At 43.2% G+C, this 144,179-nt stretch overlaps 2 protein-coding genes, 1 long non-coding RNA gene and 1 pseudogene across 3 annotated transcripts in view; 1 reads left to right on the top strand and 3 right to left on the bottom strand.

Moving 5' to 3' along the window:
* Nucleotides 1-42,041, bottom strand: part of LOC142741137 (uncharacterized) — a 46,846-nt gene extending 4,805 nt beyond the window's left edge. Inside the window, exons 1-2 of the long non-coding RNA XR_012881010.1 lie at nt 41,958-42,041; nt 5,339-5,393 (exon numbers count right to left, since the gene is read on the bottom strand). This is a non-coding gene — a long non-coding RNA (uncharacterized LOC142741137). The remainder of the gene's footprint in view (nt 1-5,338; nt 5,394-41,957) is intronic.
* Nucleotides 42,042-63,691: 21,650 nt separating this feature from the next.
* On the bottom strand, nt 63,692-66,816 carry LOC142741136 (E3 ubiquitin/ISG15 ligase TRIM25-like). Its single transcript, XM_075850530.1, has one exon. It carries the CDS (start codon nt 66,784-66,786, stop codon nt 65,236-65,238), a length of 1,551 nt encoding a protein of 516 aa, XP_075706645.1. The 5' UTR covers nt 66,787-66,816; the 3' UTR covers nt 63,692-65,235.
* Nucleotides 66,817-82,598: 15,782 nt separating this feature from the next.
* LOC142741809 (tripartite motif-containing protein 60-like) lies at nt 82,599-91,679 on the bottom strand (annotated as a pseudogene).
* Nucleotides 91,680-100,782: 9,103 nt separating this feature from the next.
* SF3A3 (splicing factor 3a subunit 3) lies at nt 100,783-136,642 on the top strand. The gene is made up of 17 exons (XM_075853249.1): nt 100,783-100,923; nt 104,189-104,236; nt 104,318-104,370; nt 109,583-109,688; nt 110,105-110,177; nt 111,226-111,317; nt 112,792-112,874; nt 113,105-113,243; nt 120,610-120,678; nt 121,656-121,723; nt 123,718-123,825; nt 126,493-126,562; nt 128,335-128,499; nt 129,243-129,353; nt 131,159-131,249; nt 132,036-132,091; nt 136,412-136,642. The coding sequence occupies exons 1-17, from the start codon at nt 100,828-100,830 to the stop codon at nt 136,487-136,489; spliced, it is 1,506 nt and encodes a 501-aa protein (XP_075709364.1). The 5' UTR covers nt 100,783-100,827; the 3' UTR covers nt 136,490-136,642.
* Nucleotides 136,643-144,179: the final 7,537 nt, after the last annotated feature.

Raw genomic sequence — 144,179 nt, 5'->3', positions numbered from 1 at the left:
TAAAATAAATAACAATGCCAGAATTGCTGTTTGCTGTTCATCCTGCCTTGAAAATATTTGATAAAAAGTCATCAAAAAGTCACATGTACTCCAAAATGGTACCAATAAAAACTACAAGTCGTCACACAATAAAAATGCCCTCATACAGCGGCATCGGAGGAAAAATAAAAAAACAAATAATTTTGAAAAAAAGTATTTTTACTGTGTAAAAGTAGTAAAACATAGAACTACATAAATTTAGTATTGTCGCAATCTTAACTACCTACTGAATAAAATTATTATGTTATTTATACCACACGATGAGCGGCGTATATTTAGGACGCAAAATAGAGTAGCGAAATTTCTGGGTTTTTTTCCTATTTCCCCCCCAAAAAATGTTAATAAAAGTTAATAAATTATATGTACCACAAAAAGGTTCTTTGAAAAATTACTTGTCCCGCAAAAAACAAGTCCTTATACACCTTGCCACATTAGGTTCGTGGACCCACTGGGCCGTACCGCCTTGGCGGTATGGCAGCTGTCCAACAGGGCGCAGGTCACAGTCCACAGTTCGTATAAGGTACCTGTGGCAGCTCGGACAGTAGCAAGGCAGGCTTGGCTGGGACTAGGCAGCGGGTAGACGTCAGGCGTGGAGCAGCAGGACAGGTGTAGATACAGCACAGCACGACTACAGCACAGCATGACACTTGACCAGGATAGCACGGGATACAGGAACAGGGAACACTGGAACTGGAAAACACTAGGAGACCATTTGCTTAGACAAACTAGGATATGACAAACAACGCTCAGGCAAGGATCAGAAGGGCAGAGGCCTTTTTATAGTCCAGGAAATCATGTGAGTTTATGATGATGATTGTTTTCATGCGAGCGGGCTAGCCCTTTAAGAGCGGGCACGAGCATGCGTACACACCATACGGGACACAGCGGAACGGAGTAGAAGTGAGCGCTGGCGTCTCCTAGGAAGGAGATGGAGACCAGTGCTCACAGATCCATGGCTGCGGGTGTCGGGAGGTAAGTAAACCGGAAAGCCCGCAGCCATGGGCGCTACACAGCTATGTCGACAGAAAAATAAAGCAGTTATAGCTCTTTGCGACGATGGAAAAAATTGCTTGGTCATTAAGACCTAAAATAGGCTGGTCACTAAAGGGTTAAGAATGTTCGGGGGGAGGTTGGGTCTCATTCATAAAACATTTGCACTGCCTGCATGTTAAAATGGCCCTGAGCAAAGTTACAGAAAGCCAAAAGTGCTTTTACTCATAGGTTCGAGTGAGAATTGAAATGTCATTAAAGGGGTTATCTGCTTTGGACAATCCCTAAAAATTAGAAGGGTCCCTCTGTTAGGACACCCAGCGATCAGCTATAATCTGTGGGAAAACCTGACAGTACGTGTTCAATTTCTCTCCAGCGCCACTACAGGGTAAATTAAGCATTACACATTGGGTTGTTTGTGTAATGCAAGGCAGGACAGAACAGGTTCTTTATACAGAGACACTCTTTGTAACCACTCTCCACTCTGGCCAAGAGATGAGGGTCCTGAACAGAGGACCCCACTTTATTACCACAGAATTCCCTAATAGGATATATGTATATGGATTTTCTACATCAGACATCAGGATCAAAGAGCAGCTCCTGTATATTATATAGTCGGCCTATCATCTGAATAGGAGGGGGAAATTAGCAGTCAAGTGACCAAAAAGGTGACTTTAATCTAGTTAGGACAACCAGTTTAAAAACTTTCATAGTAATACCACTTTAAATCCTATTTATTAAGAGCAGAACTGTAAAAGTTGACTAATAAAAACGACAGCATGATATCATATAACGTCAGTTAGCGCTGCTTATTTTACAACAAGATACGCTGTTAAATTCCAGTTTGCATCATTGAAAGTATATAAGGAGATAGATAAACAGTACATTTACCCTGAGGCCGTACATGGAACTCATTACTGGATTACAGTATTGTGAAACTCACAGAAACATATTTTACTGCTTGGAGAATGAAATGTGGAAATGTTCACTGAGCAAGTAAATGATAATGTAACTGAGTCACTGCATATATTAACTGTTCTATTGCTAAACTGCATAAAACACAATGTTCCCGAACATCAAGTGGCAGAAAAGTGTTACTCCACCTCATTATTTTCCCTTGTAAAATACAGTAAATGATTTAAATGACCTTAAACACGTGCGTACAGCAACTGTGTTTCCATGCATATTACTTATAAAACTGTAGCAAGCAATACCCAAATGTAATTACACAGTTACATAGTTAGTACGGTTGAAAAAAGACACATGTCCATCAAGATCAACCAAGGGATGGGAAAAGGGAAGAGAAAAGTTTCTACACATTGACATAGGAGCTTATATTTTTTTGTTCTAGGAAATTATGTAAGCCTTTTTTAAAGCCATCTACTGTCCCTGCTGTGACCAGCTCCTGCGGTAGGCTATTCCATAAATTCACCGTTCTCACAGTAAAGAAGGCTTGTCGCCTCTGCAGGCTGAACCTTTATTTCTCCAGATGGAGGGAGTGCCCCCTTTTTGAGGGGGTTTTACATGGAACAGGATGTATGTTCCTTTCATATATTTATACAAGTTAATCATGTCCCCCCTTACTCTATGGTTTAATTCTTTTAATCTTTCCTCATAACTTAAATTCACCACAGGATATGTTATAAATGTCAGATAGATGTGGGTCCCAACTCTGGGACCCCAACTATCTCTAGAACGGGGCCCCCTAAATCCCGTTCTACTTCTCTGTATTGTAGCTGAATCGTGTTATTTCCGACCATGAATTATGGAAACAGTGTAGCTCGCTGGGCTACGCTGTTTACGTAACTCCCATAGTAGTGAATGGCAGTTACGGATGGAGCGTAGCATGCAAGCTACGCTGTTTCTGTAACCACCATTCAGTTCAATGGGACTTACAGAAATAGCATAGCTCAGCGAGCTACACTGTTTCCATAATTCATGGTCGGAAATAACACGATTCAGTCACAATACAGAGTGGTAGAACGGGATTTAGAAGGCCCCGTTCTAGAGATAAGTGCGGGCTCCAGAGGTGGGACCCACATCTATCTGACATTTATGACATATCCTGTATCAGAATAGGCCATCAATAGCTGATGGGTCGTGACCCAACTCCCGGGCCCCCCTCCGATCAGCTGTTTTGAAAGGGCCGCAGTGCTCGTATGAGCGTTGCTCCCCCTTCATTTCTTCTTGCTCACTGTGAATCGTCAACATGGAAGTAGCAGCGATTCACAGGTATTGCAGCCTTTTCTCCCATTGAAGTGAATGGGACAAAAGGATGCAATACCTGTGAAACTCCGCTAAATGTGTGTCGACATATCACAGTGAACAAGAAGAAATGAAGGGGAAGCACCCCCTTCAAAACAGCTTATCGGCGGGGGTCCCGGGAGTTGGACCCCGACCCATCAGCTATTGATGGCCTATCCTGAGGATAGATCATCAGTTTTTACTGCCTGGAAAACCCCTTTAAGGCTAAGTTCACACGGAGTATTTTGGGGGAGGAATATCTGCCTCAAAGCTCCAAACGGAATTTTGAGGCAGATATTCCTCCCCCAAAATACTCCGTGTGAATAGCAATTATCGCGCCGTTTTTCGCCCGCGGCCATTGAGCGCCGCGGGCATAAAACACGCTTTCTCCTGCCTCCCATTGAAGTCAATGGGAGGTCGGACGCGGAAGCGCCCGAAGATAGGGCATGTCGCTTCTTTTTCCCGCGAGGCAGTTTTACTGCTCGCGGGAAAAAGACGCCGACGCCTCCCATTGAAATCAATGGGAGGCGTTCTCGGGCCGTTTCTGCCGAGTTTTGCGACGCGGTTTCCGCGTCAAAAAACTCGGCAAAAGACCCCGTGTGAACATAGCCTAACATTGGTAGGGATTTGGGGGAAAATTCCCAACCCAGAAAAGGAAACCTTAAGTGTCTTCGTATATATTTTGTATATTGTGCATACAGTATATGCCAAAGTATATGGTCTATGTATTGTTGACTGTGTCTTTAATGTGTGCTGTTGTGTTGCCTGTTTTATGTGTTTTCTAGGTGTTGTTCTACAGGAGGAGTGGCCTCTACAGGAGGAGTGGTCTGTCCGACGCTATAACATTGTGTTTATTTGTACAGATGGTATGATGGTTGGCTAGCTGACATGGTCTAAATTGTTTTGGCGCCGGTATGTACGGCCCGAATACCACCATTGCTAAATTTCATGCTGCTCCATAACAGCACCTAGATGTTGTGGCGGGGGTGATGCTGGGGGCTGCGCCTATTGTATGCTGCTGTTCCCTCTAGTGGGTGTTTAGTGTTTTGGTGGGAGAAGAAACCGGTCTGTAGAGCTGCTGGGAGAGAGCTGTAAGAGGAAGCTGTGGTGAGTGAGATGTGGAGCGTTGGCACTTGGTTGGAGTAGTGGGGTCCTTGAGCCAGTTTCATGTGATGCGCAGGAGCCTCCTCATGGTTTGTGAGAGTTGTGCGAGCAGTGGTGGGTACAGGCAGGAGCCTTCCAACGTGTGATGCCTGAAATTGCGGGAACTACCCCTGTATCAGGGAGGAGCGCCCTTGGCTCTGCCTGCCTGAGCTGTGTCTATGAACTGTTGCACTCATATGGAGAAGTGTTGTTATTTTTCCTGCTGTGGCTGGATTCGCTGCTTACACAAGCCTAGAAAAGTTGAGTTTGCAAGAAATCTCATGACTATACCATCTTTGCCACAACACACCTGCAAGGAGCTGTACGCCACCTAGTCACAACTTAAACTATAGCCAGGGTGGCCACAGTGTGGTAGCTCACAGGCCTTCTTGCAGCTCCCAGCTACCCAACTAACATCAAACAAGCATCCAATATTCAGTGAGATAGTCTTGGATTACTGCCACTGTTGAGCAGCAAAATATACCGTACCGGTAAACCTTTTTTCCCGATTTAACGCTGATCGTTGACTCCCAAATGACAGTCAGCTAGCCACATCTGGTACAGCATAGAGGCTTCCGTCCTCTCCTCCAATGCAACATTCTATGTGTATATTCAATTGTAGGCCCTTTTACCAGGACCTATACTGTACACACACATAGTATGCTGAATTGGTGGAAAGAGGTTATGATTCCCGTAGAGTTTTAATGCAGTTTCAGGGCTTTATTTTGATTTTATCAACTTTTTTTTTATGATTTATCAAAGTGTATACAGGTGTATATATAAAGTAAAAAAAGAAAATCTGGCTCACAGTAGGTAGATGATCAAAGTGTACACAGGTATATATAAAGTGGAAACAGAATATCTTGCTCACAGTAAGTAGAATTTGCAAAGTGTATACAGGTATATATAAATACAGCAATACCTCACCAAAAGACCACCTCGCTGAGAAGACCAGCCCTTTATCCAGACCAGATTTTCTGGAAGAAAACATGGTACATCTTATTGCATATTCATTACAATCTCTATATATTTAGGGTCTCCGTCTGTATGTTAAATTTGACAGTCCAAAATTTTACTTTCTGCAGTCTTTGTAACAATTGCCTCCAACCATAAGGCAAATTATACTACATTCATTGATCAGACTGAATGAAAGTCTGCACAGAATTTCTTTGTGCTAACCTAATGAATTATCTTGATTTGTTTCACTGTAAAAACAATCTTGGAATATAAATAGATTTGAATTTTTGTTCTTTAATTTTCCTGCAGGCTCAAATTTTAGGTCCACAAGTTTTTTCAGGAAAAATGGAAAATAGAAACATGTGACAGTCACATTACCAGTGCAAACCTAAACATTTATACAATACAGCACTTTGTGGGTCTGTCATGTTGTGTTCTACAGACTTTCTCTCACTTCTGACTTAATTATTGCTCTAAAATATTTCTTCCTGTGTTCAAAATAATACGCTTGTAGGAAAAAAACATGTACCATGTGTCTTTCGTTATTTTTGGAAATATATATATTTAAAACCATGATAGAAAAATATTTTTAATAGAATTCTAATTTTAGGCCTCGTTCACATCTGCGTTGGGGTCCTGTTGTTCCGTCGGAGCTTGTCAGAATGGGACCCTGAACAGACACAAACTGACACAAACGGAAACCAGAGGTTTCCATCACCATTGATTTCAATGGTGACGGATCAGGTGCCCATGGTTTCCGTTTGTTTCTGTTGTGCACCGGAGCCGTCGTTTTGCCGGAAGCAATAGCGTAGTAGACTACGCTATTGCTTCCGGCAAAACTACGGATCCGGTGCAAAACAGAGACAAACGGAAACTGTGGGCACTGGATCCGTCACTATTGAAATCAATGGTGATGGAAACGGAAACCTCTGGTTTCCGTTTGTGTCTGTTCAGGGTCCCGTTCTGACGGAAAGCTCAGACGGAACGTTAGAACAGGACCCCAACGCAGACGTGAATGAGGCCTTAGAATTACTTTTTTTTCAACGTGCAAAGGTTGACACCTAGTGGTCACATGGTAGAAGTACAATTAAGGCCATTTATGCTTTATTTATATTTTAAAGGGTAAGTAAACGTTCAACAAACTTCTGACATGTCATAGTGACATGTCAGAAGTTTTAATTGGTGGAGGTCCGAACACTGAAACCCCCACCAAACGCTAAAATCAAGCGGCTGAAGTGCTCGTGCAAATGCTCAGCCGCTTAGTTTCTGTTCGGCTTTTTCCGGAAATCAATGTAGCGTTGTACGGACACAATAAAAAGTCTATGAGCCCGTACTCTGAAATATCGGCTTTCCGGATAAAGCAGAAAAGAAACTAAGCGGCTGAGCGCCCACGTGAGCATTTATGCCGCTGTGTTTTAGTGATTGTTGGGTGTCTCAGTGCTCGGACCCCCCACCAATCAAAACTTCTGGCATGTCACTATTCGTTTAGTTATGCTGATAGGCTCTCTGCTAGCTCCGCCCATTGAGAATAGCTTGCAGCCAAAAGCACTTGGCTAGCCAGCGGTTCATTTACATATTGTTTAATAAATAAAGAGGGGCAATATCTCAGCATCGGGGGGATGCAAAAGTAAGAAGCAATCACCGCTGGACTCACAGACACAGCGGCAATTACGTGAATCTAATAACTCTTTTTGTAGGAATTAGTAACAGGTCCTCTTTAAAATAGCAAATACAACTCTGCATTATAAAATTCACCCATCGGTGAAAAGCAGGTGAAGTAGATTTTCAAAGTTTACTGGGCCCATTAGTGCATAACTAGAGCTGAGCGAATCAATTCTACATGAATCAAATTCGTTACAAATTTCCCAAAAGTTTCAGATTAAAGCGAATCCGAAACTTTGGGGATTCATCCTGCAAGAATTGCTCAAATTGGTGACCGCCATTTTACAGATGAGAAGAAGACCGAGAGGAAGGATCATATAACTTCAGGCAGCGGCCCAGTGGGATTTCCCATAATGCCTTGTAGGCAGCACTCCCTCTAGCACAGCCAATCATGAGAGGTATAGGTGTAAGTCACTAATCCAGAAATAATAGTGGTTGGTCCGGCACACAATGCAGTTAAAATTTAATGCTGCTTTATTAGTAAAAAATCCTAAAACAAATAAATTAAAATCATGGGCAAAGAATGCTTACGTGTTTCCAACCTGTTGGTTCTTACTCATAGCTACTCTTCTGATGTGAGAGATCTGATTTATAATTCAAGTGTTAGAAAAGCACGTGGCCATGAGGAAAAGATGAGCCTCTTTAGGGTCATCAACATAAATCTCTTGCCCGAGAGCACCGATCAATAAGGGACGTGGTATCCAACTCTACATTTGTAGTGAGCAGACCAATTTTTTCATTTTATTCGTACTAGTAAGTCCCTAATAACTCAGTTGATGACAGTCATATGAGTCATAGCCACTATAAACTGTCCAACCTTTGTTGGGATACAGAGAGGGGAGAGAGGACTTCAGACAGAGAGTGAGAGATAGCAAAACACAGAACATGGATAGATAGAGGATTAGGGTAAGAGAGCATGTTTCATAGTGAGGAGAAAAGATTAGATAGAATAAATTTATAATAATTTGATAGAGAGATAGATTTTAGAGATAGTAGCCAGTCAGTGTGTTATTTATGCAGGCACAGGCAGCCATTACTCGAAATGAGTGCTGCAGCAGCTAAATAATTAATTTCTTACATTCAGGGCCACATCTGCCTTTTCTAATGGGGCGGCATTGCAGCTAAGAACTGCTGTCTGAATAAAATTCCAGGTATCAGCAAATATGTATTATTTGAATAAAACGTCCTGTGCTAACTTAAAAGCTCCCCCTCCAGCCCCGCTTACCTACTTTTCACACAAACCTCTTCTACTGCTGTAATATGATACAGCTCTGCAGTCGGGAGGTGAGGGAGGGGGCGGGGGAGAGTGTCTGCAGGCACAGTGTCGGGCTGTAAGCAGAAGAAGTGCTGTAGTGCAGACTCTCACCCCATCAAGCTTCTGAACCTCTCCCTCTCCAGCTATCCTACAGTAAGTGCATGTGTGAACAATGTGTACTTTATATGTGTATAATGTGTGTATATGATGTGTGCATGTAATGTGCATATTAGTGTATGTTATATAATGTGTGTGTATAAAGCAGTGTGTATGTGTGACATGTACATATATATATAAAGTGTGTGTTACATAGTTACATAGTTACATAGTTAGTACGGCTGAAAAAAGACACATGTCCATCAAGTTCAACCAAGGGAAGGGAAAAGGGAAGGAAAAATTTCTACACATAGGAGCTAATATTTTTTTGTTCTAGGAAATTATCTAACCCTTTTTTAAAGCCATCTACTGTCCCTGCTGTGACCAGCTCCTGCGGTAGGCTATTCCATAAATTCACAGTTCTCACTGTAAAGAAGCCTTGTCGCCTCTGCAGCTTGAACCTTTTTTTCTCCAGACGGAGGGAGTGCCCCCTTGTTTTTTGAGGGGGTTTTACAAGGAACAGGATTTCACCATATTTTTTGTATGTGCCATTAATATATTTATATAAGTTAATCATGTCCCCCCTTAGTCTTCTTTTTTCAAGGCTAAATAGGTTTAATTCTTTCAATCTTTCCTCATAACTTAAATTCTCCATGCCCCTTATTAGCTTCGTTGCTCTTCTTTGTATTTTTTCCAACTCCAGGGCATCCTTTCTATGAACTGGAGCCCAGAACTGAACTGCATATTCTAGATGAGGCCTCACTAATGCTTTGTAAAGTGGCATTATTACATCCCTGTCCCGCGAGTCCATGCCTCTTTTAATACACGACAATATCCTGCTGGCCTTTGAAGCAGCTGATTGACACTGCATGCTGTTATTGAGTTTATGATTTACAAGAACACCCAGATCCTTCTCAACAAGTGAATCCGCCAGTGTAGCTCCCCCTAGGACATATGATGCATGCAGGTTGTTGGTACCAAGATGCATAACTTTACATTTATCTACATTAAACTTCATTTGCCAAGTGGACGCCCAAACACTTAGTTTGTTTAAATCTGCCTGTAATTCATGAACATCTTCCATAGTCTGAACTATATTACATAGCTTGGTGTCATCTGCAAAAATAGAAATAGTGCTATTAATCCCTTCCTCTATATCATTAATAAATAAGTTGAATAATAGTGGTCCCAGCACTGAACCCTGGGGTACACCACTTATAACCGGGGACCATTCAGAGAAGGAATCATTGACCACAACCCTCTGGATACGGTCCTTGAGCCAATTCTCAATCCAATTACAAACTATATTTTCTAAACCTATAGTCCTTAATTTACCCATTAGGCGTCTATGGGGGACAGTGTCAAATGCCTTTGCAAAGTCCAAAAACACTAAATCCACAGCGGCCCCTCTGTCTAGACTTCTGCTCACCTCTTCATAAAAACAGATTAGGTTAGTTTGACAACATCTGTCCTTAGTAAAACCGTGCTGGCTGTCACTTATAATGCTATTTATTGTCACATAATCCTGTATATAGTCCCTCAATAGCCCCTCAAACATTTTCCCCACGATGGATGTTAAGCTTACTGGTCTATAATTACCCGGGGAAGACCTAGAGCCCTTTTTGAAAATAGGCACCACATTTGCCCTGCGCCAGTCCCTTGGCACTATACCAGTCACTAGAGATTCTCTGAATATTATGAAAAGGGGGACAGAAATAACTGAACTAAGCTCTTTAAGAATTCTAGGGTGTAACCCATCTGGTCCCGGAGCCTTGTGCACATTTATTTTATTTAATTTAGCTTGGACCATCTCTACATTCATCCAATTCAGTATATCAACTGATATATTAACAGCACTGGCACCGGCTACATCAGCTGCTCTTTCTTCTGTTGTATATACAGAGCTAAAGAACCCATTTAGTAACTCTGCCTTCTCTTGATCCCCTGTGATCAACTCCCCATTACCATTATCTAGGGGTCCTACATGTTCAGACCTTGGCTTTTTTGCATTTATATGCTTGAAGAATTTTTTAGGATTTGTTTTACTATCCTTGGCCACCTGCCTTTCATTTTGTATTTTTGCTAATTTTATTACATTTTTACAGATTTTATTAAGCTCTTTATATTTTACAAAGGCTAGAGCTGTACCCTCAGATTTGTATTTTTTAAATGCCCTTTTTTTGTCATGTATTGCCCCTTTCACAGAAGGTTTAAGCCATGTGGGGTTTAATTTGAGTCGTTTATACTTATTACCTGTAGGAATAAATTTTGCACTATAATAACTCAAAGTAGATTTGAAAATCTCCCATTTATCATTTGTTCCATTATTTGACATTAGTTCTTCCCAGTCTATATCCTGAATTGCAGCCCTCATCCTGGGGAAATTGGCTTTCTTAAAATTAAATGTTTTTGCCCTCCCAGCCTGCGTTTGTTTTTTACAGTATAGGTAAAATGTAACTATATTGTGATCACTGTTACCGAGGTTTTCACGAACATTGACATTCCCAACAAGATCTGCATTATTAGAAATGACCAGATCCAACAGAGCTTCACCTCTAGTCGGGTCTTCCACAAACTGGCCCATAAAATTTTCCTGCAACAGGTTGATGTGTGTGATGTGTACATGTATATAAAGTGCGTGTGTGTGTGTGTGTGTGTGTGTGTGTGTATGCAGAACTCTATAGTTGTATTTATTTCACTGGTACAGTATATGAAGGCATTAGGATACAGACATATAGTAGCTGCTGTCTTACAATGATACAGCTGTAAAACGCACCAACATGCTATATTCCCACAAGTCAGCGCAGTTTTCAAATGGTTGTTGATGTCCAGGCGTTTTTTTGCATACATTAACAATTTCAAAACAGCACCAATTTGTGTGGTAAAACGGCATGTGCTACATGTGGTACTGGACACTTGTTACGATCTGATAGTAAAGGCCGGACACAAGCCAAAGGACTTAGGGGTAGGCCAGCATGACCAGGGATGTAGGCAGTAAAGCATTAAGGAAGCGTAGGGGAGAAGTAGGAGTTATGTAGGGCGAGGCACAGGTATATAAGGGGAAGCAGGGGTGTTTGGCGTCATTACAAAAGATCAGATAGCATTTCATGTGTGTCACGCTGTCTGATTACTTACCTGATGGAGGCTTTGCTGGTGCAGCTCCGTGCAGCAGTTGCTGAGCGGGGGATGGCGTGGTTTTCGGAAGGGCTGGGCTGTCCAGCCCTTTGGAGATGGAGCCGGTTGCAGCAGCGGCCGTCGGGAGCAGTGAGTTGCTCAGGATTTCTGCTCCGGCAGCACTGGGCAGTGTGGCTCCTCCAGGGCTCAGGCTGTGACACGTCATGCTCTGTGCGGCGGTGGCCCCGTCGGACCCTCTAGGGACCCTCCAGGCCGGATCCCCCGCTCCAAGGCTAGGGGCCGGCGGGCTCGGTCTGAGAGGAATCTGATAAGCCGGTTTGACTCTACGGAGATGGGGACTCTACCTTGCTTCTGGGACCGCCCCTCGTCACCTGTCCTGATGAATGTGGAGCTGTGGTAGGCCGTGCTGGTGATGCTCTAGTCGGGCGGCTGCTGGACACCTGGATGTCGATGTGTCTGGACATAGACATGTGCCGCGGTCAGCGGTGACACGGCGGTATCCTGAAGGGCGGCATCCTGCTGGCTGCGTGGAGATGGCAGCCCCGAACTGTCGGGTGGGGAGGCCCATGTCATCTTCAATGGCTTGAGATGTTTCTGGTGAGGGCCGTGGCTGACGGTCGTGTGGCGCCTGTCCGGGTCCTGCTGGTCCGGATGATGCTGGCAACTGGGAGGTCGGTGAGAAAGATGGACGTCTGGAGGATTCCTTCACCCCGGCTGGTGGGGACACAGCACCTATGCAGCCTGGTGAAACTGTTTCACCTACGTTTTCATTACCTGCAATATTTCGGTCCCCGGGGGTGGGGGTGGTTCCCAAGGGGGGTCGGCTTTGGATTTGGGTGGTACTGTGTTAGTTAGTCGTGCCGGGGGCGAGGTTCAGGAGTTGCTTGTTGCGTCCGTGAGCTTTTAGCACGCTGTGGGGGGGGTTCATCGAGCTCCCCTTCCCCAGTTCCTGCGTGGCTTCCGCCGTCGGTTGGGCCTGTGGTGGTTAGTCAGCCCGCGGTGTCGGGTTAGTGGCTAAGGAGGCTGGGGTGACTGTGAAGGACAAAGAGGTGGATTGGGTGCGATTGGATGATAAGGCTAAATGGGAGGTGTAGGTCTGCTTCAAGGGTGCTCCCCATTGAAAAATGTAACCTGGATAAAGGGAAGCGTTTTGAGAGTGAAAAAGAGGACGAGGTGAAGCGTCGGTACAGGTTGATCCCTCAGACTTTTGCGAATTGGCTTCAGACGTTCACCATTTTGGAGAGTGTTATTGTAGAGAAGACGCCGAAACATTTGTTCCGCCATCTTCTGTTACATGGACGCTATCGGCGAGGTGTACACGGTTTACAGCGGGCAGATGTGGCTGCGCCATGATGAATAATACCGGCAGCGTAAGGCGGTGTATCCCAACATCAGCTGGGATCATAAGGACATAGGGTTGTGGTTGAGCGTTATGGCCCCGGTTCATTTCAGTCAGTCCTTTCGGGAAAGGTACAGTGCTGTCGGTCCCTCTGCAAATTCCGGTCAAAGTGCAGCGGCGTCTGGAAGTAAATCGGGGCTTTGTTGGCAATCTAATGAGGGCCAATGCAAGTTAGGGCCTGGATGTAAGTTCAAGTTGCTCCTCATGTGGCAGGACTTCACACGGGTCCGCAAAATGTTGTTGAAAGGGTAAGGATAGGGGATCAGGTGGTGTCAACCATGGGCCTGACTCCGGTGAAGTAGATAAAGATGGGACTGTACTTAAATAGATTTCCTGATAGAATGAGTGTGGTACTATTATTGGAAGATTTTTGTTTTCCTTTTCGTATCCCTCCCCCCCATGAGGTCCCATTTTCTTTGCGCTATTTACGTTGGGTAGGATGGCAGGCCCCTTCGCGGATATCCCTCTTCCCGACCTTGTGGTTTCTCCGCTCCGGGTGGTGCCCAAGAAAGAGCCGAATAAGTTTCGGCTCATTCACAACTTATCTCACCCACGTGAGTTGTCGGTCAACGACGGGATTGCTCCCGAACTCTGCTCCGTGGTGTACACGTCATTTAATGCAGCGGTGGAGTGTGTGCAGGATTACGGCCATGGCGCATTGATGACAAAAACCAACAGTCTGCCTTTCATCTCCTCCCGGTACATCCGGATAGCCTGCGGCTGTTAGGGTGTTATTGGGACGGGGCTTATTTTGTGGATCGATGCCTCCCGATGAGATGCTTGATTTCCTGCGCTTACTTTGAAGCTTTTAGCTCTTTCCTGGAATTGGTGATTTGTGACGTGTCCGGTGTCTCGTCAGTCATCCACTACCATGACGATTTTTTGTGTGTCGGTCCTGTGGGTTCTCTTATGGGTGCCACCCCACTACACTTGATCGAATGGGTGGCAAAACAGTTTGGCGTCCCATTGGCCCCCGAGAAGACGGAGGGGCCGTGCTCGTGCATTGTTTTTCTTGGAATCACGATTGAGTCCGTTAAAGTGGAGTGCCGCCTTCCAGGGGATAAACTAGAAGTTCTGCGTGCGGAATTTAGCCGGGCCCGACATCTGCATAAAATCCCCCTTAGAGAGTTGCAGTCCCTGTTGGGCAAGCTTAACTTTGCCTGTCGAATTATGCCCATGGTGGGTCTTTTGCAGGCGTCTATTGGGTGGGACAGCGAGCATGAAGGCCCCCTTCATTTTGTCCGGCTGACTGGGGAACAAAGGGCTGATTTGGAGGTTTGGTCCCACTTTTTACAATTGAATAATGGGAGGTCGCTGATTATGTCCCTGGCGGTTGATAGTTTTGACTGGGAGCTCCAAGGACGCCCCTTTCCTCGTTATTTTTTTCTGTAAATTTTGTTTATTGTTATTTATACTTGTTAATAAAATGGCTACTGTGGCCAAGATTTATCCAATGTGTATGTGTTTTATGGGCTGGGTAAATTGGGGGGTCTGGCCTTTTAGGGGGTAAAAGAGGAATGCTATGTTTTTTTCCTTGGTCTGAACAAACTCTACAATGCCAGGGTCAAGTACAGGCCGGACACAGGCCAATGGACTTAAGGGTAGGGCAGCATGACCAGGAGTGTAGGCAGCAAAGGGTTAACGAAGCGTAGGGGAGGAGTAGCAGTTATGTAGGGGAGGGGGGATACTAGGGCGAGGCACAGGTATATAGGGGGAGGCAGGGGTGTTTGGCGCCATTACAAAGATTAGATAGTGTTTTGAATGTCCCATCCACCCTCCTTCTTTTTTGTGTTCTTGAATGTTTATTAAGTTGTTTTTTCGCTGTTTTTCTTTTTCATTTTTTGCAGGTGCATGGACGCTGTGGTGCAGTTGATGTGGCGTCACGGCAGTGTGTTGGCGGATTGGGAGAGTAGTTGCACTGAAGGATAGCCAACTGCAGTTATGACGGTGCCCCTGAGCCTGTGGGGAGATGGCTGGGGTTAAAATATTATGCAGATGGGCACATTTTTTGCCAGATTTTTGTAGCTCCCCTTTCCTCGTTATTTTTCTATGTCAATTTTGTTTGTTATTTATGTTTGTTAATAAAATGGCTGCTGTGGCCAAGATTTATCCAATCTGTCTGTGTTTTATGGGCTAGTTAAATTGGGGGTGTCTGGCCTTTTAGGGGGTAAAAGAGGAATGCTATGGTTTTTTCCTTGGTCTGAACGAACTCTACAATTCGAGGGTCATGTTTGTTTCTCAAGGTGCGGTACACTTACCACAAAGGGTACATGCACCCACATGGTTCGTACAAACCCATTGGGGTAGGAACATACTAGGCAGAATCAGGACGAATTTTCTGTGTAAAGCTACACAGTGTATCCGCCCTGGTAGCCGCAGGTAATTATGTCCGAAAAGCTGCACCAAATTGTGGTGGGGTTTTTCAGACGGCTTGTCGCAGCAATAATAATAAAAAATAGTTTAAACTTACCTGCCCTTAGTCATAGAGACGCGTCTCTCTCTCTCTCCCTCTTCTGAGCGAAACTCGGTTTCCTGTGATGATGCTGGAATCCATGTGACCGCTGCAGCCTCTGATTGGCTGCAGCAGTCACATGGGATGAAACGTCTTCCCAGAAGGCCAGGTTGCGCTCAGAACAGATGATCGCGTCGCTAAGACTACTGTAGGTATGCAGGTAGTATGAGCTTTATTTATTAATTTCAAATTAAAAATATTTTATTTTATTTGCGATTTTTCCACCGCAAAAGTCGCAACACAAAGCACTGTGTTGTGGGTTTTACCTATTGAATTCAATGGCGAAAACCCGCAATAGGAGAGCAGTGATTCCGCAGCATTAATTGACATGCAGCGGCGCCAAAAACTGCATCGCAGGTTAATTTCATTTTCTAGGCTGACTTTTTCCGCTGTGTGGGGGTGAGATTTGTTCAAATATCACCCACACTGCTGGTATTGTATTACGCTGCGGATTTTCCGCAATTAAATCAGTTGTGTTCCTACCCTAGGGTAGGAACACACACAGTGTAAACACTACAGATTTTCAGGAGGCCAGGCTGCGATCGGAAGAGAAAGGCGCGTCGCCATGACTACGGGCGGGTAAGTTGAAACAATTTTTTTTTTTTACATTTCTGCTGGGATTTCTGCAGCGCTACCAGGGCAGATAAGCTGTGCAGCTTTACGCAGCGTATTTGTCCTGATTCCGCCTGGTGTGTTCCTACCCTAAAAGTTGCCCTATCTTTCAAGACTGCTTTTTAATTTGTTGGCAGATGATTGATGTGTGAGCCGACAGGCTTACAAAGTGAGGGTAAGGACACATAGGGCAGATACGCTGCGTAAAAGTACACAGCACATCCGTCCTGGAGACTGCAGAGAATTACACCCAAAAGACTGTACCAAATTGTAAAGCCCAGCCTCCTGGGATGACGCTGTAGCCCATGTGACCGCGGCAGCCTTTGATTGGCTGCAGCAGTCACATGGGACGAAACCTCATCCCAGGAGGCCGAGCTGCACTCAGAGCAGAGGATCGCATCACTATGACAACGGCCGGGGGTAAGTATGAACCTTTTTTTTATTTTTCAACCCAAAAAAACTTTTTTCTGATTGGCGATTTTTGCGACGTAATCACAGCTTTTCCGCTGCAAAAATGTAATGGAAACCTGTCAGGTAGTTTTAACCCATTGTACTTACTAAAATCATGCGGTAATACATGACCTGACAACATTCCCTTGTATGTTTTTTTCAGATGCAGATAAATCTATAATATCAACTTTTGAAACGGCGCATGCTATATGCTAATTACTCATTAAAGGGTCATGGGGCAGTGCTGCTATCCTGAATAGTCACATAGTCCTGCTTCCAAATCCACCTTTCCATACTTAGTTGACATCCCCCTGGGTGTTATACATCACTTCCAGTCTCCTCCAACTTTCTCAGATCCACCATTGCCTAGTACTCCATGGGCATGCATCGTGCGGAGAGGTGTGCTCTGCCCGGCTTTATCACTGTACCGCGCATGCCAGAGGAGTATAAGGCAACAGAGGAGGCTGGTAGTGATATAGAACAGCCAGGAGGATGTTAATCAAGATCTGGGGGGCGCCATCTTAATTTTCGCCTCAGGCAGCAGAATAGCTAGAATTGGCACTGCTTACATTCATTTGTGTATCGACAATCTTCATCACATCACTCACAAATCTTCTTCAATAATATTTATCCTGGTGCTGCCTGCTGAAACAGACGTCACAGACGAGACTTCACTCATTGTTTTGCATATGTACTAGTCCTTCATTGAGAAGGACTAGTACATATGCAGAACAATGAGATTAGAATATCACCAAAAAGTTAATTTATTTTAGTAATTCAATTCAAAAAGTGAAACTCATATTATATATATTCATTACTCACAGAGTGATCTATTTCCAGCACTTTTTTCTTTTAATGTTGATGATTATGGTAACAGTTAATGAAAACCCCAAAATGTAGTCTCTCAGAAAATTAGAATATTATATAAGACCAATTTGAAAAATTATTTTTAATACCGAAATGTTGTTCTACTGAAAAATATGTACAGTATATTCACTCAATACTTGGCCGGGGCTCCTTTTGCATGAATTAGTGCATCAATGAAGCGTGGCATGGAGGCGATCAGCCTGTGGCACTGCTGAGGTGTTATGGAAGCCCAGGTTGCTTTGATAGCGGCCTTCAGCTCGTCTGCATTGTTGGGTCTGGTGTCTCATCTTCCGCTTGACAATACCTCATAGATTCTCTATGGGGTTTAGGTCAGGCGAGTTTACTAGCCAATCAAGTACCGTGATACTGTGGTTATTAAACCAGGTATTGGTACTTTTGGCAGTGTGGGCCGGTGCCAAGTCCTGCTGCAAAATTAAATCAGCATCTCCATAAAGCTTGTCAGCAGAGGGAAGCATGAAGTGCTCTAAAATTTCCTGGTAGACGGCTGCCTTGACTCTGGACTTGATATAACACAGTGGACCAACACCAGCAGATGACATGTCTCCCCAAACCTTCACACTGGACCGCAAGCAACTTGGATTGATGCCTCTCCACTCTTCCACCAGACTCTGGGACCTTGATTTCCAAATGAAATGCAAAATTTACGTTCATCTGAAAAGAGGACTTTGGACCACTGAGCAACCGACCAGTTCATTTAAAGGCGTAGGAAACCTTTGCAGGTGTTTTGTGTTGATTAGCTGATTGGAGTGTGACACCAGGAGTCTGCAATCTTCAACTTTTACCCAATATTCAAATTTTCTGAGAGACTAAATTTTGGGTTTTCATTAAGGCCTTATTCAGACGAACGGGAAATATGTCCGTGCAACGCGTGTGATCTTCAGTGCGTCGCACGGACCTATGTTAGTCTATGGGGCCGTGAAGACGTGTGTGTGATTTTTACTCAAAGTGAGTCCGCTGAAAAAAAGTCACGACATGTCCGTTCTAGGGCGTTTTTCACGCATCACGCACCCATTGAAGTCAATGGGTGCGTGAAAACCACGCATGCCACACGGAAGCACTTCTGTGCGAACGGCGCGTTTCGCGCAACAGCTGTCAAAATAATGAATGAAAACAGAAAAGCACCACGTGCTTTTCTGTTTACAAACATTCAAATGGAGTGTCATAATGATGGCGGCTGCGCGAAAATCACGCAGCTGCGCATCATATGCTGCTGCCCCACGGAGCTGTTAAGTGCCTTTTGCACAGGCAAAACGCAGCGTTTTTTGCCTGCGCAAAAACGGCACGCTCGTGTGAATCCAGCCTCACTAATAGCCATAATCATCAACATTAAAAGAAAAAAATGCTGGAAATAGATCACTCTGTGTGTAGTAAATCTATAGAATATATGAGTTTCACTTTTTGAATTGAATTACTGAAATAAATTAACGTTTTGATGATATTCTAATGCATGGAGAAGGACTAGTATGTAATAGTGGGACTAAAAATTGTTGTAATGTTCTGTGTCAAGCGTTTACAATGCATTTGTTTTGTTATGTTGAGGCCTTGTGCTAAAATAAAAAAAAATATTCAGGTTTTTCCCCATCATTCTGCACTCAATACCCCATAATGACCGGAGGAAAACTGAATTTTAGAAATTTGTGCTTATTTATTGAAAAGGAAAAACAGTGATGGTTGACCTTCCTGTATAAACGTTTAAAATGATTCTTTAATGATAATTAATTAAAATGTAGTAGGGCACAGAGTGCCAAAAGATCCAAATACAGGCGTTGGCAGCCAGATCAAGAGTGCACAGTAAGAGGAATGTGAAGTAGACAATCAACATGCACTGATTACACAGTGCCTGACAAGTCTGATGTACTTTTCAACACCTCTTGAGATGTGCTGGCAAATATTGGTAAGATCTGATTGCCACAGATTACAGGCACACTTCCCTACGCGTTTCTGCACCACATTAGGGGAGCGTCCTCAGGGGTATGAATTGCCTGATATTACTCGTATTTGTTCACGAGATGCCGGTCAGCTGATATTCAGCTGTTCAAATAGTATAACGGCGCATACAAGACACTGATGTCGGTCTAGCGCGCGCCGGGGAAAGAAGGAAGCTTTAAAGCCCTGGCCCCACCTCCCAGGCATTACGTAGCAAAGTGCCGATCCAATGGGAGAGTAAGACGTCGACCAGCGACGCCCACCCACAGGTCGGCTCCCTAGTAACCACGCAGCCAATGGAACAGATGCAAAGAGCATCTATGGTAACAGGGGGGAGCTACAGGCGGCCGAGCATACAATGCCGATAGCAAAAATGAAAACAAACGCCATGTGAATGACAGGGCGATCGGGGAAGCACATAAGCAACCAAGCCACAGTGCAAGAATGTAGCGAAGATGGCCATCGCACATGAAAAGCAATGATTTAGTGAAGGAAACTAACAACTGAAGCACTGGGCAATGCACGAAAAATAATAATACTACAGTGGAGACTAAGTGTCAGTAATTGACAGGAGTAGTTGAAATAAATGACTAAATGTCAATGATTATCAGGAGTAGAAGGAGCGAGACAAACGGACTAGAAGCAACTGAACTACTTATAAGAAAGGAAGATATGAGATAGAGTCATTAAGGCCCAGTGGTTTGATGGTTTGCATCCTAAAAATCCACTGGGCCTCCTTTTGTAGAATACGTTTGTCCCAATCTCCTCCCCTAATAGGTGGCTTGATGGATTCCATCCCTTGGAATTTAATGACGGAAGGATCTCCCAGATGATGGTCCCACACATGCCTGGATACAGAGGTATCAGTATGATTCTTAATATCGCACATGTGGTCTCGGATTCGCCGTCTAAACTCCCTTTTGGTTTTACCAACGTACTGCATTCCACAATGGCAAGTGATGAGGTACACTGCCCCCTTTGTGAGGCAATTGATGAAAGACCTATTATGAAAAACCGCTCCTGTAACAGTGCTCTTAAAGATTTTACTTTTCAGCACAGAGGAACAGGCTTTACACCTCCCACATTGGTACGAGCCATTAACGTTGGTAGGGAGCCAAGTCTTGGCACCAGTTGCATCCAAATGGCTATGCACCAGTCGATCCTTCAAGTTGCGGCCTCTTCGAAAGGTGATCTGAGGTCGGTCCCCCACCAAACGACCCACATCGGGGTCAGCTTTAAGGATATCCCAGTAGGAGGTAAGTATTTGTCTAACCTCCCAGTGTGCAGCATCATAGGTGCCTATTATTCTCATGACATTGTCCTCCTGTGTGGGTGTCTTTGGATTTAACAGAGACTCCCTATCCGCTGTAATGGCATGTTGGTAAGCCGATTTCAAAACACCACTAGGGTATCCTTTGTGTTCAAATCTCCTCCTCAGGTTATTGGCCGACATCTTAAAATCTGCCAAGGTAGTGCAGTTGCGTCTAGCTCGAATGTACTGACCCTTTGGTATACCCATTTTTAAGGGTGTGGGATGACAGCTATCCCATCTAAGAAGGCTATTAGTGGCCGTACTCTTCCTGTACATTTGTGTCTGAATGTGACCCTGGTCGGTCTTGTCTATTTGAATATCAAGAAATGTAATCTGTTTATCCCTGATTTCAGAGGTAAAATAAAGACCCAGGTCATTGACGTTCAAGATTGAGACGAAATCGCCAAACTCTGCTGTTGTGCCAGACCAGAGTATGAAGATATCGTCAATGAATCTTAGCCATAATAAAATGGACGGGATGTACTTCTCCATCTTATCACAGAATACAAACTCTCTCTCCCACCAGCCCAGATAGAGATTGGCATAGGTGGGAGCACAAGGGCTACCCATAGCCACTCCTCTTAGCTGGTGAAAGAACCTGTGCTCAAAGACAAAAAAGTTATGCTCCAATACGAAGCGTAATAGGCTGAGTACAAATTGGTTGTGTACGCTGAATTGAGCCCCTCTCTCATTGAGAAAATACTCAACAGCCCCACATCCCAAGGAATGGGGAATGGAGCTGTAGAGGGCCTCAACATCCAGGCTCGCCAAGAGGACATCGGATTCAACCTTAATCCCTTCAAGCTTCCTGAGTACCTCCATGGTGTCACGTACGTATGACGGAAGCGCTGTAACAAAAGGCCTCAGAATCCTGTCCACATAGATACTCGCATTCTGTGTTACACTATCTATCCCAGAAACAATAGGTCTTCCCTTGAGTGGGCTAAGACCCTTGTGGATCTTAGGGAGGCTATAGAAGGTAGCTACCTGTGGACATTTGCCCACAATGAATGCAAATTCCCGTGCATCAATGATCTTCAAATACTTAGCTTCCCCCAGGATCACCTTGAGCTCAGCCAAATATCTCATTGTGGGATTGTCAGCCATAATCTGGTAGCACATTCTATCCTTCAGAATATTAGTACACATGGTTACATATTGTGCACGGTCCATTACAACGACATTGCCCCCCTTGTCTGAGGGTTTGATAATAATGTCATTGTCATTTTCAAGTGCCTTGAGTGCTATTATTTCCTCCCGGGACAGATTATAATGCAAGTATCTATCTACCTCCAATTTCTGAAGCTGGTTAGTCACGACCGTAAGGAAGACATCCAGCAGAGTATTATCATTGATTGGGGGATTAGTGGTTGAGGGAGCCCTCAAATCGGTGAAGGGGCCCTCACCCACACCTCGCTGACCCTCATCAAATAACTCCTGCAATACCCTAACATTGGCAAGATCCTCTTCCTGAATACCAAGTTCAGCACACTGTCTCCTGTCATGTGTACAGAAAAATTTCTTCCATTTCAGTTTCCTGATGAATAAATTGAGATCCTTGACCCAGGAGAAAAGATCAAATCTATTGGTTGGAATAAAGGATAGACCCCTCTTGAGTACCGCGGTCTCAGAATGGGACATAATCCTTCCAGACAGATTGACGATCTGCATTTCATCATCATGACAGGGAATACCCAAGGTTACATGTCCTTGGGGTCCCTGTGTAGATAATCGAGAATGGGGTGGCTCTTGCATAAAAAACCATCCCTGGTAGGTGCTCTCCCTCTCGTTCTCCCTCTTTGTGTGGAACGTGCAGACACTTTCCCCTGAGCCCTATTAGTACGAGTAGTTCTTAAAGGATACCTCTGCATATCTGTATCCGATACATCTGGCTCAGAGGAGGATAACTCAGTATCAATCTCCTGGTGTCCCATCTGTTTAGAACCAAATTCAAAAATTCTACCTTCCTTGAAGTCGGTCGTGTCACGAACGTATTGAAAGTGCTTACGTTCCTTGATATGTGCAGTGAATTTTTCAACAGCTTGCTGCAGAGTTGTTTCTTTTCTTTCATATTCTGCACTACCGGAAAACTTCTGAACCGACTCAATTCCATCCCTAAGCTCTTTGGAACTACGTAAAAGCAAATTTTTCTCCTCTTCAAGAAGAATCCCCATGAATCTGAGAGATGAGTCAATCGACTCTTTCTCCCATCTCTTGAGCAACTCAGCTGACCGCAGCCTAGCTGCCGGAGTAAGAGAAATTCTCAGCCCTCTTGGTACAATATTATTCTTGAGATAGGTCTCAATGGTCTGGACCTCCCACCATGATCTAATGTGATCCTTGTAGGATTTAGTGAGATGTTTAAATGCACTATTGATGCTCAAATTATGCGACTGTGGTAGAAGCTCACTCTCCGAAAAAACCTCCCTGGCATCACATATCCATCTTTCCATGTTAATATCGGTTGTGAGAAAGCCTGCCATCCCCCTTCGATAGGTAAAGTCAAAATTGATCCAAAATCAGTGATATATAGGTATACGTTTAAATTTATTGAATACACTTGTTCTACCTGTATAAACGTTAAAAATGATTCTTTAATGATAATTAATTAAAATGTAGTAGGGCACAGAGTGCCAAAAGATCCAAATACAGGCGTTGGCAGCCAGATCAAGAGTGCACAGTAAGAGGAATGTGAAGTAGACAATCAACATGCACTGATTACACAGTGCCTGACAAGTCTGATGTACTTTTCAACACCTCTTGAGATGTGCTGGCAAATATTGGTAAGATCTGATTGCCACAGATTACAGGCACACTTCCCTACGCGTTTCTGCACCACATTAGGGGAGCGTCCTCAGGGGTATGAATTGCCTGATATTACTCGTATTTGTTCACGAGATGCCGGTCAGCTGATATTCAGCTGTTCAAATAGTATAACGGCGCATACAAGACACTGATGTCGGTCTAGCGCGCGCCGGGGAAAGAAGGAAGCTTTAAAGCCCTGGCCCCACCTCCCAGGCATTACGTAGCAAAGTGCCGATCCAATGGGAGAGTAAGACGTCGACCAGCGACGCCCACCCACAGGTCGGCTCCCTAGTAACCACGCAGCCAATGGAACAGATGCAAAGAGCATCTATGGTAACAGGGGGGAGCTACAGGCGGCCGAGCATACAATGCCGATAGCAAAAATGAAAACAAACGCCATGTGAATGACAGGGCGATCGGGGAAGCACATAAGCAACCAAGCCACAGTGCAAGAATGTAGCGAAGATGGCCATCGCACATGAAAGGCAATGATTTAGTGAAGGAAACTAACAACTGAAGCACTGGGCAATGCACGAAAAAGAGCACTGTTACAGGAGCGGTTTTTCATAATAGGTCTTTCATCAATTGCCTCACAAAGGGGGTAGTGTACCTCATCACTTGCCATTGTGGAATGCAGTACGTTGGTAAAACCAAAAGGGAGTTTAGACGGCGAATCCGAGACCACATGTGCGATATTAAGAATCATACTGATACCTCTGTATCCAGGCATGGGTGGGACCATCATCTGGGAGATCCTTCCGTCATTAAATTCCAAGGGATGGAATCCATCAAGCCACCTATTAGGGGAGGAGATTGGGACAAACGTATTCTACAAAAGGAGGCCCAGTGGATTTTTAGGATGCAAACCATCAAACCACTGGGCCTTAATGACTCTATCTCATATCTTCCTTTCTTATAAGTAGTTCAGTTGCTTCTAGTCCGTTTGTCTCGCTCCTTCTACTCCTGATAATCATTGACATTTAGTCATTTATTTCAACTACTCCTGTCAATTACTGACACTTAGTCTCCACTGTAGTATTATTATTTTTCGTGCATTGCCCAGTGCTTCAGTTGTTAGTTTCCTTCACTAAATCATTGCTTTTCATGTGCGATGGCCATCTTCGCTACATTCTTGCACTGTGGCTTGGTTGCTTATGTGCTTCCCCGATCGCCCTGTCATTCACATGGCGTTTGTTTTCATTTTTGCTATCGGCATTGTATGCTCGGCCGCCTGTAGCTCCCCCCTGTTACCATAGATGCTCTTTGCATCTGTTCCATTGGCTGCGTGGTTACTAGGGAGCCGACCTGTGGGTGGGCGTCGCTGGTCGACGTCTTACTCTCCCATTGGATCGGCACTTTGCTACGTAATGCCTGGGAGGTGGGGCCAGGGCTTTAAAGCTTCCTTCTTTCCCCGGCGCGCGCTAGACCGACATCAGTGTCTTGTATGCGCCGTTATACTATTTGAACAGCTGAATATCAGCTGACCGGCATCTCGTGAACAAATACGAGTAATATCAGGCAATTCATACCCCTGAGGACGCTCCCCTAATGTGGTGCAGAAACGCGTAGGGAAGTGTGCCTGTAATCTGTGGCAATCAGATCTTACCAATATTTGCCAGCACATCTCAAGAGGTGTTGAAAAGTACATCAGACTTGTCAGGCACTGTGTAATCAGTGCATGTTGATTGTCTACTTCACATTCCTCTTACTGTGCACTCTTGATCTGGCTGCCAACGCCTGTATTTGGATCTTTTGGCACTCTGTGCCCTACTACATTTTAATTAATTATCATTAAAGAATCATTTTAAACGTTTATACAGGTAGAACAAGTGTATTCAATAAATTTAAACGTATACCTATATATCACTGATTTTGGATCAATGATGGTTGACCTTCTGGAAGTTTCTCCCATCTGCTCACAGGACTTTTGGAGATCAGCTAGAGCAACCATTGGGTTCTTAGTCACCCCCGATTACTTAGTTTGGTGGGGCGGCCAGCTCTAAGAAGATTCATGGTTGTTCCATATTTCTTCCATTTAAGAATTATGGGGGCCACCGTGCTCTTTCAAACTTTCGGCAGAAACATTCTCTGTACCCTTCCCTAATCTGTGCCTCCACACAATCCTGTTTCTGAGCTCTACAAACAGTTCTTTACTCCTCATGGTTTTTTGTTTTTTTTTCTCTGATATGCATTGTCAGCTGTGAGACCTTATATAGACAGGGGTGTGTCTTTCCAAATCATATCCAATCTAATGAATTTATCACTGGTGGACGCCAATCAAGGTGTAGAAATATTTCAAAGATGATCTAGAGAAATGGGAGGCACACAGAGCGAAATTTCAAGTGTCAGCAAAGGGTCTGAATACTTATGTCCATTCGAAATATGAGTTTTACATTTTTAATACATTTTCAAAAATTTATAAAATTCTATTTTCACTTTGTCATTATGGGGTATTGATTGAAGAATGATGGGAAAAAACTTGAATAATGTTTTTATTTTAGCACAAGGCCTTAACATAACAAAATGTGAAAAGAGTGAATGGGTCTAAAGACTTTCCAAATACACTGTATATAGCAGCAGCGCCGTCATACTTCAGTCTGTCCAAGTGACAATTTTGTTTTAAATAAATAGATTTTAATTTAATTTAAATCTTATGGCATGCTGCTTTCTGCTGATACAAACATCACGGACGTGATGTCAAACCTGTTGCTACTCCCGAAAAATGGATAATCTTTGAACCACTTGTTAAAATGACATTGCTTTTTCCGATAACACCATGTGTGTATAAACACATATGCCCTCACGGTGCCCTCTGAATACAAATATGCCCCACACTGTGCCTCATTTATTAAAATATATCCTACGTTGTGCCCCCTGAATTTAATAGTTTCACACACTGTGCTCTTTAAATATAAGGCAATGTGCACACAACCTCTTTTTAGACGTAATGGAGGGGTTTTACGCCTCGAATTACGCCTGAAAAGACGGCTCCAATACGTTGGCAAACATCTGCCCATTGCTTGCAATGGGTCTTACGATGTTCTGTGCAGACGAGCTGTCATTTTACGCGTCGCTGTTAAAATACGGCGCGTAAAATGACGGCTCGTCAAAAGAAGTGCAGGACACTTTTTGGGACTTTTTTGGAGCCGTTTTCGCATAGACTCTATTGAAAACAGCTCCAAAAACGGCCGTAAAAAAACGCAGCAAAAACGCCACGAAAAACGCGAGTTGCTCAAAAAACGTCTGAAAATCAGGAGCTGTTTTCCCTTGAAAACAGCTCCGTATTTTCAGACGGATTTTGTTAATCGTGTGAACATACCCTAATAGTGCTACACACTGTGCCCTGAATACAAATATGCCCTACGCTGTGCCTCCCTGAATAAAAGTCTGCCCCACACTGTACCCCCTGAATACTAATATGCCCCATACTGTGAACCTGAATAAAACAATGTCTACTTTGACCCCCTGAATGAGAGGATGGCATCCCTGCCCTTTGTTCTACTTCCCCAATCTTTTGGGGATTTTTCTTTTACCGCGTTCCTCATACGGTAAAAGCGGCATGTTAACTTTAATCTGCGGGTCAATATGATTACGGTCATACCAAATTTATATCTTTTTTTATATATTTTATTACTTTTACAAGAAAAAAACTGATTGTTCAAAATAAAATGTGAGTTTTGTCGCCATATTCTGAGAGCCATAAGTTTTTTATTTTTCACTCGATTGAGCGGTATCAGGGCTTATTTTTTTGTGGGGCAAACTGTAGTTTCTATTGGTACCGTTTTGGGGTACATGAGACTTTTTAATCACTTTTTATTCCATTTTTTTGTGGGCGGACGTCCCCCTGTTTCTAGTCATTTAAATGTTGCGGTCGCTATTGACTGCGGCATTTAATGGGTTAAACTAGTAGGATCGCGCTCAAGTTCGACATACCCCTGGCCACCCAAGACTGCGGGACACGACTCAGAATCCGGTAATGTCCCGCTGAATCCGGGAAGGTTGGTAGGTATGCATTGATCCCTAACTACTGTGTTTGATCTCCTGCTGTGCTGCTGTGATCATGCTCCAGTCTTGCAGCTGTCTCTGCGTACCAGTCCTGCTACATGTGACCTGTGCCTTCTTCTGCCAGGTCCTCAATCCTGTGATGTAACACCACCTGCTCCTGGTCGCTGCTCTTGGTGTCTCCTGGTTCCATTTGAGGTCAGCTTAATCTCTGCTCCTCCGGTGTTTGCCACATCTTCTGTTTGTTTATGGACTGTCTGGTTAGCCCATTACCCGTTTCTGCATCCCTGTCCTTGTGTTGTTGTCACTGCTGCTTCCTGCTGCTAACTGGTTGCAGTCCACTGCCCATGTTAATAAATTATGTTGCTTCATCCTGAAATTTTCTTATCCGTTCCTGTATCCTGTCTGTTGTCAATAAAGCAACGTTACAGATGTGTGCACAAAAATCTGTAATTAAAGGCCACTTACTAAAAATGGCTAAAGGAAAAACAGGATAGATTTACCAAAGTAAATGACACTACCAAAAATCAAATTGGATGCAATAGGTCCAAAAATCACAACAGTATGGGATTTTACCGTGAATTGGCACATATTTGCAATGCATGTTCTTGCTAGCGCATTGTGAAACCGAGAATTGACTATAATTTAAATGAAAGAAGTCACTAAATCCCTAGAAATCTTGCACACCTGACAGTCTAACAAATGAATACTTTAAAAAAGTCTCACACATATTGGTTCCTTACCTTCTAAACACATTCCAACAAATAAAACAAGAATCTTTCCGCTGAAAAAGTTACATGCAATCGTAGTTACTCTCCCAAATCCTTGGATGCCACCTAGCGCACTGACAAATTTCAGGACAGCAGGTTAATTAACATAATAATAAACAACCAAGAGGGGTTAATTAACCCTTTCATGGCAAGTTGAAGTTTGAAATTTTATCATTTATTGTACTGAGTAACTTTTATTTTGTGGGGTGGAATGAAAATCAACCGCAATCCCGCTATTGCTTTTTGGGTTTTGTTTTTACGCCGTTCACCATATGATAAAAATGACATGCTAACTTTAATCTGTGGGTCAATACAATTAATTTTTTTTAAGGGGAGGAGAGGTAATTTTGAAAAAATGTTTAGTTCCTCTAGGGGACTTGAACATGTAATGCAGTGTATGGTATTTTTAACAGTCTCCTACTAGAGGCAGGGCTTAATAGGAAGACCAAGATGGTAGAACTGGGAGCCTTCATTAGCCCCAGCTGCCATAACAACCCATCAGCACCCACTGGGGCCCCTATAAGAAGATCACAGAGTAAGCCACACCCTGTCTAATGGCTTAGATACCGCAGTCGCTATTGAACCTTGCATCTAAGTGGTTAAATGGCTGGAATTGGAGTTATCTCCGATCCCGCCTATTAGACCGAGGTATTACCTGTAATATGCAGTTTACGCTCGCTCTGTATGGAGCAGGCATAGCTAGTGAGCCCACCCCATACTCCCCCATTCCGCTAGGGCATTATGTAGGATGGTACATGCTGGTTAATAGATTTAGTAGGCTCCTATCGAATACCCTTTCTGCTCCTCTCTTTGGATACAGAGAGGGCATCGACAAGAGCACATTATAGTTATTTTTAAACCGCAGGAAATGTGCAGGTAAAAACCACACCTTAACGTGCGTTTTTTGATGCATTTTTAGGTGTGGTTTTCACAATTTGATGCGTAAATAGGTGCGTTTGCATGCTGCGGGTTTAGGTGTGTTCTTTTTAACTAGTCAGATACAATTTGCAAGCGGAAACGTGAGACAAATGAACTGCTGAGACAAAATACGCACGGCAGGTCAATTTACGTGCAGAAAAAAAACAGCATGTACATGAGATTTCTTGAAAACTCATTTACTTTGCTGGTACTCTATTAGGCCTTAGATGAATTTGCCATAGAAATCTGCAGCAAATGTGCGTTTTTGCTACGCATATTGCTACAGAAACACTGCCGTTTTCCACAGCGGCTTTACCTGCGGATTTAGTGTGAAACATTCATTATAGCAAAATATATGTGCACCAGTGGATTTCCAGCAATTTTACTGCGTTTCTGATGCGTGTAAACCGCAACAAAGGAAATCTGTTGCTGAATTTATACTCCCCATTCAAGAAGGGCCGGTTTTAGACAAAGTGTGGCCCTTAGCAAAGTTAAAAGTTGGGCCCCAAATGCTGAATAAGGCTGGGTTCACACGGGGCGGAATTTCACTTAAATTCCGCTGCGGACACTCCGCAGCGTTAATCCGCAGCGGAGCCGTTTCTCCATTGACTTCCACTTTAATTTAGCAGTGTTCGTTTAGACGATGCGTAAAATTCCGCTGCGGAGCATAGGCTGCGGAGCGGAATTTGGTGTCCGCAGCATGCTCTGTCTGTTGCGGAGCAGTGGCGGACTGGTTGCGGACTCATGGCGGAATTTCTCCATTGACTTCAATGGAGATTCTAATTTCCGCAATGAAGTCCGCAGCTGTCATGCACATGTTATGTGTGCTGCGGATGCGTTTTGCTTTTTTAACTTGACATTTCTTCATTCTGGCTGGACCTATGTATTTCTAGGTCTACAGCCAGACTGAGGAAGTCAATGGGGCTCCCGTAATGACGGGAGCGTTGCTAGGAGACGTCAGTAAATAGTCACTGTCCAGGGTGCTGAAAGAGTTAAGCGATCGGCAGTAACTGTTTCTGCACCCGGGACAGTGACTACCGATCACAATATACAGCAACCTGTAAAAAAAATAGAAGTTCATACTTACCGAGAACTCCCTGCTTCTGTCTCCAGTCCGGCCTCACAGGATGACGTTTCAGTCTAAGTGACGGCTGCAGCCAATCACAGGCCAATAACAGGCTGCAGCGGTCACATGGACTGCCGCGTCATCCAGGGAGGTCGGGCTGGATGCCGAAGGAGGGACGCGTCACCAAGACAACGGCCGGTAAGTATGAATTTCTTTTACTTTCACTAGGGAAAGTGCTGTCCCTTCTCTCTATCCTGCACTGATAGAGAGAAGGGAAGCACTTTTCCCGCAGTCCGCAGCAGCTAGTCCGCATCAATTTACTGCACATTTGGGCAGATCCGCAGCCGTAATCCGCAACCCGGATTAGGTGCGGCATTGATGCGGACAGTTGCGGAGGAATTCCGCCACGTGGGGGCATGCCCTAACTGTATCAATAATGCAGTCAATACAGAAGGTGGTGTGCAAAGAACTGCATCGCTGATTTTTAGCGCGTCCAGGAGGCGTTGCAAGTCCCAAAGAATAAGTCCCCCCTCTAACACAATAAAATTATCTAAATACATATACAGTTATTAAATCACACCACTATGCCAGATTAAATATTACCTGCATACTGTTACTGAGCACAGCTCACTATTATTAGACCAATATTACCAATAATAGCACAATATAAAGGTACAAATAATACCGCCACACCATAACCACATAGTGATGTAATAATACCCCCATACAGTTACTGAATAATACCCCCACACCACAATCACATAGTGACTAAATAATACCCCCATACTGTTACTGAATAATACCGCCACAGCATAACTACAGAGTGACTGAATAATACCCCCATACTGTTACTGAATAATACCGCTGCACCATAACCAAATAGGGACTGAATAATACCCCCACACTGTTACTGAATAATACCACCACACCATAACCATATAGTGACTGAATAATACCCTCATACTGTTACTGAATAATACTGCTGCACCATAACCACAGTGACTGAATAATACCCCCATACTGATACTGAATAATACCTCCACACCATAACGACATAGTGACTGAATAATACCTCCACACTATAACCACATAGTGACTGAATAATACCCCATACTGTTACTGAATAATACCTCCACACCATAACTACATAGTGACTGAATTATACATCCATACCATTACTGAATAATACCACCACACCATAACTACATAGTGACTGAATAATACCCCCTTAATGTTACTGACTGATACCTCCACACCATAACCACTTAGTGACTGAATAATAACTCCATACTGTCACTGAATAATAGCGCCACACCATTACCACATATTACCACCACATATTGACTGATTAATACCCCCATACTGTTACTGAATAAAAACCACTATACAAAGACCAATATTACCACCATATAGTGACCATATAGTGGTAGATGCCAGTTATACACAGGAGTTCTGCCGACCTTGTAAGCGATCGCAGCACATTTATATCCAGTGACTCACAGGTGATGCTTTCTCTTATTAGAGTCGTTAACGTTACCTTTTTTTCTCCATCCGGCCCAGACCAGTGTCACGACTTATTACTGCCATGACTCGTCTCTGCAGAATTTTACACACAGACATGTTGGTTTCTTGCTTTTTCAGCATCTTCCACTCCTATATCCCACCCTCTAAAGAAACTCGAAATGCACAGTGCCCCAGATGGTAATAATGATCCCTTAGTGCTCGATACAATAAACGTACCCCATTAGTAACCATGCCCTTTTGTGCCCCCAAAGTAATAATTCACCCTTTGTGCCCCCTATAGATAGTGCCACATCATCCCCTGTAGATAAGATAAACGTTATTGATCCCCAAACGGAAGTTAATAACAGTCATAAGTTTGCTCCATAAAAAACAACAACACAATAACATCAACAATGAAATAGACAGATAACAAATATATTACAATACATTACCGCCTTCCCGCTGCAGCCAATTTTGACCTTTCTGACAGAGCCTAATTTTTACCACTTTATGTGGTAATAACTTTAGAATGCTTTCACATATCTAAGCGGTTCTGAGACTGTTTTTTCTTGATATATTGAACTTTATGATACTAGTAAAATTTTGTCGATCCATTCAGTATTTAATATTGAAAAACACCAAAACATAGCGAAAAATTGCAAAAATTTGCATTTTTAAAAATGTAAATGTATCTGCTTGTAAGATAGATAGTAATACCACACAAAATTGTTGCTAATTAACATTTCACATATGTCTACTTTAGATTGGCACAGTTTTTTTGTACATTCATTTATTTTTCTAGGACGTTACAAGGCTTAGAAAATTTCAAAAGGCTATTTTTACAGGGACCAGTTCAGTAGTGAAGTGGCTTTGAGGGGCCCATACAATACAAACCTCAATAAATCACCCCATTTTAAAAATGGAACCCCTTAAAGTATTCAAAACAGCATTTATAAAGTATCTTAACCCTTTAGGTGTTTCACAATAATGAAAGCAAATTAAGGGTACAAGTTACCAATTTCATTTTTTTTGCAGAAATTCATTTTTAATCCTTTTTTTTCCTGTAACACCAAAGGTTTTACCAGCGAAACGCAACTCAATATTTATTGCCCAGATTCTGCAGTTTTTATAAATATCACACATGTGGCCCCAGTGTGCTAATAGACTGAAGCACCGGCCTCCGAAGCAATGGAGCACCTAGTGGATTTTGGGGCATCCTTTTTAATGAGATTATATTTTAGGTACCATGTCAGGTTTGAAGAGGTCTTGTGATACCAAAACAAAGGAAACACCCCCAAAAAGACCCCATTTTTGAAGCTACACCCCACAAGGAATAAATCTAGGGGTGTAGTGAGCATTTTGACCCCACAGGTGTTTCATAGATTTAATTAAAATTTGGAAATGAAAAATGAAACTTTTTTCCAATAAGATGTTGTTTTAGCTAATAAAAAAAAAAGACAATTTCCACAAGAAATAAAGAAGAGAAAGCCCACAACCTTTGGATAGCAACTTCTCCAGAGTACGGAATTACCCCATATGTGGTCATCTACTGCTGTTTGGGCACATGGCAGTGCTCTGAAGATAAGGAGCGCCATTTGGCTTTTGGAGCGCAGATTTTGCTGGATTGGTTTCTCGGCTCTATGTCGCATTTGCAACACCCCTAAGGTACAGTGGAAACTCCCAAAAGGGACTCCATTTAGGAAACCACACCCCTTCAGGAATTAATCTAGGGGTGTAGTAAGCATTTTGACCCCACAGGTGTTTCATAGATTTAATTAGAATCTTGATGTGAAAATTAAAATGAAAAATTACATTTTTGGAAATCTTTTTTCCCAATAAGATGTTGTTTTAGCGAAAAAAACAACCAATTTCTACGATGAATAAAGAAGAAAAAGCCCCCCCCCCACCTTTGTAAGGCAACTTCTCCAGAATACGGACATACCCAATATGTGGTCATAGACTGCTGTTTGGGCACATGGCAGGGCTCAGAAGGGAAGGAGCGCCATTTAGCTTTTGGAGTGCAGATTTTGCTGGATTTGTTTCTCAGCACTATGTCGCTTTTCCAAAGCCCTTGTGGGACCAAAACAGTGGAAACTCCCCAAAAGTGACTCCATTTAGGAAACTACACTCCTTGTGGAATTTATCTAAGGGCTTAGTGAGCATTTTCACCCCACAGGTGTTTCATAGTTTTTATAAGAATTGGGTAGTGAAAATTAAAAAAAATAATAATAATTTTTTAAAAAATTAGCTCAACATTTTTCATTTTCTCAACAAAGAAAGGACATAAAGAAACCCAACATTTGTAAAGCAACTTCTCCAGATTACAGAAATAGCCCATATGTGGTCAGAAACTGCGATTTGGGCACAAGGCAGGACTCAGAAGGGAAGGCGTGCCATTTGGCTTTTGGAGTGCAGATTTTACTGCATTGGTTTATTGGCACCATGTCGCTTTTCCAAAACCCCTATGGGACCAAAACAGTGGAAACCCCGCAGAAGTGACTCCATTTGGGAAACTATACCCCTTGAGAATATAATCTAGGTGTGTTGTGAGCATAGATTTTATTAAAATTGGGCAGTGAAAATGAAAATATTTTTTTTTTCCACTAAGACATAGTTTAGCGCAAAATTTTTCATTTTCTCAACAAATAAAGGTGAAAAAGCATCCGAACATTTGTAAAGCAAATTCTCACGAGTACGGCAGTACCCCATATGTGCTAATAAACTGCTGTTTGGACACACAGTAGGACTCAGAAAGGAATAAGCACCATTTGACTTTTGGAGTGTAGATTTTGCTGGATTGGTTTCTGGGAGCTATGTTACATTTGCAAAGACCCTGTGGGACCAAAACAGTGAAAACCCCCCAGAAGTTACCTCATTTTGGAAACTATACCCCTCAAGGTATTCACCTAGGGGTGTAGTGAGCATGTTAACCCCGCAGGTGTTTTCCAGAAATTAGTGTAGGCTCAGAGGGAAAATGGCAATTTTTCCATAGATATGCTAATATGTGGTACCCAGCTCTGATTATTATGCAGTGATTCCGGTTTTAGAAACATCCTACATGTGAGCCTAATCTTTTGCCTCTACATTCGACGGGGCTAAGGAGTGAAAGTGTACCATGCGAAAATGAAGCCTAGTTTGGCAAATTTTATTGGTTCACAATTGCAAGGCTCTGATGGGAAATAATAAGAGAAGTGACCCCATTTTGGAAACTACACCCTTCAAGACATTTATTAAGGGGTGTAGTGAGTACTTTTCACCCCACAGGTCTTCTCCTTAAATAAATGCGCTGCGGATGGTGCAAAGTAAAAATGTTATTTTTTCAGTGGCAAATATGTCATGCCAAGCTTGTGCCATGGAGAAACACACCCCAAAAATTGTTAAAAGTGTTCTCCCGGGTATGACGATGACATATATGTGGTAGTAAAATGCTGTTTGGGCACAGTATATGGCTCAGAATGGAGGGAGTGCCATTTGACTTTTGGAGCGTGGATTTTGCTCAGTAGTTTTGTTTGAATATTACTGGTATTTCAGTTTATAATGTGGGGGCATATGTAAGCTGTGCGGACTATATCAGGGCATAATCAGGTATCATAATAATGGGGTAAAAAAAAAACAATAAAATAATCTATAGATGTGTGTTACGCTGTGAATCAATCCTTTCCCCACAGGCCAGTGTCGCACTGAAACATGGTGTCCTTTCTCATCCCCCTTTTGGTCCACAATCCGCACCTTTGCAGTTTGGGGAATTTTGCTGGGAAAGTGTTGTCCTGGTGTAATGTGGGCGTCCTCGCTTCCAGCAGATATGTTTGGGCTATCCCCTTTCTGGTTCCCTAATTTTAGGGCCTTGATAAATCGCCTCTTGAAACAGAAAAAATGTTCCCCTCGGCCTGCACAACTGCATATTTTTTCTTTTCTGACTTATTGGAGCTTTAACTTATTTTATTTTTTCATAGACGTAGTGGTATGAGGGTTGTTTTTTTTTTGTGGGACGAGCTGTAGTTTTTATTGGTACCATTTTGGGGTACATGTGACTTTTTGATTACTTTTTATCCTATTTTTTGAGAGGCAAGCAACAGCAATTCTGCCATAGTTTTTTAGTTTTTTTTATACAGCGTTCACCATACGTTATAAATTACATGTTAACTTTATTCTGTGGGTCAGTCCGATTCCGGCAATACCTAATTTATAGCACTTTTTTATGTTTTACAAGTTTTTGCACAATAAAATAACTTTTTGTAAAAGGAATGTATTTTTTTCTGTCGCCATGTTGTAAGTGCCATAACGTTTTAATTTTTTCGTTGACAGAGCTGTAGGAGGGCTTGTTTTTAGTGAGACAAGCTACAGTTTTTTGATTACTTTTTATTCCAAGGTGACAAAAAAACAGCAATTCTGGCATTGTTTTGTAGTTGTTTTTTTTACACTGTTCACCGCGCGGGATAAATAACATAATATTTTTATAGTTCATGCTGTTAAGGACACGGCAATACCAAATATGTATGGTTTATATAGATTTTTTGAATAATAAAGGGCTTGATATGTGAATAAAAGGACAATTGCGTTTTATTTTATTACTTTACAATTTTTCTGTTTACATTTTTTACAACTTTTTTTTAGTTCTACTGTGGGACTTGAAGGTCCAACTGTCTGATTTATGTTCTAACACATTGCACTACCTATGTAGTACAATGTATTAGAAATGTCAGTGGTTCAGTGACAGCAAGCCGATTATACTGCACCTCCAGACGGGGCCTTATCGGCTTCCGTAATAGCAGACCAGGATGCCATTGTTAGGCCTCCTGTTCCCATAGCAGCCGTCTGCACCCCTGCGCTCGCATCGCAGAGCTGCCGATTTGGCTACAAATCACTAAGATGCAGCGATCGCTTTTGATCGCTGCATCTAAGGGGTTAATGGCAGGGATCGGAGCTAGCTCCGGTCCCTGCCATTACAGCAGGATTTCATCTGCAACATACAGCTGACACCCGCCACTGATGACGCAGGCCCAGCTTCATCCGCCACAACACTGACAGGATCAAGCACACGTCCAACAACTCCAGCCCCTGGGGCCTATCATACAAATAATTAAGCACCCACTCTACTATAAACCCCCATAACACCAGCTTGTCTCCAGTGGCGTAACTACCACTGCAGCAGCAATGCCATATTTAATAGTGTCTGTGTCCTTCAGACGCAGATGCTATTGAATACTATGACAGAGCAAGGTGGTAACTCCCTGCTCTGCCATAGGCTACTGTAACAGTGGTGTAGCTCTAGGGGTCGCAACGGTTGCAATTGCTGACCATGCTGGTCCTGCTTCCTGAATGCTGGAGACCGGAGCTCCAGCATTCACTCTACCGTGAGCGGGTCGGTGCAGCCAGGCGCGATGTTGTGAAGTCATCGCGCCTGCCTGCGCCAAGTCACTCACAGCACAGACCGGAGGAGAAGGATCCTCCACCCGTCGTGGGAACGGGGATAGGTAAGTAATTATGTTGTCATTTTTTATTAGGCACTATGGAGCATAATACTGGGTAGGGAAGGGGGGCTGATATGGTGGCAGCTATAGGAGCATTTTACTATATGACGGGCATTATACTGTGGGGACAGCTATGGGGAGCATTGTACTGTATGGGCAGCATTATACTGTGGAGGCATTATACTGTGTGGGGGCAGCTATGGGGGGCATTATACTGTAAGGGGGGCCATTATACTGTGGGGACAGCTATGGGCAGCATTATACTGCGCGGGCAGCTATGGGGACATTATATTGTGGGGGAAGCTATGGGGGCATTATATTGTGGGGGCAGCTATGAGGGGCATTATACAGTGTGGGGCAGCTATGAGGAGCATTATACTGTGGGGGCAGCTATGGGGGTATTATGCTGCATGGGGGCAGCTATGGGGCATTATGCTGTATGAGGGAATTTGTTTGGGCATTGTAATGCATGGGGGAATCTGTGGGCATTATACTGTATGGGGGTAATCTGTGTGGGCATTATACTGTATGGGAGCATTATACTGTATGGTGGCAGCTATGCAGGCATTAAACTGTGTGGGGGCACTATGGGAGCATTATACTGTGTGGACTGAACCGGGTGTGTATGGGCGGGGATTGGTTGGGATTAGATGCGTGGCTTAACAGAAAAAAATGCAGCTGCGCGACGCATCGATTGTCCCTCTTTGTGATACTTGAAAGTATAGCACTGTCTAAAGGGAGGGCTGTATAGCACTGCATGGGGAGGCTGTATAGCCCTGTCTACAGGGGGCACTGCATAGCACTGTCTACTGGAGGGGCTGTATAGCACTGTCTACTGGAGGGGCTGTATAGAACTGTCTACAGGGGAGACTGTATAGCACGGTCTACAGGAGGGAGCTGTATGGCACTATTTACAGGGGGGCACTACAAGGGAGGGCTGTGTGTGGCACCCAGGGTAGGGGGCCCCAGTCAAAAGTTTGCTATGGGGCCCAGTGTTTCCTAGTTACGCCCCTGCTTGTCTCGCAACATACCCGGTTGAATCTTATTAAATGCACACAGATAGCGCCACACATAGCCCCCTATAGATAGCACCACACACAGCCCCCCTTTGTAGCTAGTGCCACACACTGTGCCCCCTCTTGAAGATAGTGCCACAAAGCCCTCCCCTTGAAGATAGTGCCACACAGCCCTCCCCCTGTATAGTGCCCCATTGTAGATAGTGCCACACAGCACCCCTTGTTTATAGTGCCACAAAGCCCTCCCTTGTAGATAGTGCCACATAGCCTCGCACAGTAAACAGTGCCACACAGCCCCTCCTGTATAGTGCCACACATCCCCCCCCCCGTATATTGATATTGCCACATAGCCCCCCCTTCTAGATAGTGCTATACAACCCCCTTAGTAGATAAAGCCACATAGACCTCCCCCTGTATAGTGCCACACAGCCCCCCTTAGTACATAGTGCCACACAGCACTCCGTAGATAGTGCCACACAGCCCTTCCCCTGTATAGTGCCCCCCTTGTAGATAGTGCCACACAGCCCCCCTTTGTTTATCGTGCCACACACCCCCCTTGTAGATAGTGCCACACAGCCCCTCCCCATATATTGATATTGCCACACAGCCCTCCTAGTAGACAGTGCCATACAGTAGATAGACACACAGCCCTCCCCTGTATATAGTGCCACACAGCCCCCCTGTATAGTGACACACAGCCCCCTGCTTAGTAGATAGTGCCACACAGCTCTCCCCCTTGTCTATAGTGCCACAAAGCCCCCCTTGTAGATAGTGCCACACAGCCTCCGACTGTACATAGTGTCACACAGCCCCCCCCATATATTGATATTGCCACACAGCCCTCCCGCTGTATAGTGACACACAGCCCCCCTAGAAGAGCCACACAGCCCTCCCCATTTAGTGCCACACAGCCCTCCATTAGTAGATAGTGCCACACAGCCCTCCCCCTTGTTTATAGTGCCACAAAGCGCCCCCTTGTAGATAGTGCAACACAGCCTCCCACTGTAGATAGTGCCACACAACCGCCCCATATATTGATATTGCCACACAGCCCTCCCCCTGTATAGTGCCACACAGCCCTCCCCCTGTATAGCGCCACATAGACCCCAGTAGATAGTGCCATACAGCCCCCTAGAATATAGAGCCACACATATATATATATATATATATATATATAATATATAAAATCTAGCTTAGCGTTAGTGCTAGTTTATCGTTACTTTAGGGTTAGTTCTAGTTTAGCGTTACTTTAGGGTTAGGGCTAGTTTAGCGTTAGTGTTTAGGGCCGTAATACTACATTAGGGCTTTATTTTATTGAAATTTTTTTACGTCTGCTATATAAAAAAAAAAAAATACTTGGGTCGTTTTTAGGTTTACTTTAGGGTTAGGACTTATACACATATCTATAAATATGTCTCAGCGAATGTACAGTGCGGAGCAAGCCTACGCCTTGCTATGTTCCGATTCTTCTGAAAGCGAAACAGACACCGCTTCAGAATTTGTTCCCGACAGTGACAGTGACGATTCTAATTCTACCACTGAACCCCATAGTCCTATGGTGGTAGATACGTCAGTCGCTGTAGAGGTGTCAAGTGCAGGGCCGAGTGTTGCAGTCCCTCCCGTGATGTGGGATCCTGCACTATAATTTTCCCCCCAAGTACCCCAATTTGAAGCGACTCCAGGAATTAGTGTTGACGTCCAAAATTTTACCCCCTATAATTTTTTTCATTTATTTATATGTGATATGGTCCTAGACTTGATAGTCCAGCAGACTAATCTGTATGCTAGGCAGTTTGTTCTGCAACAGCCTGCATCTATTTACTCAAGAATGTGGAGCCCCACAAGTGTCCCAGAAATTAAAAAAAATGTAGGCATTACCCTCAATATGGGTTTGGTTAAAAAAACATCTGTCCGGTCCTACTGGACTTCTAGTGCTGTCCACGCTACCCCTGTATTTGCAGCAGTGATGTCCAGAAACCGCTATGAGGCCCTAATGCGATTCATGCATTTTACTGACAATTCCCAAGTCCCCCCAAGAAGTGACCCAGCCTATGATCGGCTTAATAAATTAAGGCCATTAATCACCCTTCTAAGTGATTTATTTTTAAAGTTGTATACCCCTGATAAAAATTTGTCTGTAGATGAATCGCTCATGAGCTTCAAAGGACGTCTTTCCTTTCGTCAATTCATCCCTTCCAAACGAGCCAGATATGGGGTGAAATTGTACAAAGTGTGCGAGAGCACAACAGGTTACACCTGCGGTTTCAAAATATATGAAGGCAGTGACCGCCAAATTCATACCCCAGGCTGCCCAGAAACTATTGGCACCTCTGGCAAAATAGTGTGGGTACTAATGGAGCCATTTCTGCAAAAGGGGTACCACGTCTATACAGACAATTTTTATACTGGTGTTCCCCTTTATAAAGCCCTCCATGCTGCAAATACAGGGGCCTGTGGGACAGTACGGAAGAACAGAGTGGGATTCCCACAACAGTTGGTGTCCAGGCGTTTGGGAAAAGGAACATCCATGGCCCTTGCAAGTGAGGAATTACTGGCAGTGAAGTGGACCGACAGGAATGATGTCTACATGCTGTCACACTGTACACACCACCACTGTGACAATTACGGAGAGGGGGGCTACCACTGCAAAGCAGAAACCTGTCTGTGTAACAGACTACAACAAATTTATGGGGGTGTAGACCTTTCCGACCAGGTGCTTCAGCCTTACCTGGTGAAGCGCAAAAATAAGGCCTGGTACAAAGAGGTAGCAATCTATCTCATCCAGGTTGCTACCTATAACAGTTTTGTTATTTTCAAAAAAGCCCAAGGAACACTCACTTTTCTTCAATTTCAGGAGAAGGTCATTGAGAATCTCCTTTTTGATTCCACTATACCTGCAGAATCCTACGAATCTGAGGATGTGCGCAGGCTTTCAGAGCGCCACTTTTTACACCCTATTCCTTCCACTGAGACCCAAAAATATCCCCAAAGAAGGTGTCGGGTATGTAGCAAGCATGGCAGCAGGAGGGGTACCCGCTTTTATTGCCCCATGTGTCAATCAAAACCACCCCTTTGTAACCACCCCTGTTTCGAAACGTTTCACACGGTTTCAAATTACTAGAATTTAACACCAAAAAAAAAATGGGTGGGGGGTCTTTTTAGGGAGTCAATTTCTTTATATTTTCTTTTTAGTTTGTGGGCTTTCCAAGTACGGATTATTTCTTGTGGGAGAGGTTGTAGAGCACATTTTTTTCAGACCATGAAACTAATTTCACCCCTTATGATTTTTTTTATTTATTTGTGGGTGATCAAGTGCTGGAACTAATTGTCCAGTACAAAATCCCACATCCACAATTTTTTATTTTGACTGTTCTTATGACTATGTCCTGCCACATACAGCTGTTACATTCCTAATTCTGTACCGTGATACGGGCATGATCTTTTTTATTTGGAGGATCTCTAATAATCGAGCTGTTCCTTATCAATACACCATGGGCTTTGTTACAGTTCTTCTGGAAATACTGACATCATTTTGGGGATTAGTGATCCTTTACTGTTCCTATAGATCAGGGGTCAGGAACCTTTTTGGCTAAGAGAGCCGTAAACGCCACATATTTTGAAATATAATTCCGCGAGAGCCGTACAATATGTTTAAAGGGCCATTGACAGATCAATCGCTCCAATGTTCACTTAGTACAGCAAGGAATGCTCCTCCCTGCTGTATAAAGCCACAACTGGACTGAAACAATGGTAATTAGCAGTAAAAAAATTAAATAAATAACTTACATTGTGAGCTTGCGATGCATGACATCAGTCCAGCAGTCTGGCTTCTTCTTTTTCCTGCGCATGACTGGAAGCTGGCATTCTTCCCACCTGATGTTGAGAGAATGCCAGCTTTGAGGCATTCGCAGAAGAAAGAAGCTGGAATGTTGGACATGTCACACAACGCATTGTCAGTTATGTCAATTATCTATTTTATTATTTTACAGCGAATTATTGTTTAGGTCCAGCGGTGGCTTAGTGCAGCAGAGAGGAACACTCCTTTGTGTACTAAGTGACCGCTGGAGCAATTGTATCTGTCAGTGGCCCTTTTAAAAGTGTTGGTCTTACAGAAAATGAACAAAAAAGAGAGGCTCAGACCCATCTGGGAGACCTCCAGAGCTGTAATAAAGCGCTCAGAACAGATTTTTGCCCTGATAGTGGTCCTTTAAATCAGTTTCTTATGCCCACAAGAGATTAATTTAAAGCCCCCAAGAGTGTAATATGGGTGGCAGATGTTTTTTAAGGCCATATTTTTATTTTTTTTGGGGGGGGGGGGCTATATTATGGATTATGTGGGATTATTTTCAGGGGTGAAGTGGGAAGGGGGGGTTGGTGGGACACACTGTATTACACAGCCCCTTTATTGATGCAGCTCACTGCTGCTGACCATGAGGCTGTGTAACAATTTCCATGTTATAATGTTCACCTTCAAAGCAGCAGCACAGCCAGGGGTTTCTGGAACGTCCAAGGGAGACACAAGGGAGGAGGCAGATGCCGCTTCACTAGGGGACGCAGGTGCGTGCTTGCAGACGGCGCGGCTATGCAGGGAGTTATGGGAAATGTAGTCCATGCTCCCTGCCGCTCACCACTGCCGCCAATGCTTATCAGGCCATCAAAGAACTACCGTATATGTCGGCGTATAAGACGACTGGGCGTATAAGACGACCCCCAACTTTTACCCTTAAAATATAGAATTTAAGATATACTCACCATTTCGTGCAGGAGCGCTTCACTATGGCCATCGGCGGCAGGACCCAGGACCAGTGGCGTAACTACCGCGGTAGCAGCAGTAGCGGCTGCTACGGGGCCCGGGGCTTGAGGGGGCCCGGTGGCGCCGCTAGCAGCCGTTATGGCTACTACAGCGGTAGCGCCGCTACTGTGGGGCCCGCGCCAACGAGCCTTACACAGGCCCTCTCATGCCTGTAGGTGTCGCTAGCACCGGAGGGGGCCCCAGTGCTAGCGGCAGCCAAATACATGTATTAGCACTGAATGGCCGGGCATGTTCCGTGCCTGACCATCCAGTGCCTTACAATGACACTGATTGGCTAGTGGCGCGATGACATCATCGCGCCGCTTCCATGCTTGGAAGGTGCTGATTGGCGGGGCAAGTCATTCTGCCCCGCCAATCGGCGTCATTGGAGGACGCTCGTTCAGCTCCTGCAGACATGCTCAGAAGAGAGCATGTCTGCATCGCCAGTGAACAGCGTGGGAACCGGCGAATGTGAGTATGTCAAGTTTTTTTTTTTCCCCTCATAAAAATGTGAATGGCATTATCTATAGTGGGGGGGGGGGTCATCTTTATGTGGGCTATTATATATAGGGGGTCTATATGTGGGGCAGTAGCTACAGGGGGGTCTATATGTGGGGCAGTAGCTACAGGGGGGTCTATATGTGGGGCAGTAGCTACAGGGGGGTCTATATGTGGGGTAGTAGCTACAGGGGGGTCTATATGTGGTTGTGTGGGCCATTATATACAGGGGGCTCTATATGTGGGCCATTATATACAGGGGGGTCTATATGTGGGGGTGGGGGCCACTATATACAGGGGGCTCTATATGTGGGCCATTATATACAGGGGGCTCTATATGTGGGCCACTATATACAGGTGGGGGTCTATATGTGGGCCACTATATACAGGGGGGTCTATATGTGGGCCACTATATACAGGGGGGTCTATATGTGGGACACTATATACAGGGGTGGGTTACCTGTGGGGCACTATATACAGGGGGGTCTATATGTGGGACACTATATACAGGGGTGGGTTACCTGTGGGGCACTAGCAACAGGGTGGCTATATGTAGTGCACAGTCTACAGGGGTGGGCTATATGTGGGACACTATATACAGGGGGAGCTATATGTGAGACACTATATACAGAGGTGGGCTATACGTGGAGCACTAACTATAGGGGAAGCTATATGTAGGGCAGCACGGTGGCTCAGTGGTTAGCACTATTGCCTTGCAGCTCTGGAGTCCATATGTGGGCACTATCTATAGGGGCTTCTATGTAGGTCACTATCTACAGGGGGCATGTTGTGTGTTTGTGACAGTTATATTTAGATGTGTTGAGAATTTTAACTTTGTTTATAGGAGCAGAAATGTTTTAAAAGTGAGAAGCTGAAGACATCTGAACGGAAAACTGCAGAAATGGGTCATGGCCGGGAGAAATCCATCATAGATGTCTGAACCGGAGGGAGAAGAAAAGAACTACAATCTGAGACGTCACCGGTGAGTCACTTAATGTAAATGTTTATTCTGCCTCTAATCAGTAATGTAGTCACTGTATGATCTGCAGCGAGATGATGGTGATAGGATTTTTTTTGTGAAACCGCATCTCCCAGCATATCCTTACCATTGTTCAGGCCATGCTGGGAGCTGTAGTTTTACGCCGTACAAACCTATACGCAGTGGCGTAACTACCGCTATAGCAGCCGTAGCGACTTCTACAGAGCCTGCAGCATGAGGGGGCCCGTGCCACCCGCCGGCACGGCCCCCTCCCATGGCCGCAGGCTCCGCTAGCAGCCGCTATAGCTGCTACAGCGCGACGCCACTGAAGGGGTTGTTCCTACATAAGACATGTATCCCCTATCCACAGGATAGGGGATACATGTGTGATCGCTGGCAGGGATGAGGAGAACAGGGGACCAAAAGTCCCCCCTAAGTTCTCCATGACAAACCTCAGACTTCCGGGGTCTGTGTCGGCAGCTCCGTAGAAATGAATGGAGCGCCGGTCGCGCTTGTGCGCATGCGTGACTAGCGCTCCTTTCATTTTTATTGAACTGCGCAGACGCCGGAAGTCCGAGGTTAGTCATGGAGAACTTCGGGGGACTTTCTGTCCCCCGTTCTCCTTATCGCTGCCAGCGATCACACATGTATCCCCTATCCTGTGGATAGGGGATGCATGTCTTTTGTAGGACAAACTATAGGCCGTTTTTTTTGGGGGGGGGGGGGGGCTATATGGCGTTATCTACAGAGGGGTTCTGTATGGCGTTATCTACAGGGGGGGCTGTATGGCGTTATCTACAGGGGGGGTCTGTATGGCGTTATCTACAGGGGGGCTGTATGGCGTTATCTGCAGGGGGCTGTGTATGGTGCTATCTATAGGGGGGCGCTGTGTGGTGGAATCTATAGGGAGGCACTATCTACAAGGGGGGGGGTTGTGTGATTCCCAGCAGAGGGGGGGCCCCAGTCAAAAGTTTGCTATGGGGCCCAGTCTTTCCTAGTTACGCCCCTGCCCAGGACTCTCTGTCTCTTTGAACTCGCGCATGCGCAGATAGGCGAGGTACATGATGGGGTTAATTACTATTAATGTGAGGAACATGGAGGGTAAATTCATCGCACCTCGCGCCTCACATTAATAAGTGAATGAAAGCCGTGTTTATTTCATTTTTTTACAGCGTACACATCATAAATGATGCAAAAACATTGTTGTCCGCGCCATTACTGAATGTGTGTATTTTATGTATTGAGACTTATTTTAATGTTTATTGTAAAAAAGGTGAAGGTGTATATTTTTTTAAAAATGTAACCATACTTTGTTTTTACTTTATTTTTAAACTTTAATGTACTGACATATATCAGATATGTGCCAGTACATTAGCCTGTGGACAGATAGCACACAGGCTGTTGTTAGGACATACTTGGGTATGTCCTAACAACAAGAGATATGGTCAGACAGCCCTGGGGTCCGTCAATAGACCCTGGGCTGTCTGCCCATATATGGTATGGCCCTCGATCGCGTCACAGGAATTCCCTGTGATGCGATCCAGGGGCATCCCCCCTTCTCACTTTCCCCTGAATGCTGCAGTCAGCTGTGATCGCAGCATTCACGGGAATAACGGCGGAGATGAGAGGTTCTCTGATCTCCGACGTTATAGAGCGGGGCTGCGGCTGTGTAATACAGCCATTGCCCCGCTCCTGACAGGAAGTGCGCGCGCGGTCAGCATGAGGAGATGCGGCCGGCGCTGCACTAATGAGCGGCAGTTCAGGCACTGAAGACAACATGGGGGTGCTTTGTAGCGCGCCCGCCATGTTCTGTCTTCAATGCCGCAGATCATTAGTGCAGCGCCGGCCGCATCACATGATGCTGACCCCGCGCGCATATGTCAGGACTCAGGAGCGGGGCTGTGGCTGAATTACACAGCCGCAGCCCCGCTCTCATAGTCATGTGTACTATACTGAGCTGTGCGGCTGCAACGTGCATCCCTCCCATAGACAGGTAGGAGCCCTGTCTGCGAGCCAGATACGGCCATCAAAAGAGCCATATCTGGCTCGCGAGCCATAGGTTCCCGACCCCTGCTATAGATGGTTTTGGACACTGCCCCTTTATATATTCTGTAGGCGATTGGTTGTTTTGTGCACATAGCGGTTTCTACCTTGCCGGGCAGGGGCCTGTTATGGTGTACCGCGTCACTTGGCACGTTCGTCCCTCATAAGGATTGATGGAGCTAAAGAGACGTTGTACAACCAGTCACTGGAAGAAAAAAAAACCTTGTCATGGCAGCCCTGCAGGTGTTCTTCTATCTAGTGAACAGACTCGAGTTAGCAACATAGTTGGATACATTTTCCTCCATTTGTTTGAAGATATTGCCCGTCACTCCAGTACAGTTTATTTTTTCCTCTCTGACTGATTTTATATTAGGACAGAATTCTGTCCACAATGACATCATAATGGCACCAACTGCTTCTTCAGCAAGACATAGTCATAAGTACAGGCAAATACGTCTCTAGCAACATGTATCCGTTATGAATACACGGCTTCACTTCTCTTCTGTATGCCGCACAAATTTATTAATGTGGCATATTTCTAACAAAATAACCTTCTACCACGTCTCCTCTATTTTATCTGGAAACGTAATAAGAATTTGAAGAAAACATTATATACCCATGGTGTCTGAAATAATACCCATTATTTCCTCCTTTAAAAATATTTTGGTCCGCATGCTCACTACACCACTAGATGAATAACCTTTAGGGGTTTAGTTTTTAAAATGGGGTCATTTCTGCGTGTTTTTTTTTTTTGTTCAGGCAGCTGAATGCATGATATGGGGCCTAGAATTTATTCAATTGTGCCCTGAAAGCCAAAGGGTGCTCCCTCTCTTTTTGGCCCAGCCACACGTCTAATAAGCAGACTGGGGCAAGAATGGGAGTATTTTTGAAAACAGGAGAAACCGGGTGATAGATTTTGGGGTGTGTTTCTTCATTCTCATGGTCGCTTTACAAAGAAATCGGTCTTCAAACTGACACTTTTATGAAAAAAGTGAAATACATTTTTTTTTCACCTGCTATGTATTACATTTAGCAAAAAACTGTGGGGTCAAAATACTTACTATACCTGTAAAGGATCTGCCAGACACAGCTTCTGTGTCAACGCCCATAGGTAATCAGTCTGCACCTGCTTCTATGTCTGTGAGACTGACTCCATCTTCCACCACCCAGGATGGCAGGCTTAGGAGTGGGAGAGCCTATCACAGCCGGGCCAGACGGAGCTAGCTCCCGCCCTCTGTCTATTTATACCTGCCTTTCCTGTTCCTCCTTTGCTTGTGATTCTTCTCTCCTGGTTTCCTTGCCCTGCTGCAGCTTCTTGAACTACTGACCCTCTGCTTGTATTTGACTTTGGCTTTACTGACCACTCTTCTGCTCTGCGTTTTTGTACCTCGCGCATCTCCTGGTTTGACTCGGCTCATTCACCTCGCTTGTTGCTCACTGTGTTCCCGTGGGCAACATCCCCATTTCCCCGGCTTCTTTGTACCCTTGTCTGTTTGTCTGTCGTGCACCTATTGAGTGTAGGGACCGTCGCCCAGTTGTACCCCGTCGCCTAGGGCAGGTCGTTGCAAGTAGGCAGGGACTGAGTGGTGGGTATATTAGGGATCACCTGTCTGTCTCCCTACCCCGACATTACAATACCCCTAGATAAATACCTTAAGGGGTCTAGTTTTCTAAATGGGGTCATTTATGGGGAGTTTCTATCGTTCTGGCAGCTCAAAACCTCTCCAAATGTACAGTGGGGCCTAAAACATTTTCAAGCAAAATATGAGTCCTGAAAGCCTCCGGGTGCTCCCTCCCTTTCGGGCCCTGCCGTGTGTCCAGGCAAGGCATTAGGGTCACAATGGGGGCATTTTTGAAAACAGGAGAAACAGGGTGATAGATTTTGTGGTGTGTTTCTTCATTTTTATGTTCGCTTTACAAAGAAATCGGTTTTCAAACTGATACTTTTATGAAAAAAGTTAAATTAAATTTTTTTGCACCTGCTATGTATTAAATTTAGCAAAAAACTGTGCGGTCAAAATACTTACTATACCCCTAGATAAATACCTTAAGGGATCTAGTTTTCTAAAAGGGGTCATTTATGGGGAGTTTCTATCGTTCTGGCAGCTCAAAACCTCTCCAAATGTACAGTGGGGCCTAAAACATTTTCAAGCAAGATATGAGTCCTGAAAGCCTCCGGGTGCTCCCTCCCTTTCGGGCCCTGCCGTGTGTCCAGGCAACACATTAGGGTCACCATGGGGGAATTTTTGAAAACAGGAGACACAGGGTGATAGATTTTGGGGTGTGTTTCTTCATTCTCATGGTCGCTTTACAAAGAAATCTGTCTTCAAAGTGATACTTTTATGAAAAAAGTGAAATTATATTTTTTTACGCCTGCTTTGCATGAATTCTTACAAAAAAACTGTGGGGTCAAAATACTTACAACACCCCTTAATAAATACCTTAAGGGATGTAATTTTCAAAATGGGGTCACTTGTGGGGGTTTCCACCATTCTGACACCTATGAGCCTCTGAAAACCTGGCTTGGTGCAGTAAAACAAAATGTACTTCAAAATTTATAAAATTATTACTAAACTTGTAAGTCTTCTAAATTGCTCAAAAATTATTATTATTTTTTTCAAAAGTGCTGCCAAAATAGAGTAAAGAGATGGAAATATATATTTAATAAAAAAAAATTGTACAGTATGTATGTACATATGTAACATATTGCAGTTAAAAATAGGGAAAAATTATAATTTTTACAAAATGTCTTCAATTTTTCTATTTTTTAATTAATTTCCGCAAATTGTATGAGTCTACTTTTACCACTAAAATAAAGTACAACATGTGACGAAAAAATAATGTCAGAATTACTTGGATATTCAAAACTTTCACAGAGTTATTCTCTGATAAAGTCAGACATACCAGATTTAACAAATCTGGCTTGGTCATTAAGGTACAAACAGGCCCGGTCATTAAGGGGTTAATTTGTATTCTTTTATTTTATTTATTTATTTATTTATTTATTTAATCCCCCCCCCCTTTTATTTTTATTTCTTTATCCCCTTTGTTATGGGGATAGTCAACTGGAAAAAATCTTTAAAAAGTTAAGAAACTCAATCAAGCTATTTTTTTTGTGTTATAAATTGTATTGTACATCGCTGCAATTACTTACATTAGTCCGGTTCGGAACCATTGGGGTTAACAAGTGGCTTGATAAATTGATCCACAACTACTAATATTTTATATATTTTGCACATTTTGTATTTTTTTTTTTTTTGTGTTTGGCTTGAGATTTTATAGCTGCATTTTATACAATTTTGTATGTTCCACATGTCATCCACTTCTGTGATAATTGCATACACCTGATCAAAGTGGGTGTTTTTTGTTTTGGCTGCTATTTTAGCCAGACATTCGCATTCCTTCCCCTATCTATGAGTAATGGCTCTTGAGAGCTAGAAACGCGTCAGAGGGAACGTATGTTTTATGTTTCTTGTCCACTGTTTGCTGTTCAGTCTTCCGCTGGCTATTTTAACCAATAAAGAGGATTTTTTCATGTTCCACAAGGAGTGCTGAACCTTTTCCTTCTGGATTGTTGTTTCTACAGCGTGGAGATCGCCGTTTTCTTCGTGCACCTAGGAGGGTGAGCTGACATTTCCATATATTTCCATTGATCCACACCATTGGCTCGGATTCCCCTGATATAGAGGATCTGTGTCGATGTCTCTGCATACGCTCTGAGGAAGTCACGTAAGTGACGAAACACGTCAGGGTGCCGTGTGACGTCACATGCCGGAAACTGCTGTCTTGGTCCGGAGATTGAAACTCATGCTTGGCATGTAACTTGGACAGAGCCGGAGGACGGAACTCACTGGCTACAATAGCACACACCCATCTGAAGTCTGTGCGGATGATACCATAGCCATGGTATGGGAAGGGTATATCCCGGCAGCCTTTAGCACCAAGCACTCATGTTAAGTGCAATTCATCTGCCCCTGAACTTACTTTTTTTTTTGCTGTCTGACAGTGGATAAGCGGCTGCCCAGCTGTCATTCATTCCCGCCATTTCGGAGGAACTTTCCTGAACCGCGGTTCCCAACTATAAGAGGAACGATCTAGCTGCCTCCACTTTCTGGGATTCCCTACCTGGTTGCTGTGCATAACCCGCTGGATAAGTACATTATGTTATATACTATATATTTACCTGATGGGTTGAATTTTTCTTGACTGTTACATGATGCAATTGTTGCCTGTGCAGCTTCTATGTACCAACATAATTTAACTTTATGTGCTACAGTTCTCCAAGTCCAAAATGGTACTAATAAAAATGACAACTCACTCCGCAAAAAACAAGCCCTCTTACCCGCTCAATTAAAGTGTAGCTAAACGTTTGACAAACTTCTGACATGTCATAGTGACATGTCAGAAGTTTGGATTGGTGTGGGTCCGAGCACTGAGACCCCCACCAATCACTGGAACGAAGCGGCTGAAGCGCTCATGTGAGCGCTCAGCCGCTTCGTTTCTGTTCGGCTTTTTCCGGAAAGCCGATGTATCGGAGTACGGGCTCTTTCTATTGAGTCTGTACACGATACATTTATTTTCGGAAAAAGCCGAACAGACACTAAGCGACTGAGTACTCACACGAGGGGGTCTCTGTACTCGGACCCCCACCAATCCAAACTTCTGACATGTCACTATGACATGTCAGAAGTTTGTCAAACGTTTAGCTACACTTTAACTGAAAATTGTATTATTGTAGCAGTGTTGTGTGGGGGAAAAAATAGAGAATGTCAATCTTCAGGATGGTGTGCTTTGGCAATGATGCCGAGCCGGAGCAATGAGTAAGAGCTCCTGATGCACTCCTATGCCTTCTTCCAGAACCATGCAGCAACAATAGATAGCTTCGAAAGATCTACCTGCCTTTCCCTGTGTTCTTTGGCTATAGGTTCCTGCCTACAGCAGTGAAGCGCTAAGTACAGGGCGAGGCAAGCTCAATATGCACGGCGATCCTGGCCACTTAGCCAATGTGCTCTCCCCTTCTTTCGGTTAGTCAGCTCCATCTGCTGGATAGGTGCTGAGGTGGAGTTCAGAGTTCGGAGTGCGGCTGAGTCATGTTACAGCAGGCTCAAGGGCCGGCACAGCGACTAGTCGCAGACGCAGCAGATACAGACACAGCAGATACAGCGGCAGGGGCATAACTAGGAAAGACTGGACCCCATAGAAAACGCTTGACTGGGCCCCCCCAGCTGCCACAAGCAGCCCTCCTTATAGATAGTGCCCCTTGTAGAATGTGCCATACAGCCCCCTGTAGACAGTGATATACAGCTTCGCCTATAGACAGTGTCACACCCCTTGTAGATAGTGCTATACAGCCCCCTATAGATATCGCCATAAAGCCCCCCTTGTATAAAGTGCTATACAGCTCCCACTGTATATAGTGCCACACAGCCCCCCTCCCTTGTATATAGTGCCAAAGCCCCCCTTAGTAGATAGTGCCACACAGCCCCCCTTAGTAGATAGTGCCACACACAGACCTCTGTAGATAAAGCCACAGCCCTCCCCTTGTAAATAGTGCCATACAGCCCCCTTAGCAAAGAGTGCCACACAGCCCCCCCTTAGTAGTGCCACACAGCCCCTTGTATATAGTGCCACACTGCTCCTGCATTTGTATAGTGCCACACAGCTCCCATTGTGTATAGTGCCACACAGCTCCCCCTTGTGTATAGTGCCACACAGCTCCCCCTTGTGTACAGTGCCACACAGACCCCCTTGTGTAGAGTGCCACAAGGCAATGGCGCATCCGACAAAGTTGTATCAGCCAGGGGGATGTCAATCAAACATGGAAAGGTGGGTTTGGAGGCAGGACTATGTGACTCTTCAGGATAGCGGCACCGTGCCATGAGGCTTTAATGAGTATTAGCATATAGTGTGTGCCGTTTTAAAAGTGGATTTTAAAGATTTTGCTGCATCTGAAAAAAACATACATTTGGAAATATTGTCAGGTCATGTATTACCGCGTGGTGGCGATTCAAGCGGCTAAAACAACCAGACAGGTTCCCATGAAATATACAATGAATTGAGAACAATTCCATCTGCCCTGCAATTTTGTTATTATAAATATATCCTATATAATTACAGCTCTAGAACCAAACTCATACAAATATACAGCACCAGAACAAAGCTCAGTACCTCTATACAGCACCAGAACAAAGCTCAGTACATAAATGCAACACTAGAACCAAGCTAATACATATATACAGCACCAGAACAAAACTCAGTATATATATATATATATATACACAGCACCAGAACCAAACTCCGTACATAAATACATCACTAGAACCAAGCTCAGTACATAAATGCAACTCTAGAACCAAGCTCATATATATATAGCACCAGAACCAAACTCAGTATATATATATATATATATATATATATATATATATATATATAGCACCAGAACCAAACTCAGTACATAAATACATCACTAGAACCAAGCTCAGTACATATATACAATAACAGAAGAGAGATCAGTACATAAATACAGCCCCAGAACCAAGCTCAATACATATATACATCCCCAGAACCAAGCTCAGTACATAAATACAGCACCAGAACAAAGCTCAGTACTTAAATACAGCATCAGAACAAAGCTCAGTACAAATATACAACACCAGAACAAATACAGCTCAATTTAATGCAACCCCTGCCGTATAGGTATGTACTGCGTAAAACTATAGCTCCCAGCATGGCCCGAACGATAGTAAGGATATGCTGGGAGATGATGTTTCCCAAAACAAAATCATACCCGTCATCTCGCTGCAGATCATACAGTGACTACAGTACGGATTAGAGGCAGAATAAACATTTACATTAAGTGACTCACCGGTGACGTCTCAGATTCTAGTTCTTTTCTTCTCCATCTGGTCCAGACCTCTATGATGGATTTCTCCTGGCCACGACCCATTTCTGCAGTTTTCCGCTCAGATGTTTTCAGCTTCTCACTTTAAAAACATTTCCGCACCTATAAACGAAGTTAAATTCTCAAGACCTCTAAATATAATAAAGAGCCATACGCAGTGTCCCTGATTATAATAGTACCATACACTGTGTTGCCCCTGTAGATAGTGCCCCACGTACAGCCCTCTGTAGATAGTGCCCACATAAGGACTCTAGAGCTTCAAGGCAATAGTGCTAACCACTGAGCCACCGTGCTGCCCCTATAGATAGTGCTTCACATATAAAGCAACCTCTGTAGATCGTGCCTCACATATAGCCCACCCCTGTAGATAGTGCCCTACATATAGCCCCCCTGTAGATAGTTCCCCACAGGTAACCCACCCCTGTATATAGTGTCCCACATATAGCCCACCCCTGTAGATAGTGCCCTACAAATGACTCCCCCAATAGATTGTGCTCCACATATAGCCCACCTCTGTAGATAGTACTCACATATAGCTCCCCCTGTATATAGTGTCTCACATATAGCCCACCCCTGTAGACAGTGCCCTACATAAAGCCCCCCTGTAGCTAGTGCCCCACAGGTAACCCACCCCTGTATATATTGTCCCACATATAGACCACCCCTATAGATAGTGGCCTACAAATAGCTCCCCTATACATAGTGCTCTACATATAGCCCACCCTGTACATAGTGTCCCACATATAGCTCCCCCTGTATATATTGCCCCACATCCCCATATATAGACCCCCCTGTAGATAGTGCCGCACATCCCCACATATAGACCCCCTCTGTGTATAATGGCCCATATCCCCACATATAGACCCCCCTGTATATAGTGGCCCACATCCCCACATATAGATGACCCCCCTGTAGATAGAGCCCCCACAGTTTAGGAGAAAAAAAATTACATACTCCCTGATCCTGTTCCCGCACTGTCCAGTGGCCAGTGGCGGAATATCATTAGGGCGGTTCGGGCGGCCGCCCGGGGCCCAAGGCTCCCAGGGGGCCCATAGCCACCCGAACCCCCTCATGCCCAGTGGCGTCGCTAGCCCTGGAGGGAGCCCCGGTGCCAGGACCGCACCTGTCATGAGACGAACGGAGTTTCGCTCCTACTTAGCAGCCGTGGTCTGTGCTGCTTTAGAAGCTCCCCCTCCAGCCCCCCTTCCCTGCTCTAAACATCTCTCCTCCTGCTGCTAGCTGTCGGGACATGGGGAGGGGAGACTGTCGGTGGGCTCTGTGTCGGGCTGTGAGCAGGAGAAGAGCTGCAGTGAAGACTCACAAATATCCTACATAAAAGGTAAGTGCTTGTGTGTTTACAATGTGTACTTTATATGTGTAGAATGTGCATACTCGTGTGTTTACAGTGTGTACTTTATATGTGTATAATGTGCATACTCGTGTGTACTTTATATGTGTATAATGTGCATACCCGTGTGTACTTTATATGTGTATAATGTGCATACTCGTGTGTACTTTATATGTGTATAATGTGCATACTCGTGTGTACTTTATATGTGTATAATGTGCATACTCGTGTGTATGTGCACGTGTGTATATATATATTTCTGCAGCAATTCCGCAGAAACTAGCAGAAATTTTGCTTCAGAAAAAAAAGCACCATTTCCTGCATTTTTACTGCAGAAAATGGTGCGTATTTTGCTGCGTTTTTCTCAATGTTGGGAGATGGTGACGTCTCCTCTGAAAGAACGCAGCAATTTTGTCCACTTTCCGCAGCAGGAATTGACATGCTGCAGTACAAGAAATACGCACCGCAGGACAAAATGTCTGGTCGAAAATTTTACGCAGCGTCTGGATGAGATTTGGTAAATCTCATTCACTTTGCCACTATCGTATTCTGCGTATTTTCCGGGCGGAAAGTACGCAGCAATTCCGTTAAGTGTGGACAAGCCCTAATACAGTAGCAGCAGAGTAGATTAGATGTGAACAATTCTCATCACACGCTGCATAAATGATAAGTGGGGGAAAAAAAAGCTCAGAAATTGACCTGAGGTGCGGTTTTTTATTCCGCAGCATGTCAATTGTATTTGCGTAAACGCTGCTCATTTGTTTCAGGTTTTCCCCATTTAATTCAATGGGGAGGTAAAACCTGCAACAGATAGCAGATGTTATGTAACAACGCAATTTAGAAAAAATAAAAATCTTATACTTGCCCAGAATTCTGTTTCTTCGTCCGGGCCGGCCTCCTGGGATGACGTTTCACCCCATGTGACCGCTGCAGCCAATCACAGGCTGCAGCAGTCATATGGGATAAAATGACATTCCAGGGCTGCAGTGTAGCGAAACTGTGTAGCACTATATACAAGGGGGGGGGGGAGCGCTGTGTGGCACTATACAGTGGCGTAACTACCACAGTAGCAGCCGTAGCAGCTGCCACGGGGCCCGCGGCATGGGGGGGCCCGTGTCGCCCTGACAGGCACATTACATTATGTGCCAGGCCTGGAGGCACGGGCCCCCTCATGCCTAGTAGTAGCATCACTAACGTTACACTAGGCATCCGGGGGGGGGCAGGAGCTCGGTGATAGCCGCGCGGGGGGTCCGGGGGCCGGGTGATAGCCGCTGCACTGCACACTGTCTGCCACACAGTTGAATAGGACGGCGATAGGTGGTAGGAGGAGCGCTCAGGCAGGGGAGAGGACAGGGGGCGGAGCTAAAGGGCGACGCGAGACTTCGGGCGGAGGACTAGTATCTCATAGGACGGGCGGAGGACGTGCTCACTGCAGATACAGAGGACAGGTACATGAAGTTAAAAAGTTCATGGGAGAAGGGAAAAGTTGTTAGGTAGAAAAATCTGCCTCATAATTCCTTCCGGAATTTTGAGGCATATTTTGAACACTTCCCGCGTTTTTCGTTGCATTTTTTGGCCATCGGGCCGTGGGCAGAAAAACGCAGCAAAAAACGCATTTTCTGCCTGCCATTGTTGTCAATGGGTAGTCGTAGACAGAAACGCCTGAAGAAAGGGCATTAGGCTATGTTCACACGGAGTATTTTGCCAAGTTTTTTGACACGGAAACCTCGTCGCAAAACTCGTCAAAAACGTCCCGAAAATGCCTCCCATTGATTTCAATGGGAGGCGTCGGCGTCTTTTTCCCGCGAGCAGTAAAACTGCCCCGCCGGAAAAAGAAGGGACATGCCCTATCTTCGGGCATTTACACCTCCGACCTCCCATTGACTTCAATGGGAGGCAGAGAAAGCGTATTTCGCGGTGTTTTATGCCCGCGGCGCTCAATGGTCGCGGGCGAAAAACGCTGCGAAAATTGGCGTGCAGGGGGAGGAAAATCTGCCTCAAACTTCCAAACGGAATGTTGAGGCAGATATTCCTCCTGCAAAAAACTCAGTGTGAACATAGCCTTACGCTTCTTTTCCCGCAAGCGTTTTTTACTGCTCGCAGGAAAAATTTCATGGATTTCAATGGGAGGCACTTTCGGATGTTTTTTGCCACGGTTTCCGCGTCCAAAAACTCAGTGTGAACTCCCCCTAGCACCTATACTGAAGCCTTAAGGTCCTGTTCACACAGAGTTTTCTGCAGGCAGAAAAATATGCCTCAAAATTCCTTCTGTAATTTTGAGGCAGATTTTCACATGCCTGCACGCTGTTTTCCGTGTTTTTTGCTGCGTTTTTTGGCTGCGGACATTGAGCGCCACGGGCAAATTTCTCTGCCTCTTATTGTCAATGGGAGGTCAGAGATGTAAACGCACGAAGATAGGGGCAAGTCGCTTGTTCCCGTGAGCGGTTTTAGCGCTCGCTGGAAAAAACGCATCCGTTTTCGTCTGTTTTTTTACACGTTTTTCCGCGTCAAAAAGCCTGCTGAAAAACTCGGTGTGAATTCCCCCTAACACATATACTGATGCCTGCCCTCTGCCATGTTATATAACTTCAAACTTCACACACATTACATTAAAGAAAGGGGTCCTCTGGGCATTTTATATTGATGGCCCATCCTTAGGATAGACCATCAATATCAGATCAGTGGGGGTCCGTGATTGATGGGACCATAGCGTTCGTCTGACTTTTCCCAGTTAACAAACACACTGTACACACACGGGGCGACTGCGCCTGGGATTGCATTCAAGTGAACGGGACTGAGCTGCAATCTCAGGCGCAGCTGCTACCAATGCGTACGGCGCTGTGCCTGGTAAACACTGAAGAGGCCAAGGCGACGAGTACTACGGCCCCTTCAAAAAAGCTGATCGGCGGGTGTTCCGGGAGTTGGACCCCCGCCGATCTAATATTGATAACCTATCATAAAGATAGACCATCAATAAGAAATGTCCAGAGGACCCCTTTAACACCCTAACGACATGCCACGTACATGTACGTAGCAGCCAGTGGCGTAACTACCGCTGTAGCAGCCGTAGAGGCTGCTACGGGGCCCGCGGCATGAGGGGGCCCGTGTCGCTCGCCGGCACAGGCCCCCACCATGGCCGGACGTTCCTCTAGCTGCCGCTATGGCTGCTACAGCGCGACGCCACTGAACACTACGGCAGAGCAGGGAGGTATCTCCCCGCTCTGCCATTAAACAAAAGACATGTATCCCCTATCCACAGGATATACACAGGATAGGGGATACATGTCTTTTGTAGGACACACTGTAGGTGGGATTTTTTTGGGGGGTTGGGGCTGCATGGCGTTACCTACAGGGGGGGCTGTATAGCGTTACCTACAGGGGGGGCTGTATAGCGTTACCTACAGGGGGGCTGTATGGCGTTACCTACAGGGGGGCTGTATGGCGTTACCTACAGGGGGGGCTGTATGGCGTTACCTACAGGGGGGGCTGTATGGCGTTATCTACAGTGGGGGCTGTATGGCGTTATCTACAGGGGGGCTGTATGGCGCTATCTACAGGGGGGCTGTATGGCGTTATCTACAGGGGTGCTGTAAGAGGTTATCTACAGGGGGGGCTGTATGGCGTTATCTACAGGGGGATATATGGCGCTATCTACAGAGGGGGCTGTATGGCATTATCTACAGGGGGGCTGTAAAAAAGGCACTATCTACAAGGGGGGGTTATGTGACACCCAGAGGAGGGGGGGCCCCAGTCAAAAGTTTTCTATGGGGCCCAGTCTTTCCTAGTTACGCCCCTGGCACTATATATAAGGGGGAGTGCTGTGTGATGCTACCTATAGGGGGCTGTGTGATGCTATCTATAAGGGGCTGTGTGACGCTCTCTACAGGGGGTTGTGTGTGTGTGGCTCTATCTACAGGGGGGTGTGTGTGGCTCTATCTACAGGGGTGTGTGTGTGTGTGTGTGTGTGTGTGTGTGTGTGTGTGGCTCTATCTACAGGGGGGTGTGTGTGTGGCTCTAGTTACAGGGGGTGTGTGTGTTTTGCTGTCTACATGGGGGGTTGGCGCTGTGTCCCTGCACAGTGTGAAACTGTCAGTATGTAGGGACACAGCCCTGTGAAAGAGGAATCGTAACACCCATTTGTTAATGCTTGTGCAAAAAGGTATTGTTAGCAATAGTTACGGCGCGGCAGGGTGGCGGTGGAGAAGGGGGGCCCAAGTTTGGGTAACAGCCCAGGGCCCATGGTCTTCATAATCCACCACTGCCGGTGGCAATGCAGATCTGCTCTCTGCTGAGCAGGTCTGCTGGAGCTGAGCGACGCGTCGTTCAAGGGCGCTGATTGGCAGGGCAGAATGACTTGTCATTTTGCCCCGCCAATCAGCATCATTGTAAGGCGCTGAATGGTCGGGCACAGAATGTGCCGGGCTATCCAGCGCTAATGCATGTATTTGTACCTGCGTGCTATAGACGCAGGTACAATTACTGCAAGAGGGGGTGGCTGTCGCTACCACCGGGGCCCCCTCCGGTGCTAGCAACACCCCCGGGAATGAGAGGGCCTGTGTCGCCCGGCCCATACATTTTAGAGGCTCGGCGGCGCTGGCCCCGTAGTAGCATCGCTACTACTATAGCAGCCATTACAGATGCTAGCGGCGCCACGTCATATGAGGGGGCGTGTCGACGGGCCCCGTAGCAGCCGCTATGGCTGCTACAGCGGTGGTTACGCCACTGAGTACAAGCACTTGGGCTGTAAGGGACATTCAGAGAGGTTGGTCTGTTCAACATCAAACGTTTGAAGGATTCGTAAGTGGTGGGGGGGGGGCAAAGTAGGGCAGTTGGTAAGCCCTACTTTTTGTGGCGGGATTGCAGCACTTCACACACATGGAGTCGGTAGCTATGGGCCATGGTGAGCATGAAATATAACATCAGTTTCAGGGCAGAGCAGGTACCAGGGGTCAACAATGCCATTGATTTCAATGGGAAAACGGCATTCTGTTTTCCGACGGGCCGTTTTTTTATGCCTCGTTTTAACAAAATGGCACGTAAAGAGACGTCCACGAAAAAGAAGTGCTTGATTTGCAGCGTTTTTGAAAATATCTGTAAAAACCAAAGGCGTCTTCGGTCGCGCTGCAAAAATGTGGCAAAACTGCACCATGTGTATACACCCTTAAAAAAAACATTGATAGATTAATTAGCTTCCTATGAAATTGGCCCTAGTGTGGGTGTACCTGAGATAGGGAAATTAGATTGTGAGTCCCTATGTTGACAGGGACTGATGTGAAAGGAAACCATCTCTCTACAGCGCTGTGGAATATGTTGGTACTATATAAGCAGCACAAACAGTGGCATAGCTATAGGTGATGTAGATGTATCAGTCACACCTGGAGCCTGCCGCATAAGAAGATATCAGTATTATAAATGGTACATGGTAGGTTGTGGGCCGAGTTACAGATTTTGCATTGGGGCTCGGGAGATTCAAGTAACTTAAGTCTCAAATTATCTCCTGGCAACTATATATAATGACAAATACTCTCTATTGATTTCTTTTGGCAGCAGATTTGGTTTTCAGTACCATCTGTACACTAATGACAGCCAATTATATACTTCTTCCCAGTGGCGTAACTATAGGGATACGGACGTGTCAGCGATTCCCAGTGTGAGCAAGTAAGGGAAATGAACGGGGAGCATCGCTTGTACGAGCGCTGCACCCCTTCAAAACAGCTAATTGGCAGAGTCCCGAGAGTCGGACCCGATCCATCAGCTATTGATGGCCTATCCTGAGGATAGGCCATCAATGTTTAGGGACTGGACAACCCCTTTTAAGCCTACCATGTGGTAGTCTTAGATCCAGGGCCCAAGCAGACCATAATCTTATACTGTATAAGATTACTGTCTGCCGGACCCTGTATCTAAGCCTACCTTAGGTTTAAATACAGGGTCCAACAAACAGTATCATACAAGCACATGCGCCCTGTATCTAAAGCCTACCATATGTGTTAGGCAGTGTTCACATCAGCATTGCCCTTCCGTTGAGGGGTTCCGTCTGAGGTTTCTGTTGGGTAACCCCTCAACGGAACGGCAAACTAAAACCTCAGCTTCCGTTTCGAGGGGTTACCAGACGGAAGGGCAGTGGTGATGTGAAAAGGCCCTTACTAATGGTTTTTTTTGAGTTTGTGTTTTTTTTAAAGATTCGGTCGTTGAACTAAGTAGATGAGGGCTTTTTTTTATTATCAATAAAATGGTTAATGAGGGTTGTGTGAGGGTTTTTTATTTCAGTAAACCTGTTTTTTCTATGTCTTTGTATTTTTTTTAAACTTTATCACTACTGCTTTATTGATAGCTGCTGGCTGAGTGACAGCATCCATTACTAAGGCAGGGCTTAACCCCCATTGTTACCCCAGTACCCACCGCCACCAGGGGTGCCGGGAAGAGCTTGGTACGATCCAGTACCCAACCATCTGTAGTGAAGGTCGGGCACTAGACGGCAGCAGGCTAGTATTATTAGGCTGGGAAAGCCCAAAAACATGGGCCCTTCCCAAATTGATAATGCCAGCTGATGCTATGTTGTAGCTGGCTGGTTATGAAAAATTGGGGGAGCCCCACGTCATTTAAAAAAAAAACCCATAAATAATTGGAAAGTACGATGTGGGGGTTCCCCATTTTTATAACCAGCCAGATACAACATAGCAGCAGCAAGCTAGCATTACCAGGGTGGCAAGGGACACTGTTTTTGGGCTTTTCCAGCCTAATAATACGAGCCTGTGGCCACGTCACTGCCCAACCATCACTACAGATGGCCGGGTAATGGATCATACCTGACTCTTCCTGGTACCCCTGGTGGCGGTGGGTACCGTGGTAATAATAGGGGTTAGTGTTAGCCTCTTCATGTCTAACATTAAGCCCCGCCTTAGTAATGGACGTGGTCAACCAGCCACTAAGGTGGTAGTAATAAAGTTTAGAAAAATACAAACTCATGGGAAAAATATTTTATTGAAATAAAAATCCCACACAACACTTGTTATCCATTTTATTGAGAATTAAAAAACGCTGTCACTGAAGTAGTTCTTGAAACTGAAGTAATCCAACAACCGAACGTGTAAAAAAACACAAACACACAAAAATAATTAGTAACACATAAAAAAGCAAAACAATTATTATTCTTACCTTTCCTGGGTCCAACGCTGGAGCCGCAATGTCAACGAGCTGGGACACTGTATCTAATCCTATCATGTGTGATACTGTCTGCTGTGCTACTATATCTAATCCCATCATGTGTGATACTGTCTGCAGGGCATTATATCTAATCCTATCATGGGTGATACTATCTGCTGAGCCACTGTATATAATCATAATGTGTGATAGTGGCTGTTGAGCTACTGTATCTATTCCCATCATGTGTGATACAGTCTGCTGGACCTTATATCTAATTTTATCATGGGTGATACTATCTGCTGAGCTACTGTATCTAATCCCAACATGGGTGATACGGTCTGCTGGGCCTTATATCTAATCCTATCATGTGTGATACTGTCTACAGGGCCTTATTATCTGCTGTTTTTTACAGCGCACATTCTGCCCGGAAAAACCGCGGCACAAATTTGTTGCATTTTTTTAGGCCGGAACTCCCTCGGGGACCAGGGCAGATATGCTATGTACTTTTACAAAGCGTACCCGCCCTGTGTGGACATAGCCTTGGGGTTATGTATGACTCAGATCTTTCATTTACTCCTTATATTCAATCACTTGTATTGCTCATGTCACCACCTCAAAAACATCTCCAGAATACACCCTTTTTCTACTGTGAAAACAGTCAAAACCCTCATTGTCGCTTTGAATTATTCTCATCTTGACTACTGTAACTCATTACTAATCGGTCTTCCCCTGACTAAACTCTCCCCTCTACAATCTATCCTTAATGCAGCAGCCAGGCTCATCTTTGACCAACCGCTACACAATGCTTCTACACTGTGCCAGCCACTGCACTGGTTGCCCATTCATTTTAGAATACAATTGAAACTTATTACTCTCTCCTACAAATCTATCCACAGTGCTTCACCTCCTTACATCTCCTCCCTTATCTGTCTACCACCCTACACGTGATCCTCTATAATCCGAACCCCCCATTTGCAAGAATTTTTTTTGTGCTGCACTCTGGGGTAGCGCAGTCCTCAGGAATGCACTACCCCAGACAATCAGATTAAGTTTGCCCTGAAACACAACTTTTTAGACAGGCCTATCACATTTCCTAATCTGGCTCCTTTTCTTTACCCCCCGTACATTAGTCTTCAGAACCTGATCCTTCATTCGACAGTGAACCCCACACTCCTTGCACTCTAATGCACTTCATATCTGTCATACACAGATACTGGCTGGTGACCAACTCATGCAGCTTTATGTGTACTACATTATTTTTATAAAAGGATGGCTGGACCATTGTACAAAACAAGCACGTTTTACATTTCATCATACTGTAGATTGCAAGCTCTTACGAGCAGCATCCTCACTCCTCTTGTTTGAATTGATAATTCGTTTTGTCAATGTCTGATTTTGTCTTTGCGTGTTCCCTCTGAATTGTATTCCCTCTACAGGAAATATAAATATAGATTATTATTATTACTATTAATAATATTTTTATCATTATTATTAAGTTACACCTCTGAACTCAAACAAATAATATATGTGAAAGGTTTATACATGAAACATACTGTATATGGAAAGAACTGATAAAACAGAAAAAAAGAAAACGATAAAATACCGGTTTGTCTAGTTTCTCTATTCAATCAAAAGACTTTTGTGTTGACAACGATCGTTGTGTACATTACTAGTGTGAAGAGAGACTGGCAATTTGGCCATATTTTTCTACTGCCAAATGTAACATTAGACATAAAGCTTGCCTGTAGGTTTGCTGCCATATAGCAAGAACAATGACCTTCTATGATAATATACTCTCAAATATATACTCTCATTATAAAGTTTATCAACAATTGAATTTATTGATTTAACTTTTTACAGACAAACTGATTTCTAAAAAAAATATAATCATTTACACATGATTCAGTTTTTTTGTATTTCAAAATTTGCACAAACTTTGTTATGTAAATAGAAAATGATTTAGACAGTTTTTTTCCCCATAAAATCTGATTGTTAAAGGGGTTTTCTAATCATCTTAGCTGGTTGCAGCATTACATAGAATCCTATTGATTTCAATGGACGTGTCAGATTCACTAGAGCGAATGTCACTCATTGCTCCACTCTGGCAATCCTCTCTAATCTTAATATATTTTATCATATGTTAACACAATTTACAGTAAGAAAACTACATTACAGATTATTTGAAAGGTAAATAAAAGTAATACATATTACATACAGTGGTGTAGCTATAGATCACAGCAGTCGCAGTTGCGACCTGGCCCCTAAGCCAGGGGGCCCACAGGTCCCCCTTACCACACTGTCCACTTTGTAGACCCGCCGATGTGACGTTCGCGGAGGGGTCCATCAGTGGAGGTTTGCAGGGCAGAACGTCGGCAGGTTCTACTGTCTCCCAGAAAGTGCCGAGGGCGGGGGGTCGGAACGAAGTCAGTGACGCTCGGCCAGGTCATGGCCAGGCGAACATCAGTAACTCCACCCCCGTCCATCACGTTCTGGGAGTCAGGAGAGCCCGTGCAAGTTCCTGAAAACTCTGGGTGGTGGGGAAGGGATTAAAAGATTATACCATTTCTGCCTGCTGGGGCCCTGTATCTAAGCCTACCATGTGTAAGTATATTAACTAAAAATAAATCACATTTGTTCAAATCCTATGTGAAGTGTTAATCTTTAATTTATAGACATATTTAGAGACACAGTAAATCAATCAAACTGCTGTTAAACTGTTAAAGTGAATGTATCCCCTATATATTTTTTCCTAATTAAAATCAGATAGTGAACTTGATCTTTTTTTTGATCTGTATTTATTTCATTCTATTTTCTGTACATGCTTATGGGGGCAGCCATCTTGCCAAAAGTGCTGTTAACAGCATTTAGAGATATTGTTTACAGCAGACACATAAACCTGTGAACATGAGGGGACCTATTGACTACTATGGGAGAGTTTTCTAGACATGCTCTGTGACATGTGCAGAAGTCATTGCCCAGGAAGGGGTAAAAGGGGAGCCGTATCCATCACCTATTATCAATGGTGGATCCTGTTTTATTAATATAGATGTGTTACCTTTCATTGTGATCCTACCTGTAATAATAATGAGAACTGATCTCTACAGAACACGAAGTGTCACTCTATTGTCAGGCTCAGTGGCCAGAGTTAAAACGGCAAGATTTTAAAATTATTTTTTTAGCATAGATAATGGCATACAAAAAAAATAAAAAAATAATAATCTTAAAAAAATATGCTTAACATTAAAATTTGATTTAAACAAAAGGAAATTATCTGATGACACATTCCCTCTAAACACCCAGTGCTACTTTAGTATGCATTAGTTTAGCAGATTAGAATTGTATAACTAATGCAATATTTTACTTTCCAATTTTAATCCAAGCATTATTATTTAAATAAAAACCTGCATAAAGAGGCTCTGTGAAGACAGTAGAAAATGTATATAGGTGTTGGACTGAGTCAGACAACTCATAAAAGGATACCACCCCACCATCATAATCCAGATATATTCCAATATCTGGTCTTGATACAGAGGAATCTACAGAATCGTGTTTATCATCATGATCTGCTGTAAGTTCATCATCACACCAGGTCAAGCACCAAGACTTGTGGTTTGCCCCAATAAGTGAGCAATCACCCTTTCTCTTTACACTGTTATAGGTGACACCAACTGACCAGTCTCCACAATCACTGGTTAGAATTTCCCAATAATGTTTTCCAGAAGTAAACTTCTTAGTGGATAAAACTTGCTGAGTGGTGAATCTTTCAGGATGATGGGAACGTGATTTTTCTTTGTCGGTGTCGGTGGCTGTTTTTAGATCACGTGAAAGAGCAATGTAATTTTCTGCTGTATTGACATTCAGGATCATATCAGTAGAGTCTCCCAGATCATACCTTTTCTTTACTTCAGGAATAATTTCAGACAGTTTGTGTAAAGCTCTCATCAAGGTCACTGTTATTAACTCTTCATTCAAATCTTCCATAAAAAATGTAGACTCCAGCTCAAAATCAGTACTTATAGCACTTTGCTTCAAAAACATTTGCGGATCTGTGATTCTACATAACTCTTCAATGTGATGCTTTTTCTTGTGCATGTCATTTATTTGTTTATCAAGCTTTCGAATGTGTTCAGAGAGTAAGACAGAAATACGGGTTTCCTGCCTGGTCATTTCATCAAGGACTTTATTTTCAAGATCATTTAGCTCAGTTCTGATGTCTCCAAAAAGATTATTGACTTTTTTTTTCAGACCAACTATTTTTTGCTGTAGGTTGTCTCTGTTTTTTTCTAGGTTCCAGAATCTTTTTTCTGCTCCTTCTGTTTTTGAAGACAACATTTTAATAAACTCCATCAGTTTTTCTTTCTTATTCTCACTTGCCTCACTAAGAAGCTCTGTTTCATGGCCTTTGTGCTTCCAGTTCATAGTACAGCTGGTACACAGCAATGAAGAATCCTGGACACAAAAATATTTTAGGAGTTCATTGTGGACAGAACATTTTCTGTCCTCTGGAGAACTAATAGGTTCAATTAAGGTGTGGTTTGTAGACTTACTGTGGTTCTTCAGATGAAGTTCACAAAAAGAGGCTTCACAACGAAGACAGGTTTTAACAGCCGGCACTAGTGAGGATACGCAATATGTACAGAAAATCTCTGTTTCTTCTGTATTTTCTTGAGTGGAGCGATAATGGTCAACAATATTGCACAACTTCAGGTTCCTCTGCAACACAGGACAAGTTTTATACTCTGCTCTGCATTCAGGACAAGAGTAAATTCCAGGTGTTGTTTTCCTGTCCCAAGTATTTGTAATGCAGATCTCACAGAAGTTATGGCCACAGGTTAGCATTACAGGGTTGGTGTATATGCTGAGGCAAATAGAGCAGCTCAACTCTCCACTTAGATCAGCTGACGCCATCTTCTTCTGCACCAAGAAGAAACGAAACTTACAAAACAAAGTTCACACAGCTTAGGGTGGAGCAACACCAAACTTAACTCTTAATTATCCGTATGAACTGGGAGTAGTTTTAACACAACATACCTATCATTTTGCATTGATCTGTGAAGCCTGGGGAATGGCAACCACCCTTGACAGAAGCTATAGGTTACATAGTACGGGTCAAAAAAGACACATGTCCATCAAGTTCAACCAAGGGATGGGAAAATGGAAGGGAAAAATTTCTACACATTGACATAGGAGCTGATGTTTTTTTGTTCTAGGAAATTATCTAAGCCTCTTTTAACCCCTTAAGGACGCAGCCTAGTTTTGGCCTTAAGGCTCAGAGCCCATTTTTCAAATCTGACATATTTCAATTTATGTGGTAATAACGTCGGAATGCTTAAACCTACCCAAGCGATTCTGAGATTGTTTTCTCGTGACACATTGGGCTTCATGTTCGTGGTAAAATTTGGTAGATATATTCAGTGTTTATTGGTGAAAAATTGCAAAATGTAGAGAAAATTTTGAAAAAATTGCATTTTTCAGAATTTAAATGCATCTGCTTGTAAAACAGACGGTTATACCACCCAAAATAGTTACTAGTTCACATTTCCCATATGTCTACTTTAGATTGGCATCGTTTTTTGAACATTTATTTATTTTTCTTGGACGTTACAAGGCTTAGAACATAAACAGCAATTTCTCATATTTTTAAGAAAATTTCAAAAGCCTTTTTTTTAAGGTACCTCTTGAGTTCTGAAGTGGCTTTGTGGGGCCTATGTATTAGAAACCCTGATAAAACACCCCATTTTAAAAACTAGACCCCTCAAAGTATTCAAAACAGCAGTTAGAAAGTTTTTTAACCCTTCAGGCATTTCACAGGAATTAAAGCAAAGTGGAGGTGAAATTTGCAAATTTCATTTTTCTTGCTGAATTTCAATTTTATTAATTTTTTTTTCTGTAACACAGAAGGTTTTACCAGAGAAACACTACTAAATATGTATTGTCCAGATTCTGCAGTTTTTAGAAATGTCCCACATGTGGCCCTACTGCGCTCGTGGACTAAAACACAAGCCCTAGAAGCAAAGAAGCACCTAGTGGATTTTGAGTCCTCTTTTTTTATTAGAATATATTTTAGGCAGCATGCCAGGTTTGAAGAGGTGTTGAGGTGTCAAAACAGTAGGAATACCCCAATAGTGACCCCATTTTGGAAACTACACCCCTCAAGGAATTCATTTAGGGTTGTTGTTACCATTTTGACCGCACAGTTTTTTCACAGCACGTATTTGAATTGGGCTCTGAAATGAAAAAAATGTAATTTTTTCCAATAAAATGTCATTTGTGATCAAAATTTCTTATTTTCACAAGGAACAAAATACCCCATTTTGTTGCCCAATTTGTCCTTAGTGTGGCAATACCCCATTTGTGGTGATAAACTGCCGTTTGGGCCCATGGGAGGGCTCAGAAGGAAAGGAGCGCTATATGTTTGTTGGAGTCCAGATTTTGTTGGATTGGTTTTCGGGTGCCATGTCGCATTTGCAGAGCCTCAGAGGTATCAAAGCAATGGAAACCCACCAAAAGTGACCCCATTTTGGAAACTACACCCCTCAAGGAATTCATTTATGGTTGTTGTTAGCATTTTGACCACACAGTTTTTTCACAGCACCTATTTCAATTGGGCTGTGACATTAAAAAAATGACATTTTTTCCAATAAGATGTAATTTTTTACCAAAATTTCTTATTTTCACAGGGAACAAAATACTCAATTTTGTTGCCCAATTTCTCCTGAGTGCATCAATACCCCATTTGTGGCAATAAACTGCCGTTTGGGCCCATGGGAGGCCTCAGAAGGGAAGGAGCGCTGTGTGTTCTTTGGAGTACAGATTTTGCTGGTTTGGTTTTCGGGTGCCATGTCGCATTTGCAGAGCCCCAGAGGTATCAAAGCAATGGAAACCCACCAGAAGTGACCCCATTTTGGAAACTACACCCCTCAAGGAATTCATTTATGGGTAATGTGACTATTTAGACTCCATAGTTTCTTCACAGAACTAATTTGAATTGGGCTGGGAATTAAAAAAATGTATATTTTTTCCAATAATATGTCATTTTAGCTCAAAAATTCTTATTTTCACAAGAAATAAAATACTCCATTCTGTTGCCCAATTTGTCCTGAGAGCGGCAATACCCCATTTGTGGTGATAAACTGCCGTTTGGGCCCATGGGAGGGCTCAGAAGGAAAGGAGCGCTGTGTGTTCTTTGGAGTCCAGATTTTGCTGGATTGGTTTTCGGGTGCCATGTTGCATTTGCAGAGCCCCAGAGGTATCAAAGCAATAGAAACCAACCACAAATGACCCCATTTTGGAAACTACACCCCTCAAGGACTTCATTTATGGGTGTTGTGACCATTTTGACCCCATAGTTTTTTCACAGAACTTATTTGAATTGGGCTGGGAATGAAAACAAAATTATTTTTTTCAAATAATATGTAGTTTTGGCTGAAAATTTCTTATTTTCACAAGAAACAAAATACCCCATTCTGTTGCGCAATTTGTTCTGAGGGCCGCAATACCCCATTTGTTGTGATAAACTGCCATTTGGGCCCATGGGAGGGCTCAGAAGGAAAGGACCACCATTTGGCCTACTGGGGATTTTCTAGTGCGAAGTCATGTATGCAGAAGCCCCTGAGGTACCAGAACAGTTGAAACCCCCAAGAAGTGACCCCGTTTTAAAAACTACACCCTTAAGGCATTCATCTACATGTGTAGTGAGCATTTTGACCGGAGACCTACACCCCATAAACTGTAATGTGGGTTCTCCCGGATATGGCAATACCCTACATGTGGCTGTTATCAGCTGCCTGGACACACAGCAGGGCCCAGAGGGGAAAGACGAGGGGGGATAAGCTGTGTGGAGTGCAGGGTAAGTAAAATTGGGGTAAATTATAAACCAAGGGATGTATGATAAATTTTAAAACACTTTCATACAGAGCTCTGGTTATTCGGGACACGTGTCACATTGATATATTGTGTCCTCCCTTACCCCCTCTTATAGCAGACTTTGCACCTCTTTTGACTTTTTCCCTTCTTGCCAGTTTGGGGAACTTCTCCTGGAAAGTGTTGCCCTGGTACGATGCGTGTGGGCTCGCTTCCAGAAGTACTGGGTGCCCCCCCTTCTTGGTCCCTAAAGATTAGGTTCTTGATAATCACCTCTTGAAATTCCAGGAAAGTTCCCGTCTGGCCTGCACATCGACGTAGCATGTACGCATTGTACAATGCCATCTGTATGATGTGCCCGGCCAGCTTCTTATACCACACCGCATGGCGCTGTAGGGCTTCAGGGCTTGATCTTACAAGTCCATCCCTCCCATGTACCTATTGTAGTCCAGGATGCAGTCTGGTTTGGGGGTGGCCTTTCTTTCATATATCCTAAACCTGTAGGTATACCCTGATGTACTCTCACAGCTTATACATCTTCACGCCATACCTTGCCCTCTTACCCGGCAGGTACTGGCGGAATTGAACCCTCCCTTTAAAATGTACCAGGGACTCATCAATAGAAATACACTTCTCAGGGGTGTATGCTGGGGAAAACCGGGCACTGGAACGGTCTAATAGGGGCTCCGTTTATACAAACGGTCAAAACTGGGGTCATCTCGGGGTGGGCACGGCTCATTATCAGTATAATGTAAGAAGCGAAGTATTGCCTCATTTATTTATTTTTTTAGGTTCCAGTTCAGTTCTGAAGTTGCTTTGAGGGGCCCATATATTAGAAACCCCTATCAAACACCCCATTTTAGAAACTAGACCCCTCAAAGTATCCACAACAGCATTTAGAAAGTTTATGAACCCTTTAGGTGTTTCACGGGAATTTAGAGCAAAGTAGAGGTGAAATTTACATTTTTTTTTTTGTCAGAAAATCCTCTTTATACCATTTTTTTTATAACACAAAAGGATTTATCAGTGAAACGCAACTTAATACGTATTGCCCAGATTCTGCAGTTTTGAGAAATATCCCACATGTGGCCCTAGTGCGGTAATGGACTGAAGCACCGGCCTCCGAAGCAAAGGAGCACCTAGTGGATTTTGAAGCATCTTTTTTATTAGGCACCATGTCCGGTTTGAAGAGGTCTTGTGGTGCCAAAACATTGGGAACCCCCCAAAAGTGACCCCAATTTGGAAACTAGACCCCTTGAGGAATCCATTGTAGTTTTCTTGGGGTGCATGCGGCTTTTTGATCAGTTTTTATTCTATTTTTAGGTGGCGTGGTGACTAAAAAACAGCAATTGTACGATTGTTTTTTTTTTTGTTTTTTTTTACAGCGTTCACCGTGCGCTATAAATGACATATTCACTTTATTCTGCGGGGCGATACGATTACGGCGATACCAGATGTTTATAGGTTTTTTTTATGTCTTATGGCGTTTGCACAATAAAATACGTTTTGTAAACAATCATTCACTTTTTGTGTTACCTTATTCTAAGAGCCATAACGTTTTTATTTTTCAATCAATAAAGCCGTGCGAGGACTTATTTTTTGCGTAACGAACTGTAGTTTCAATCAGTACCATTTTTCGGTACATGCGACTTTTTGATCTCTTTTTATTCCATTTTTTGGGAGGTGAAGTGACCAAAGAATTGTGATTGTGGTTCGGTTTATTATTTATTTTTTTTACGGCGTTCACCGTGCGGGATAAATAATGAAATAATTTTGTAGTTCAGGCCGTTACGGACGCGGCGATACCAATTATGTATAGTTTATTTGTTTGTTTATATATTTTTATTAATAATAAAGGACTGATAAGGGAAAAAGGGGGATTTTTACTTTTAATACTTTTAAATCTTTTATTTTCTTATTTTTACACAACTTTTTTTAACTTTTTTTTTACTTTATTACTTTGTCCCACTAGGGGACATGAGGGCAGGAGGCCCTGATCGCTATTCTAATACACTGCACTACATGCGTAGTGCAGTGTATTAGAACTGTCAGCTACTCACTGACAGCAAGCATAGTGGGTCCTGACGTTGTCAGGACCCACTAGGCTTCCGTCTATGGCATCGCCGGACGCCATTGTTTGGTGTCCGGTTGCCATAGTCACCATCGCCGGCCGCTATCGCGTAGCAGGCCGGCGATGGCAGCTTAACCCCTAAAAAGCCGCGATCTCTATAGAACGCGGCTTTTAAGGGGTTAATCAGCGGGGACACAGCGATCGGTCCCCGCTGTAGGAGCTGTGACAGCTGCTGAACAAGACAGCAGCGTCACAGCTCCTGTATGTGTCGGGAGGACGGCCGAAACGGCCGTTACTCCCGAGACGTACTATTACGGCATGGAGCGCGAACGATACAGCTGCCATGACGTAATAGTACGTCAAGGAGCGGGAAGGGGTTAAAGCAATTTACTGTAGCTACTGTCACCAGTTCCTCCGGTAGACTATTCCATAGATTCACAGTTCTCACAGTAAAGAAGGCTTATCGCCTCTGCAGATTGAACCTTTTTTTCTCCAGACGGATGGAGGGCCCTCTTGCTTTTTTTAGGGGCTTTTACATGGAACAGGATTTAACCGTATTTTTTGTATGTGCCATTCATATATTTATATAAGTTAATCATGTCCCTCCTTAGTTGTCTCTTTACAAGGCTAAATAGGTTTAATTCTTTTCATTTTTCCCCATAATTTAGATTCTCCATGCCCATGTTGCGGAGGTTGGATCAAAGTTTTGATTGGGTGTTGAACCATTATATTCCATTGGCGCAGTATATCTGTACCTTCTTCCAGGGATCTGATAACATGCATGGCATTCTGGTGTTTCACCAGTAGCTTGACTGGAAATCCCCATCTGTATAAGATTTGGTTTTCCCTGAGTGCCAACGTTATTGGGGTCAATTGTCTACGCATTTGTAGTGTCGCTGCCGATAGGTCAGTGAAGACAGATATCATCCGAAATTGTCGCGGGATCATTTCTTTCTTCCTAGTAACTTCCATCAGTCGTTCTTTAATGTGGAAAAAATTTATGTGTGCCAGGACATCTCTTGGTACATCTGCAGCAAGATGTTTGGGTCCGGGTATACGGTGTATTCTATCGATAATCAAATCCCTCTGGAGGCACCCTGGCATCATGCTTTTACGGAAGTCCTGTGCATATTTGTTAAGGACTTGTGGGATATTGTCTTCTGGTATACCCCGAAAGGTAACATTATTGCATCTCAATCTGTCTTACATATCTGCTAATTTAGCTTTGACTTGGGCAAGTTCATCAGACAGATCATAGTGAGCATCTATCCGTTCATTATGAGAGGAAGGGACTTCTCCCATTTTATTTACTAAATAGAGAACTCTATGTTCAACCTACTGTACTGATGCAGAAAATGGGTGAATAAGGCCTGCCAGACCTGTATGTAGAGACTTGTGTAAAGCTTGTAGCATATTTTTCATCATCAATTCAGTAACTGGGTCTGAGGATGAAGGTAAGTGCCCCAAAATATCATGTGTCTCTCCCGTAGGAATTTTGAAGCCATGTATTGAGGGGTGTCTTACCCAATCCAGATAGTCATCCGGACGGAGCGTTCTTTGCTTCTGCTTCTCAGCACTTCTGGCAGACAGAGAAGATGGTGCCGATAAGGCCGACCCACGTGGCATGAGGCGCTGATGGCGAGTGTTGTCTATCTCACGGTCAGTACCTGGGTCTCTCGTCTGGGGGCTCATGAGCTCATAAGGCAAGTAAAGGGGACACTAGCGGTTCAGAGCTGCTCCGTGTGTGAGCGATGTTCTCTGATGGCCGAGCCGGTGTATGATCTTGCGGTGACTCTGGGTTTAAAGATCCGGCACGAGAGCCGGAATCCGCATCTTCCCGCTCCCCACTTGCCTGGTGGGGGTAGAAGTCGCTCAATTTCACCGGTGTGGCCGCCGTTTTTTTTCTCCTCGGCATCTCTGAGGTTATGAGAAGCACTTATAATAAGTGTGAACAATTTGTGAAGTCTTTAGTTGCTTTTTAAGTCGTGGAGGTGCAGGAGCTCACCAGTCAGACATCCATCTACTTCAACAGCCAGGCCACACCTCCCCAGTTGATCAGTTTTTAATGCCCATTTTTTTTCACTGTCGTGTGAATATAGGCTAAGCCTTTAAAAGGACTGGTCTGTCGATCAGTGTTCCAAAGTCCTATGGGGTATTGTAAAGGAGGAAGATGAGCAGGGGCGAATTGACCATGTACTTCACCCGGAATTTTCCTGGTGGGCCGGCTGCTCCACTGCTCAGGGGCGAGCGGGTACGGGGGACAGGGAGGCTGCCCATTGCTGTAAAATGTATTACAAAGCTGGGGCAGCGCTGGGGACAGGAGCTGTGTAATGTGTTCTTCTCCTGCACAGGCAGAGCATGTGTGCTGTGGGCAGCTGCATTATACATCACATGTGACGTCATATAATGCAGCCGGCCACACTCTGCCTGTATGTAAGGAGAACATTGTGGATTTTTGAAGTGTTTACCCAGCAGTCACCCCGGGAAGATGGAGGAAGAGAGGGCTGGAGAGGAGCAGTTGTACACACAGCTCTCCTCCTGCCTGCAACGTGTGACCTCTGACATGAAGATTCCCTCCATGGAGCTCAGGACTGGTGAGTATAGATGTGTATGTGCTGTGCAAGTAAGGGAGCTGTAAGTGTTATGTTGGGGGATATTCTTTATAAATCATTTTTGTGGGGAGGGAGGACTTTACTGTAGTGTTATATGTGGGGGAGGGGATTTTGTATGGTGTGTGTGTGTGTGTGTGTGTGTGTGTGTGTGTGTGTGACACTTGTCTGTAAGTGCTGTGTGTGTGAGAGGGTTCTTTATAAGTCGTTTTGTGGGGAGGGGGTACTTTACTGTAAGTGTTATGTTTGGAGGGGATTTTGTATAAGTCGTTTTTGTGGGGGAGGGGAGACTTGACTGTAAATATTATGTGGGGTGAGGGGAGTCTGTATAAATAGTTTTTGTGGGGGAGGGAGGAGTTGACTGTAAATGCTATGCGTTGGGGAGGGGGACTTCATAATACACTGTTCTTGTGGGGGTGACTTGGCTGTGAATGCTATGTGGGGGGGGGGACTTATTTAGCATCACAGGTTAAGGTCATATCGTATTTTTTTGCAGCGATTTTGACAAAACTGTAACTAATGACAGTTATAAAGCAATTGCCCAAAAAACGCTGCAAAAAACGTTATGTGTAGCATGAGAAGAGACTCTAAGGGCTTGTTCACACGTAACGGAATTGCTGCAGAAAATTTCTGCAGCAATTCCATGGAAGAAGCAGACCTTCCACTGCGGCAAAAACGCACCATTTCCTGCAGTACGATGATCACGCTTAAGTTTTCTTGAAATCTCCAATGTTTTCCTTGTCCAAGATATTTCACTATTTCACGCTTTTCGGCAGCAGAGAGATCCTTTTTCTTTCCCATATTGCTTGAAACCTGTGGCCTGCTTAATAATGCGGAACGTCCTTCTTAAGTAGTTTTCCTTTGATTGGGCACACCTGGCAAACTAATTATCACAGGTGTCTGAGATTGATTACATTGATACAAAGAGCCCTAAGGCTGAGCTCACACGACCTATTTTCAGACGTAAACTAGGCGTATTATGCCTCGTTTTACGCCTGAAAATATGGCTCCAATAAGTCGGCAAACATCTGCCCATTCATTTGAATGGGTTTGCCGACGTAGTGTGCCGACGACCTGTAATTTACGCATCGTCGTTTGACAGCTGTCAAACGACGACGCGTAAAATGACTGCCTCGTCAAAGAAGTGCAGGACACTTCTTTGGACGTTTTTGGAGCCGTTTTCTCATAGACTCCAATGAAAACAGCTCCAAAAACGGACGTAAAAAACACAGCGAAAACGCCGCGAAAAACGTGAGTTGCTGAAAAAACGTCTGAAAATCAGGGGCTGTTTTCACTTGAAAACAGCTCCGTATTTTCAGACGTTTTTGGTCACTACGTGTGCACATACCCTCAGACACAATACCATCCATGAGTTTAATTGAAAAGCTAATAATTAAATGTTTATGACACTTAAATCCAATGTGCATAATAATTTGGAAAACGGTGTAGTCATGGGAGACTTTAATAATGTTATGCATTTAGGGAAAGATAGGTTTAGAGAAGGTTTGGCAAGATATGGTGGACACTACAATGTTTGCTAATGCAATGGAAGAAATGGGTCTCCTAGACATATGGAGGAATAGAAACCCTGATAGATCACAATATTCATGTTACAACAGCTCACATAATGTGATGTCCACGATAGATCTGGTATTTGGGAACAAAGTGGCCCTTAATAGGATAAATAAGATTAGTTACCAAACGAGGGGATGCTCAGATCACTCACCAGTGCTTCTGATATTAGATATGGAAGGGGGGAAACAAAGACCGCAATTTACAATTAATCCCCATTGGTATTCCCTTTTAAAAACACAATCAAATTTCCGAATCTATCTCTACTTGTTTTTTAAAATAAATTTGATAACAACAGAACTAAGCTGGGTGTGGGAGGCCTTTAAGGCCTACACTAGAGGTACCCTTTCCTCAAAAATAGACTTCCTTAAAAAATCTTATAGGAGAGAGGAAGAACAGGCAAAAAACAAAGTGCAAGAGCGTGAACAAGCATATATAAAAGGTCCCAAGTTTTCAAAATAGAAAGCAATGGGAAATAGCACAAAAGAGATATGATAGTATCAGAAAGGAAAAAGTTCAGGGACAAATGGGGTTTTCAAGGGTTAAATATTTACATGAAGAAGGGATACCGGGGAAAACTTTAATGCATATAATACAAAACCAAAAAGTTAATAAACATATTGGAGTCATTAGAACTGGTGAAGGAGCACTGGTGAGTGATCGATAGGATTGTGGGTATAATTAAGGATTTTTATAAAGATGTATAAACTTCTAGGTTAGATGTTGGGGACCAGGAAATAAAACAGTACCTTGAGGCTATTACGCTACCCAGATTGATACAGGAGGATAGGGATAGGTTGGACGCACCAATTGAAGTTAAAGAATTAGAGGAAGCATTGAGGGGTACCCCCTGTGAAAAGGCTCCCGGAACAGATGGGATTCCCTTTATATTTTATAAACAATATAAGGACATAGTAGTGCCCCAGCTCCTTGAGGTTATTATTAATGCATTTCAGAAAAATACTCTACCTCCTTCTATGACGTAGCAAGTATCAATACCTAAACCAAATAAGGACCTCAAGGATTTGGATGCATACCGCCCAATATCTTTAATAAACACAGACATCAATCTACTTGCCCGGGTGTTGGCGAATAGATTAGCTTAAAGGACCAGTGTCACGAAAAAAAAATGTTTTAGATCAATTTGATTTTAGTGTTTTATTAAACATTTTTTTATTTATTTGTGTGTTTGTGTTTTACTTTTTTTTATTTTTTCACTTTTTCTTCCCTATGGGGGCTGCCATTTTTTTTTCCATCTCTGTATGTGTCGATTAACGACACATACAGACATGGAATACGGCACATACAGTCCCATAGTGAATGCGAACGGGGCCCGTTCCATCCACTATGCTGTACGCCGTCTGTGTGGGAACGGCGCATGTGCCGCTCCCACACAGTCCAAGTTGAACTGTGCGACGTCCGGCGCCATTTTCCTGTGGAACGGAAGTCGCGGCCGGACAGTAAGATTACTACTTCCGGTCGCGGCTTCCGGACTTGTGCACTTGGAGCGGCGGTAGCAGACGGAGCGGAGGGAGCGGCGGCGGCAGGAGCAGGTAAGTTATTTCTATGTATGTTCGTGTTTTAGTGTGTGTTTACTACTGTATGTTAACCTACTACACTGTGTGTTAGCTCAAAAAATGGCGACACACAGTGTAGGAGGTTTGACCGTTCAATCCCCGCGTTTCTCCCGGCACTAGCCAGGATAAAGGATGGGGGATTCTGAGAGCTCACTAGAGCGAGTGAGTTTTCTCAAATTTTGCAGCATAAAGCAATGTGGTTGCTTTACCACATGCAATGCTGCAATTTTGGGAATTGCTCCATCTAGTGACCAGCGCTGGGAAATATTATACATTAGAATCTAATTTATAATATTTCCTGACTTGTGAAAAAAAATAAAAAAATTAGAACAATGTTTAATCACCTATACACTAATTGTTTAACTAAAAAAAAAAAATACATTTTTTTCTAGCGACACTTTCCCTTTAAGTTGTGTCTAAGGTGGTTTCTAAAGATCAAACAGGTTTTGTCCCAGGAAAATCCACTAGCATTAACATAAGTAGACTATACAGCAATATACAAATAGCTACATCGGAAGAGAGTGGGAAGGCTATCCTCTCTTTAGATTCATCCAAAGCATTTGATAGTGTAGGGTGGAGGTTTTTGTTTATGGTATTAGAGAAAATGGGCTTTGGGAAAAATTTCATAAAATGTATTTGCATTTTGTATACCAACCCCCGGCAAGAATCTCGGTGAATGGGCGATATACAGAGTTTTTTTTACATGGCAAGGGGCACAAGGCAGGGGTGCCCATTGTCACCCCTGCCTTTTGCCCTAGTCATGGAACCTCTGGCCCAATCTGTGCGAGAAGACACGGAAATAAAGGGGATTAAACTGGGAAAGGAGGAAGAAAAGTTTTGGTCTTCATGGATAGCTATCAGACATCACTGGGTAGGGTTATGGATATATTTACTAAATTTTGTAAATTCTCAGGAGCCAATATTAATTGGGGTAAAACTGTATTATTACCCTCTGTAAATTCAATCTTAAAACATAAGAGTGAACTGCCAATATTAGGACCAGAGGAGAATTTTAAATACCTGGGGGTGGTAGTATCTAGTAAAATAGAACAGTATATTGAATTAAATGTTTAACCACTGCTTAGAAGGATTAGAGAAAAACGTAGAATTTTGAAACAATTTGCAATTTCTCTGGCATCGAGAGTAGCATTGTCAAAAATGATCTTGCGTCCTCAGAATTTATACATTCTGGGTAACTCACCTGTCTGGATAGGAATAAGATATTTTGATGAGTTGAATGCTATTAAAAATGACTTTATCTGGAATGGGAAAGTTCCCAAATGTAAATATAAATATATTACATATCCATTATCAGAAGGAGGGTTGGCAGCCCCAAAGTTTAGAATGTACTTCTTGGCAGCTCAGCTGCTTTTTTTTAAAGGAATGGAAGCAGGATGCATTTCTTGGTTACTTGGTAGGACGGGCAAGAGGTAGTCCTAGTATGACTATATATGAATTGATGGAGACGGGACAACTGAGTAAGATACCGTTTAGGAAATATCCACTAGTAACCCTACTATATAGGGTGTGGAATGATACAAGGTTTATGGAAAATAAATGTTAAAATAGTGAGACACCAATCTGGTATAATTTGTATATTCCAAGTTCAGAAAAACTCCATAACCCAGATTTGGATTGGAAAGGGTATTGTCCAGGTGCCTCAGCTTTTTCGAGGGGGTAAATTAAAAACACTACATACAATGTTCTCTGAAGGCCTCCTTAAAGAGGCTCTGTCACCACATTATAAGTGTCCTATCTCCTACATAAAAAAACGATCTATTTTCACAACGTTAGGAGCGATTTTGGTTTATGCTAATGAGTTTCTTAATGCCCAAGTGGGCGTATTTTTACTTTCGACCAAGTGGGCGTTGTACAGAGGAGTGTATGACGCTGACCAATCGGCATCATGCACTCCTCTCCATTCATTTAGACAGCAGAATCGCGTTCTTACTAGAACATGATCTGCAGCCACATACACAGCGATTCGTCTTGATTTACATTAACCAGTGTCCTGATAATGAATACACATGACCATCCAGCCTGGACGTCATGTGTACTCAGAATCCTGACACTTCTGAATCTTTTCTGTGAGATTTACAGCAAGGGAAACGAAATCTCGTTTACCTCCGTAATCTCGCGAGATTTCGTATCCGTTGCATGAATCCGCATCATCCACTTCTCTTCATTACCACCCAGCTTCTGGCAGTGCACAGACACACAGCGTGTTCTCGAGAGATCACGCTGTGACGTCACTCACTTCCTGTCCCAGGTCCTGCATCGTGTCGGACGACCGAGGACACATCGGCACCAGAGGCTACAGTTGATTCTGCAGCAGCATCGGCGTTTGCAGGTAAGATCGCTTTGGATCAAGACTACTAGCTGGCACCCTTTATTATTGGACTTTTTTTGTTGGAAAACCGAGTGCTGCTGTCTCTCTCTGCTGGTGTGTATGTATGTGTATATATATATATATATATATATATATATATATATATTTATATATATATATATGTGTGTTGTGTGAGACTGAGTGCTGTGTGTGATACGCAGAGGCATAGCTGGGAGGGGACACAGGGACTTTCAGAGACTAGGCTGCCTGCAAACAGTGGGGACAGGCAGTTAGTCCAAAACAGCTTATGTTTTTCAGTGCACCCTTAAGGCCCTATTTACATGACAGATTTTAACGACCGTGTGACTGCCTTTTTTTTTTTTTTTTTAACGGCTGTCACAAGGTTGCATTAAAATCTGTTAACCCCAATGGGGCTATTTACAGAGCCTGAAGTCCCCAAGCAGAGCATCAGCTAGCGCTGTGCCCGGGGATTCGAGCACTGCTCCTGACGGTCACTATCCAAAAATGCGCAATGACGTCAGGAGTTTCTCATCACACCAGCAATGCACCCAGGAAAGGTATGTACAATAATTGTTTTGCTTTATGTGTTACTGATTATTTTTTTGCCATGTTCGGTCATTAGACTACTTCGAATTCGAGGACCGCGTTTTTTTTTGTTCTCAAAATGGTTAACGAGGGTTGTGTTGGTGTTTTTTTATTTCAATAAAATATTTTTTATGTCTGTGTTCTTTTTAACTTCATTATTACTGCCCTAGTAATGGCCGCTGTTTGATTGACAGCATACGTTACTAAGGCGAGACTTAGTGTTAGCCTTCTCACCGGCTAACACTAACCCCCCCCCCCCCATTATTACCCCAGTACCCACCGTCACCAGGGGTACCAGGAAGGGCCAAGTATGATTCAGTACCCGATCATCTGTAGTGATGGTCGGGTACTGGGGTGCCTGCATGCTGGTATTATTAGGCTGGTAAAGCCCAAAAACAGTGGCCCTTCCCACCTTTGTAATGCTAGCCTGCTGCTGCTGCTATGTTGTATCTGGCTGGTTATAAAGAAAATAAAATAAAAAGTGAGAAACGACGTGGAGTCCCCTCCCATTTTTCATAACCAGCCACATTGATGTAGTAATTCATGCAAAAAGAGAACCCGACCAAGCATTGAGTGCATGTACTGTACATACTTTCAGTAGACCAACATTTCGGTATTAAAAAACATTTTTGAAATTGGGCTTATACAATATTCAAAGGAGCTAGAAATAGATCACTATGTGTAATGAATCTACAGTATATAATATATGATCTTCACTTTTTGACTTACCAAAATAAATTTACTTTTTGATAAAATTCTAATTCATTGAGAAGGACTAGTACACACACACATACATATATACATACATACATACATACACACATACATATATCTTATTCAGACGAGCGTGATATACGTCGGTGCAACACGCGTCTATGGGGCCGTGCAGACAGTCCGTTATTTTTACGCAGCGCGAGTACGCTGCGTAAAACTCACGAAATGTCCATTCTTTGTGCGTATTTCGCGCATCATGCACCCATTGAAGTTAATGGATGCGTGAAAACCACGCATGGCACACGGAAGCACTTCCGTGGGACGCGCATGATTCGCGCAACAGCAGTGAAAAGTATGAATGAAAACAGAAAAGCACGTGCTTTTCTGTTTACAAACAGAGTGTCATAATGATGATGACACACAGAGCTGTTAAGTGCCTTTTGCGCAAAACGCACACGCTCGTGTGAATCCGGCCTAAGAGTTATTAAAGGCGTGTTTACACATTGCAGCTTAGTGGAGCCAGAAGGCCTCATGAACACAGTATTGCACAGGGTCTTATGTGGCACTTCAACATGCACTGTCAGGTGTCGCATTGCTTCTAGGGGAGAGTAAGGGTATGTTCACACATAGATTCAAAAACGTCTCAAAATACGGAGCTGTTTTCAAGGGAAAACAGCCCATGATTTTCAGACGTTTTTTGAGCAACTTGCGTTTTTCGCTGCGTTTTTTTTACGACTGTTTTTGGAGCTGTTTTCATTGGAGTCTATGAGAAAACGGCTCCAAAAACGTCCCAAGAAGTGTCCTGCACTTCTTTTGACGAGGCTGTAATTTTACGAGCTGTCTTTTGACAGCGACGCGTAAAATGACAGGTCGTCGGCACAGAACATCGTAAAGCCCATTGAAAGTAATGGGCAGATGTTTGCCGACGTATTGGAGCCGTGTTTTCAGACGTAATTCGAGGCGTAAAACGCCGGGATAGAAATACATAGCTGCTCTCTTCTAAAAACAGTGCCACACCTGACCAAATGGTGTGAGTGTAGTATTGCAGCTTAGCCCCATTAAAGTCAAAACTAGTCATACGTACCACAAAACAGGTGTGGTGCAGTTTCTAGAAGCAGCCATGCAGGTTTAACTTTTTCTACTAGAAGGGGATTGTCCGGAAGGCATGTATAAACTAGCAGACAAATTAAAAGTCAGCAAGCAGCGTTGAACGAAGTTTAAAAAACAAAAACACACAGCGTTTCAAGACTCTTTATTTTAAACTAGAAATATATCAATCAAATTTTAGTCACACATTAAAATATAAAAATATTTTAACAATTAATTAAGCCTACTTTAAGATTGATTGTCTTCTTTCTAAAGTTATACATTCTCAAAATTCATATCCTAGCGACAGATTCTAACCCCAGCTTCTTGTTCCACAAAAATGCCAGCATAAAGGAATCATTGAACGTGTGCAGGTGTTGGATTGGATCAGACAGTTCATAGAAAGACATCAGTCCACAGTCATAATCCAAGTATATTCCAATTTTATGGGTTAAGTTGTAGTTGCATATATCTTCCCGTTCATAATCATGTTCTGCAAAAAGTTCATCGGATAGTTCATACCAACTTATACACCAGGATTTGTTATTTGTACCCATGCGTGATGCATTGTCACTTCTCCTTACACTGTTGTAGGTCACACCAACAGACCAGTTTCCATCTTTAAAGACTTCAACTTCCCAATAATGTTTTCCTGAGCAAAACTTCTTGTTGCTTAATACTTGCTGGGTATCGAATCTTTCAGGAAGATGGGGGTCGAAATTTTTGCCTGCAGGCCTCACTAACCTCTTTCAAATCATGTGAGAGTGCAAGATTATGGTTCGCTGTATTAACATTCAGTATCAAATCCGTAGAATCTTCCATATGAAAGCCACAACATTTCTTCATTTTTGTAATAAAGTCCGGCAAACTATACAGAGCTCTGAGCAATGTCACAATCAAAATTTCTACATCCAATGTCTCTAAATATAATGTGGGCATACAACCAAGTTTAGTATTCATATTAATAGTTTTCTTGAGGAGAGTAAGGGCATGACCACACGTGGCGGATTTCCTCCGCAACTGTCCGCATCAATGCCGCACAGAATCTGCGTTGCAGATTCTGCTGCGGATCTGCACAAAATGTGCAGAAAATTGATGCGGACTAGCTGCTGCGGACTGCGGTAAAAGTACTTCCCTTCTCCCTATTCAGTGCAGGATAGAGAGAAGGGACAGCACTTTCCCTTGTGAAAGTCAAAGAAATTCATACTTACCGCCCGTTGTCTTGGTGACGCGTCCCTCCTTCGGCATCCAGCCCGATCTCCCTGGATGACGCGGCAGTCCATGTGACCGCTGCAGCCTGTTATTAGCCTGTGATTGGCTGTAGCCGTCACTTAGACTGAAACGTCATCCTGGGAGGCCGGACTGGAGACAGAAGCAGGGAGTTCTCGGTAAGTATGAACTTCATTTTTTTTTACAGATACATGTTTATTGGGATCGGTAGTCACTGTCCCGGGTGCAGAAACAGTTACTGCCGATCGCTTAACTCTTTCAGCACCCTGGACAGTGACTATTTACTGACGTCTCCTAGCAACGCTCCCGTCATTACGGGAGCCCCATTGACTTCCTCAGTCTGGCTGTAGACCTAGAAATACATAGGTCCAGCCAGAATGAAGAAATGTCAAGTTAAAAAAGCAAGACGGATCCGCAGCACACATAACATGTGCATGACAGCTGCGGACTTCATTGCGGAAATTAGAATCTCCATTGAAGTCAATGGAGAAATTCCGCCATGAGTCCGCCACTGCTCCGCAACAGACAGAGCATGCTGCGGACACCAAATTCCGCTCCGCAGCCTATGCTCCGCAGCGGAATTTTACGCCTCGTCTAAACGAACACTGCTAAATTAAAGTGTAAGTCAATGGACAAACGGCTCCGCTGCGGATTAACGCTGCGGAGTGTCCGCAGCGGAATTTAAGTGAAATTCCGCCACGTGTGAACCCAGCCTTAAATGATCTGGGATTTTAAAGATTTCTTGAAACTGAAGCTTTTTCTTGTGCAGCTCCTTCATTTCTTTGTCAAGTTTTTGAATGTGTTGAGAATGTGAGCTGAAAGCCGCTTTTTCCTGCTCCGTAATTTCATCACGCGTTTTGTTTTCCAGAAAGTTCAGTTGTACTCGGAGCCCTTGGAAAAGAGCAGAGACTCTATGTTTTAAGTTGAAGGAGGTTTTTTTTTTAACGTATTTTTTGTGTTCCTCCATATCCCAGAAAAGTTTTTCAGTCCATTCTATTTCTAATGTTAAGTCCTTTACAGAGCCCCATAAATGAAGTCTCTTTTTCTCACCTGCTTTACTGAGAACCTCTACTTTATGACCTTCATGTTTCTCATTGAGACTACATAAAGAACACAAAAATGAATTATCTTCGAGGCAATAATACTTTATCAGCTTGTTGTGCTCAGGACATTTTCAGTCCTCCTGAGAATCAGTCGGTTCAATTAAGATGTGGTTAGACGACTTGCTGTGGTTCATTAGATGAAGTTGGCACAGTGCAGCTTCACAGTGTAGACAGGTTTTTACAGCAGGTGCAAGAGAAGTCACGTACAGTATATCTCCGTACCCAGTGGCGTAGCTATAGGGGTCGCAGCGGTCGCAATTGCGACCGGGCCCCGAAGCCAGGGGGGCCCACGGCCCCCCCACCACATCAATAAAAAGTTACTATAGTAACTCGGGCCGCGGGCCCCTGTTACTATAGTAACAGACTGTACTTACCTTCCTGGTTCCGGATCGCTGCGGAGGTCCTGACGTCAAGCGCTGTGCACAGCGCATGACGTCACAGCGCTATGCGCCGCGCACAACATCGAGAAGACAGGACCTCCGCCGCGACTGAAGAGGAAGGTAAGATTAGTATCCCTGACTGCTAAAGCTAACTGGCGGGGTCCGACTCCCGGGACCCGTCAATCAGCTGTTTTGAAGGGGCCGCAGCACTCGTACGAAAGCTGCTTCCCCTTCATTCCGGTCACATCATTCCGGTCACACTGTGAATCCGTGTCGGCGATTCACAGTGTGAGCGAGTAAGTGAAATGAAGGGGAAGCAGCTCTCGTACGAGTGCTGCGGCCCCTTCAAAACAGCGGATTGGCGGGTCCCGGGAGACAGACCCCGACACATCAGCTATTGATGGCCTATCCTGAGGATAGGCCATCAATGTTTAGGGACCGGACAACCCCTTTAAGCCTACGATGTAGCAGGCTTAGAGGGCCCATGAGACAGGATCACAGCTTGTGTGATGCTGTCTGCTGGGCCCTGTATCTAAGCCAATCACATGGTAGGCTTAGATACATGGCCCATGTGTGATCCTGTCTGATGGGCCCTGTATATAATCCTACCACACTGTAGGTTTAGATGCAGGGCCCAAGCACTCAGTAATCTTATACTGTATGGGTATGTTCACACGAGGGCGTCCGTAACGGCTGAAATTACGGGGATGTTTCAGCCTGAAAACATCCCCGTAATTTCAGCCGTAACGGCATGTGCAGGCGCTTGAACACCGCGTCCATTACGGACGTAATTGGCGCTGCTATTCATTGGAGTCAATGAATAACTGTTCCAATTACGGCCAAAGAAGTGACAGGTCACTTCTTTGACGCGGGCGTCTATTTACGCGCCGTCATTTGACAGCAGCGCGTAAATATACGCCTCGTGTGAACAGACAAACGTCAGCCCATTGCTTTCAATGGGCAGATGTTTGTCAGCGCTATTGAGGCGCTATTTTCGGACGTAATTCGGGGCAAAAACGCCTGAATTACGTCCGTAATTAGTGCGTGTGAACATACCCTATAAGATTACTGTCTGCTGGATCCTGTATCTAAGCCTACCTTGTGGTAGGCTTAGATACAGGATCCCACAGACCGTATCACACATGGTCCCTGTATCTAAGCCTAACACATGTGTTACTAATAGTTGTTTTTTTTGTGTTTTCTTACAGGTTCGGTCCTTGGACTACGACGGATTCCAGGACTACTTCGATGACGGCTTTTTTTATTATCAATAAAATGGTTAATGGGGGTTGTGTGGTTTTTTTTTTATTTCAATAAAATATTTTTTCTATGTCTTTGTGGTTTTTTTTAAACTATATTACTACCGCCTTAGTAATGGCCGCCAGCTGATTGACAACATCCATTGCTAAGGCGGGGCTTAGTGTTAGCCAGTGCAGAGGCCAACACTAATCCCCATTATTACCCCAGTACCCACCACCACCAGGGGTGCTGGGAAGAGCCAGATACCATCCAGTACTTGACCATCTGTAGTGATGGTCGGCCACTGGGGCAGCCGCTGGCTGGTATTATCAGGAGGGGAAAGGCGAAAAACAGTGGCCTTTCCCACCCTGGTGATGCTAGGCTGCTGCTGCTTTATCGTATCTGGCTGGTTATGAAAAATGGGGGGGACCCCACGTCATTTAAAAAAAAATAAAAATAAAAATAACCAGCCAGATACAACACAGCAGCAGCAGGCAGCCACTGTTTTTTGGCCTTCCCCAGCCTAAGGCTGGGTTCACACGACCTATTTTCAGACGTAAACGAGGCGTATTATGCCTCGATTTACGCCTGAAAATACGGCTCCAATACGTCGGCAAACATCTGCCCATTCATTTGAATGGGTTTGCCGATGTACTGTGCCGACGACCTGTAATTTACGCGTCGTCGTTTGACAGCTGTCAAATGACGACGCGTAAAATGACTGCCTCGTCAAAGAAGTGCAGGACACTTCTTTGGACGTTTTTGGAGCCGTTTTCTCATAGACTCCAATGAAAACAGCTCCAAAAACGGACGTAAAAACGCAGCGAAAAACACGAATTGCTCAAAAAACGTCTGAAAATCAGGGGCTGTTTTCCCTTGAAAACAGCTCTGTATTTTCATACGTTTTTGGTCACTACATGTGCACATACCCTCATACTACCAGCCTGCGGCCACCCCAATGTCTGACCATCACTGCAGATGGTCGGGTACTGGTTCGTACCCGGCTCTTCCCAGTACCCCTGGTGGAGGTGGGTACCGGGGTAATAACGGGGGTTAGTATTGGCCTTTGCACCGGCTAACATTAAGCCCCGCCTTAGTAATGGAGGTTGCCAATCAGCCAGCGGCTATTACTAAGGCGGTGATAATAAAGTTTAGAAAGATACAAGCACATAGAAAAAATATTTTATTGAAATAAAAAACACAACCCCCATTAACCATTTTATTGACAATAAAAAAATGCTGTCATTGAAGTCCTCGAATCCGAAGTCCAACAACCGAACCTGTAAAAAAACACAAACACACAAAAATAATCAGCAAGCAAAATTATTATTCTTACCTTTCCTGGGTCCAGCGCTGGAGCTGCAATGTCAGCGAGCAGAGTCCTGTATCTAATCCTATCATGTGTGATACTGTCTGCTCAACCACTGTATCTAATCCTATCTATACTTCATAGGGTCATAGTGCTATAGATATGCTATGCTGTCTCAAATACACACATAAATTTTTTTTTTGGGGGGAAAGGGGGGGGGAACACATATGTATTGGGGCTATTTCCCCTGACATTATAAGTCCTTAGTGACGCCCCGGCTGCTAGCGCTGCATTGTTGGGTCACTTTGGAGACCCAGCGATGCAGCTGAAAGCTGCGGACCGTCGGCCATGAGAAGTTTGCGGGGGGGGGGGGCCCAATAAGAGCTTTTGCATCGGGCCCATGAGCCTTTAGCTACGCCCCTGTCTGTACCTTCTGCATGTTCACGAATAGAACGATAATGTTCCACTACATTACCTAATTTCAGGTTCCTTTGCAGGACTGGATGACTTTTAAACTCTGCTCTGCATTCAGGACAAGAGCAAATACCAGTTCTCTTTCTTTCACATATATCACCGATTGGAATCGCTTCTCATGGTATGACTTTTACTAGCTGGGCGCTCTGACGAGAAGTATCATCCACTTCTCTTCAGAACGCCCAGCTTCTGGCAGTGCAGATCTGTGACGTCACTCACAGGTCCTGCATCGTGTCGGACACATCGGCACCAGAGGCTTAAGTTGATTCTGCAGCAGCATCGGCGTTAGCAGGTAAGTCAATGTAGCTACTTACCTGCAAACGCCGATGCTGCTGCAGAATCATCTGTAGCCTCTGGTGCCGATGTGTCCCCGCTCGTCTGACATGATGCAGGACCTGTGAGTGACGTCACAGCGTGATCTCTCGAGAACACGCTGTGTCTGCACTGCCAGAAGCTGGGCGTTCTGAAGAGAAGTGGATGATACTTCTCATCAGAACGCCCAGCTAGTAAAAGTATTAAAAACGCGCCGATGTACGCACATAATACACGCCCAGTTGGACTTTTGCAAGCCTCATTTGCATAACTACAAAAATGGTCATAACTTGGCCAAAAATGCTCGTTTTTTTAAAAATAAAAACGTTACTGTAATCTACATTGCAGCGCCTATCTGCTGCAATAGCAGATAGGGGCTGCAAAATCTGGTGACAGAGCCTCTTTAAGCATCATGTTGGTGCACAAAAGGAAGTGTGTATTTAATACAACTATGTTGTACGATGTTTTGGGGTTTGTGTGAAAACAACATAAACTCTGCATTTATAATTTTAATCACGTGTGGAAAATCTTTCTTTCACATATATCACCAATTGGAATCGCTTCTCATGGTATGAGGTCACATGTCTTAACAGGTTTGCAGCATTTATCTACCCCATAGTTGAGGCATTCGTTTATCGGTAGGGGTTTGGGATTACTGGTACAAAGGCGTTACTATTTTGTCGCCAGCAACTAGCCGACTTCTGGCAGAAAGGGCAGTTGGCATAGGATAGGAAGTGATTGGTGAAGACAAGGGTATGTTGCGCCAAGGACTTGCTGGCCCTAAAAATGGGAACTCCAAACCCCTACAGATTTAAGCTCGCAACCCACGTCAAGGGTCCTCAACACAACTACCCCCCCCCCCCCCAAAAACACAAAGTACAAGGGTGAGAAACGACCTTTCTCTACAATAATAAGAACTTAGCAACACTTTAAATGCCAACGTGCTGCCAGGGTACAGCTCCTGCAGGGCTGTCAAAATACTCGGCAAATTGCTGACGCACTCGGAGACCAGATGTTTGTGGGCGCCCTACTAGAACAGGCTGCACAATGTTGGCGGTGGGTGCATTTGTTACCATATATTCCTCATCATAACTGCCATCATGTATGCGGGTAAAGTTATGCAGAACAACACATGCTTTGATCACACGTGTCACATTGGGCGGTGACATTTGCATTGTTTTTTTTTTTTTTAAACTTTTTTTTATTGAGTTTTACATATATCTTTAACATACATATAATATAATATTATAGCAGAAATGTACAATACATCACATTATTTATACCCTGAAACTGGTACAGCTATGGTACATAGTCTTTCTTCCGCTGGTAAGTCCAAACTTTTCTAACTTATAGAGCTATTGCAGCTTTGGCAACAGATTACACATAAAAAACCAAAAACATTTAACACATTAACTATGGTAGCCTAACCAATAATTCCTCATTTGTCTCTTCTCTTGCTCCTTTTATGTCTTGCTTTCAATGTGTTCCTATCTGACTGTTTGATTCTGCTGTTTTTAGTTTCCCTAATGTCCCTTTAATATCTTCGACGAGATACCATTTAGTTTGTCTAAAACCTTCCATCGTTTTTGCTATATCGGATTCTGTCATTTGTTCTAAAAATGGCCTCCATTTTCTAAAAAATTTCACCGTCCCCCGCTCTTTGTGCCTCAGTGCTTCCATTCTGTCCGAATGTAAATATCCATGTAGTTGCTGGACTAATTGTTCCATCTTTGGGGTGTTAGTTTCCAACCAATTTTTCAGGATGCACCTCTTGGCTATAAGTATTATTATGTGTGCTAACGGCGGTATGCGTTGCAATATTCCCTCTTCTGCAGTGTCCACTAACGCTATTGAATGAAATAATAACAGCGTCGGGCTCAATGGAATAGTTTTACCCCATAGCTTCTTGATATATGTTAATACTTCCGTCCAATATCCCTGAGTAGCCGAACACAACCAGATACCATGATATAAGTCTGTGTGCGGCTGAGCACACTTTGGGCAGGAATGCATCCTATTTGGATTTTCAGCTGTGGGTGGTATATTAAAAGCATAAATGGCTGCATGTATCAGTCTAAATTGTGTCTCCCTCCACACTTCATTAATCACATGTTTTCTCACTGTTTGCCATCCCTCCAGTAATTGTTCATTTATATCTGGGGTTTTGAAAATACGTCTCCAATATGGAAATTGATTTTTATTTTCTAGTTTTACATAAATACCTTTCATTGCCCGATATAATTCCGACAGGGACTTCCTATGGGAATCTTCTCCCACTAGTGTATCAAAGGGATTGTCTATTATTTCTTTTTCTAAATTCCCCACCAGCTTCGTACAAAAAGCTCTAATTTGCATATATTGTAAAAAATGAGTTTGCTGAATTCCATATTCACTCCCCAGTTCTGTTAGCGTCTTTAACCTTGGTTCCGTCCCATGCAATACATGTTCTACTGTGTCTATCCCTTTGTTTTTCCATGCCTTAAATAGACTGCTAGACTGCCCCGCCGGAAACCGGGCATCATTCCAAAGGGGCAAATACTTAGATAATTGGAAGGAAAGGCCCTGTTTTTTCCTCACTTCCTTCCAACACATTATTGTGTCACGTAATATGACTGAGGACTTGACCTTTTGAGGTAGGTGTCCTAGCTTAGTGTGTAACAAAGCCCGGAGATCATATTCTCCCGCCAGAGCCGACTCCAAGTTTCTATTCGAATAGTGGCTAGTTTTATGTATCCAGTCCAGGACATGGCGGAAAAGGCTAGCTATATTATAACCTCTCAAGTGTGGTATGTTCACCCCCCCTTGCCAATGATATCCCTGTAATTTTAGCAATGACACTCTAGGGCGCTTATTCATCCATATGAATTTCGTTATGGCCGAATTGAAGGCATTTACATCTTTATGTTTTAGCAACAGAGGCAGTGTTTGCAGTGGATAAAGTAATCTCGCAAAGGAAATCATTTTGACCAAATGGCATCTCCCAAACATGGACAATGGTAAAGCCATCCATCTTTGTAGTTCCACTTTTATTTTGCTGAAAATGGGTTCGTAATTTAGTTGGTATAGCGTTCCTGTGCTCCGCCCTATATGTATTCCCAGATATTTTATTCGTGTTTTTGCTATTTTAATTCCCAGTCGCTGAAGGTTCTCGTCTGCTGTGTGATTATGATGTGTTAAACCTAAAAGTTCACACTTGCTTGTGTTAATTTTCAGTCCCGCATGTTTTCCATATTCCTGAATCACTTCAAATACTCTAGGCAAGTGCCTGGACGGTTGGGAAAGAAACAACAGAATGTCATCTGCAAAGACCGCTGTCTTAACTTCCATTTCGCCTACTTGGATCCCTGAGTATATCTGCCCTCGCTCCAGAACCCGTATCAGAGGCTCCAAAGCAAGGTCAAATAAAAGTGGTGACAAGGGACACCCCTGCCGTGTGCCTTTTGACAACTTAAACATTTTTGATCTAATGCCCGGAGTGCAAACTGCTGCTGTTGGATTATTGTATAGCGTTTTCAAATATACTCTGAATGCTCCTTGTATATTGAATTTATCCATGACCATATCTAACCACCTCCACTCAACATTATCAAATGCTTTTTCAGCATCCAATAACACTATCGCTGCCTGGTTGTGTGACTTTACTTCGGCCCTTATCCCGTCCATGACTCCCAGTACCTTTCTTATGTTTGTCACTGCCGACCTGCCTTACATTTGCATTGTTGACATAAGGACCCTCCACTTGTTTGACATGATGCCAAAGGCGCATTCGACACATCGTCGTGCTCTGCTTAGGCGGTAATTGAAGGTGCGCCTACATTCATCCAAGCCCCTCCTCGCAAACGGACGCATTACTTGTCAGGCCAAAACCCTCATCTGCAACGATAACATATGGGATTGGTGGGCCACTGGAGCCAGGGAGGAGGGTAGGTTCGGGAACAGCAAGTTGGTTAGCCATTAGCCGCTGGGCCATTCTGGATGAGCGAAATATGCGTGCATTAGCAGAGCTTCCATACGACCCTATGTCTACTATGGTAAAGCATAAATTACTGTCCGCCAAGGCCAACAAGACATGGAAAAATACTGCTTGTAGTATCTCGAGCCAGAGTGGGGGGGTTTCTTGACACGAAGGTGCTTCCCATCTAGTGCACCAATACAGTGGGGAAATTGGGTGTCGGTCTGAAACTGTTGGGCTATTCGAAGCCAGTGTTGGGCCGTTGGCTGAGTCATCACGGTGCTCTTTAATCTGAGCCACAGGACGACACAGGTTGATGTGACAATGCCGGAAATTGTGGACACTCCAAGAAGGAATTCGAAATGAAGCGAATGGTAACTATTGCCTGTGGCCAAAAATCTACATGAAGTCAGAAAAACAAACAAAGAAGACATGTTAGGTAGGACATGCCATCGTGTAAGATGGTTTTACAAACATCACATACCACAAGGAGCCGCTCCTCTCGGGAAATGCAGCGACGCATGTTTGTCTCCTGGTAGGTTATTCCTGGCCGAACCAGCTCAAGCAGCATATCGAAGGCGCCGACAGACAGGCGGCAAAATGAGCGAAATTTATCAGGGTGACGACGGAGGTCAGCATACAGAGTATGAAAGTGGCCTTTTGAGGTGCGATGTGCCACAATTGGATGAACCCAAATCCTACCTCTTCTACGCCAGTGTGCCAGTAGCATGGGACGGAGTTCCCCAAATCTACGGGAAACCATCCACGCTAGCAGAACACGGGCCAGCGAGCTAGACGGCATTAATGCAGTTGAGCATGCCAAATAACCACAAATAGGGGTTGTAAGAAACACTCTTTCGCACAAAGGTAAAAAATGCTGCTTCACAGGTGCGCACAGTAAGCAGGGGTGTGGCATTGTTGGGCTTTTTGTAGGCTGGCGTAAACGTAACACCTCCTTCCGTTTTTCCATGCGCGGGAAAAACGCATGCCGTACGCGCGTATACAACGCACAAACGCGCCAAATACGCATGCCACACGCTGCTGACACGCGCGCAAAACGCAGTGTTTTTGCGCGCGCGCGCGCGCGCAAAACGCTCACGTTCGTCTGAATCCGCCCTGAAAGCAAAGTTTACAAACAGATTTGCTGTGGAAATTTTCTGTGACAAATCCACACCAAGGCGAAATTCACACGAATGCGTGAGTTTTGCGCGTGCAAAAAACGCTGAATTTTTTGCGCGTTGCAGTTCCGTGTGTCATAAGTGTTTGGTGCGTGGCTGCGTGATTTTTACACATATGCCATCCTTATGACACGCGTTTTTGATGTTTTGAAAAAGAGATGAAGGGAAAAAAAACAACACCTCCATCTCTTGATCTACTGTTGCGCGAATCAGCCACAGCACACGGAAGTGCGTCCATGTGCTGCGCGTGATTTTCACGCACCCATTGACTTCAATGGGTACGTGATGCGCAAAACACGCTCAAGTATAGGACATGTCGTGAGTTTTACGCAGTGGACACACGCTGCGAGAAAATCACGGACTGTCTGAACTTCCCCATTGAGTTACATAGGTCCGTGTGACACGCGTGATTTTCAATAAGGCCCAAATCTTAAAAAAAAAAAAAAGAAGTATATTTAACCGTACCACAGTGCTCCTGTGGTGATGTTTCCCTGGCTTAAAGAGGATCTGTCAATAGTTTATTAATGCCCTATCGCCTAATCTAATAGGGCTGTGATGCTGATAACTACAGAGTAATTTTTAAAAACAAAATATTTATTATTTGCAAAGTTATGAGCATTTTTCTAAATACGCTAATTTGGGGAATGTATGGCGCATGGCCGTAGTCATTCTGCCTCTTAATAAATGCTTCTGCCTCAATAATTGGAAAGAAGTTTACTCCAACTTTTCAGTCGATTCAAGCCTCATGCACACGACCCATAGTGCTTTTTGCAGTCAGCAAATTCAAGGACCCGCGGTACGGATTTGCGGAACAGATCTCCTCTGTAGTGCATCCGTGAGTCATCCGCATTTACAGATCCTCTAAAAGAGGGCAAGGCAAAAAAAAAAAAAAAAAGTGTCACAAGCTTGTCCCAACTCCTTGAGTAGGTCACATGATTGCTCAGGAGCCATTAGCAACTGTTCCGCAAAGCCGCAATTGCGGACACACAGAGGTGTATCTGCAGTTTTCACAGCCCCATACGCTTCTGTGGGCCAGTCCGTATGGAGTTTGCGGACCATAGAATGACAGACATGTCCTGAGTTTCTGCGGTACGAATTTGCGGTCCTGCAGGGAACAGTGAAAGTCACGGTCGTGTGCATGGGGACATAGGAATGAATGGGTCTGCAATACATCCGCAGATTCGTGTGCATGAGGCCTAAGACAGTCATATGAAATGCCAGTCTTAATAAATCCATCCCATGGGTTTTATGCATTTTACATTGGTGTTTTTCTTGGCATTCTTAAATTGTCCTAGAGAAGCTCATAAAAAAAAATAAAAAAAAATTTGAAAAATTTAAAAAAAGGAGGGGTTGAAATCCACAGTGAACATCCAGAGTAGAATGCGGCGGTTATGAAATAACTCCGGAAAGACATTCGGAAGCATGTGGGTGAGGGTTGTTGAAAGCTCATCCACATGCCAGGGACTGTGATAGGGCTCATCCACATGTAGCAGAATTGCTGCATAATTTCCATCCGGAATTGCGGACGCAAGATACGCAGCAGAGTACAGTAGCAGCAAAACGGGGGAGATTTAACACATCTCATCCACACGTTGCGTAAAAATTCAGAGCAGAAATTGACCTGCGGCTCCTAGCATTGTGAAGAACGCAGCAAAGTACACACCATTTTCTGCAGTCAAAACCCCATGAAACGGTGCATTTTTGCCACGGCGGAAAGCCTGCTACTTTCAACAGAATTGTTTCAGAAAATTCTGTTACATGTGGACAAGCCCATATACTGCAAATCTGCAGCATTTTTTTTTTGTCACGAGTGAATACAGCCTAAAGAGGGGAATCCAGTCCCATTTATCACAGGACCTATTAAGACAGACAATTTAGGCTGGGTCCACTGGTCATGGTTTTAATGTGTTTTGTTTTTTTGCCTAAAACTGCACCAAAACCACAATTTTCACAAAATCACAGCAAAAGAAAAAAAGGACATTTTTACGAGACATATTAACCCAGTCTAGACGACATTCTCTCATATAAAAATTTAAATCAGAAAGACTTGACAAAATAACCTTACCTTTTGTTAATTATTACACAGTGGTAGAAGCTTCGCAAATAATATATGTCGCAAACAACACAATCACTACTCCAATCTAGCCAGTTGAAAACTCAGTTGCTGTGTGTAGTTCAGCCCTTTTGACCTTATTTGCTAATTGGCAGCAGCTTCTACAGAATTATTTTAGGTTCCATTCAGATGTAGTGGTGAAGGTGTGGTTAAAACCGCATTGGAGGGAAACAAAACAAAAACAAAAAACAAACACAAAAACACCCATCTGAAAACTGTATGCCTTTCTCCCACAAATTTGGTGAGTTTTATTTATATGGTTGCAGTTTTTTTAATGTCTGGGAATGACAGAAACAGCTGAGTACAGCGAGGGTGGTGCAGGATCTGTGGGTATGGGACCCCCGTTTTCAAAATTAATGGGGGTCTGAGCGATCAGAAAATGATCTCCTATCCTGTGATTTATGATTTTGTGAATACCCCTTTAAAAGGTAACTAAACCTTCTACAAACTTCTGACATGTCATGGTGACATGTCAGAAATTTTGATCGGTGAGGGTCCGAGCACTGAGACCCCCACCGCTAGCTAAAACTCATAGACTGTCTATTGAGTCCGTACACCGCTAAAATCGGCTTTCCGAGAAAAGCCGATCAAAAGCCGAGCACTTCTGTCGCTTCGTTCTAGCGATTGGTGGGGGTCTCCGTGCTCGGACTCTCACCGATCAAAACTTCTGACATGTCACTATGACATGTCAGAAGTTTGTTGAAAGTTTAGTTACACTTCAATTGTGTTTATGGATGTGCGTTTGTTATACAAACTGTGTGCTTTTCAGACGGCTTTTGGCCATGTGTGCAAATATGCTCCAAGTTCTCGTTCCCATTTGCTGATTCAGTCAGTATTTGTATCATTTATTTTGGGCCCAAATCAGAAAAAAAGAGAAAAAGTATTAGGACATCTCCATACGTAGCGGAATGCTGTGGATTTTCTGTGCGATTTGCACACATAAATTCCACTGCAGATAACAATATTAGCTTTGTGGAACAAATCTCAATCTCATGTTGCGGATTTTTGGCAGGTATAAATTGACCTTCGGTGCAGATTTTTTTTTTTACCACAGATTTCATCCATTTCAAAGTAGAGAGGAGAAATCCACATGAAGAATTTGCTACGGATTTGCGGCGGAAGCGTTGACCCAGCCTTGTGGTATATTTACATATTGCTGTTGTTGATCTATGGTGGCTTTTGCAGCGATGTTTGTAATATCGGCAAAGACCATGCCATATTTGTGAAACACAACTCATATACAACTCGTATAAATGACAGAGCCTGTATGGCACGACGCGGAGGCTGTAAGGCTCTGTCCACTGCTGTACGTCCACTGAGCACTGCAGTGTGCATGAGCCCTAAGGTTTTATTTACATGAGTTTATGACAATCACAACAAAAAAACCTACCTCTGTAAACACACCTTTAGGCTGGATTCACACGAGCACATTACGTCCGTAATGGACGGAACGTATTTCGGCCGCAAGTCCCGGACCGAACACAGTGCAGGGAGCCGGGCTCCTAGCATCATAGTTATGTACGACGCTAGGAGTCCCTGCCTCTCCGTGGAACTACTGTCCCGTACTGAAAACATGATTACAGTACGGGACAGTTGTCCTGCAGAGAGGCAGGGACTCCTAGCATCGAACATAACTATGATGCTAGGAGCCCGGCTCCCTGCACTGTGTTCGGTCCGGGACTTGCGGCCGAAATACGTTCCGTCCATTACGGACGTAATGTGCTCGTGTGAATCCAGCCTTATGCTAGGGCTTACTTTTCATAACTAGCGACGTTCTAGATGCATTCCAGAGTAAGGCCTCATTCACAAGAGCGTATCAGATTCACACGCGTGAAAAACGCACGTGAATCTGGTCCGTGTGTGTTGCGTTATGCATCAGTGTGCTTTGTGAGTGGCATGCATTATTCACTCTCACAAAGCACACTATTTTTAAAAAAATATATTTTCAATTGAGTTGATGCGCAAATCACGCACCCATTGACTTCAATGTGCGTGTAGGTGTGTAATAAGGCACCAATATAGGACATGCAGTGAGTTTCACGCAATGGACTCTCGCTGCGTGAAAAATCACGCATGTGTGAATGGCCCCATTGAAATCAACGCTTCATTGATTCATTGTTTCAACGCACAGCACACGGACATGATATACGCTCGTGTGAATGAGGCCTAAGGGTATGTTAGCACGGGCATATTGCATGTGTATTTTACAGCTCGTAATATACCTCAAAAATTGCCTCAAAACAGATCCCGATAAAAAAGACGTTTTTGAGGCCGATTTGCCATACACATTTAGGCCTAATTCACACAAGCATGTTCGGTCCGTGATATACGGACTGTATTTCGGCCTCATTTCCCGGACTGGACACACTGCAGGGAGCCGGACTCCTAGCACCATAGTTATCTATGACGCTAGGTGTCCCTGCCTCTCCGCGGAACTACTGTCACGTACTGAAAACATGATTACAGTACGGGACAGTTTTCCCGCAGCAAGGCAGGGACTCCTAGCGTCATAGATAACTATGACGCTAGGAGGCCGGCTCCCTGCAGTGTGTTCGGTCCGGGAAATGCGGCAGACATACGGACTGTATATCAAGGACCGAACGCGCTCGTGTGAATTAGGCCTTAGGGTATGTGCACACGTAGTGACCAAAAACGTCTGAAAATCCAGAGCTGTTTTCAAGGGAAAACAGACCCTGCTTTTCAGACGTTTTTTTACCAACTCGCATTTTTCGCGGCGTTTTTCGCGCCGTTTTCGCGGCGTTTTTTACGTCCGTTTTTGGAGCTGTTTTCATTGGAGTCTATGAGAAAACAGCTCCAAAAACGTCCAAAGAAGTGTCCTGCACTTCTTTTGACGAGGCTGTATCTTTACGCGTCATCGTTTGACAGCTGTCAAACGACGACGCGTAAATAACAGGTCGTCTGCACAGTATGTTGGCAAACCCATTCAAATGAATGGGCAGATGTTTGCCGACGTATTGTAGCCCTATTTTCAGACGTAAAACGAGGCATAATACGCCTCGTTTAGGGTATGTTCACACGTAGTCAACAAAACCGTCTGAAAATCCAGAGCTGTTTTCAAGGGAAAACAGACCCAGCTTTTCAGAAGTTTTTTTAACAACTCGCACTTTTCGCAGCGTTTTTCGCGCCGTTTTCGCTGCGTTTTTTACGTCCGTTTTTGGAGCTGTTTTCATTGGAGTCTATGAGAAAACAGCTCCAAAAACGTCCAAAGAAGTGTCCTGCACTTCTTTTGACGAGGCTGTATTTTTACGCGGCGTCGTTTGACAGCTGTCAAACAACGACGTGTAAATAACAGGTCGTCTGCACAGTACGTCGGCAAACACATTCAAATGAATGGGCAGATGTTTGCCGACGTATTGGAGCCCTATTTTCAGGCGTAAAACGAGGCATAATACGCCTCGTATACGTCTGAAATTTGGCCGTGTGAACATACCCTAACGTCTGAAAATAGGTCGTGTGAACCCAGCCTAACGGGGCATTTTTTTACATGCCGTTTTAAAAAACGGCCGCGTAAAAAACGCCCGGTGGGAACGGAACGCTGTTTTTCCCATTAAAATCAATAGGCAGATGTTTGGAGGCATTCAGCCCCCCGTATTTTCAGGGCGTTTACGGCCCGGAAAACGGCTGAAAATAGGCCGTGTGAACATAGCCTAACGGGTTATGCGGCCACATTTTTTTGCGTCTGTATTAGGCTATGTTCACACGGGGTATTTTGCCGAGTTTTTTGACGCGGAAACCACGTCGCAAAACTCCGCAGAAACGGCCCGAGAACGCCTCCCATTGATTTCAATGGGAGGCGTCGGCGTCTTTTTCCCGCGAGCAGTAAAACTGCCTCGCGGGAAAAAGAAGCGACATGCCCTATCTTCGGGCGCTTCCGCCTCTGACCTCCCATTGACTTCAATGGGAGGCAGGAGAAAGCGTACTTCTCGCTGTTTTATGCCCGCGGCGCTCAATGGCCGCGAAAATTGGCGTGCAGGGAGAGGAATATCTGCCTCAAAGTTCCAAACGGAATTTTGATGCAGATATTCCTCCCCCAAAATACTCCGTGTGAACATAGCCTTATGGTGGCAACACCCCATGGTTCAACTGAAGCAAACTTAGATCACCATAGAACCCTATGTCGGTCAGCTTTCCATTCCTTCAACCGCAAGAGGTCTAGATGTTGCATTTGTAATACGAACGGTGAGGGTATGTTCACACGGCTTATTTACGCACGTAATTCGGACGTTTTCCGCCTCGATTTACGTCCGAAAATGCGGCTCGATAGCGTCGGCAAACATCTGCCCATTGAAAGCAATGGGTTTTACGTTGGTTTGTTCCCACGAGGCGTAAATTTACGCGTCGCTGTCAAAAGACGGCGCGTAAATAGACGCCCGCTTCAAAGAAGTGCCTGTCACTTCTTCAGATGTAAATGGAGCCGTTTTCCATTGACACATGGAAAACAGCCCCGTAATTTCAGCCGTAACGGACGCTGCCATGTGAACATACCCTAACATGTGAGACAAGCGTATCATGGTTTTACAAAAAAATATATGCCTCTATTCGAAGCCATAACATAACAATGTGAAAAGAGCCAGGGATCCAAGATGTTGCCCGCGAACCAAAGTAAAATCCACAGATTTTTGTTAGGGTATGTTCACACGGCCTATTTACGGACGTAATTCGGGCGTTTTTGCCCCGAATTACGTCCGAAAATAGCGCCTCAATAGCGCTGACAAACATCTGCCCATTGAAAGCAATGGGCAGACGTTTGTCTGTTCACACGAGGCGTATATTTACGCGCCGCTGTCAAATGACGGCGCGTAACTAGACGCCCGCGTCAAAGAAGTGACCTGTCACTTCTTTGGCCGTAATTGGAGCCGCTATTCATTGACTCCAATGAATTGCAGCGCTAATTACGGCCGTAATTGACGCGGCGTTCAAGCGCCTGCACATGCCGGTACGGCTGAAGTTACGGGGATGTTTTCAGGCTGAAACATCCCCGTAATTTCAGCCGTTACGGACCCCCGCCGTGTGAACATACCCTTACAGTGTGCAGTTGCGGATTTTCGGTGCACTGAAAATCGGCAGCTAATCGCAGGCACCGCAAGGGGGAGCTGTTACAATGACGTTACTAGTGCTTCACTGAGCTAGACGGAACTTTGATTCCTGCCTTTGTTTCAAGAGGAATAGTACTGTAGGGCACTCGCTACTTCCGGGTCGGGCCTTCCCAAGATGGAGACTATACTAGAGCAACAGCGGCGCTACCATGAGGAAAAAGAACGGCTTATGGATGTCATGAGCAAGGAGATGATGGCAAAGAAAGCCACGGTGAGATAGCGTCACACTTTTCTGCGCTCCGCTTTCGGCGTGTCGTTGATTGCTGGAGTACCGGCAGAGCATGTCCTAGTGCCGGGTTCTGCTCCTTCATGTGCGGGTTATTCCCAGATGCTATTACTCTGCCGGTTCTATCTACACATGTATTCTGCATCTATAGTATAGTTACACGCTGATGTCGTTTTGCGCACATAGGATATTGTAGACGAGACCTATGTAAATAATCCGATTCCTGCCCCCCTTGTTGCAGGAGCAGTATATAGCAGGCATACATCCCCCACTACATAAGTAAGAATGTATTTAGTACAGGCATGGGTTATGGAATGTTTTAGAGCATTTTCGCTGCCTGGGTGAAGCTGGCATGTTCTCCATTAGTGGGGTCCTAATGATCTCACATAAAGCAGTTTTGTGGGAAAACCCCATTATATTGTGCATGTATAAACCTATAACCCAAATATTACAGACCTCTGTTCATGAAAGTATTGTAATAAAAAACCTCCATGTTGCTGCACAAGTAGTATTAGTTTTTTATTTAGCCATAATTAAACATTTTCTTGTATTTAACATTTCCGCTCTATCCAGAGAATTCACCAGGCCATGCAAAATCTCGGAATGCATTTTATTTAAAGAGGCTCTGTCACCAGATATTGCAACCCCTATCTCGTATTGCAGCAGATAGGCGCTGCAATGTAGATTACAGTAACGTCGTTGTTTTTTTAAAAACGAGCATTTTTGGCCAAGTTATGACCATTTTTATATTTATGCAAATGAGGCTTTCTTATGGACAACTGGGCGTGTTTAAAGTAAAAGTCCAAGTGGGCGTGTATTATGTGCGTACATCGGGGCGTTTTTACTTCTTTTACTAGCTGGGCGTTGTGTATAGAAGTATCATCCACTTCTCTTCAGAACGCCCAGCTTCTGGCAGTGCAGACACAGCATGTTCTCGAGAGATCACGCTGTGACCGTCACTCACTTCCTGCCCCAGGTCCTGCATCGTGTCAGACGAGCGAGGACACTTCGGCACTAGAGGCTACAGTTGATTCTGCAGCAGCATCAGCGTTTGCAGGTAAGTCGATGTAGCTACTTACCTGCAAACGCTGATGCTGCTGCAGAATCAACTGTAGCCTCTGGTGCCGATGTGTCCTCGCTCGTCCGACACGATGCAGGACCTGTGAGTGACGTCACAGCGTGATCTCTCGAGAACACGCTGTGTCTGTGAACTGCCAGAAGCTGGGTGGTAACGAAGAGAAGTGGATGATGCTGATTCGTCAGCATCATACACTTCTATTCACAACGCCCAGCTAGTAAAAGAAGTAAAAACGCCCCGATGTACGCACATAATACACGCCCAGTTGTACTTTAACTTTAAACACGCCCAGTTGTACTTTAGAAAGCCTCATTTGCATAAATATAACAATGGTCATAACTTGGCCAAAAATGCTAGTTTTAAAAAAAACAAACAAAAAAAAAACGTTACTCTTATCTACATTGCAGCGCCGATCTGCTGCAATAGGAGATAGGGGTTGCAAAATCTGGTGACAGAGCCTCTTTAACACTTAAAGGGATTGTCCAGGTTGGGGGCTGTTTTTTTTTTATACTGATGACCTATCCACAGGATAGGTCATCCGTATATAATGGGTGGGGGGTCTGACACCCGAACCATGCACTAATCAGCTGTTAGGAAGGCTCGAACCACTGTATAGCGGTACAGCCTGCTCCTAGTCACTTGAATAGGAGCAGAGCTGGAGTAACCCAGTATAGCAGTTATACAGTGGTTGGAGCCATCTGCTTCTGGCACTGACCCCTGAACAACTGATGGACATAGGGTCCTGGTGTCGGATCCCCACTGATTATATACCGATGACCTATCCTGTGGATAGGTCATCAGTATGAGAAACAGTCCTTACCTGGACAACCCCTTTAATGAGAATGTTCGTTTTAGTGGTTAAATGCCAGTAGACACAGCGGATGTCAGTCAATGATGAGGGTGGAGAGGGGAGTGCGGAGCAGTTCCCTCATGAATACAGTGAACTCGTGACTGAGTCTGCTATGAGGTGCTATTAACTAAACGGCAGAATTTGGCAGATTTATTTATACTGGCTTAAATTGAAGCAGTTTTCGTTTTAGACTGGATGAGCCAAATTTATCACAGTAAGATACATTTGGTGCATTTTTAAACACTTCAGTCTAACTTAAAACTACATATTGGCTGCCTTATTTTTAGTCTTAAAGGGATTGTCCACATTCAGTAAATTTGTTATTTTTTTGTTTACTTAAAAGTTATACAATTTTCCAGAGTACTTCCTGTATTTAATCCTCAGTTTTCAAGATCTCTGCTTGTTGTCATTGGGTGGGAACATACATTGTTTACTTCCAGTGGATAAAATTCTGTCCATGGTCATGTGATGGACACACAGGTGTATTTGCTTTGTGTTGACTGAACATGATCCCGCTCTTGGCAATGAGAGTACGGATCTAAATGTATAATGTTCCTCTAAATGCAGCTCATAGATGTTGGCCCTTTTGATAATCCAGCTTCCAATTTTCAGTCCTTGTGCCATCATAAATATACACATTCTGCTTGGGGAAACAATATTTCACTTTATTTCTAAGATTGGATAAATCTTAGGAAACTGGTAGCAAAAGCTCCTAAACGTTCTTTTCTGGTGGCAAAGTTTTTGGGTTGCTTTGTAGACTTCTATGGAAGGATAATATATAATTGTGTTGTGCAGGATTAGTAAAGCACGCCAGCTTACTTTCATAAACAACACCACATCTATCCACAGGTTGTTTGTGGTATTGCAGCTCCGCTCGATTCACCTGAATTGCAGATGAGCTGCAATACCACGCACAGACTGTGGCCAGGTGTGGCTCTGTTTTTGAAAGTAAGCAGCCATGTTTTTTTTCATCATGCGCAACCCTTTTAAAGTTGCTCAAATATCTATGGTAATTATTCTACTCCTGGATGTCATTACAACATAGAGAGAAAAGGGACTGATGGACCTATAATTCTGTGGGAAATGAATGGATCTGTAAAAAAAAAAAAAAAAATACAAGAATTTTGCTTTACATGCCTCCATCCCTTGATGGCAAAACTGGTTCAAAGACATTAGATGTTGGTGTATTTTGTCAGTCTGCAGGATCTGCCTTTCACAAAATGTTTTAAAGCCTACTTACTGTCCATAGGACCATACATTGTCATATTCATAGTAATAATCTGCAAATCTGTGTAAGTAGAACTGCTTCTCTCTCACTACAGCTACGTGAACAAATTAATTCAGATCACACAGCCAGAGCAATGCTTGATGTAAGTACTGATCAGAACTAGTTCAATAGGACCAAATCAAGTTCAAATCTGCTTCTAACAGTTGTGTTGTGTTATTTATAGAGCTACATGGACGTGAGCTCTAATGCAAGAGATTTATATGAAGATAAAGATGGGTAAGCGTGTAATATTTTAATGTACTATGTATACTAATGCTTAGCCTCAGTTTGTCACTAAAAAATGCTGAACTGATGACCTATCCACCAGGTCATCAGTATATCCTCAGTGCGGGTCCGACACCCGGACCCTGCACCATTAAGACGCTCCGGCTGCCACCGGGCACTGGCTGTTATGGCCCATTAGGCGATGTACGAAGCCTGACGCATTTGGCTCCGTATATATCATAGCGGCCGTGCTGCCGAACTGCAGCTCTGCTCCTATTCACATGAATAGGAGCAGAGCTGCAGTACTGCAGCTCGGCCTCTATTGAGTTGCCGGTGATAACCACTCCTGGCATGTACGTCCGGAGCTCAGAGGCAGCCGGAGCGGCTTAACGGTGCGGAGTCTGCGTCTCGGACCGTCGTAGATCATGTACTGATGACCTAGCCAAAGAAGAGGTCATCAGTTGTAGTGGACAACCCCTTTATGCATGTCCTTTGCATAAAAAGCTTGAGACATATTTGAAACTTTTAGGTGCACTATTTATTATTTTTTTTTTATAAAGTACAGTAATAAATAGTGCAGCACAGTGTTAGCCAAAAACAACATGTAATGTCAAATACCTTGTGTCAAAAAAGACAAAAGTATAGTAGGTATGATACCTTTTTTTTTTATAAAAAGTTTTGAAATGCATGCAGCTGCCTGGTGTGATGGAAAACTTACTAGTGTTCAGAAGCAGGAGAATCTGAGTGTTGTGTATATCCTGAGGTCCTAGCATTGTAGTGTAAGGCTATGTTCACACGCTTCACAAAAAATGGCTGAAAATACGGGGCTATTTTCAAGGGAAAACAGCCTTTGATTTTCAGCCGTTTTTTTTTCTGCGTTTTTTTTTTTTTAGCTGTTTTTCTATTAAATCAACGAACGGCTGCGTAAAAAACGGCCCTTTGGAACGGAACGCCATTTTTTCCATTGAAATCAATGGGCAGATGTTTGGAGGCGTTCAGCCCCCGCATTTTTATCCGGCTGAAAATAGGTCGTGTGAACATACCCTTAGGCTCCATGTATACGACAATTCTCGTAAGTTACGGGCACGGCCGGCCGTGGACAGCCGTCCGTATTAACTGGCCATGCCCCCATTATAAGGTATGGGAGCATGGTGCGTAAATAAAAAAAAAAAAAATAGGACGTGCCCTATTTTTTTCGCCAAGTTTCTATGGCGCAGACACCTAAAGGTGCGTTTTTAGGTGCAGTATTTACATTGCGGAAATAGATGCGAGTTTAGGCTGCGTATTTTGTTGCGTTTTTCTTTAATACTAGTCATATAAAATTCGCAGGCGGAAATGCAAAATAAATTGACATGCTGCGGATTTTAAAATACGCACCGCAGGTCCATTTACGCGTGGAAAAAATCTGCACGGTGTAGATAAGATTTCTTGAAATCTCATTTACTTTGCTGGTACTGTATTACGCTGTGGATTTGCCGCACGCAAATCCGCGTGGAAGAAACGCATGAAATACACATCGTGTGCATTGAACCTTACAGTGCAGAGCTGCAGTCACAATTCTGAAGGCTCAGCGTCTGCAAAGAGTATGATTTGCATTGTTAGGGTATGTTCACACGGCCTATTTTCAGACGTAATTCGGGCGTTTTACGCCTCGAATTACGCCTGAAAAGACGGCTCCATTACGCCTGCAAACATATGCCCATTGCTTGCAATGGGTTTTATGATATTCTGTTCAGACGAGGTGTAATTTTACACGTCGCTGTGAAGAGACGGCGCGTAAAATGACGCCCGCGTCAAAAGAAGTGCATGTCACTTCTTGGGACATTTTTGGAGCCGTTTTTCATTGACTCCATTGAAAACCAGCTCCAATAACGTTTGTAAAAGACGCCGCGAAAAACGCGAGTACTTGCAAAAACGTCTTCAGGAGGTATTTTCGCCTGAAAACGGCTCCGTAATTTCAGACTTATTTTGCTACTGCGTGTGAACATTTTGACCTTCCTGACAGAGTCTCATTTTTCAAATCTGACATGTTTCACTTTGTGGTAATAACTTGAATGCTTTTACCTATCCAAGCGATTCTGAGATTTTCTTGTGACACATTGGACTTTGTTACTGCCAAAATTTGCCCGATACATTCAGTGTTTAATAGTGAAAAACACAAACTTTTGCAAAAATTATCATATTTCTAAATGTATCTGCTTGTAAGACAGGCAGTTATACCACACAAAATTGTTGCTAATTAACATCCACATATGTCTACTTTAGGCTGGGTTCACACTGAGGGTATGTTCACACGAGGGCGTCCGTAACGGCTGAAATTACGGGGATGTTTCAGCCTGAAAACATCCCCGTAGTTTCAGCCGTAACGGCATGTGCAGGCGCTTGAACGCCGCGTCCATTACGGACGTAATTGGCGCTGCTATTCATTGGAGTCAATGAATAACGGCTCCAAATACGGCCAAAGAAGTGACAGGTCACTTCTTTGACGCGGGCGTCTATTTACGCGCTGTCATTTGACAGCGGCGCGTAAATATACGCCTCGTGTGAACAGACAAACGTCTGCCCATTGCTTTCAATGGGCAGATGTTTGTCAGCGCTATTGAGGTGCTATTTTCGGACGTAATTCGGGGCAAAAACGCCCGAATTACGTCCGTAATTAGTGTGTGTGAACATACCCTGAGTTTTTTTTTTTTTTTGCAGACGGAAATTCTGTCTCAAAATTCAGTTTGGAAGTTTGAGGCATGTTTTCCTCTCCCTGCATGCCAATTTTCGCAGCGTTTTTCGCCTGCGGCCATTGAGCGCCACGGGCATAAAACGCTGCAAAATACGCTTTTTCTGCCTCCCATTGAGGTCAATGGGAGGTCAGAGGCATAAACGCCCGAAGATTGGCCATGTCCCTTCTTTCTCCCGCGAGACGGTTTTACCCCTTGGAAAAAGACTCCTCCCAATGAAATCAATGGGAGGTATTTTCGGGCCGTTTTTGACGAGTTTTGCGGCGCGACTTCTGCGTCAAAAAACTTGTCAAAAAAACTCAGTGTGAACATAGCCTTAGATTGGCACTGTTTTTCACATTTTCAAGAAAATTCCAAAAGGCACATTTTGCAGGGGCCAGTTCAGTTGTGAAGTGGCTTTGAGGACCTTGTATATTAGAAACCCCCAATAAGTCAAATCCATTTTAAAAACTTCACCCCTCAAAGTATTCAACACAGAATTTAGAGTTGTTTTTTTAACCCTTTAGACGTTTTACAGAAACTTAATCAAAGAGGTGAATTTTACAAATTACATTTTTTGCATAAATTCATTTTTAATCCTTTTTCTTTTTTATAACGCAAAGTTTTACCAGAGAAATGCAACTCCATATTTATTCCCAGGTTCTGCAGTTTTAGGAATTTTGAGGCAGAATTTTCCTCCTGCAAAAAACTGAACAGGGCCTCATGCTGCCTATTTGTATGTAGTGGATTTACTGTGAATATTATAATATTTTGCAATGCAAAGAGGGAAATGTGGTGCATAGGAATTTTTCCTCCATGACTGAGCTCACACTTAGGCCCTGTTCACACGGAGTTTTTTGCAGGAGGAAAATTCCTCCTGTAAAAACTGACCCTGGAGGTTTTCATTTTTGACGTGGTTTTTGACGTGGTTTTTGAGGCGGTTTTCCAGGCGGTTTTTCAGGCTGTTTTTGCCGAGGTTTTCACACGCATGAGGCTGGGTTCACACAACCATGTTACGTCCATAATGTACGGAACGTATTTCGGCCGGAAGACCCGGACCGAAGACAGTGCAGGGAGCCGGGCTCCTAGCATCATAGTGATGTACGACGCTAGGAGTCCCTGCCTCTGCGTGGAACTACTGTCCCGTACTGAAAACATGATTACAGTACGGGACAGTTGTCCTGCAGCGAGGCAGGGACTCCTAGCGTCGTACATCACTATGATGCTAGGAGCCCGGCTCCATGCACTGTCTTCGGGCTGAAATACGTTCCGTACATTACGGACGTAACATGGTCGTGTGAACCCAGCCTGACATCCTTCTGTCAACGGATCTGTCACCATTGAAATGAATGGTGATGCAAACGGAACTTACTTCACACTTGCCTTTCCGTTGAGGGGTTCCCCTGACTGAAAGCACCGACGGAACCCCTCAGCAGAAACCACGCTGATGTGAACAGGCCCACATTAAAAAAAACATTGTTTTCTGTTTGCATCATCATTGACTTCAATGCTGATGGATCCGTTGCTAATGGGATTCCCTACACTGCGGTATTGGTTCCGTCGAAATGACAGAACCCTTTGCACAACGGGGACAAACAGAAACCATTAGCAACGGATCTGTCACCACTTCACACTTGCCTTTCCGTTGAGGGGTTCCCCTGACTGAAAGCACCGACGGAACCCCTCAGCGGAAACCACGCTGATGTGAACAGGCCCACATTAAAAAAAAAAAAGTATACTTACTTACTTCTTGAATCAATTTCCCAACATCAATGTCCATTCGGTGGTACACCTCTGCTGTCATCATTTCTGTTCCTGAAATGTTAAAAAAAAATAAAAAAAGAGATGACATACATGAACAACTGCATAACAAAATTAAAAAATTAAAAATAAAAAAATCTAAAAAAAAAAATTAAAAAAAAAAATGCACAGCTCCATACATGTATAGCATGTATGGAACATAGGAGCAATTGCACTTACTTGTATTCGATTTGGATGCAGGACTTCGGTTTTCTGTATCCCTGAGTTCTGTCCACAATGTTTTTCAGGCTCCACGAGCAGACAGGAAATGACAGCCCCTTGCTGGGCTGGACTAGCAGCAGGAGAAGACTCCTGCAAAACACTCGGCAATATACTCGTCAGAAAACACCTCACTAGTTCGAGGTGTTTTTTGACGTGTCCCCATTGCTTTCAATGCGGTTTTGGACGCGGAAACCGCATCAAGAAGGGTCATGTCCCTTCTTTTTGCCGCGAGGCGTTTTTTTTACTCGCGGTAAAAAAAACGCCTCCGTCTCCCATTGAAATCAATGGGAGTCATTTTGGGTCGTTTTTGGCGCGTTTTCCGACGCGTTTTCCGCGTCAAAAAACGTGTCAAAAAACTCCGTGTGAACAGGGCCTTATACAGACTGTAACTCAGGAACAGTATGAGAAAATTATTGCTATGTATTAATGAAATCACTCAACTATAATTATAATTCTGTATTTAAAATAACATGGTTGTGTGTGTATTCCAGATTAAGAAAAGAAGAGCTGAATGCAATATCTGGGCCTAATGAGTTTGGTGAATTTTATAACCGACTCAAGTTGATAAAAGAATTTCATCGGAAGCATCCAAATGAGGTGTGTTGTGAGTTAAGTTCTGATTAGGCTGGGTTCACACGACCTATTTTCAGGCGTAATGTAGGCGTTTTACACCTCGAATTACGCCTGAAAACACGGCTCCAATACATCGGCAAACATCTGCCCATTCATTTCAATGGATTTGCCGATGTACTGTGCCGACGACCTGTAATTTTACACGTCGCTGTCAAAAGACGGCGCGTAAAATAATAGCCTCGTCAAAGAAGTGCAGGACACTTCTTGGGATGTAATTGGAGCCGTTTTTCATTTAATCCAATTTGGCATACTTTTTAAAGCTGAACTGAAATTTTCTGTACAGCAAAAAAAATATACAAACTGCTATTTAATTCTGCAAAAAAATAAATACAAAAATTTCCAGTAAATCTTTCATTATTTTTTTTTTTACTTTTTAAAAGATCTGTGTTCCTATGTCAGTTGAATTTGATGAGCTACTGAAATCCCGGGAGAACCCAAGTGAAGAAGCTCAGAGTAAGTATTTAATCCATCCTTAAAAATTCCTGTTCTAACCAATCTTTCAATATGAGACTTTTTACTTAGAGGCTCTGTCACCAGATTATAAGTGCCCTATCTCCTACATAATCTGACCAGCGCTGTAATGTAGAGAACAGTGGTTTTTATTTTGAAAAACGATACATTTTGAGCAAGTTATGAGCAATTTTAGATTTATGCTAATTAGTTCTTAATGACCAACAGGGCGTGTTTTTACTTTTTACCAACTGGGTGTTGTACAGAGGAGTGTATGAGGCCGACCAATCAGCGTCATACATTTGTCACTGTTCCAGCCCAGCTTCTTTCACTGCACAATCACGCTGTAACAATGGGCTGGAACAATGAGAAGTGTAGGACACTGATTAGTCACTGATTGGTCAGCCTCATACACTCCTCTGTACAACACCCAGATGGTAAAAAGTAAAAACACGCCCAGTTGTCTATTAAGAAACTAATTAGCATAAATCTGCTCATAACTTGCTCAAAAATGATTGTTTTTCAAAATAAAAACCACTGTTATCTACATTACAGCGCCAATTAGATTATGTAGGAGATAGGGCACTTATAATCTGGTGACAGAGCCTCTTTAAAGTAAAGGCTCACCGTTGATTATAAGTGATTTAGAGAATTGCAATAGTAAATTGGAGTACTAGATGTGGATCTTTGCTTACGTAACTGTAATTCCATTATGGCTTTAACCACGATAACTATTTACTAGCAGAAATATATGGGCTTTTACGAATATTGGCTTCCCCATGAGCGGTACACCAGTATGTAATTACAGTGTAATGTGCACTATATATTTCTCACGATTATACCTGATGTAGTTCACCTCCACCATTTATAGATGAGGTATAAAAAGCAGAAAACCTTTGCAAACAAATCACACAGAATAGGACTTAAGATCCAGCAACACCCCCGCCTCACCTCTACACCCCCCTTCTGAGACCTAACAAAATAAGTGTTTGATAAAAATGGTGTTCATCCTGAGCGTTTAACTTTTTTTTTTTTTCTGTTTGAATGACAGATCTAGTGGAATTTACAGATGAGGAAGGTTATGGTCGCTACTTGGATCTCCATGACTGCTACTTAAAATACATTAATCTCAAATCATCAGAGGTAAGGCCGCAGGTCCTTCACCATAGCGACTCGGCAGTACTCCAAAAAGACGGTCCCTACATCGCCCCCAACTGTGACGGACGACTCTCATCCATGTCTGGAAGGGACAACGCAGGGTGATCTCGCGATTAAAGCTGAGATCATGCTGGGCTGTGAAGAGGAGACCTGTATGACGCTGATTGGTCAGCATCGTACAGTTGTCTTTACACTGCCCAGAGTGAAAATAAAATGTAACCTCCTATTTGGCTATTAGAGCCAAATTAGCATATGTATAAAATTGAACATAACTTTTAAAATTACAGAAGTTTTTTTAAAACCATTCACGCTGTAGTTATCCGCATCAAAACGCCTATTCGAATAGTGATAGGGATTTAATAAACTGTTGACAGATCCTCTTTAAGCTGAAAGATGTCAGCTAAAAAGCAAAAAAATAACTAGCTACATGAAATTTAATGTATCACACATGAACCATTATTAGCGAAAAATAGATAATTTATTGAAAGACAAAATCGTTAAAAATAACTAAATTGGCAGTAACATTACCCGTAGAAAAAGGATCCCCACAAAGGTCGGGTCCCACAGTCTCCAGTAACGTGCAAATAGTGCATGCAAAGACTGGTACATAGGTAATACGATGAATATGGATAGAAACCATCCAAAGCAATGTAAAAAAAAAACAGGCAGCAGAAAGGTACAATTAAGGAGGCAGACAGACCAGAGCTATGGGGAGAATCAACATATTCATCGTATTACTTATGTACCAGTCTTTACATGCACTATTTGCTCTTTGCTATAGAGACTGTGGGACCCAACCTTTGTGGGGATCCTTTTTCTACGGGTAATGTTACTGCCAATGTACTTATTTTTAACGATTTTGTCTTTCAATAAATTATCTATTTTTCACTAATAATGGTTAATGTGTGATTTCTTATATAGGTGTTTAATATTTGTAGGTGTCACAGTTCTCTTGAGTTGCCATATGCATGTATTAGCCCAACTATCTTAGTAGGTGTTATGAAATGTAATGTGTAAAGTCCTTTCTTGCATTCATGTCTCTCTTGCATTCGTTCTTTACTTTTTGGGGAGAATATATCCGAACATGTAAATCCTGTATGGCAGCACATGGACGTAGGGCTTAAAGTGGTTTTCTCATAATGATCACGTATCCTCTATCCACAGGATATGTAATAAATGTCTGATCGGTGGGGTTCGACCGCTGGGACCCCCACCGATCTTGAAAAAGGGGATCCCAGAGTGCCCTATGTGAATGCAGCGGTAGGTGATTAATGATCATTATGATAAAATCCCTTTAATATCTACTTGTTCTAATGTTCATTGTCTTACTTAAAAATCTGTTATTTGCTGCAGGGATATTAAACCACGCACTGCGAGAGCTTTTTAATCATGAAAAATTTTATTCTAAAGTCATGCACTTTGGCTTATGTTACATGAATATTTTGTCTCCTTTTTTCAGAAACTGGATTACATTACATATTTATCAACATTTGACCAACTCTTTGACATTCCAAAAGAGCGTAAAAATGCAGAATACAAAAGGTAAGAGTATAGAGTATTGCAAGATACTTGTTTAGAATTGCTATTCCCTGTATAGTGTTTCTTTGGTATCTGTCTTTATACCAGAAAAACTATTTTGTAGTAAAAAAATAAAAAAAGCTTATAGGTATATTTGTGTGTAATTTTGTTATACGTAGATTTCATATTTACATGCATTCACCCTATCTGAAAGTTTGTTTTTTTGTGTGTTTTAAAAACCCACGTCCTCACAGGTATCTAGAAGTGCTTTTAGAATACCTCCAAGATTACACAGACCGGGTAAAGCCGTTATTGGATCAGAATGAACTCTTTGGAAAGATACAGAATGAATTTGAAAAGAAGTGGGAGTCTGGAAGCTTTCCAGGATGGCCGGTATGTAATGATCATCACTAGTTTAGCAGTGGGCTGGAATGACAACTCGACTCAGAGCTCCTTTTGTGTGCCACCGACAGCCTATCTGAGCAGTGTTTAACATAGATGTAATCAGTATATGGGTTCAATAAGTTGTTAGAGGCACACTCTAGCCGCTCTCAGCCAGCAGTTACTCCAGCAGACTAAGGCTTCATTCACATCTGCGTCAGGGCTCCGTTCCGTCTGAGCTTTCCGTCGGAGTGGGGCCCTGACTGACGCAAATTGAAACCAAAGGATCCGGTGCCAATGGTTTCAGTTTGTCTCCGTTGTGCAAGGGTTGCGTCGTTTTGACAAGATGAATATCGCGGTCGACTAAACGACGGAACCCTTGCACAACAGAGACAAATTGAAACCATTGGCACTGGATCAGTCACCATTGAAATCAATGGTGATGGAAATGTAAACCTTTGGTTTCAGTTTGTGTCCGTCAGGGCTCCGTTCTGTCGGAATGGAGCCCTGACGCAGATGTGAACATAGCCTAGCCTGTTCGACTGAAAGCACCGAGATGCATCTTCTATGTAAAGTGGATGCATATAAGCTGCATCTCTAAAAGTAAGCAAAATTCTTAGTGTAGCTAAACGTTTGACAAACTTCTGACATGTCACAATGACCTGTCAGAAGAATGGATTGGTGGGGGTCTGAGCACTGAGACCCCCACCAATCGCTTGAATGAAGCGCTCATGTGAGTGCTCAGCCGCTTCGTGTCTGTTCGGCTTTTTCCGGAAAGCCGATGTATCGGAGTACAGGCTCTCATAGTCTTTCTATTGAGTCCGTACGCCGATACATTTATTTACGGAAAAAGCTGAACAGACAATAAGTGACTGAGTACTCTCACGAGCGCTTCAGCTGCTTCGTTCTAGCGATTGGTGGGAGTCTGTTCTTGGACCCCCACCAATCCAATCTTCTGACATGTCACTATGACATTTAGATCAAATCTGGCACTCTGCAGGTTGTCTGGGTTTCAGCCACAATCCGGCCTTTATCAAACTCTATTGCTGCTGGTCAATAGAAAAAACCTTATAGGAAATGACGCTGTGAAGATGGGTAGATTGCCCATTGTACAAGCTAGCCATCTTCACAGCATCCTTTCCTATACGTTTTTTTTCTATTGACCAGCGGCAATAGAGTTTGATAAAGGCTGGATTTTGGCCGAAACGTTACACCTCTTCTCTTAGGTTTATTTTAAATAAGGAAATATATTTTGCATATTTCAACGAAGGAGTGCTTGAGGTTTTTCATTGCAAATGTCACTATGACATGTCAGAAGTTTGTCAAACATTTAGCTACACTTTAATAAAAATATATTATAAACATGGTTTTTACACAATAATTATTTATACTGATGTATTATATAGAGTTTAAAATAAGTGTTTACAGTATCATTATTTAAACGGCTCACCTATACTGTAATAGCATATGTAGCTCGGCTATGGTAATTATATCTATGTAAGAATTCTCAGTACAATCTATTACTCGTCCACCACAGAACTGACCTGATTACCTGCCAATGAAAGTTAGGTCTGACAAAGAAAACCACTATAGAGGATGGAAAACGGACAGCCGCAGTGCTTGCTTCCCTATTTTTTTTACTTCCCTGTAATACTTTGGATTTGGCGCTCTCGTTCATTACATTGGTAGACACAGAACGTGGGTATATGCTGTTGCCACTTGGAGGCATCACTTTTTTTTTTTTTTTTCCCCTTTTTTTTTTTTTTTTTTTTTTTAAAGCTGGAAATTAGGGTTGACATAGTACCCCTGTTGTCTTCACCAGGGCGGTGCAAGATAAGTGGGGCAAAAGCGTCAGCTCATCTGTCACCAACCAGCCTAAGGAGCACCTCTCACAACTTCTCCCACCAGTGTCTCCGCAGGGTGAACTACCGAGAAGGTTTTCCTCCTGGTCACACATCTAGGAGATGGAGGACACCATTGAGGATGTAGACATGGAGGGTGAGTGCTATAACACCTATGGGCCTTCGCTTGTCTACAGCAGTGTGAGCAATCTACCTGTGGTCCGCTGGATTCCACCCACTGGTCACTACTTTCTGCAGGCCCTTATCACTTAATAGGCGTAATTTCTTGGCACCTATTAAGGCATTTTCTCTCGGTGTCGTGTTTCTAGGCGGGGGCGGAACCATCCGCTTAGCCAATAGCGTTCCAGCGCACTTTATTCACTTATCCCCTCATAGGAGAATCAGCCTCGTCCTCCGATTGGCTTCCGTCGATCTAGCCAATCACGGCAGATCTGGGGGGCGTAGCCTAGCTTCCCCGCTCTGTCTCCTGCATCCGGAAGAAGCTGCTGGTACACAGGAACTCCTGACCAGTGCTGTTGCATCTTTGCCTCTGGACAAGCACAAGGCACTATGAAACAGAATAGCACCAACCTTTGACCTTTTTCCTTTCCCTGCAGGTGCCCTAGCCTCAGTCCTTAAAGAGGCTCTGTCACCAGATTAGAAGTGCTCTATCTCCTATATAATCTGATCGGCGCTGTAATGTAGATAACGGCAGTGGTTTTTATTTTGAAAAACTTTTTTGAGCAAGTTATGAGCTATTTTAGATTTATGCTAATGACTTTCTTAATAGACAACTGGGCGTGTTTTTACTTTTTACCAACTGGGTGTTGTAAAGAGAAGTGTATGACGCTGACCAATCAGTGACTAATCAGCCTTATACACTTCTCATTGTTCCAGCCCAGCATGATCCACAGCACAGTGTGATTGTGCAGTGAAAGAAGCCAGGCTGGAACAATGAGAAGTGTATGACACTGATTAGTCACTGATTCATACACTCCTCTGTACAACACCCAGTTGGTAAAAAGTAAAAACGCCCAGTTGTCTAAAGTCATTATCCTAAATCTAAACTAGCTCATAACTTGCTCAAAAATTATAGTTTTTCAGAATAAAAACCACTTTTATCTATATTACAGCGCCGATCAGATTATGTAGGAGATAGGGCATTTCTAATCTGGTGACAGAGCCTCTAAGCTTTATTCTCTATAGGAGTGTGTATTTTACCTTGCAGACCTAGGTGAAGGCTGCCATTACTTCCTAAGGGGGTAGATTTTCGGCTGCACTGTACCTGAGTGGTTTATTGGTCTCTACTCCCACAGTTTTTTTTTTTTTTTGGAAGTGTGGTGTAGTAATCCCTTCTACTGCCATGTCTGACCTAAGGGAGAACCTCCACACCAGATAAACATTACAGTTCATTATGCATGCTCCAAATGCAGTAATAAGTTTCCTTCTGGTCAGCCTACTTACCTATATGGTGCATGCTGGCCTCCTGGCCAAACGCCTGTGGCTCCTGCACCCCAGAAACCCCCCCCCCCCCCCCCCCGTTTTTCCCATGCCTGGAATGGTGGGTTTTGGTCCGAAATGGGCCAATTCCCTTTCCTGAACTGTAGGTACAGAGCAAACATCACAGATGGGCTATTTTTCTGGCAAACCACCCTGGACCCTAAATGCATATCTTTCTCTCGTGGCAGGCCTTAAAAGGGGGCTAGGTCTGCTCGACAGGCTTCACTTTCTACAGCCTCTCCCCCTAGAGTGGTATTGTTGGAATGGGAACTTTCTGATATAAACACTAATTCGGCAGACAAGGGGTCTTCCCCTATCCCCACTACTGTTGAGGTGCCTGTGACAGACACCCGACAGGTCACTGATTTCACGCCCTCACCATCCCCTGAATCGATTTATTTTCTTCACCTTTAAAGGAACAGTGTCATCACAAATTATTTTTTTATATGTTAAAGATGTTAGTGCTTTATTAAAAACGTTTATATTCATTTGTGTGTTTGTGTTTTACTTTTTCTTATTTTTACACTTTTTCTTCCCTATGGGGGCTGCCATTTTTTGTTCCATTTCTGTCTGTGTCGATTAACGACACATACAGACATGGAATACGGCAGCCACAGTTCTATAGGGACTGCAAACGGCTCCCGTCCCATTGACTTCAGTGTACGGCGTCTGTGTGGGAACTGCGCATGCGCCGCTCCCACACAGTCCAATTCCAAATTGGCGCCGTCCGGCGCCATTTTCCTGTGGACCGGAAGTCGCGGCCGGACAGTAATATTATTACTTCCGGTCGCGGCTTCCGGATTTGTGCACTTGGACCAGCGGCAGCAAACGGAGCGGACGGGCCGGAGGGAGCCACGGCGGCAGGAGCAGGTAAGAGATTTCAATGTATGTTCGCGTTTGTGTGTGTTTACTATTGTATGTAAACCTACTACACTGTGTGTTAGCTCAAAAAATGGCGACACACAGTGTAGGAGGTTACACCGTTCAAACCCCTCGTTGACCCCGGCACTAGCCAGGATAAAGGAGGGGGGGATGCTGAGATCTCACTAGAGCGAGGGCTTTTAACCCAATGTTGCAATGCTGCAATTTTGGGAATAGCTCTATCTAGTGACCAAAAATGGGTAGTATTATAAATTTAGAATTAATTTATAGTATTTCCTGACTCGTGAAAAAAATAAAAAAAATTTGAACAATGTTTAATCACCCACACACTAAATGTTTAATTTAAAAAAAAAAAAACATGTTTTTCTGGCAACACATTCCCTTTAACGGTCCCAGATGCTTTTTTCAGCTCATTCCCAGCTTGAGGGTGGAAACACCTGGACAAGAAGTTCTCTCACTCTAGCTGACTGGGCGTCATCTATCCTTTTCAAGAAGGGTCCTCTTTCAAGTGGGATAAGGATCTGGCGGTAGACCCTTCTGTCCCATCTTATCTCCAATGTGTCAAAGTACTTATGTGAAGCTTCTCTTGACGCAGCCTGTCTGGTAGCTCAGGCTTCAACTTCTACCATTGCTATCCGCAGGATAACCTGGCTAAAAGCTTGGTCGGTAGATACAGCTTCCAAGCGGTCTTTGACTGCGCTTTTTTCAGGTTCCTGTCTTCAGGACGAGATCATCTGAGGCTACAGGTGGCAAGAGCACCTTTCTCCCCCCAAACCGGGTCAAGCGAACCGCCCCTGTCAAGAAAGCAGGTCCTTTAGTGGGTTCTCCAGCACGGTCTTCTAGACCGCCATCTAGAAGACAGATGTCAGGGTTTACCGTTTGCACATGGAATCCCTTTGATAAGGTTCCGCCTTATCGTCCGATTTCTGCTTGGCAGCTCAATTTGGTTTTGGAGGTCTTGCAGTCGGCTCCCTTTTGAACCCTTGTGAGAAATCTACATTAATTTTCTGTCCTGGAAACTGTTTTCCTCTGGTTGCGGTGACTTCCATCCGGAGGATCCCTGAATTGGCAGCTCTAACTTGCCGTTCTCCATTTTTGACTCTTTATCAGAACGAGTCGGTGCTCCGCACGGTGCCTTCTTTTTTTCCTAAGGTTGTTTCTGCTTTTCACATGGACAAAGGGACGTCAAAACGATGTCCTCATTCATCTCCCAGTCATCCGGGTGAGCGTTCCCTCCACAACCTGGATGCTGTCTGTGCCTTGTAGACTGAATTTTCAGTCACTGCTTCCTTCCGGAGGTCATATACCTTGTTCAACCGCCTGGAGGGTCCCAGGAGGGGATATGTGATTTCTAAGGCCACCATCGCTCGCTGGATTCGAAAGACCATTCGCAAAGGCTTACCGGCTTTGGGATAAGGTTCCCCCTTTTCGGACCACTGCCCACTCTACCATAGTGGTTGTGGCTTCCTGGGCTGTGCGCCTTCACGTGTGCAAGGCAGCCACATGGTCTTCGGTCTTCACTATTGCCTCTGCAGACACTTACCTGGGTCGCAAGGTCTTTCAGGCATCTTTTAAATAGGTGACTATGTCCTGTGTTCTGTTCCCACCCCTGGGGGTCTGCTCTTTGATGTCAAACTGTATTCCCCAACGTAACAAATGAGGAAACAGGATTTTTTTTTTTTTGTGTGTACTTGCCGTAAAATCCTTTTCTTACCTTTTTTGTTTCTGCTTCTCATATTGCTTGCAGACAGACTGAATAGCTCAGTGTCTGTGGGCAGGGTATATCCTGTAGTAGGGCCACTTTTTTACTTTAGTGTGAAGCCTCCTAGTGGCAACTACATATACCCACGGTCTGTGTCCCTCCCCTAATGACCTGGACAAGAAAAGTTGCACAGTGGAAAAAGGTGAGGGATGAACTGTGCTCCTCCGAGACTATGCGTGGAGTGGAATAGTATAGATTGCCGGCTGCCACCCACTGCAGTCCCTCGGTGCTAATGCCTTCGCACCTGGGACAAGGTATGTAGAAGAAAAAAGAGCAGGGAAAAAGCAGTATAGTATCGGGCATCGGCGCAGGCTCAGGAGGACAAGGAACGTGGCCAGGTAATTTTGATCAAGGAGATCTTTAATTCAGAGGACGACTCGTTTCTGGACTGGACTGGTCCCTTCGTCAGGTCTTCTGGGCAAGAAAATTATTTTATGGTGAGTACTCCGTATTCTCAGGCTGGACTACTGAAAGATTCTGATATGTCCTATTCAGATTTGTCAATTGCAGCATTGCATAGATGACTATGAGGGGAACTTACTAAGAATAGCGTTTCATATGCAGTCTTAAACTGAAGAATCTCTTGGTGCTTTCAGATTATGGGCCTGTGTGCGCAACGTACAATCATTCATGCATGTATCCATGTGTGCACAACGTACAATCATTCATCCATGTATCCATGTGTGCACAACGTACAATCATTCATCCATGTGTGCACAACGTACAATCATTCATCCATGTATCCATGTGTGCACAACGTACAATCATTCATCCATGTATCCATGTGTGCACAACGTACAATCATTCATGCATGTATCCATGTGTGCACAACGTACAATCATTCATCCATGTATCCATGTGTGCACAACGTACAATCATTCATCCATGTATCCATGTGTGCACAACGTACAATCATTCATCCATGTATCCATGTGTGCACAACGTACAATCATTCATCCATGTGTGCACAACGTACAATCATTCATCCATGTGTGCACAACGTACAATCATTCATCCATGTATCCATGTGTGCACAACGTACAATCATTCATCCATGTATCCATGTGTGCACAACGTACAATCATTCATCCATGTATCCATGTGTGCACAACGTACAATCATTCATGCATGTATCCATGTGTGCACAACGTACAATCATTCATCCATGTGTGCACAACGTACAATCATTCATCCATGTATCCATGTGTGCACAACGTACAATCATTCATGCATGTATCCATGTGTGCACAACGTACAATCATTCATGCATGTATCCATGTGTGCACAACGTACAATCATTCATGCATGTATCCATGTGTGCACAACGTACAATGTTTGTGCAACTCTGGTTTTGAAAGTGATATAACTAATTAAGAGATTTTATGTTTTACAGAAAGAAACCAGCAGTGCACTTACTCATTCAGGAGCTCATTTGGACCTCTCAGCTTTTTCATCATGGGAGGTATAGTGATTTGAGTCACAATATAATTTTAGGGCTATCATAACTATATAACTTGCTGTATTTATGAACTGTCCTGCAGGTACATTTTTCAAATTGGTGTCTTTTCTCATTTATAGGACTTGATGTTTTGACCATGAGCTAAACATAATCAGAATTTCAAAGGGACACTAAATAAAATGAACGTCCAACTTTTTTATCCTGTAATTTTAGGTCTAAAACTCTGATTCATTTTTATAATATATCTTTTTATAGCAGTCGACTGGCTCTGTGCAGCCGCTTCTAGAGGGAGCTTACTTTTTAGCGTTGTATTATTCAGTTTAATCTAAAAAAAAAACATGATGTACTTGGCTCCCTCTGCAGTTATTAGTTTTTTTCATGCAGTGGAGACTGACCGTTTTCTAAAATTGCATTACTAATCGGGCATCAGAAAATTGTCTGCCAACCCTGCCCACAACCCCCAGCACCCATGATCGCTAGTTTGTCACCTGCTTTCAGAATCTCCAGAAATCTTTACTTACACTAAACTTTACATACAACATATTTGTCATTTTATTTTTTTTCAGCTCTTGCACATTCATACTCCTGTTAACAAAGCAGAAATTCCAATGTAGATGTGTTTAATAATAATAATTACTGTGATTCAATCTAGTCCCTTATGCTGCGCATTTAATGCAAGCTAAGGCCGCTTTCACACAAGCATAATACAGGGGCTCTTTTAGCGCCCGTATTATGGATACAACACCCGGGCTTCCCTCTGTTCATCGAAACTAGAGTCCGAGCACCATGGGCTTCTATGGTAATCTAACTTCAGTTCTCATGAACTGAAGGAGTTCTGGGTATTACATTCATAATACGGGTGCAAAAAAGCACCTATATTACATTTGTGTGGAAACGGCCTAATTCAGATATATTCATACATATTTGTAAAGCTGATATTTATAGTATTCAATAATTGAACTTTCATATCTTCTTGTCAGGAGTTGGCTTCTCTTGGATTAGACAGATTGAAGTCTGCGTTACTTGCTTTAGGTCTTAAATGTGGAGGGTAAGTGATAAAGCTTTTACTCCAGTTTTTGCTTAGGTGGCATAAAAGTGCAGTTATTCATACTATTTAATTTATAGCCATAGAATTGGACAGTATGCAGTAAAAGCGAAAACATGGGAGGAGGTTTACTAAGGAATATGTGCCAGAATTCTCTTGAAAATGGTTGGAGTACACGGCTTATGCCAAATTTAATATATATTTTAGACACTTCGTCATGATTGTGGCACGGACAGCCCGAGGAGTGTCATCTGCAGGCCGCCTGCAATCACGGATTGTGCCGAGACTAGATATGCATTGACTTTAAGGAGCCCAGATCGCAAATGCGGCCTGTAAAATGACCTGTCCTATTTTTTTTTATTTATTTGCTGCATTCCGAGCTCCCTGACAACGCACGGACTGTGGCAACTACGGTAGTGTGCACTGGCCCATAGGATAGAATGTGTCCTCTACTATCTGTAATTGCGAACAGTATGCGGCCCCAAAGCTACGGTCGTGTGCATGGGGCCTTAGATAAATAAAAATTCTCTTATTTAAGCCATGTACCTTTTTCTTCTGTTGCGGTAGTGCTTAAAATGTGTAAAAAAGATTTCTGACGTACTGGTGTATATGTATTACAGCCAGCAGGGGGCGCATGAAGTGTCTAATATTCCTAGCAATGTGCACCAAATTTATCATGTCACGTGCATCATTGTAATACGTTTGGTAGAATTGGATAAAAAAATTTGCCAGCGCATAAATTGATGCATCCTGCACCACTATTGAAAAAACTTCCCTATTGTCTTGCACTCACACGTCCAATGAGAAAGTCAAACATTCACTAGAGAGAAAGGAATTAAGGATTTGTCAAGGCTGTAATTTCAGATTTTTATTGTCCTTGTTACAAGAATTCCGTTTTTGCCATACGTACCAACTCCTTACCGTGATCTGGTTAGTTCTACTTAATGAGACATTAATTATATAACCAATTAAAATCTGTACACCTAGGATATGTTGTACGAAGAGGTCGCGTGTATGTAATTCCAGCATATCATTTTCTTTTATGAGAATGTACAGGGTGGGCCATTTATATGGATACACCTAAATAAAATGGGAATGGTTGGTGATATTAACTTCCTGTTTGTGGCACATTAGTATATGGGAGGGGGGAAACTTTTCAAGCTGGGTGTTGACCATGGCGGCCATTTTGAAGTCGGCCATTTTGTATCCAACTTTAGTTTTTTCAATGGGAAGAGGGTCATGTGACACATCAAACTTATCGAGAATTTCACAAGAAAGCAATGGGGTGCTTGGTTTTAACGTTACTTTATTCTTTCATGAGTTATTTACAAGTTTCTGACCACTTATAAAATGTGTTCAAAGTGCTGCCCATTGTGTTGGATTGTCAATGCAACCCTCTTCTCCCACTCTTCACACACTGATAGCAACACCGCAGAAGAAATGCTAGCACAGGCTTACAGTATCCGTAGTTTCAGTTGCTGCACATTTCGTATCTTCACAGCATAGACAATTGCCTTCAGATGACCCCAAAGATAAAAGTCTAATGGGGTCAGATCGGGAGACCTAGGGGGCCATTCAACTGGCCCACGACGACCAATCCACTTTCCAGGAAACTGTTAATCCAGGAATGCGAAATGTCAGTGGCTGTAAACAAAGAGAAGCTTGTAAATAACTCCTGAAAGAATAAAGTAATGTTAAAACCAAGCACACCATTGTTTTTCTTGTGAAATTCTCGATAAGTTTGATGTCACATGACCCTCTTCCCATTGAAAAAACTAAAGTTGGATACAAAATGGCCAACTTCAAAATGGCCGCCATGGTCAACACCCAGCTTGAAAATTCCCCCCTCCCATATACTAATGTGCCACAAACAGGAAGTTAATATCACCAACCATTCCCATTTTATTTAGGTGTATCCATATAAATGGCCAACTCTGTAGAGGGGGAAAACTGTCTTCTATATAGAGCATTAACATTTCATTTCCTTTTCTTTTTAGAACTTTAGAAGAAAGAGCGCAGAGACTTTTTGGTACAAAAGGAAAATCTCTGGAAGCTCTAGATACTTCATTGTTTGCCAAAAATCCAAAGGCAAAAGGTGTCAGAAGGTAAATGTATTCTTTGTGCTACAAGTGTTGAAAAAGGAGAGGATTTTCTGGTTTTATGTAAATGAAGCATATTTATGGCATAAGAATGTCAGAACTGTCTGATACACGGTGTTTAAATGCCTGTGATGTGAAAACATCTGTTTGCTATCAGTGTATGGTGGTTTTCATTATTTATATTCAGAGGCAATAAGCATGACATGACTTGTGCGGTTCACATAGGTGCTATGTGCATTTTCAGCCTCTGTGCTGTCAGGCCAGGTTTCCTTAACCCGTTAGTGACCGGCCCATAGTCCTTTTAAGTCGGTCACTAACAGGCCTTATTCCGATGCCATAGACTTTTTACGTCGCGGCATCGGAATAAGTAAACAGAGCAGGGAGCTGTCAAATCTCCCTGCTCTCAGCTGCCAGAGGTAGCTGGGGGCGTCCCTGCTCTGCCGGTTGAGATCGATATTGGTATCGATCTCATCCGTTTAACCCCTCAGATGCGGTGCTCAATAGTGTGCACCGCATCTGAGTGGTTTTGGAGAGAGAGAGGGAGATCCCTCTCTCTACCACCGACAACCGGCGATAAGATCGTCGAGTGTCTGTGTCTCCCATGGCAGCCGGGGGCCTAATAAAGGCCCCCCCGGTCTGCCTGTAATGAATGCCTGCTAGATCATGCCGCAGGCATGACCTAGCAGATGCCTGTCTGTTTTACACGGGCAGGCAGTGATACACTGCAATACAGAAGTATTGCAGTGTATTCTAATAGCGATCAGAGGATCGCAGAGTGAAGTCCCCTAGTGGGACTAGTAAAAAAGTTTAATAAAGTTTAATAAAAAAATAAATTAAAAACCCACTTTTTCCCCTTACAAATTGCTTTACTATTAAAAAACCAAAATAAAGTAAGAAAGTTACACATATTTGGTATCTCCGCATCCGTAACGACCCCGACTATAAAGCTTTACTTAACCCGCACGGTGAACGCCGTAAAAAAATTAAAAACCGACGGAAAAATTTCTGTTTTCTGTGAATCCTGACTTTAAAAAAATGTGATTAAAAAGTGATCATAAAGTCGCATCTACTCCAAAATGGTACCAATAAAAACTACAAGTCTTCCCGCAAAAAAAAAAAGCCCTCTTACAACCGCATCGGCGAAAAAATAAAAAACGTTACGGCTCTTCAAATATGGAGACGCAAAAACATATAATTTTGGGAAAAAAAGCGTTTTTTTCTATCTCTCCCCCCCCAAAAAAGTTAAGTTAATCAATAAATAATATGTACCTCAAAATGGTGCTATTAAAAAGTACAACTTGTCCCGCAAAAAACAAGACTTTATACAGCTATGTCGGCGCAAAAATAAAGTTCTAGCTCTTGGAATGCGACGATGGAAAAACTTAAAAAATAGCCTGGAGCTTAAAGAGGCTCTGTCACCAGATTTTGCAACCCCTATCTGCTATTGCAGCAGATAGGCGCTGCAATGTAGATTACAGTAACGTTTTTATTTTTGGCCAAGTTATGACAATTTTTATATTTATGTAAATGAGGCTTTCTAAAGTACAACTGGGCGTGTTTAAAGTTATGTACAACTGGGCGTGTATTGTCTATGTACATCTGGGCGTTTTTACTTCTTTTACTAGCTGGGCGTTGTGAATGGGAGTGTATGATGCTGACGAATCCGCATCATCCACTTCTGTTCGTTAACACCCAGCTTCTGGCAGTGCACAGACAGTGTGTTCTCGAGAGATCACGCTGTGACGTCACTCACTTCCTGCCCCAGGTCCTGCATCGTGTCGGCCACATCGGCACCAGAGACTACAGTTGATTCTGCATCAGCGTTTGCAGGTAAGTAGCTACATCGACTTACCTGCAAACGCCGATGCTGCTGCAGAATCAAATGTAGTCTCTGGTGCCGATGTGGCCGACACGATGCAGGACCTGGGGCAGGAAGTGAGTTACGTCACAGCGTGATCTCTCGAGAACACGCTGTGTCTGCACTGCCAGAAGCTGGGTGGTAACGAAGAGAAGTGGATGATGCTGATTCGTCAGCATCATACACTCCCATTCACAACGCCCAGCTAGTAAAACATGTAAAAACGCCAATATGTAACACACATAATACACGCCCAGTTGTACTTTAGAAAGCCTCATTTACATAAATATAAAAATGGTCATAATTTGGCCAAAAATGCTCGTTTTTTAAAATAAAAACTTTACTGTTATCTACATTGCAGCGCCGATCTGCTGCAATAGCAGATAGGGGTTGCAAAATCTGGTGACAGAGCCTCTTTAAGGTCTAAAATAGGCTGGTCATTAAGGGGTTAAACATCAATCAGCAGTACCCCATTCTTTCTGGCATTGTGTCATTAAAAGTGCTGTGAACAATCTTTTTTGAAGGGGAAGTGACAGTGTGGGTTATTTGGAATCGAAGATTCTGTGCAGAGCGTGGCCTGGACGGAATATACATCAAGATGAATAAAATGTTATGTGAACATAGCTCTACATCAGGCATGTTTAAACTACAATTACGACATATTTGGTAAGATTTAACCATCGCTATATGAAGTGACTTCTTCATATAGCAAATGGGTTGCTTCTTGCTCTTGGAATGTGTGGATGAAAAATGGAAATAAAAAAAATAAACTGGCTGCGGCAGGAAGAGGTTAAAGGCATGCATTTATGTTACAGGGACACAGAAAAGAACAGGGACATTGCTTTTCTTGAGGCACAAATTTATGAATACGTTGAAATCCTCGGGGTAAGTTTTTCTATCTTCATAAAATGAATTACTCCTGTTTTAATCCACTTTTTTTTTTCTCATCATAAAAATAATATTTGCAAGAAGAATTAGTAATGTATTTATCATTTCTAAAGTGTTCTCATTATTATAGAAAAATATTATAACCAACTTGGTTGTAAAGTACCCACCAATACCGGAAATAAAACCGATCTACAGTATGTGATACTATACCGACCTTGTTACTTCTCAGTCTGTGGTTAAGACTCTTCCTGTTCTTCGTTTGTTTGGGGCATTTGCTGGGAAAATACTCTAAGCTAAACCCCCGACCTACGAATTAAACCGTGTAACATACAGTTGCATACCTCGTCCGTGTTAAAGAAACCTGTTTCTTTGCGGGATATGCCTCTGTATTGAAAAGTGTAACGGACTATGCTTTTTGGGCTGAAATGAACGCCGAAAGGACACTCTTTTAGTATATGTCTGGTTAAGTGCTGGGAGTGTTCCCAGTGCATACATGGAGCATAAATGTTATGTTAACGTAGCCTTAGAAGCTAAAAATGGGCAATTGCCAGTCAAATTGATTACATTTTTTAATTGTATACTGGTGCACTGAGGGTCTTTCTTGTGTTTAAATTTATTTTTTTTTTTTTTGCATCTCTTGATAACTCTCCAACTCGTAAATTACATTGTGATGCTTTTGAACCCCTTTTAGTCCAAAATATTGCATGGGTCAGCCTTGGTGTTTAATATAGATCCTCCACTTTAATGGCAGATTGCACTGTTGACCACTCTGCCATTAAAGAGTTTGGGTGGGCATTTAAAGAAGCAATCCACTTTTTTCTTGCCCCCTCCATTTGTACATTGGTGTTACAGTGGGGTGCTGTGTGCAGAAACACTTACCGATCCCCGCTTCATGTCGTTTTCGGGCCCAGCGCTGCCCACATGATCCTCACTCGGACCTGTCTGGAATCACTGTGCTTTTCAGTAAACCGGAACTCAGGCTCTCAATGCATTTCTATGGAGCCTCGTTCTGGCTCCCATAGGAATGCAACTAATAAGCGCTGATTCCATGCCTAAATCCTCATCAAATTCCATCACGGTATGCATTCAATGTAAGTGAATCGGGGGAATTTTATACATCATTCATGATGTGAAAAACATCACCCTGATTTTTTTTATTTTTTTTGTCTGCGTCCTGCAAAAAAATAAAAAAAAATGATCCACTAGAATAACAAGCATGTTTATTATTGTCACATGTACCTCACAGAAAAGCTGCAGATTAGCCCCATTGATTGACAGTGGGGCAAATCCTTGAACGGAACTGCCGGCATATCTGCGGTAAAAATTTGTGTCTGCCACAGATTTTTTGTCAAATTCCCCTTCTTTATTTGCTTAAAGCCTTATTCACACGAACGTGTCAGATTTGCGTTCGCAAAAAAACGAACCATTTTTTTAAGCATATAAATGTCAGTGTGGTTTCCATCTGTCATCTGTTTTTCTCATATGCAAGCATTTCCTGGTTTCATTCCACCCATAGACTTTAATGGGTGGGTCTGGTCTGCAAAAACAGACCAGGATAGGACATGTGAGTTTCTCGCAGCGGACATATGCTCCGTGGGTCAGCGTGCTGTCCTTTGTTAAAATGAACAACACTCTGATGAGACATACATTCATGTGAATTAGACCTTCGAATGTTTTATTCCAAAAGATGACATTTTGAGGTTGATATTGAGTCATTGAAGGTGTTGATAATGAAAGGGCAGTTTATCCAAATTTTCTTACATTTTTAGGAGCAAAGACATCTGACACATGAGAATGTACAGCGCAAGCAGGCTCGGACTGGTGAAGAGCGTGAAGAAGAGGAGGAAGAACAGCTTAGTGAGAGTGAAAGTGATGATGAGGAAAATGAGATTATTTATAACCCCAAAAACCTTCCTCTTGGTTGGGATGGCAAGGTAACCGAACTATTGATAAGGACACTAATCTAGGTTGCGTAGTCTGCTCAGTTTGTGCTAAACATAGATGACCGCATATGTTATTGGTGTGTATATATATATATATATATATATATATATATATATATATATTCTCACTGAAAGCAAGCTGAATATCAGGCCGTGTTCACGTTTATCAGTAAAAGAATGAATCAACTCCTTGGTGTAGAAGAAACGCCAGTAGTAGAGCGCAAGTAACCGCACCAGGACTTCAATAATAATGGAGAGATGTCGGTTTATGCACCACAAAGTGAACACAATGAGCAACGTTTCGGAAACGTTGCTCATTCTGTTCGCTTTGTGGTGAATAAACCGACATCTCTCCATTATTGAATGCCTGGTGCTGATACTTGTCCTAATAAATATATATTATTATTATTATTATTATTATCATTCCAAGATCTGTTTATTCAATCAGAATTAGATACTTTCTCTAGCTTAAATGAGAAAATAAATGTATACTTCTGAAAAACACTGTATACATCTGATACATTTATTCTCAAGTATATCAAGTTGCTAAGAAGTGAAAAAAGATATTGCAGCATAATGTAACTATATGTAGCAAAGGATTAACTTTGTTGGAGTTGCACATAAAGATCTCTAGATATGACACTGTCCGCAAAGGCAATGTGTGCACTATTCTATTAGTTGTCCCCAGTGCTGGTACTGTTCCTTTATTTCATACTTCAACTTTTCCTTTGCAGCCCATACCATACTGGCTGTATAAGCTACATGGACTAAACATAAACTACAACTGTGAGATATGTGGGAATTACACCTACCGAGGGCCCAAGGCTTTTCAGCGTCATTTTGCGGTAAGAATCTTTTAATACTGAAGGTTTTGTATGTTATACTATGGAAGGATGGATGGTAGATAATCAAGTTCTGTTTTTAAAGAGACTCTGTCACCAGATTATAAGTGCCCTATCTCCTATATAAGAAGATCGGCGCTGTAATGTAGGTGACAGCAGTGGTTTTATTTAGAAAAACTATTTTTACCATGTTAGGGGCGATTTTTAGATTTATGCTAATGAGTTTCTTAATGCCCAAGTGGGCGTGTTTTTACTTTGGTCAGCGTCATACACTCCTCTGTACAACGCCCACTTGGTCTAAAGTAAAAACACGCCCACTTGGGCATTAAGAAACTCATTAGCATAAAGCTAAAAAGCGCTCAAAGTGGTAAAAATCGTTTTTCTAAATAAAAAGCATTACTGTCACCTACATTACAGTGCCAATCTCCTTATATAGGAGATAGGGCACTTATAATGTGGTGACAGAGCCTCTAATGATATGTCCACATACTTAAAGGTTCTGTCACCAGATTATAAGTGCCCTATCTCCTACATAATCTGTTCGGTGCTGTAATGTAGAGAACAGTGGTTTTTATTTTGAAAAACGATAATTTTTGATCTCACGAGATCACGCTGTGTGCGCAGTGAAACAAGCTGGGCTGAAACGAGAAGTCTATGATGCTGATTGGTAGGCTTCATGCACTTCTCTACAACGCCCAGTTGTCTATTAAGAAGCTAATTAGCATAAATCTAAAATTGTTCATAACTTGCTCCAAAATGATCGTTTTTCAAAATAAAAACCACTGTTCTCTACATTACAGCGCCGATCAGATTATGTAGGAGATAGGGCACTTATAATCTGGTGACAGCCTCTCGAAGTCCAATTTAAGGGCTTGTTCCACAATGTACATGAATTTCTTATCCACAGGAAATGTCTGATTGCTGGGGCTCTACCAATTTAAGCGCTATTAGTCACTAGAATGGGGGTCCCAAGAACCCCCTTCCTCCTCATTGCATGACCACAGTGAGGAGGCATTTAAAGAACTGTAGTACAGCAGACGCCCTGCCCCTTTAAAAAAAAAAAAAAAAAAAGATTTTATTTTTTTGCTTTTTAAATCTATGGGACTGATGGAGACAGCCAAGTACGGTGCTTGACTGTATCCGCCAGCCCCATAGACATTGAATAGAGTGTCAGGACGCATGCTTGACAGTCTCTCAATTCAAACCCCGCAACACTGTGGTCATGCAGTGGTGAGAAATGGAGAATTCTATTGATGGTAGGGCTCCTAGCGATCAGACATTTTTCACCTTTTCTGTGAATAGGTGATAAATGTCCATTTGTGGTACAAGCCTTTTAAGTGTGCAGACTTATTTGCTATAGGCCGCTTTCACACGGCAGTATTTTGCATTAGTACTTGTCAGCTAAAACCAGGAGGGGAACCTACACAGCGAAAAGTAGAATGGAAGTATTTACACCAACTGTGTTTTGGACCTAACTCTGGTTTTGGCTTTCAAGTACTAAAGCAAGACTGCTGTGTAAAAGTGGCCTTAACGGGGTTGTTCAAAGTAGAAAAACATGACTGCTTTCTTCCTACAACAGCACCACACCTGTACACAGGTTGTTTGCAGTAATGCATGTCAGCCCATACGTCACTGAAACTGCGCTGCAATACCAGACAAAACCCATGGACAGCATTTTTTTTTTATTTTTTTTCCTAGACCTTGATGACCCCTTTAAACTGTATTTAAAAACCATTCTTAAAAGTAAAGCAGCAAACTATGTATTGTATGCTCGTTCTCTCTGACCAGTATTTGACAATCATTTTCAGGAATGGAGACACGCACATGGCATGAGATGTCTGGGAATTCCAAATACTGCTCATTTTGCCAACGTCACACAAATTGAGGACGCAGTTTCGTGTAAGTGATTTATTAATTTTTTTTTGTCTTCCCTGTACTTTTGGCTAAAACGGCAATTTAGGATATGCTAACGGATAACCGAGAAGTGCTTATCAAAAAACTTCCCCAGTGACCCCCATTGTTCTCCATTTCAGGAGAATGGTAATACCATGGACGAGAAATTAGTAATTTCAATATTGTTAGTCACTTATAAAGACTGTTTTAGGCTATACAACCTAATGCACTTTCTATTACAAAGCAAGGACAAAACACGTGTGAATATCTCAAATACAGCCTAATCCTTAGACAGTGTTATTTTTTTGTGTTACTAAAATAAATCATTAAAGAAGACCTCCAGTGGAATCACAAATTTCCATGACTGCATTCCCCACCTGGCTGTATACACCACACTACACTTTTATGTATACTGCACTCACTTCTTGAACTTTTGCCTTGTCTGTGCTTGAAACAAGCCTGCATCTTGATTCTTAGATTTCCCCAGCTTTCTCTTCCTCTCTGCTTTGCTATCAATCCCATGATACTTCAGCATAGCATCACATGACCAGCTAAAGATACCACTTCTGCACGCTGGGGGACACTGAGAGACTGACACATGGAATACCAGAATAGTACACATGGGAAAGTTTTGTTTTGGCTGGAGTGTCCCTTTAGCAGCCAAAAGACCAATAGTCACATTTTATGGCTCAAGAAAGTGATTGAATGACAGGCTGTTTTTCACAAGTTCCTTAACAAGACATTCTGAATTTTGCTGCTAGTATAATCTGTTCTGCATGCTTTTATTTATAGTGTGGTCAAAACTCAAGCACCAGAAGGCATCAGAAAGGTGGCAGCCTGACACTGAGGTAAACTAATATCAAGAGAATAAACGAGTATTGTAACATTGCATGTAATGACAGGACACAGAACAGTTATTCTTGTATCTACTTACTTTCACTTCAGCAGTTTAATCTTCATTTATAGGAAATAAATTCTGCAGGGACTTGGTAGAAGCCTCCCAGGTATATATTCTGCTGGTCGCTAGCGCAGGCTCTGATGTACAGATGTGGCTGCTCTACTGAGCTCTACCTTAGTAACCCAACAACTGCTGTCAAAACAGTACATTGCTGGGAAACCAAATACATGTACACAAATAAACATATAGTGTTTAATTATTATTTTGTGATCACACGTTTGCAATCTGCATTTATCATTTGTTCAAATAATATTATGGTCTATTTTCTATTCCGTTGCTGTAGAGAAAATTGTAACTTAAGAAAAGATTCTATCTACAAATATTTATATGAAATATAGACTGCTTTCGAATTGTCCCTTATGCATCCAAACTATTTAAAAGGGCATCAAATAGCATTTTCTGTGGAATTATGAAGAATTCGGCGGTGATGTTTAAAAGTAGTAGAAAAAGGTGAAAGCAGAATCTGTAGAGTGAAATTGCAATCGAAAAAAATTTGAGTATAGATTCAAAAGACAACTTTATATGTATCACACGGCCAGAAGTATGTGGACGCCCCCTCAAATTTGTGGCAGCATCTTTTTGGGCCACAACTATTGCTTATGTTGCATACAATCAAGCAACCAGCCATTCTGAAGAGCTTACTGGCTTTCCACATAAAACTGTCATTGAATGCCACCTTTTATTAAATTTCTGCACGTCTAATGCTTTCCCTCTCCACGATTGGTACAGTAATTGACTTTTAGAATCGCTCCACCTCAGCCGTGAAGATTTTGACTGTTCCTGGTGATCTTATGGTGCCTTTATACAGCTGAACAAGCTTTGCTGCAGTGTAAAGAATAAGGGAGAAATAACAAGCTGAGGCTTTAATGCAACAGTAAGTTGCATTCAGGACTATCTAGCTAGCAAGCAGTCATTGGGCTAATGCAGTCAATTTATCTTTATGGCTTTAGCTGAACAACAACTGTGTGAATACAGTTCCATGAAAAAATATTTTCCCCTCCCAATTTCTTCTATTTTTGCAAATTTGTCACACTTGAATATTGCAGCTCATCAAACTACTTTTAATATTAGACTAAGAGAACCCAATTAAAAACAAAATGCTGGTTTAAACGAAGATTTCATTTATTGTAGAAAAAAAATGCTATTAAAGAGCATCTTTCACCTCCCCCCATGCATATGCAGCATGAAATAGGCAGGGCTGCACAAACTCTGGGGCACTTTACATTTTCTCCCTACCCTCCTCCGTTATTTAGATATTGGCGCTGTTATATTTGGCGCCCGATTTTTAAATCGCCTTCTGAACTGTTAATGGGGCGTGTTGTTATGGCTGTGCTAGAGCTGGAGAGAGGAGAGCGTGTGCACACGCACGCCCCCACTATTCAGCTCTCGGCAGACAAGGACAAGACTGACCTAGCGCGAGAGATCAGTCTTGTATTTGTCTGCCCAACGGGCAAGGGGCTGTGTCACTGCTACGGACAGTGCAAGAGCTGGAGAGAGGAGAGCTTGCACGCTCTCACTCACGCTTCAGCTCTCAGCAGACAAGGACCAGACTGATCTCTAGCGAGAGATCACAATCTTGTACTTTTATGCCGAGAGCTGACGAGTGAGTGAGAGCGTGCAAGCTCTCCTCTCTCCAGCTCTTGCACTGTCCATAGCAGTGACACGCCCCATTGCCATTACACTCCCCCTTGCCAGTTCGGCAGACAAGTACAAGACTGATCTCTCGCGAGAGATCACAATCTTGTCCTTGTCTGCTGAAGAGTGAGAGCGTCCGTGCGTGCGTGTGTGTGCGTGCGCGCGCGCGCGCACGCTCTGCACTCTCCAGCTCTTACTGTGGCACTGTTCGTAGCTGATTGGACAGTGTCACAGCCGTAGTAACATGCCGCATGGACAGTTCAGGGAGTTATGTAAATATCGGGCGTCAAATCTAATGACTCCGATATGTAAATAACGGAGGAGGGTAGGAAAGAATGTAAAGTGCCCCAGGGTTTGTGCAGCCCTGCCCATTACATGCTGCACTCAGCTGCACATGTATGGGCAGGTGAAAAGTTCTCTTTAAGCCGTACCTGACCCTATGTGAAAAAGTAATTACTGAATTAAACTGTTAACCAAATTCTATTGACAGTTGGGTTCAATTTCATTATCCACACCCAGGCATGATTACTGCCAGACCTGTTGAATATAAGCATCACTTAAATAGAACCTGTCTGACAATTTGAAGCAGAATAGAGGATCTAAAAAATCAGCACATGCTATGTTCTAAACCGATTCAACTACAAATGCCAAACAAAGTCATTACAATCTACCAGTCAGGGTCTGGTTACAAAGCCTTTGCTAAGGCTCAACCGTAGCGAGCGACATTATCCACAAATGGAGAAATCTTTGAACGGCGGTGAACCTTCCCAGTAGTGGTCGACCTAATGATTCCACAAAGAGCACATCAATGACTGATCCAGGAGTTCACAAAAGAACCCAGACAAGAACACAGGCTCATCTAGCACTTGCTAAAATAAAACCTCTATATGACACCCAAGATGTTTGGGAGAATATTATGGGGACTGATGAGTCAAAGTTGGAACCTTTTTGGAAGACGTGAAGCATGGTTTTTGTAGTGTGATCGTCTGGGGCTGCTTTGCTTCTGCATGACCTGGACAACTTGTCATATTTGATAAAATCATTAATGTCCGCCTGTCAGTTTGTGACCTAAAGCTTAAAGAGGCTCTGTCACCAGATTTTGCAACCCCTATCTGCTATTGCAGCAGATCGGCGCTGCAATGTAGATTACAGTAACGTTTTTATTTTTTAAAAACGAGCATTTTTGGTCAAGTTATGACCATTTTTGTAGTTTTGCAAATGAGGCTTGCAAAAGTCCAAGTGGGTGTGTTTAAAAGTCCAAGTGGGCGTGTGTTAGGTGCGTACATAGGGGCGTTTTTAATACTTTTACTAGCTGGGCGCTCTGAAGAGAAGTATCATCGACTTCTCTTCAGAACGCCCAGCTTCTGGCAGTGCAGACACACAGCGTGTTCTCGAGAGATCACGCTGTGACGTCACTCACAGGTCCTGCATCGTGTCAGACGAGCGAGGACACCGGCACCAGAGGCTACAGTTGATTCTGCAGCAGCATCAGCGTTTGCAGGTAAGTAGCTACATCGACTTACCTGCAAACGCTGATGCTGCTGCAGAATCAACTGTAGCCTCTGGTGCCGATGTGTCCTCGCTCGTCTGACACGATGCAGGACCTGTGAGTGACGACACAGCGTGATCTCTCGAGAACACGCTCTGTGTCTGCACTGCCAGAAGCTGGGCGTTCTGAAGAGAAGTGGATGATACTTCTCATCAGAGCGCCCAGCTAGTAAAAGTATTAAAAACGCCCCGATGTACGCACCTAACACACGCCCACTTGGACTTTTACTTTTAAACACACCCACTTGGACTTTTGCAAGCCTCATTTGCATAACTACAAAAATGGTCATAACTTGGCCAAAAATGCTCGTTTTTTAAAAATATAAACGTTACTCTTATCTACATTGCAGCGCCGATCTGCTGCAATAGCAGATAGGGGTTGCAAAATCTGGTGACAGAGCCTCTTTAAGGGTAGTTGGGTTATGCAGCAGAACAATGTTCGGAAGAACACAAGCAAGTCCACCGATGAGAGGCTTAAAACATGATGGTTTTGGAGTGGCAGAGTCAAAGTCTTGACTTGAATCCCATTGAGACATTGTGGCAAGACCTTAAACAGGCAGTTAATGCTTGAAAGTTCTGCAAAGTGCGGGCTAAAATTCCTCCAAAGCGGTATAAAAGACTCAGCGCAAGTAATTGCAAATCTTTGACTGCAGTTGTTACTGCCAAGGGTGGCACAACCAGTTATTAGGTTTTGGGGGCAATTACTTTTTTCACATGGGTGATAGAGGTTTTAAATGAATGTTTATCTCCAAATGCAATGATCATTTATAATCTCCATTTTGGGTTTACTTGTGTTGTTTTTCACAAATTCAAATTAATTTTATGATCTAAAACTTTTAAATGTGCCAAATTAGTAAAGATATGAGAGAGATGCTTTTTACCTAGGAGGGGTTTTCACATAGATAACTACTTTCACCAATATCAGACTATACTGAGCCTAAGTCCTTTTGAATGGGCTCTCTCTGTATCTATAGTCAAAGCTGTATAGATCAAACAATGTTATGACATTTTAAATCTTTGTTTTCAGGAGGAATATGAAGACTCAAGTGGGAACGTTGTTAATAAGAAGACATATGAAGATTTAAAACGCCAAGGACTTCTTTAATACAAATTATTTTTCCAGACGTTCCTTTCTGTTTTTCGTAGCAGATGAACGAGTTTACTTGTTCCTTTGCTTTTTGTTTGGTAGAAGCCACGGTCTGTGGTTTGTACTTGTAAAACTGTCTTTTTTTTAATTAAAATTGAAACAACATTTTCATTAAGTTCTGCCTTTTTACAGTTACGTTTTTGAATATGTGCAAACACTGGTTATTATTTAAGAGTGCAGTCTTTCTGCTCATTTATTCAACAGCTTCACAAACATACTTTTCAGATGTCGGCATAGAATATTATCATCGATGTCCTGACCATGTTTCCTAAAGGTCAGGACATAAGACAGCTCTGCTAGGGCACAACATCTCAGGCTAATTCGCTGATAAATCCTGGGGATTTGGCGTACTGGACATTTGCTTTCAGGTCTCATGGGTAATCCTGCCTTCACCATATTTAATCAATTTTAGCGTTAGTATGGTACAGGTGGGTAACTAAATATAAGGAGTCCAGTACGGATTGATCTCATGGTTTCTGTTCTTTAAAAAAAAAAAAAAAAAATCACATGGACAAGTACTTAAAGCATAACTTTTTAGGTGGCTTTTGAGAATAAGCTGTCATGTGTACATGAGGAATTACATGATTCTAAATTAAGTAAGCATGATGTGTCTTTGACCTGCTGCACTCAGTTTCCTTGGCTGACCACTGCATCTATGATCCTCAGCGTTGCCTTTTTCTTTGTGCTTCTTCAAAAGAGCTTGAACAGCACATCATGAAACCCCAGTCTGCTTTGAAATCTTTGTCCGAGAGGGACCTCTCTGATGCAGTATAACTGCTTTGTGTCTGATTGCTGGTCTTAGTCTTGCCATGATGGGCCTGTGACATGAAACGGTCTTCCAAAATCTCACCTTTTGTAGCAGTTTGTCTGTTCCAAGTTTTAATTCTCCTACACAGCTGTTTCTGTTAGCGGTTTTAACCTACATATGAAAATGATTATCAATATCACCTGTTTAGTATGTTTGGTTAATAATACACCTGACTAAAATCCATGACTTTTTTTTAAGTGTACCTAAAAGAATTGATGCTGTTTTGAAGGCAAAGCGTGGTCACGCCAAATATTGATTTGATTTCAATTTCTCTTCTGTTCCTTCAATTTTCATTTTGTTAATTGATAAATAACTAACACTTCTATTTTTGAAAGCATTCTTACTTTGCAAAATTTTTCAACAACTGCCTAAAACTTTTGCACATTACTCTGTGTGTTTGTATATATAATATATAGCAGATTACAGGAAGGGAGCACATAATTTGCATGGATTAAATGACAAAATTTTAACCGTAAGTAAAATTCAAAATAGATTGTTAGTTTAGCATAATTTGTTTGAAAAGTTAGTGTCCATTTAAGAAGAATTTCCCATCTTGAAATATCTAGTACTTTGGACTGTTTCTCCTCCGTTATGGGGGAACCGCGCATTCACAGTACATGATGCGCTGCTGAACTGCCCATCAACGGCACGTTACTGCTTATACTTTAGAAGGCCTTTACACAACTTGAGCAAGTGATCGGTATAGAGCGCAAGTCAGCAGAGTGGGACTTGAGCAGTCATGTGACCCACAGCGGTATCACGATGCGGCGACACTTTGGATACAGTGAATAAACTATAAATGTGATGTTGCTATGGAAGTAACAGCAGTGAGAGGGAAAAGATCAATCTTGTAAAACCCCTTTAAGCTGTCCAGTAATAAGTCTCATAGTTCTTTGGACTTGGTGAAGCTGCTACAATATAGTAGGGCTTTGCTTTCCAAAGTAGGTAAGCAGGTTTATGTGAACTCTCAAGTAAAAATATTTCTCTTAAAGAGGCTCTGTTACCAGATTCTCAAATCCCTATCTCCTATTGCATGTGATCGGCGCTGCAATGTAGATAACAGTAACGTTTTTTATTTTATTTTTTAAAACGTTCATTTTTGGCCAAGTTATGAGCTATTTTATATATATATATGCAAATGAGCTTTGAAATGGACAATTGGGCGTTTTTTTTTCGTTATGTCCAACTGGGCGTGTATTGTGTTTTTAACTGGGCGTGTTTACGTGTATGACGCTGACCAATCAATGACCAGTCAGCGTCATACACATCTCCATTGATTTACACAGCAGCGATGTGCAGCCACATAAACAGAGATTAATGTTAACCAAGTGTCCTGATAATGAATACACATGAAATCCAGCCTGGACGTCATGTGTACTCAGAATCCTGACACTTCTGACTCTTTTCTGTGAGATTCCAGCAAGGGAAATGAAATCTCGTTTACCTCCGTAATCTCGCGAGATTACGCGTGGCTTGTGGGAATCTCACAGAAATCTTGCGAGATTACGGAGGTAAACGAGATTTTGTTTCCCTTGCTGGAAATCTCAAAGAAAAGATTCAGAAGTGTCAGGATTCTGAATACACATGACGTCCAGGCTGGATTTCATGTGTATTCATTATCACGACACTCGATTAACGATAATCTCTGTGTATGCGGCTGCACATCGCTGCTGTGTAAATGAATGTAGAGGAGTGTATGACGCTGACTGGTCACTGATTGGTCAGCGTCATACACGTAAAGACGCCCAGTTAAAAACACAATACACGCCCAAACGCCTAATTGTCCATTTCAAAGCTCATTTGCATATATATAAAATAGCTCATAACTCGGCCAAAAATGAACGTTTATAAAAAAACAAAAACGTTACTGTTATCTACATTGCAGCGCCGATCACATGCAATAGGAGATAGGGATTTGAGAATCTGGTGACAGAGCCTCTTTAAAGAATGCCACTAACTGTACTTGCAGAGTTAATAGCCGGTGTCCTGGCTCTTCATTTCCCCATGTGGTTAACCCCTTCCCCCTACTTGCATTCTGGGCCCTAAGGACCAAGCAATTTTTTTAGTATTTCCATCGTCCCATTTGAAGAGCTATAACTTTTTTTATTTTCACGTGGACGTGGCTGTATGAGGACTTGCTTTTTGCGGGATGAGTTGTATTTTTTTATTAACTGTTTTTTGGGGGGGTATAAAAAAAAACAGCAATTTAGCCATAGTTCTATGCGTTTTACATTTACGCCGATTACTGTGAGGCGTAAATAACATGCTACCTTTATTCTATGGGTCGGTACGATTACGGCGATACCAAATACGCATAGTTTTTTTTTAGGTTTTACTACTTTTGCAGAATAAAAACACTTTTGAACTAAATTTATTTTGCATTGCCGCTTTCCAAGAGCCATAACTTTTTATTTTTCCGTCAATGTATCCATATGAGGGCTTGTTTGTTGCGGGACTTCATTGCTATCATTTTGGGCTACATGGGACTTATTGATTGATCTTTTATTATTATTTGGGGGGGAAATGGGAAAAAATAGCAACTTTGCAGTTTTTTCTTAGTTGTTTTTTTTTTTTACAGGGTTCACCTTGCGGTTTAAATAATATGATAACTATTTTGTGGGTCATTACGATTGCAGGGATACTATATATGTCGTTTTTTATTTTTACAATTTTACTAAATAAAACCATTTTTTATGGCAAAAAAATGGTTTTATTTTTTTTTAATGTGTACCCTACTTATATTTCACATTAATTATTTTTTCAGTCTCACTAGGAGACTTCACTATGTGATCTTTAGATCGCAGGTATAATGCTTTTGTATACTTCGTATACCAGAGCATTATTGCCTGTCCGTAAAGAATAGACAGGCATCTATTAGGACATACCTCTGGCACGTCCTAATAGGCATATAGCCAGGGCAGGCCTGGGGGCCTTTGTTAGGCCCCTGGCTGCCATGGCACCTCATCGGATGCCCGCAATTGCATTTGTGGACCGCCGATGGGGGACAGAGGGAGCTTACTCCGTAGCGTTGTTTAAACGGCCGCCATCTAAATAAACTTCTATCGCTGGAGCCTGGCTGACATCAGACAGCCAAGCCCCGGCTCCAGCCTGCACGGGAGACCCATGCAGGACGTGGATTAGGCCGCCGTGAAAAGGTGGCAGCCTAGAATAAAGCCCATTAATGACCACCGTTAAAAGGTGTATCGACTGTTATTAAGGGGTTAAAGCCACCAACGAAGGCTATTTGCGAACTAAGGTTTCTGCTAAGGCTGCTGCAGTGTTTCTCTTCACACCAGTTTCTGTGGAGGTAACCTCTTGTCTGTATGGCACCTAACAGTGACCCAGTTTACTTGGAAAAAGGTCAGCAGCCTAATTTTTGTGGAAGTGCACTGTTGTAGTGGCCTTAGGCCTACAGAAGGGTTAGGGTTTCTTGGTGGAGTCTTTAGGGTGTATGGGGTATGACCATATCACCCATCCAGAACATGAACACCCTGAGGCGCTGCATGTTATTTTAGGTGATTTTAATCCTCCTAAATTGAAATCCGTTTCGCCTAAGTATTATCAGCACATTTGCTGAACCAAAGTGAGTATTTTGGATCACTGTTTTTGTTCTATAAAGAATGCCTTTCACAGTGTTTGGAGGCTTTTGAAATAGGATTACCGTGCAGTGCTTATGCTTCTAGTTTATAGACCGGAATTGAAGCAAGAACGGCCGGTGGTTAAGACTCTGCAATTGTGGTCGAAGGCCTTTGTGGACTGTGGTACAAATTGGTCTGTTTTTGAGGCATCCACTAATAACAACAGGCTGATTTATATTTTACTTATATGCACATTTCTAGCTGTGTGTATTCCTGTTAACTGTGAAGGTTTATCTGAATAAGAAGCCCTGGATTAACACTGAAGTTTGGAGAAATTTAAAAGCAAGATCTTTTAGCCTTTGCTGGGGGAGACCTTGATTTACCGCAGAAGGCTAAATCTGATTTAAAGGGAACCGGTCATCAGCATTTCACCTATTAAACCAGCAAAACCAGGTGGTAGTGGGTGAAAAATGTGTATATATAACCTATAATTGTCGTCTTAGTTGGCTCTGTAGCTTTAGTATTCAGTTTTTGTGTTCCCACACCGTATGCTAATAAGCATAAGAGTCCTAGCTTCGTTAGAAAGACTTGAGGAACGAAGATTTGACTCTCTCTTCAAAGTTTACCCCGCCTCCTTACTTTTGATTGACAGCTCCTCGCCTTCCCCCAGTACACACAATCCAGTGCTTGTGCATTGATGTCCTCTTCTGGTGAGTGCGCACAAAGGGACACCGGATTATTACGATAAAAGGCGCAAAATGCTTGCAGACCGTTATTTACAGTTGCAAGAGGAGTTTAGGAGAGGGGAGAACGGTAATGAACTTGAGAGATAAGTAAAGTTCAATAGGTAAAAATTATGGTGACATGTTCCCTTTAAGGAAGTAATTTGTGACTTTTTAACCTTTTTATTGGAGTCTTCCAGTGATTCCTGACTAACTTAACCCCTTAACACCAAAATTTAGAGAATTTGTAAAAATTAGCATTTTTCTTAATTTAAATGTATATGCTTGTAAGACAGACAGATAGTAATACCACACAAAATAGTCACTAGTTAACAGCCCCCATATGTCTACTTTATGTTTGCATCATTTTTTGAACGTCCTTTTATTTTTCTAGGACGTTACAAGGCTTAGAACTTTAGCAGTGATTTCTCAAATTTTCAAGAAAATGTCAAAAGGCTATTTTTAAAGGGTTTAGTTCTGAAGTGTCTTTTGAAGGACTTATATATTAGAAACCCCCATAAATTACCCCATTTTAAAAAAAATGCACCCCTCAAAGTATTCAAACAGCATTCAAAAAGTCTCAAACTCGGCCGGGTAACTGGGCCACATATAGAAAAAATGGGAAGTTCACGGGCCGCATTACTTTAAAACTTGATACAATACAAAATTATTGTTAATCAATTAGTTATTTGAACTACTATAATAATACTACATTGCTATAATAATACCGCTAGGTTTAAAATTTTAGAGAATTCTCTACGTGCTTATTTCAACAATCCAGTTTTCCAGTATAAGTGTCGCAGTGCCCTCTGTGGCTGCTGCCGCAGTGCCCTCTGTGGCTGCTGCCGCAGTGCCCTCTGTGGCTGCTGCCGCAGTGCCCTCTGTGGCTGCTGCCACAGAAGATTTTAGCCAAGAATTGCAACTCCATATTTATTACCCTGATTCTACAGTTTTTAGAAATATCTAACATGTGGCCCTAGTGTCCTCTTGGACTGAAACAAGGACCTCAGAAGCAAAGGAGCGCCTCCTTTTTTTAGATGACATTTTAGGCACCATTTCAGGTTTGAAGAGGTTTTGTGGTGCCAAAACAGTGGCGAGCACCCAAAAGTGAACCCCCATTTTGGAAACCACCCCTCAAGGAATTTTCCTAGGTGTATAGTTGGCATTTTGACCCACGTGTTTTTTGCAGAATTTAGTTCAATTAGGCCGTGAATATGAAAATCAACTTTTTTTCTGAAAATTTTTTGAAATGTTTCATTTTTACAAGGAATAAAGGAGACAAAGAACCCCAACATTTGTAGAACAATTTCTCACGATTACGGCATTACGGGAGAGCATACAACTTTTTGGGCCTAGTTGGATGAATTCCAGGCACAATTTATTTGCAGACTTTCTGAAGTGACTGAGCAGAAAACACTGTTCTTCAGTATTCATCTAGGGGTATAATGAAGTATTTAGTTTTGTTTTTTTTAGGTTTAATTCCAATTCATAAATGGGCAATAATGTACTGGAAATAGGGGTGAAAGGCCAAAAATCTATTAAAATTAATAATTTAGGGAGGAATGGTAGGCACGAAAAAAGTCCTTGATACACAATCCTGGCTTATCAGGACAAGTGTCACACTGATAGCCCGTGTCTTTTCGCATTCCGTTTTTATAACGGACGCAACATTTTTTGTACAGTCTTCTCTTTTTCTCAGTGGGGGGCACTTCACTTGGGAAGTGCTGCCCTGATACAATTCTGCTGGCCTCGCTGCTATGGGATGTGCTTGCAGCCTCTTCTGCTCGGTCTTTGAAAAGTAGTTGCTTTATTACTTTTTCCTGGTATTCAAGATACCGTGCTTGATTCCCTGACTTCCGATAAATAATAAAGGAATTGTACAGCGCTGTTTGTATGAGGTGGACTGCAGTCTTCTTGTACCATACGTGGGACTTCCACATTGCGCTGTATGGCTGTAGCATTTGAGCCGCCAGGTCTACGCCACCCATGTGTTTGTTATACTCCTGTATGCATGCAGGCTTGAGGGCTGTGGCATTACACCCTCTTACTGGAACAGGGGTGCTGCTGTCCCCATGAATGGACTTTGATAAAAACATCATCTTTTTTTTATCCCTATATTTGGTCACCATCACAGTCCCATTACACACTGACCTTCTATCACCAGGTCTCCGTTTTTGGTCGACCAAATTTTTTGGGAGGCCTTTTTGATTCCTCCGTATTGTGCCACAGGCGACTGTATTTTTCTCAAATAGGCAGTGGAACAGTGGGACCCTAGTATAGAAATTGTCTTTATGAAGGTTATAACCTTTTATCTAGCAGGGGGTACAAAAGGTCCGACACAATTTTGCCGCTTGTATTGAGGACAGGGGGACACTCTGTTGGGCAGATTTGGGAGTTTTTTCCCCCTCATAAACTCTAAATCTGTGAGTGTACCCACTTTCACTCTCAGAGCTTATACATTTTTATTCCGTACTTTACAATTTAGGCAATACTTGCCAAGTAAAATGGCAGCCTTCCTTTGAAGAGCACGAGTGACTCAT

The sequence above is a fragment of the Rhinoderma darwinii genome, chromosome 2, assembly GCF_050947455.1.
Source record: "Rhinoderma darwinii isolate aRhiDar2 chromosome 2, aRhiDar2.hap1, whole genome shotgun sequence".
NCBI classification, from domain to species: Eukaryota; Metazoa; Chordata; class Amphibia; order Anura; family Rhinodermatidae; genus Rhinoderma; species Rhinoderma darwinii.
The sequence above is the reverse complement of the archived record's forward strand: the minus strand, read 5'-3'. Positions and strand labels throughout refer to the sequence as shown.

Bases quoted from the DNA above. Each gene is read 5' to 3' on its own strand.
- LOC142741136 (XM_075850530.1), bottom strand. From the start codon at position 66,786: ATGGCGTCAGCTGATCTAAGTGGAGAGTTGAGCTGCTCTATTTGCCTC.
- SF3A3 (XM_075853249.1), top strand. From the start codon at position 100,828: ATGGAGACTATACTAGAGCAACAGCGGCGCTACCATGAGGAAAAAGAA. The intron at 104,371-109,582 runs GTAAGCGTGTAA...TGTGTATTCCAG, and splicing joins TTATATGAAGATAAAGATGG to ATTAAGAAAAGAAGAGCTGA. The intron at 126,563-128,334 runs GTAAGTTTTTCT...TTACATTTTTAG, and splicing joins AATACGTTGAAATCCTCGGG to GAGCAAAGACATCTGACACA.